The following is a 144,179-nucleotide window of genomic DNA, read 5'->3' as shown; positions in this document are numbered from 1 at the left end:
TCGTCTTTGTTGTTCCTAATTTCCTATAACCCATCAAGTCTCAAATGTGACACATATATTCATGGGTCATGTTAACGAATGCCCTTAGGGTTATTGGTTAACAATCTATTTTAGAAAAGCTTTGACATCACTATTATAGGAAATGAAAAAAAGTTGTCAATACATTAATTGCTTTATTTTCTTTTTCCATAATTTTTTTAAAAAATAGATTAGAACAAATGTCTGAAGGGCATTCATTAGCATTTTCCTATATTTATTACGAAATTTAACCCTAAAAATCATAAACAAGGCTGAAACTTTCAAAGTCTCTTTAGAGAGAAAATTAATCACGGTCGCATTCATACATTTACCCTCTTCAAATTGACATACCCGTGAGAGGAGAACCCAACCAAACACTCTTGATATCCTTGTGTGTATCGGATTAATGGTGCTGAAAACTACCAAGGCAATCTCAAACCTTCAGGTTGCTTTGAAGTATCTAAGAGATTGAATTGGTGGTTGGAGACTTGGGGTCTAGACTTGTGGAACCTGAAGCTATTGAAGAGAAGCGGTTGGTACAATATGTTACTGGCAAGAGTAGAGAGCTTGAATACAATAACATCTACATGGGACTAGAGGTTGTAAAATTTGTTTTGCATCACAACTATCTTCATGGCATATTGGTTTTCTTGGCTAGGCCCTCGAATAAATTTTCTTGTTGTGGGTTGTCTCTTTGTAAATTGTCATTTTGGTCCCTTTAGTTACGCTTTTGTCAATTTAGTCCTTAAAAGTTTATGTTTGTTGTCAACATTGATCATTCCATCCAATTACTCTGTTACCTATTGATAAAATATTTTTTAATAATAAAAAATGAATAAATTTCATTTAATTTTTTTAATGAAAAAATTCTAAAATTATTTTTCAAACAAAATAAAATCCCAAATCATTATAAATAAAAGAAAAAAGAACAAATCAAACACTCAACAACAACCAAGTCCACCTACTGTTACGACAATAAAAAATACTAATCACATATGTATGTATTATACCCCAAAACTAATTTAGTCACAATTGAGAATCATCTTCTAGATGTTCATAAAGTTCAAATGAACCCAAAATATGCATGACGGTTGTGACACATCAAATTGTGCGGATTAGATTGCTTGAGTTTGTGAATAAATGGTCTATCCATATATGAAGCTATTATGGATAGACCATTTCATAGTAAAAGTTATATATAATATTCAATAAAACAAACTTATTGAATCAAAATTTTATAACCAGCACATTATAGTTTAATTAAAATACAAATAAAAAAATTACCACTGTGCACCCTTGGTGCAGTGGTCACTCCACAAATATAAATACTTGTGGAGTGTGGGGGGCAACGATTGGGGTTCAAGTCTCTAGGAGGGAGTTTCATATACATATACACTTAGATTAAGTTAGAGTAGAATTCTATCTTGTATCAAAAAAAAAAATCAATTATAATAGTTATTAATTACTTGTGTAGATACATCAAGAGACATGTGAATCTTACTTTTGGTGTTTACTTTGAATTGTGTAGATACATCAAGAGACATGTGAATCTTACTTTCGGTATTTACTTTGAATTGTGAAGATACATCAAGAGACATGTGAATCTTACTTTTGGTATTTACTTTGAATGATAAGTTAATGAAAAATTATACAATATTTTAAGAGAGCAATAATGTTGTACTTCCTTCTTTCACATGAAGTCTTATTATGAATTTAATTTGTGAAACCTACTACCACGGGAGAGTAAAAATACAATAATATTGACATATGATATTGTAAAGGAATACTTATTCAAGAAAAGAAAAAGAAAAACCACTAAATGAACAACTTAAACTTGACTTGTTTTCAAAATTGAATTAAATGAACAAATCATAAACCTTTATACACTTCTATTAGAACAAAGTTTTCTCTAAACTAGTTTGGAAAGAAATCCTTTAAACTCCTTATATATCTTTATATTGAGGGTGAATTCTAAAAAATCTAACCATTGGATTGCATGTTCGTATTATATCATTCATGCTTGCAAAATTTCATAAAAATCAAAGATCAATTGCTATATCATCAAAAAAATGTTAAACTTTCAAATTTTTATGATCTAAAATTGTATATAAAAAATAAGTTTATTAATCAATTAGTAAATAACAATCTGATTTGAATGAAATTTGATATACATGTTAAGAAAATAAGGAACATGAAATTCATTAGATTTTCAAAATTTACACCAAAAAAGAAATATATAAGAAGTTTAAAGAATTTCTCTCTAAAGTCCAAACTAGTTTGGAAAATTTTTTTGTTCATCTGTTATATCCCAACCTAAAACAATTTAAACTTGAGTCTTTATAAAATTATTTATTTATGATGTTCAGCCTACGTTTGGATAGAGCTGAAACTGAATTTTCAGCTGCATTGTGCATTTTCCAGTGGATCCTGTGTACTGTTCACGGGATCCGCAAATACTTTATTCAGCAAAAAAAAAACTTTAAAACTGGATTCCACGATACTATTCATATATTTAAAAATTATTTTGTTACAGTATTTTCAGTTTTTAATAATAAGCGGTATTTAAATAGACCCTTGATGTGTAATGAAAAGAAATTATGTGTATTCATATCATTTTACAATAAGATCAACTCAATTAATTTTTTTTTTTTTATAAGGATCAACTCAATTATTTGATACTTTTCACACGCAAAAAGTATTTATTTTTTATAAGTCATTTGTCACTTGTTAACAAATTTGAGTCGTTTAAAATTTAAATTGATGTTACATAATCGATGAGGTGGATATATTGTCAACATATTGTGATTGAAATGAAATCATTTTTAATACGCAACGACGAGAATTAGTTCAACGTGATAAATGATCTCAAAAAAAAAAAAAAAAAAAGTTCAACGTGATAATAATCGCACAACAGAAATAATTTGTCTTAGTTGTCGTTGAATTAGTATAAGATTTTGATTCTATTGGCAATCTAAAATTTACAACACAGTCCACACCAACATGTTTTTTTTTTTTTTTTGAAACCCACACCAACATGTTTTAAACTGACATGGCTATTAGATTATTTTATTGCTTATTTATTAGGAGTATTTAATAAAAGGTCAGACAAAAAAATAAAAAGCTGAAATCTAAAAACTTTGAGGTCATACCGATGAGTTTTTAAAATCCAAATAATTTATTATTGAATGAAAGCAGAAAGAACCAAGTTTTTTTTGTTTTTGTTATATATATATATATATATATATATATATATATATATAAATTTTTAGAATCAATTTATTTATTTATTATTTTATATGGCTGTGAACTTTAATTGAAAAAAAAAAATCCTAGTACATTAATTTCATCTTATTTGTTCTACAAAAGTTCTTATTTCAAATCAACACCTTGTTCTAGTTTTACCTAATTAATTGTATCTGTAACTTGTAAGTGCTATCAAAATAATAAAAAGAAGGACCAACGATGATTATCTGCTAAAGAAGAAGGAAGAGGAGGAGGAGCAAGCTTTAATTAAAGTAGAAGCATACTTATGAAGAAATTCTGTATCCATGCCGCGGCGATCTATGTGGAAGGGCAGTTTTGTTGATGCATTCTTGTTGAGAATGAAGAAGAAGAGAGATCTTCTTTTGAACAGGAAAATTTGGTCACATAGATCTTCTATTTTGCTAGAATTCGTTAATTGCTCTGTATGAATTTACAATGGAAAAACTCATGTTCGTTGTAAGATCACTGAAGGAAAGGTTGGTCATAAATTTGCAGAGTTTGCTTCTACACAGAAACAAAGACTTTCGAGAACTAATATTGGACTGGGAAGAAAAAGGGAGAAAAAAGAAAAGTCTAAGTGCATATAGCAACGAAAAGGAAATCCGATTTTGGTAAGACTTGGTTTGAATTAGAGTTTAGATTCAAGTCGGTTTTATGCTTTTGAATTCATTGTATTAATTCCACTTTAATCAATATCAATTTTTTGAAAGGAAATAAAATGACTATTTGTACTAATTAATAATTAATTTAATTTTCAATATTTAAACTAATATGACTATTTTAGTGGCTAAACTAATATGATTTAAAAAAAAAAAACTAAATACATGATGAGAGCAAAACTTAAAGTATTATAATATTTAACATAAATAAGCAAGTAAATAGAGTTTATTTTTTATTTTTTTACGGGAACATTTATTTATTTTTGTTAAACATCAAATAAGTGCAATCCCTTTTAGAAACTGTACGGTTTATATATTTTATAGGATAAATTACAAATTACACCCTAAAGTTTAGAGTTGCTTGAATTTTATATCCCAAAGTTTCAAAACTTTGATTTTACACTCTAAAGTTTGGTTCCGTTAGCAATTCACCGTCACAATTAGTTTCTGCACTTGTGTATACTGACGTGTTTTATTTTTACCAACCCTAAATTAGGCTGTTTCAACTAAGAATAAAAACTTACCTGGCCCTATCCAAACGGCATCATTTTGGCAAAAAGCTAAAACACAAAATATCTAACCCTAAAAATACACCGTTTTAGCCTAATTATACAATCCCAAATCACTCGTAGAAAAGGGGTTTTGATAGGGAAACTAAGGGCGATAGAAAAGAGAGGTCAGGTAGAGATAATAGCAATTAAAAAAATAATAATAAAAAGACATGAGCGGTCTACTTCTCCATTATATCGTCATCACAAGAGCAAGCACAGATCTAAATCACCTCAACCGGCTGCTGATTCCAGCGATCGTGACGAGGTGTCTGGTGATATCCACCCCTTCAAATGTCTTTCGTCATATACTTGTTTTCTTATGATATTTTTCACTTCAGGAAAACCGATGTAAGAGAACTGTTTTGCTTTTCATTGTAGGATGGCAAAAGTTATTTTGCAGATGACCCTTGATTCCTGAACATTCGTTTTCATGAGTGATCACAAAACTCGTTATATTAATATTCATTAGTGTTTTAACTTGGGCAAAACTGTACTGTTTGGATAGTGCTAAGTAAACTTTTATTTTTCATTGAAACAATATAGTTTTGGGGTTGATTTGAAACAAAAATAAAACATTATGCACATTTGTTACTTAATAACAGAAACTAATTGTGAGGATGAATTGCTAACGGAATCAAGCTTCAAAGTGTAAAATCATAGTTCTAAAACTTTAGAGTGTAAAATTCAAACAACCCTACCTCTTTCTAAAATCAATTTTGTTTTATATATATATATATATATATATATATATATATATATAATTTAAGCAATGAAACTACAAAACTCTTGGCAAACTAAGGGCCTATTTGGTAAGAATATTATAATATAGTTTTTTGTTTTGCAATCCATAAAAGGGTCGGTCTCGCATGTGAATATATTGTTTGACTAATATTCTTTAAATGCAGTTTTTAGAAAATTGTATCCTATTTTTATTATTCAATACATGATTTTGAAAACAGCTGAGAATGTGTTTTCAAGGTACTACAGATTTGTCCAAACTTTTTTATCTTTTAAATTAAGGAGCTTATCTTTATCATAAAAAAAATTTCCACTCTTTAAATTTGCTTATTGTAAGTGCACAATTGCACCTGGACCCAAAGACAATCACGGGCTCAGGCCCAATGAGCTTTAAACAATGAAATTTGTAGAGTGTGGGCTTGAAACCTAGGTTAGAAGTACTGGGAGCTTGATAACAGGCTTTTATAAGCAAATACAAGTAAATAACGAACGATAATGACAAATGGATCTCCTCGGACTCGAGCCGAGGACTACTTCTTTATTATTTCTCTTTCTTCCTTCAAGATTACAAGTTCTTAATTTCTTTCTTAGTTTTCCGATCCCCCTTTTCTTTGGCCTTTATCCCCCTTTTATACTTCCTTCCCTGATACTTTTTGAACAGTGACTAGAAGTTTCCACCTCACTGTTCAGGGGTCACCTCCCCATTAATGCGTCCAGGGAGGTAGGTGCAGAGCCTTTAATGCGGAGGTGGCAGCCTTTATTCTTGATATTTTCTTTAATACTGGTGCATCTAGAAGATTCAGGATGTCCCCTTTTAACCACTGGTCTTTCCAGAGTTGTGCTTTGACCTTCATAATGAAACTTTGAATTCTCTAGGGCTTTTCCGAGGAGAAACTCGTCCTCGGCTGTATCCTCTGACCCTCGGCGTATGGGCCGACTCATAGAGTTTAATCCTGGAGCAGATCGGCCCTCCATGTTACAGCCCAAAGGCCCATATGCCCATTTGGGCCCTTTTACTCCCCACACTTATCATTATGAAGAAGAAAAAAGAAGGTATATGAGCTTTATCCCCTTATCATTAAAAAAAAAAAAAAAGAGTAATCTACCGATTTTACAAATTACTTTTTGTTTTTTTTTTTAAACCTCAAAAAGAGAAATGGTATCCCAAACATTTTTTTATAGTATTTTGAAAATTATTTTTAAAAGTGAGAGCTAAATACATAGAATGCAAAAATTATTATCTGAAAACTAGTTTTAATTTCAAATTTTGAAAATTGTTTTCATACTATTTCGAAAACAAAGACAAAAATCTTCCGACCAAACAAACCCTAAGTTGTCATCTATTTTATTTTGGAACCACAAATCATATTTTTGTTTTTTTAAATAATATTTGAATACATTTAAATTTTCAAATAGTCATTATTTACTTGACCAAATAATATTAGTTTAAAATGTGAAATTGCAAAAAAAAAAAAAAACCCTCAAAACTTTCTAATATGCATTTAACATACCCAAAATATAGAAATTCATTAAGTTCATCTATATTTATTTATATATATATAAATTATTTATAATTAAATATATATTAGTTAATATTATTGTAATATCTATTAAATGTTATTCACATTAACGAGAAAGTAGGCGAAATCGCACTATGTTTTCTTTCTAAACCACAAAGTAGTTTTAAATGTAACACTTAACTTTGTAATATGTATACTATACTTCAAACATCCATTAAAATTAATGTAGTTGTTCATGTGATGACACAAGTCTGTATTTAGAGTTGCATTTATATATAAAAAATATTATAAAAGGGGTTTAGTTTGACCTAATTATTGATTAATACATTAAATATAAAATAGAGGCGAAGACAAAACCACTACTAAGCTGGGGAGCCCCTTGGAATTAAATTTTTTTTTAAATAATCAATATTTCTTTTATGAAAAATAAAATTTATTTACCACGGTCCCCTTCCAAATTTGAAAACCAGCCCTAAATTTGAAAGTTGGTCTAGAAAAACACAAAAATTAAATTAAGGACCACATTTTGTGATTGGTGGCCCCCTTAAAAAAAAATCCAATATTGCTAATAAAACTAAAACAAATCCCTTAAAAAAAGAAGATGATTTATGTATTTTGACTATTTGTTTACGTTCCATAATTAAAGTTGAGAAATTTTGGATTTAAGTGCCGCCGTGTTGTCTAGATCCACTTAAAAGAGTTGTTAAGGTGTCTATTTTTTCTTTTTTCACCATTAACAAGATGACTTTGTAGTTTTATATTATTATTGATTAAGTATTTTCTATGTTGCACTAAATTCTCAATTCAATAAAAAAAAAAAAATTTTGATAGGTAAAAAAGGAGGTATTCGGTGTGAATTCATCAACTTCACGCCACATAACGATAATAGGTAAGACCACATGTACCACTGTAGCCTTGATGAGCTTTAATTCAACAACTGAATTATCATGTACCCACCCGCGCACCCTTGTTTGAGAGTGATTAAATGTCAATGGGGGAATCTTCTAATAAGAAAGTTGCTTCTCGAAAGAGCTTTTTTGTTTAGTGAGGTTATAACGAAGGAACAAAGTTTCTCTTCATATATCTTTATATTGAGCGTGAATTTTAAAAATTTAACCATTAAATTATATGTTCTTATTATATTCTTAATGATTACAAATTTTAAAGAAGATCAAAGATCAAATAGTATGTCATCAAATAAATATTATAATTTTAAGTTTTATGATATAAAGTTGTATATAAAAAATAAGTTAATCGATCAAATAGTAAATAATATTTAATTTGAACCAAATTTAAAACGTATGTTAAGAACCTAAGGAATATGAAATTCAATAGTTAAATTTTTAAAATTTACACCCAAAAAAGAAATATATAAGAAGTTTGAAGAGTTTTTCTCTAAATTTCAAACTAGTTTGGAGAAAAACTTTATTCACAATAGAGGGACTTATTCATGTTTTGGCTCCCCAAGGTAAAATATTGTCCTATCCTTGGACAAAATTTGGTGTTACACTACAAAGAGTCAAGACCTCGTAAGGAGGTTTGGTCATTGTTGTTTTAGGCAAGTTAGGTGTATATAATCCCCTCAAAAATTTAACACAAACGGAGTTACTAAAAACTCTATGAAAGTACTAACTTCCCAGTACAAACCTTACCTAACGGGAATCCAATGTTAAACTTACCTTAGACTCTTCAAATGACTATACAATGTTTTTTATTTATTTATTTATATTATTATTTTTTTTTTATGACTAAGCATTTAGTCATGTTTACACGGCAAAGAGAAAGATAGAGATAACTACGTTCGTACTCAACGAACTCCGCGTTTTTTGAAAGTGGACCCCATAACGCGCTTTCTATGGACCCCACAAAAACACATCATCGTCTCTTCTCTGAGGGAGAGAGAGCGAGAGTTTTTATCTCTCTTCTTCTGTTCTGCCTGCAATACCAAAAAGCTTCACACTATTTGCGTTGTTTTGTGGGTTTTTGAACAAAGTGGCAAAAAAGAAAGATGCAAGTAGAGAACCTCAGAGCCGAGAAGCATCGCAGACAGAGCCAAATTTCAGACAATTGGATAGAAAGATGACAGAAAAGTACTATAAAGATTTTGGACTTTACTTCTTTATTGTCATTTATTATTCTTGTGTTTTCTGACTTATATCTCTATCTCTCTATCTCTATATATATTGCTATTTTTCATTGTTCTAATATTTATTATTGCGCCGCATGTTTGGATATTGTTGTTGTTAGTTATAGTTGTTGTTCATGTTTGGTTCCAATAATATCACACAGCAAATAGTAGTAGTGTTGTGTTGTTGGGGTGTTGCTGGAATTCGATGATGTCGCAGAAGAGACAGCAGGAGGATGCGAAGGTTCGTTCGGAAGGGACTAGTCCTGAGGATAAGCGTAGGAGGATGCCTACTTTCAGGAAGTATGACTGACTCACTGACTGACTTTTTGAACCATTTAATTTATTTTGTTTATTATTTATGTTTGTTGTTGCAAATGTTATGTTTTAGTGGGGGATTTTGTTGATGCTAAGTGAATTATTGAGTTGAGAAAGTAAGTGGGTACTGCTTGTTTGGTGGAAATTGTTGATAAATGTTATGTATTGTTGTGGGATATTTTGAGCAAACTGAACTGGGTTTTGGTTATTTAGTGAAATTGTTTGTTGAATGTTATGTATTATTGTGGACTATATTGAGCTAACTGAACTGGGTTTTGGTTGTTTAGTGAAAATTGTTGGTGATTGTGCTTTGCCCATGTGAAATTTGGTTGAAATGTGTTTACTTTTTTGAGTAGATTAATAGCTGAATTGTGTTTACTTTTTTGAGTGGAACCTCAAATGTGTGTGGTCCTTGTGGCTTGACATTGTGCACAATTGATGTCAATGGTCTATGGACCAAATGAAATCTCCATCTCTCTAAAACAAAGGCTGGCAATGAGGTCGTGGTTCCAATCCTCTATCGGTATGCAAGTTAGTGAATTGATGTTGTTTTTTATATTCTAGAGAGGGAAATGGGTGTTGTAAACTCTAGGAAAAGAGATATTAGACAATGGTGTCTGATTGAAGAATAGCCTTTTTTGGGTATGCTCATTGCAAATTGTTGATGTTAACCAGCCCCTTGATTGATGCTGTATTAAGGGTTCATTGATTCTAGGCTATAAATATTCTTTTCGTCCCTAAAATTTAAAAAGTTTCTCATCCCTAAATTATTGAAACGTTATACTTTGTCCTTGAACTTTAAAAAGATATTTTCTGGGTCTTTGAAGTTTGAACTATTGAAAAATGCCTCCCCCCCTCCCCTCCCCTCCTTAAAGCAATAGCTTCATGTCACTTGTTTACCTCATGTGCGTCCCTTAAAAAAAAAGAAAAAGAAATTGCAATCGTCCATGTCAGACATGACGAATGCTTTAATGCTAAAAATAGTGCCACCTACTTAGTAGCTAGACACGTAAGATAAAAGTTAATAGGGATTGATGGAAGAACAACCGTCACATTTCAATAGTTTAGGGACGAAAAACGAATATTTAAAAAATTTAAAGATATAAACAATATTTTTGCCTTGATACTGTTACATATATTTAGGCTTAAGTTTAGGCATATTTTTGTTTACATTGAAGGCATATTCCTTAGATAAATCACTGTATGTAGCCAAGAGTCTTGTAGCCCAACTAGCACCTTCTCATGATTTCAATGGAAACGTTCGGAATTCAAATCTCCTCTCCTCTAGTTGTAACTACCGAATTATCAACAAAAAAGAAAAAAAGATCAATGTATTGTGTATTTATACCCAATGAAAGATCAATGAAATACACACAAAATTCACATTTTTACATGGTATCAAAGCATGCAGTCTTAAGTTCAAACTATGTCGCCATTCCTCTTAATTTAAAAGTTAAAATCCCCATGTGTTGGGCTCAACTTATTAAGGAGTATGTACCCACACAAGAGGGAAAGTGTTAGAATAATGGTTAAATGATTAAATTCATTATTGCCTAACAAATTTAAGCTTTTGGTTTTAGGGGGAATTTATCATGTTATTTGAGCTTAGCTTCCAACTTGGTCTTGCATGCTTGCACTAAGCACAATAATTTTGATTATCACTTCATTCCTGAGTTTGTCCTATCAGTTAGCCATTGTATATAGTTTGTTCCTTTCACTAATCAGACTGCAGATCTCTTTACTAAGGGGCTTCACAAGCAATCGATATGAACTTCGGACTACAAACTTGTCCTCCCTAGACAGTTGAGTTTGCAGGGGAGCGTTAGGTAGCCCCTTGATTGATGCTATATTTGATGCGATTACATATATTAAGGCTCAAGTTTAGGCATAGTTTCATTCACATTGAATGTGTATTCCTGTGTTGATCATCTTCTAGGCTACTTTGTGTTTATTGTTGGGTGCATGAAGCTGTCTATATCTTAATAAGCACTGATAAAAAAAAAGTATATTTCTCATTGCTATTACTCAAATAAACATGAAACATATGCTTGTGTATTCATTCATAGGTCAAGTTGGATATGTAATTATTGGAGTAATTGTTGGAGACTCAAATGGTGGATATGCAAGCATGATAACTTATATGCTGTTCTATATCTCCATGAATCTATTCCTTATATGGTTATACCCTATCAAAGATCAATGCAATACCCACAGAAGTAACATTCTTAGAGTTGAGGACTGTGCTTTTCCTTGTAAACGTGAGTGCTTTTGGCTCAGCGTCATGAAAAAATGATTTTAGAATTGTTGTTTATAGGTAGACAATGGGTTCTTGGACAATTTTTTGATGAGCAGTAGCAGAGAAATGAGGGAGAAGTTTATGCATACTATGGATGAATATGTGGGTGTACTTTTGATATAAAGAAACTTTGCTTGTAACATTGTGAAGTTAGTGATGTATATTGGACCATGTTGGATGACATAAACCCCCCCCCCCCCCCCCCCCTAGTGACAAAAAAATATTGATTTCTAACGATTTTGTTAATTATGTGTAGTGTGGTGTCAGAGGTTATGAAAATGCAATCAGTCCATCATTTGCTGGAGCCAATTTTAGAGCCCTTGATTCGTAGAGTGGTAAGTTTATATTATTGGATAAACTTACTTGTGATAATCAGTTTGACATTTATATGTTAGACTTAAAGATTATCTATTATAAATTATTATTTGTTCTGTCTATGGCTAATCCGTTGAAATATAATACTCACATATTAGTGATTTTTTTTTTTTTTTTTTGGGTAGTATTTATGAACTTGATAAACACATCAATAATGTAATATTGATATATGTCATCAATATAGACTGTTTTTAAGAATTGGAGATGTCAGATATTACCATGGCCTAGCAAGCTGCAGATAACGTTCATACCAGCCCACTCTATTATGCAACGTACTATGGCCTGACACCTGGTATCCTTCCACTGCATAATGGTTGCTCATTGGTACATGTTCTCCTAGTCAAAGTTGACACTTTCTGGTGATCGACTTACGATATATTGTAGGACATCATAAGTGTGTAACTCACACTTAATTTGCTAGAAGCTCTAGGACCAGTGAGTGCTTAAATTTTTGGGATTCTAACGTACTACCATGGCCTTGCAAGCTGCAGATAACAAGCATCCAGTCCACTCTATTGTGGCATATGCTATGGCCTGACACCTAGTATCCTTCCACTGCATGATGGCTATGCCTTCCTTCTTGAGTAACGATTTTAACCATATCACGGTTGCACAATGGTTCACGTGCTCCTTGTCAAAGTTGCCACTTTCTAGTGATGGGCTTAATAGTATATCATAAAACACCATATATGTGTATAACTCAAACTTACTTTGCTAGAGGCTCTAGGACCAATGTATTGCATAAATAATTGGGATTCTAACATATATCTAGATTCTCTGTTAAGAGTAGGCATGAACTTCATGCACTAACAAATTTAAAAGTTGATTTTCCCCCTAAAGACATGTGAAGCTTATGATAATACTATTAACCGATTAATCCAAATGCACCTAACTTGAAACTTCGTTAACTACTTAGGATATCTGAACATGTCAGAGTAAAGTGCGCAGAGAGTCTATTTGCCTCAGTGATTGGACTTCTAAATTCTAACGAGTCAATTCCTGGAGTTCATTTTTGCGAAAGGTTGGGGATATTTTTAGCATGGGAATGTTATTTACTGACTCAACTGATAGTGTCCCTAAGGAAATATGGGGTTGTATGTATTAAAGAGATTGTAACTAACTGCTGCAGAATTGTGCTTATATTCTCTTTATACCTGTAGTGGTTTTGAAATAGTTGCAATTTGCCAATGGTTTATCCTTCCTAAGTTATGGGCTATAGATGTGACTGGAAATTAGTCTCTGTGAATTAAAACACTAATTTGTCACTTTTAGCAGCTGTTAGTTCCATCTTGCAGTTGTTTTAATTCTGTAAATATATGTCACAGGTCTAATTGATTGTTGTATAATTGCTTGATATGCATTAATGTTATATATTTACAGGTCAAAGAGGAAGTTGAATTGGCCTTAAAAAAGCATTTGAACAGCATGAAACAGTAAGAAATGATACTGTGGTCATTAAGATTATTTTTAATAAGGTTATTATATTAACTGTCCTGTGGAATAAGATTACATAGATGATGCATCTTGTGCATTTCTGTTCAGGAATTGTGGGAAAGAGGTACATACTTCTGTGTCAAGAATCCTACAGCTAAAGTTTGTAAGCAACCTTTCTCTTCCAGTATTTACTGGAGCTCGAATTGAAGGAGAAGATTGTTCAAACATACAAGTAGCTTTGATTGATGCTAATACAGGGCAAACTGTAATATCTGGGCCAGAGTCCTTGGCCAAGGTGGAAATTGTTGTTCTTGAGGGTGATTTTGATGGTGATGAGAATGACAATTGGACAGTCGAAGAGTTTAAAAACAACATTGTGAGAGAGAGGGAAGGAAAGAAGCCCCTACTTACAGGAGATGCATTTGTAAATCTTAAAGAGGGCACTGGTTTTGTGAGTGAGATTTCCTTTACAGATAATTCTAGCTGGACAAGAAGCCGTAGGTTCAGGCTAGGGGCAAGACTTGTGGATAAAATTGATGGAACTAGCATAAGAGAAGCAAAGACAGAATCCTTTATTGTCAGGGATCATCGTGGAGAATGTGAGCACTTACTTTTAATATCCTTTGATTTGATTTTTTAAGATTGAAGTTTAAAATTCTAATGCTTGTTTCTTTAGTGTTTGGTTTTATATATGATTATCATGATTACAACAAAAACAGCAACAACAAAGCTTTAGCCCCAAAAATGTGTTTCTTTTCATTCTATCGACTTGAATCAAATCACATTTCTTCATTGATGCATGAATGGATCCTTTGCACATGGCCATACTATGTCAAGTGACTCTCCCACATTTTTTCATCAATAGGAGTCATCCCTATATTTAAAAAATGTCTTCATTCCATATCCTATCTTTCCTTGTATTTTCAGTCATCCATCTTAGTAAATTTCATTTCAGCTCATTTTATGAAATATATTTCTTAATAGCCCAACATTTAGTACTAAAAAGCATAGCTAGTCTTATAGCAGTATTGTAAAACTTTCCCTTTAATGTATTTTATGATCATAGAATATTCTTGATGCATTTTTCCTCTTCACACACCCTAATCTCATCCTATACTTCATATCCTCTTCAATATTTCTATCCTTGTGAATTATTGATTGAAGATATCAAAAAAAAAAAAAAAAAAAACTCAGTGGTATCTCTTGACCATCAAGTTTTACAAACCTTTCATCTTTGTTTTTCCATCTTACTTTTGTGCACTCCTTGTTACTGCTATGGAGTACTTGTATCAAATAGCTACCCAATATTGTTATGGATATAGTCTATTTGGCTTGTTCAACACTTCTATGTAATGTGTTCTTATTATGTGAACAACTTGTTATCTTGTCTGTCATGACTTTCTGCATAGCTTGAAGCCTATACATTTGGACTGAGTTGACAAAAGTACCTGCCAGGCTACATATGTTAGGTTTCTAAAGTAACTAATGGGAAATAAATCAAATGAAACACCATTCTAATTACTGATTCTTTTTGCAGTGTACAAGAAGCATCACCCTCCTTCTTTGCATGATGAAGTTTGGAGATTAGAAAAGATTGGCAAAGACGGAGCTTTCCATAAGCGTTTGAGTCGGGAAAGCATCAATACTGTGAAGGATTTTTTGACCCTACTCTTCATAGACCCTGCAAGGCTCCGAAATGTAAATAAAACCTGCACTTACCTCAATTACTTTTACTTTTTAGTACTCCTTACTAATTTTTCTCTAGAATTCTGAATTTGAAGTACTACTCTGTAAAGAGTGATGTATTGTTGTATTCATACACTTGTCAGCATTTGTTAAAAATCTGAAAATGAGAAGAGTCTAGTGATTTAACAGCCGTTATGTTTAGATTAATCAGGATGTCTGCTCATTATTGAGGACAATACCCTTGGGTGTTCTTCTCTTTGGATAGAAGCATTCACAAGGGAAAATTTTGCTGGTGCACCTGTGGGATACAGACATTTTGATGTTAGATTGTGTTCTTGAATCAGGCACGGCACGTCTCTGTTAAACATGTATTGACATGGCTCTAGTTAGATCTTCAGGTTCCTTTGAGATTGTGGTATGGTGGTTAGCTAAAGAAATATCTCAATTCAACTTCTGTTGAGACTGATAAATCCCTCTTGACCATGTCAGACACCAGAATCTGTTTGTCTATTTCCTTAGTATTGTAGTCCAGAGCTAGGGTTATGCTCTGTTTCTTATAATTTAGGGTCCAAATCAGTGTTCTGAGCACAATCTGCACATACTACTAAAATTTATGTCCCATATATGCCCATACATTGAACTACTATGTGATCTTCTGTGAACAAAATGAAGTGTTCAAAGTCTAGAAAAATATGGTTTAATTCAGCTCTCTTTGAATGGAGTAATAACAGTAATTGGTTTGGATGTGCAGATACTCGGCACAGGTATGTCAGCTAAGATGTGGGAAGTCACTGTGGAGCATGCTCGGACATGTGTATTTGAGAAGAGGATGTTCTTGTATAGCCCTCCAAGTTCTCAACAAAAAACTGGTGTGGTCTTTAATGTCGTGGGACAAGTGATGGGACTACTTTTGGAATGCCAGTATGTTCCTATTGATAAGCTGTCTGAAGCTGAGAAGGCACTACTCTTATCACCTCAAATCTGCTTTTTTTTTTTTTTTTTTTTTCATGTCTGACTTCTTATGATCATCCTTTTCCATTAGGCTGATGCCCACAACTTGGTGATTTCTGCATTCGAACACTGGGGGGAAGTCGTTCCTTTTGATGATGAAGCCTCTATTGTGGGCAGCTCTTCACACTTAACCAACGTTCTTTACACTTCAAGCTCGCCTAGGACGGAGAGTTCTAATGGGTGCAAGTTTTTGGCTTCTCACAAGATTGCTGGTTTTGATTATGCACAGCAAAGTGCCTCTTCTCCAGATATCATTTCATCCATCTATTCTGTTGGGGGCAGTAGTGGTTTGGAAGATTTTGCCCTGCACGGTATTGACAATATGGGTCTCAGATATGAACAGGCTTTGAGTTTCCCAGAGTCCATGAACCATTCATTTGATGATGATCATCTGAACTTTTTTGATACTGATCTTCTAACTCAGAGTGTCAATTTAGAATCGCAATCAGATCTTCAGAATGTTGTTGACAATTTCATTTCTGCACGTGCTGCCATTGGGAAAGCTCAGGCAAGATGGACAAAGCTATTCAGTGTGCTAAAATGGTTTTCAATACGTGTGGCTGTAAGAAAACGAGATCGAGAAATTCCAAGATACAAGAGTTTGTTATGAAAAAAAAAAGGTGAAGAGAAAACAAATGGTTTGATAACATTTGCAAATATAGTGTTAGTGAGTGCTGCCGCTAAGATTTTGCGTGCTGTTTTGGTGAGACAAGTTGGCGGTCTTGGTAGATGTAAATACAACGGTAGTTAAGTACCTCACCTTATGGTGAAAGATCATAGAACTATCGTCCTGCTTTCATCAAGTTGTAAATATGTAGATGTTTTTTTGACAGTATCAGGGCATGTTTCTGCCTTTCTGGTATTGGTTTTTGCTCAAATATGTAAAGCAGTAATACCAGGGTGCATAACATCCTGTAGCTTTCATGTTGGGTTATAGGTCTGTATGAGATTGTTTGTTCAATAAAAGTTATTTTTATGTCTTAATTCATAATTCAACTTTGCTTGGCAAACGGGTGGATTATTTGGGTTGTTTTGTCATTGTCGTGGATCCCTCCCTTTCATTGCATCAATGTGGATTGCCTAACCTAGATTCAGAAGCTGAAATTTCACCTCAACCATCAATAGGTTTCGCTAGGGCATTTAAAAAATGACCTAAATAAGCCTCACTTACGGGAATCTGAGCAATTTTCTTGTTGCTTTCACAGAACTTCTTGGATCATCATGACATAATGCGAAGTATATTGTAATTCAGTGACATAACCCTTATTTGTTTTTATTAAGAGCCTTATAAGTTATAACTACTCAATTACAGGAAATTTTCAGATTTGCTTCACGAGTCGGTTTTGTGCCAAATTACAGCCCAAAGACCCCAAACCCTATTTTCATTTAAATCCCGCATCAACCCTAATCAAAAGAAAAAAAACCACTGTAATGAGACTTGAAGAAAAAGGGGCACCGGAACCAACAGAAAACCATGTTAATCTTAATTGTCTTCCAATCCTCTCTAAATTGATATACTATTGAGATGAGACTTTCGCCGCCCAAAAACACTAGATAACCCGTTCATGTTTATTGGAGTGTTATATTAAAACCACAAAGACTACAAATTTTGAAGTGGTCTTGAAGTAACTAAGAGATCAATTTGGCAGTTGGCCTCATGACTTGCGGCAACAAATCATTGTGAAGACAGAGGCTTGGTGAAGCATTTGTAGCAATAGCTGGGAGCTTAGTTATAAGTCAAGTTACATGTATTGGAGATCTTCTAAATTTTGATCATATCGTAATCTTTTTTCATACTGAATTTGACAAAATTGGGCCAGACCCAAGAGTATTTGGACAATTCCTTATCTCTTGTGTGGTTGTTATTGTGATTTACTTTACAGTTTATCCATAATTCCGTGTTACTATAACTGAATCCGGTTAATTAATTACTTGGACCTGACTTGCAATTTAGTAATGTAATTATATTTTGAACTAATGTATTATCTATACTACTATTTAAGAGGCTTCCTTTGTTTGGATTCTTCATTTTTTAGTTCAAAAATACTCCAACAGTCCTATGTTTAAGTAAAGACAAAATTAAAGGACAATCCGGTAAAAATATAACTTTAATTCCCACTAAAACATTGCCTAAAAAATAAGATCACTCTCCTATTAATTTTTAAATTGATTTATTCACTTATAAATTAGATTTTTAACATAAAAAAAATATATATATATATATAAAATAATTAAATACAGTTTTTTTTTCCTACAAAATAGAACCACTAAAAAAAAAACCTGATCGCACGGACGAAGCACGTGTGATGAGGCTAGTTTTTATTAAATAAATAAGAGAGTTTTTCATTTATTTTTTTTCCTCTTCTAGTTTTTCTAATTGTGCAAGTTGGTTATAAGAGGACCATTCTCTCTATTGGCCTCTACTGGGTGCTGAGAAAAGCAGGTCAGTGCTCTTTGGCTATTTTGTTATTTTGGTCCATGAACTTTATAAAAGTTTGATTTTCATTCTCAAACCATAAGAAGTTCATTTTTTTTTTTAATCTCTAAACTATTAAAAAGTTCATCTTTCATCCCTAAAATATTGAAAATGTTTTATTTATGTTCTTAAATTTTACCAAAAGTTTATTTTTCATCTCTATTTTTGTTTCGAAACTATTGTAAAAATTCTTTACAAAGTTTAGGGATAAAAAAGAACTTTTTAAAGTTTAGAGACAAAAAACAAATTTTAGCAAAGTTTAAGGACAAAAAACAACTTTTAGCAAATTTTGGGAATTAAAATAGTATTTTACCCTTAATAATATTTTTACAACACTTTTACAATAAATTTTAAATAGTAGATTATTATGAATTGTTATAGAAAGACAAAAAAATAATTTTAGTGATATATTTAAATTAAAACTAATAACAACTTATTATTTATAATTTGTTATATTATACCCGTCACTTTCTTCTTTTCTAATCGGTTTGCTTCTCACATTATCAGAGAAGCATTTACTGCTGTGTAAAGCTCTTCTACTCTTTTTGTTGGATTCATTTACATACCTATTGCTCACAAAGTTTTGGCTGATGTAGATGGGGACTGGGGAGTGATCCTGTTGCACTTGTGGGGTCTTTCCTTCAATAAAATCTTCTTTATTAAGAAAATAGGAAAAAGAAATAACGTCATCCCCTAAAAGCACCTAAACCTTATCAGAAGATATTGGGAAATGGGAATCAACACCTTGATAAGTTTGAGTTTGATACATAATTTCATTAGTCGGCATCCAGAATAATTAAAAAATATTCGTGCAAGACTTACTTTTGGAACACGACAGTTTGAATTTCTATGACACATGGGATTGCAATAATTCAATGTATCTTTCCACAGGGGAAGTATAATAGGGAAAAGTTAATTTGATGCTAATAGTATCGGTTTAAAAATATATATATTTTGTGGGTTTCAGTTAGCTCAATTGATAAAGTCTCTGATGATTGTATAAGAGATTTGAGGTTTAATTCAAAATTGGTGTCTTGGTCTGATGATATAAAGCTATCATCAAGAGTGGACGCCATAGGTTAAAACTCTCTAAAAAAAATTTAAAATTTTTATAAAAAAGAGAAGTAGTTGATTTTTTAATAGTTTTTTTTTATAAATATTTTTGATGATAGTGATACTAAAATTTTCTTGAAATAATTTATTAATAAATGTTCCAAAAGTACTTTGATATTATCTGTATCTTTGTATATATTAAGATGATTCAGAAAGTTAGTTATTATTATTTTTTTCTGTCAAAAATACCCATAAATTAATTAACTAACAACTTAAAAATGAGGTTAAAATAGTAAATTGGCAAAAGAAAGTTAGTTATTGCTTTTTTTACTATAAAAAATACCTCTACCTAAAATTTAAAAATGAGGTTAAAATAGTAAATTGACAAAAATAATAAATTCCTACTGTTACGTTGAAATGCCTTCCTGCTTTTAATAAACTCCTACTTTTACATTGATTTAAATTCTTACTTCTACTCACTAACTTCCTACAAAATAGGATTACTCTTTTATTAGTTTTAAAACTCCTCTAATCTACAAAACTCACCCCACATATTCATCACACGCTAAGATTTTTTTTTTTTTTTTTGATTGGAAAAAGTAGAAATCTCAAACTATAATAAATACAAATTATTAATCTTTACCCGAAAAATAGAAGGGCCTCGCTCACGCGCGTACTCAGAGGCTAGTGATAAGTTATTATTGTTCCAAAAGATTAAAAAATTGTGAATTTAACTATTGAACCATAATTCTAATATATACTATTAATCCAACTTGGTTAGATTATCTAGTGGACTTTATTGAAACTAAAAATTAGCACTGGCCAAGTCTTATGCTTGCTTTCTATGATTGGATTAAATTGACTAACATAACATATATTATGCAAAAATCTGAAAGCCTTAAGCTCATTTATATAGCATATTCTCCTTTATTAATAAGAGAACAACGTGGGTTCTAGTTAGCTCAATTAGTAAAATTTCTGATGGTTGTATAAGAGATTTGGGGTTTAATTCCCGCCTACACCAAAAACTGATTGGTGTCTTGGTCTGATAGTAAAGAGCAATTATCAAGAGCAGACCTTATAGGTTGAAATTCTCTTTAAAAAAAAGAAAAAGAAGAGAACTACCATTTGAATTCCGTTTCTTCCACTATTTTAAGTATTAAATTATTTATTAAAAAAACATATATCATTTAAACCTATGGAGTGATGGGTCCAAATCCAGTTTATTTTAAAACGAATAACTTGAAAAATTCAATACCTTTTTATACTTGCTGATACAAAAAATTCAATACCTAATCTGCAGAATTTAAAAAATTATTCACCAAATTTGGCCACTTAAGTAAAAAGGGTGAACAACTTTTCTAATATTCAGCCAAAATATTCCATGGTAAATAAGTCCAAGGCACCTCAAGTAAGGCCTATAAGTAAGTCTTCTATTCATCAAATCAAGGTCAATCCCTGAAAGCAAGAAAAAATGAGCAGCCAAAAAGGTCATGTTATTGTGCTCACTTATCCTGCTCAAGGCCACATAAACCCACTCCTCCAGTTTGCCAAACGTTTAGCCTCCAAAGGTCTCAAGGCTACTCTAGCCACAACCCATTACACTGTCAGGTCCATTCATGCAACCACTGTTGGTGTTGAGCCCATCTCAGATGGCTATGATGAAGGTGGATATAAGCAGGCTCCTAGTACAGAAGCCTACTTAGAGTCATTCAAATCAGTTGGTTCAAGAACTCTATCAGAGCTCATATCAAATTTCAAAGACTCAGTCTCACCAGTAAACTGTGTTGTTTATGACTCTTTGCTTCCATGGGCTCTTGATGTGGCCAGGCAATTTGGCATTTATGCAGCAGTATTCTTGACAAACTCAGCTTCTGTGTGCTCCATGTACTGGCATATCGATCATGGTCGCCTGGCTTTGCCAGAGAAGCAAGCAACTGAGCCTGTGTTGTTGCCTGGACTACCTTCACTAGCCCCTGCTGACTTGCCTAGTTTTCTTGCTCAGCCTTCAAGTAATTCTGCTTATTTGGCAGTGATCATGGAAAAATTTAGCTGTTTGGATAAAAATGACTGGGTGTTCTGTAACAGTTCTGCAGAGTTGGAAAGTGAGGTAACTTTCTTTTAACTAACTAACTATGATAGGTGTGTGTGTGTGCGTGTTTTTTTTTTTTTTTTGGCATAGGTAGTTCTATTACTTTATATTGTTAAAAATAGATGCCAGGAAGAAACATATTTTGGAAACATTGATTGATATGAACATGGTTAAATAAATCAGGGTCATAGCATTACTAAATAATCTGCCAGAAATAAATTGAAACCGAAAGACAATCGTGGGAATTGAGAAATCAAATGATGTTAAGAGGGAAAAAGTAGAAGATGGAATAGGTGAATTCCTATTTTTTAATTTTTGATGAGATGAGATCAGAAGACCAAGGAATTTCCAAATAATTTAGAGCTGCTCAATATATTCAGGAAAATCTTGGACAATGGATAAGTATGAAACATATAACCATGCATTTTTATTTAGAGCTTCTCAAAATGTTCAGGATAATCTTGGACAATAGATAAGTATGAAATATATAACTATACATTTTAAATTTGGAAATCATGTGTTTTATTTATGCCTTTATTGAAATCAGAAATGATCAAAGATTAGGAGTCTCTCCTATCCAAAAAAGAAAAAAAAGAAAAAAGAAAAAAAAGTCTTTTTTTTTCCTTTCAGAATCAAAGATTAGGAGCAAAATCTATCAAATTCTACATTACAGTTTTATATGCCGAGTAGTAAGACCTGTATTTGTATAATTGTATATCTTTCTCATTTTATTCATTGATCGTTGAAAAGCTAGTGAAGGCCATGTCAGGACTCTGGCCCTTGGTGATGGTTGGTCCAATGGTGCCATCAGCCTACCTAGATCAACAGATCAGTGGAGACATAGCTTATGGCGCCAGTCTCTGGGAGCTTAGTAGTGACCAGTGCTTGAGCTGGCTAGAGACTAAACCACCAAAGTCAGTGATATATGTATCATTTGGAAGCATGGCAGACATAACAGCTAAACAAGCTGAAGAAATTGCATGTGGTTTGATAGCAAGCAATATGCATTTTCTTTTGGTTGCAAAAGATTCCATAAACAAGTTTCCAATCGAATTTATTAATTCAGAACAAGAAAGAGGGTTGGTTGTACCATGGTGCAATCAACTACAGGTGCTGGCACATCAGGCTGTGGCTTGCTTTGTGACACATTGTGGCTGGAACTCAACATTGGAGGCCTTGAGCCTAGGGGTGCCAATGGTAGCAATGCCACAGTGGAGTGATCAGCCTACTAATGCTAAGTTTGTGGAGGAGTTGTGGCAGGTGGGAGTAAAGGGTAAGAAGAACAAGGATGGGATTGTGACAAGGGATGAGCTAGAGATGTGTATAAAACGAGTTACAGCAGGAGAAAGAAGTGAAGAGATTTTAAAGAATGCAACTAAATGGAGAAAGCTTGTAATAAGAGCTGTTAGTTTAGGTGGAAGCTCAGATAAGAACATTGAAGAATTTGTAGGCAAGTTGGTGAAAGAATAGGGGAAGCAAGCTTAATTTTGGATGGCACTTGGTCAACAAAATTAACTCCCTTAGATTATAATGTGTCATTCAATGACAGGAAAGAGACTTGAAAAGGCTAGACTGAGTGCAACACATACCCTTTTCAGGATTTCTTTTGATCTTTCATTGTTCAATAAGAAAAATAGTAAGTATCCAATAAGAACATGGCTTTGATTGCAATCTTGTCATCTGAGCAGGTTAGTCCATACATGTTTTTTTGGCGCATCACTTTAGCCAAGCAAAACATTTAATTTAAGTTCTAGTTTGGTCTCATTGAAAATGAAAGCAAATCTAGGTCAGCTAAAGAAACCTAATGCTTGATGGGTTCTCAGTCCCAATAACTGAATAACCCAACACATTGATGTACAGTACAAGCTCAGCTAAAGAAAACTAATTCTTGATGAGTTCTCAGTTCCTCTAACATCACAGGGGCTTAAAAATTTTCCACCGGCTCTTTTATGTAAAATCCACAGGCATCCAGACAACTTTAACAAATTTGGAACAGAATATTATACCTAAATTGTTCCATCTACTATCTTTTTAGGAATGCATCCTCTATTCAAGTTTTGACACAGGTCCTATGATTAGTTGATTACCCAACCTTCTATTGTTGACTCTGGGGGTTATACTGTATATGTATCTTCAAATCAATAGCTTATTCAATTTCTTTTATTTCTCAAATTAATTTTCCTATTGAAATGGATAATCAGATTCCAAGCATGCATTCAAACAGTAGATGATGAAATGAAGTTCTGTGTCACATGTTCCATGACCATAATATTGCTAGTCATACAAGAGTAATGCTGCTGATAGCAGATAAATCTGATATACAAACAGAAACTAATTTCCATGAACAAAAGTAAATCATCACATCGTTATACGCTATAATAACATTGACTCGCTGGTTTATTTTATTATTAAATTGACACTTGTATTGCTGTACAAATGATATAGTTGAGAGATTGAAAAGGGGCTATATATTCTTTATCGAGGTAAAGAGACTGCCACACCTCTTTATCTCGTTATAAATTCTAGATATGAACTGCTATACAACTTATTTTAGAAGATGATATATGGCAGCAAATGAAGAGTGAGCCTTGAAAACTGACTTCGGGAAATTATTGAGCAAGTTCACATATTATAAGCACTGAATCATTACATCACCTTGCAATGAAAACAGAAAGCCTAACATGTATCCTCCAGATACCTCAAATATATTACTATATAGGCTTTATAGGGGAGAACTATGTGTGAGAAACTGCTTGAGCTAGTATTGCAAAAAAACCACTATATGCTAATTCGTAAAGCAAGCTATAAAAAGCTGAGTTCCAATTCCATACCTTGACAAAAAGTAATATTTATTTCTCCAAGCAGAACCCAAATAAACCCCTCATTAGGACAGCATTTCGACATTTTAAGACATGTAAACAAGCAAAACAAACTGATTGGGTATAAACAATCCCACAAAGCCAAAAAAGAAACCAAGTATCTAAACTTAACATAAAAATGCTCCATTACAACAGAAAACACAATCAGTAAATGCTCAATTAGTTGTGGTTATGGTAGGTCTTAGATTTAAATTTTACTATCAGAAAACAAGAGGGTACATATGTAAGTGTGTTTGGGTACAGAATTGATTTTTATTTTTATTTTGAAAATGCAACAGAATTAAAATTGAAATACTGTAGTGATGACAACAATTGGTTCCAACAATATTACTAGAGCAACAGAAGTGGCGCCTAAAGCTTAGCAAAAAACAAATCTCCCATTGGGACAGATTTTGACATCTGTGAGATCTCTAAACAAGCCAAACTGATTGAGTACAATCCCCCCAAAAATTGGCACTAAAATTTGTCAATGGAGAAATGAAATGAACTGATAAGAACTACACACCTGTCTACTTCTACCACACTCGATTAAAACCTAAGTTTTGTCAAGTAACACAGCTTTGTTGTAGGAAGTATGCATGCACATGTATACAAGCTAATCGTCTTGTATTTTATATTAATACATTCTTATATCCGAGCAATATTGACTGACAAAGTAAAAAATTAAAATACATTGCAGAATTATTACATTTTCAACACAATAATAAGCACAAAAATAGCTACCATCGTAAATTATAATGAAGTAAAATCATGGTAGATATCTTGCTGATCTTTAGAAATAAAACCATTAACAAACAGAAATAAAATCATATCAATCGTGGTCGCCTGACTTTGCCAGTGAAGCAAGAAACTGAGCCTGTGTTGTTGCCTGGATTACCTTAACTTGGCCTTTCTGACTTGCCTAGTTTTCTTGCTCAGCCTTCAAGTAATTCTGCATATTTGGTAGTGATCATGGAAAATTTTGGCTGTTTGGATAAAAATGATTGGGTATACTGTAACAGTTCTGAAGAGTTGGAAAGTGAGGTAACTTATATTTCTCCCACACAGCTTTATGTTTAACTAGACTACTCACTATGGCATGTTGGGTTTTTTTTCGTTTGTTTGTTTACTTTGGGCACTATTTTCTATTGTTAATAATAGATGCCAGGAAGAAAAATATTTTGAAAACATTGATTTATATGAGCATGGTTAAATAAATCGGGGACATAGAATTATTATAAAATCTGCCAGAAATAAATTAAAACCGATAGACAATCATGGAAATTGAGAAAACAAATGATGTTAAGAGGGAAAAAGTAGAAGATGGAATAAGGTGAATTCCTATTTTTTAATTTTTGATATGAGATGAGATCAGAAGACCAAGAAATTTCCAAATAATTTAGAGCTTCTCAATATATTCAGGATAGTCTTGGACAATAAATAAGTATGAAATATATAACTATAGATTTTTATTTAGAGCTTCTCAATGTGTTCAGGATTATCTTGGACAATGGGTAAGAGCAACCACACCAGATCAGCTAAAATCTTGTAAAAAAAAAAAAAAAGTACAACTTTTACACATTTTATGCAAAAAAACACCCACATCAGTGGGTGTATAAATGGACAAAAATGTGGAAATCTATAAACGAGCTACAGTACCCGTGTAAATATAAATGGACAAAAATGTGAAAATCCTTAAACGAGCTACAGTACCTGTGTAAATATACACGGGTACTGTAGCTCATTTATTCAGTTTTTTAGTATTATTTGTACAGTATAAAACTCATTTTTGCTCTTTTTTTTCTCTCTCCTCTCACTGAGCAACGCCACGCCTCTCTCAGGGCTCAGCTCTTCTCTTTTCCTCCTTTCATTCTTGAGCTATTCCTTTCATCTTCTCTCTTCGTCTGCTTCTTACTTTTGTTCATTCTCATCACCATGGGAAGCAAGATGTGATCGGTTTGGGGGGTTTTTCAGCCATAGACTCATCTTCTCTATTGACAGACTTTGGGGCTAATTTCTCTAAAAATGTATGGGTTTTTCTTATTAAGATTTTAGGGTTTCTTGGGAGTTTCTCTAAACTAATTTTTGGGAGTTTCTCTAAACCGATTTGGCAGCATCGGTTCGGTCACCGATTCTAGCAATACGGCGGTCGGAGACATCGATTCGGCAATGGTCATCGGAGCCACTATTATAACAATCGGCTCATCGGAGATGGCGGTACAATGGTCGAAGACACCAATCTGTCGGCGTTCACCGGAGCCACTATTTTGGCGGTTTGGCCATCGGACCTCCACCACAAGCGGCTCCATTGGCCGGGCCACCGGTGTTGGTAGTTTACTTAAAATATAAGTTTAAATTAAAAAAGTATGACCATTAGGGAAATTAATAAAAAATTGATGAAGAATGAATATTTTATTGAAAAGTCTTGTAAAATAGATAAACTGATGTGGGTGTTTTGTAAAAGTGATGGTGTAAAATAGAAAAAGTAGGCATTTTGTATAATAGATGGAATCTTTTACACGAGCTGATGTGGTTGCTCTAGAGCAACCACATCAGCTCATTCATTTTACACATCTATTTTTACACTAAAAACCTACTTTTTCTATTTTACACATTTATTTTTACAAAATACCCACACCAGTTCGTCTATTTTACACATTTTCTTAAATTTTTTATTATTTCCCAACCATCCCTCCTTTAATATGCGCTTTCTGTCTCTCTCTCCCCATTTCTGAATAAACACTCTCTCCCTATACCCATCTCTCTACACTCTACCCATCTCTCGATCAGCTGCTCACCACTTGGCCTTGCTCCTGGGCTGCGCCATGGGCGGTGCGGCCAGTCCATGCTGGTGCGGGAGACAGCCTAGGCTCCGATCAGGCTCCGCTCCAGTTAAGGCCGACGAGCACGAGCTCCGATCTAGTCAAGGCCGACGAGCACGCGCTCCGATCCAGTCAAGACCGACGAGCTCGACCTCCGATCCAGTCAAGACCGACGAGCACGACCTCCGATCCAGTCAAGCAAGACCCACGAGCACCACCCACGACCTCCGATCAGGCAAGACCCACGAGCTCTGATCTGTGTATTTGTGTTTTTTTTTTTTTTTTTTTTTTGAGCTAGTGTATCTCTATGTTGAGCAAGCACTGATCTGTTTATCTGTGTTTTTTTTTTTGGAGCTAGTGTATCTCTGTGTGCATCTGAGGAAAAAAGATGAGGAGAGCAGTTATTGAGTTTGTTGAGCACGGAGAAGAGAAAGAAAAAAAGGAGCGAACTGTGAAATGATAAAATAATAAATGGACAAGTTACAGTAGCCGTGTATATTTACACGGTTACTGTAACTCGGGGGTGGATTTGCACAATTTTACAAAGTTTTGCACAACTGATGTGGGAGTTTTTTGAGCCAAAATGTGTAAATTTTGGATTATAGATGAGTATCCACCAACTGATGTGGATACTCTAAGTAAGAAAAATATAACTATTGGTTATAAATTTGAATATCATGTGTTTTATTTATGCCTTTATTGAAGTCAGAAATGATCAAAGATTAGGAGTTTTATTTTTCTTCTTTCTTTTGAGAATCAAAGATTAGGAGTCAAATTCTTCTCAACAAAAAAATTTAGGAGTCAAATCTATCAAATTCTACATTATATTTTTATATGCTGAGTAGTAAGACCTGTAAAGTTGTATTTCTCATTTTTTTTCATTGATTGTTGAAAAGCTAGTGAAGGCAATGTAGCTTATGGAATATGGAGCCAGTCTCTGGGAGCTTAGTAGTGACCAGTGCTTGAGCTGGCTAGAGACAAAACCACCAAAGTCAGTGATATATATATATATATATATATATATATATCATTTGGAAGCATGGCAGACATAACAGCTAAACAGGCGAAGAAATTGCATGTGGTTTGATAGCAAGCAATTTGCATTTCTTATTGGTTGCAAAAGATTACAGAAACAAGTTTTCAATTAAATTTATTAATTCAGTGCAAGAAAGAGGTTTGGTTGTTCAATGGTGCAATCAACTAGAGGTGCTAGCACATCAGGCTGTGGCTTGCTTTGTGACACATTGTGGCTGGAACTCAACATTGGAAGCAAAGAGCCTAGGGGTGCCAATGTTACAATGCCAAAGTAGAGTGATCAGCGTACTAATGCTAAGTTTGTGGAGGAGTTGTTGTCGCAGGTGGGAGTAAAGGCTAAGAAGAACAAAGAGGGGATTGTGACATGGGATGAGCTAGAGATGTGTATAAAAGAAGTTACAGCAGGAGAAAGAAGTGAAGAGATTATAAAGAAGGCTACTAATTGGAGAAAGCTTGTAATAAGAGCTGTTAGTTTAGGTAGAAGCTCGGATAATAACATTAATGAATTTGTAGGCAAGATGGTGAAAGGAGAGGGGAAGAAAGCTTGACTTTGGATGGCACTTGATCAAAAAATTTAACTCCTTTTGGTGATAATATGTGTGACTCAATGGCAGGAAAGAGACTTGAAAAAGCTAGGCTGAGTACAATAGATACCCTTTTCAGGATGTTTTTTTTTTTTTATCTTTCAATGTTTAATAAGAATAATAGCAAGTATTCAATATGAACATGGCTATTCAAAGTGGTTCTCGCGACTGGATCTCGCAAGTGACTCGTGGCTAGCAACTCGTCAAAATGCCACATGTGTGAAGCATGCAGGAAGCTGAAGGGTCACGAAAGCTGGAGCACTACATGAAAAAAAGGATAGTCTGGCCAGTCAGTTATTTCGCGACTCAAACTTGCGACTCATCTTAGTCACGAGTGAGTCGCTAAAACACCCTGTTTTGTAGAAAAAGTGACTTTTCACATTCCTCACGTACTGTATTATAAATACTCTTATACCCACGAAATGTAGAGAGTTTCTAAAGAGAATTTTGAGAGAGAAACCCTAGAGAACAACAAGATTGACTCATCCACAATCTTATACATTTGATTCTCAAATTCCTCTACTCTCACCCTCTCCATTGACATACCCTTGAGAGGTTCATTAGCCAAATCCTTATCTCACCATACCCATATTAGTGAGGAGGTAATTTGGTGCTTGGGAAGTAGTTCAGAGATGACCAATTCATTTGGTTGATGCAATGGGCTTATTGCGGGATCCAGAAAGCTAAAGAAGACACGGTTAGGCTTAACCTTGTTGGAACAAGAAGCTTGGAGGGCTTAGGTGCATTGGGTAGATTAGGCTTGGAGGGTCTATTGCTATTTATGTATCCCAACTTTATTCTTTAGTGGATCATTTCATCACTTGGAGAACAGCGGAGAGGTTTTTCACCGAGTTCTTCGACTTCCTCTTCGATAACACGTGCCGGTGTTATCTTTGTGTTTGCATCTCTCTAACCCTTACTCTCTCTTATTAATTTCTGATGTGTTGTGATTAATTATGGTTTAAAGTAGTTTGTTTACTTGGGTATTGCTTATACTTATCATTCCGCACATTTATTGTTTGAGTATAAGCTTTATGTTGGTTAATTTTAAATTGGGGGTCTAAACATTCATTAGTGTTTTACATATTAAGTGAGCTTTCAATTGGTATCAGAGTGAATACACTTTGTCGGATTTCTATATCCTAAGTGTGATCCTTGACCCTACAATGGATAGGTCTTAATCCCTAAATGCACCTCCCTTCTTTGATGGGAGCAATTACGCCTTTTGAAAAGTGCGTATGCGTGCATTCTTATGCTCTATTGAAGAGAGCATATGGGATGCAGTTGAGAATGGATGGACTAGGCCGGGGGTTGCCAAATCTACTTGGGATAAGGCAGCCCTTGCAGTGGCCAATGCTAATAGTAAAGCTTTGAATGCTATATTTTGTGGTGTCTCACCTTATGAATTTCATAGGATTTCACATGTTACAATTGCCAAGGAGGCATGGGAAATATTGGAGACCACGTATGAAGGCACCAAGAAGATGAAAGACACCAAGTTACAAATGCTCACCACTCGCTTCGAAGAACTAAAGATGAGTGAAGATGAGTCGTTCGACTCCTTCTATGGGAAGTTAAATGAAGTGGTGATTGGCAAATTCAACTTGGGTGAAAAGACGAAGGACTCCAAGGTTGTGAGGAATATTTTACAATCATTGCCAGAGTGCTTCCATGCCAAGGTCACCGCAATCGAAGAGAGCAAAGACCGTGATGAGATCAAGATTCAAGAACTCATCGGTTCTCTTCAAACTTATGAGCTATCTCTACCGTCACAAAGGAAGAGAAAATCTCTTGCTCTCAAGACAATCAATGAGAGAGTGGAAGCTCAAGACTCCTCGAATGAGGATGAGGTTGAAAAGGAAGTGGTATACCTTGCAAAGAACTTTCATAAGTTCTTAAAATTTAAGAAGGATGGGAAGTCTTTTGAGAAGGGGAAATTCTCAAATTTCAAAAAGGATAAGAAAGACTTCACGAAGAAGGATTCCAAAGATTCTTCTCCATCTCAAGCCGTGACGTGCTATGAGTGCAAAGGGCATGAGCATGTGAAGAAAGAATGCCCCACTTATTTGAAGGCAGAGGGTAAAGTCTTTGCTACTACCCTTAGTGACTCGGACAGCTCCAATTTGGATTCGGAAGAAAGTTATGACGGAGAAGGAAACTACTCCGCATTTATGGCTCTCGCACCCGTGGACTCTTTGGAAGATTTAAGCACTCTAATGGAAGAGCTTAGTGAGCACACCGAAGTGGAGTCTATGGGGGTTGGGGAGGAATCCGATGATGAAGATGAAGAATGCATCTATGAAGGAGCAAAGGGATTGCAAGAATCCTATAATTCTCTTTAGAAGATCGGAGAGTATGCTCGAGTGGCTAAGGTAGCCATTAGAAAAATAAAGAAAGCAGAACAAGACTACAAGAGCATACTTGTGAGCTATAAAGAGACAAAATGTGAAGTTGAGGTGATGAATGAAGAGCTAACAAATGCCTATTCTCAGATCAAGTTTCTTGAGCTTGAGGTTATTCAAGCTAATGCTAAAGTGGAGCGGGTTGCTTCAAAGAAACTTGATGAGGTGCTTGCATATCAAAAGCCCTCTTCCTATAGAAGCGGTTTGGGATACACTGAAGAAAAAAGCTCAAGCACCAATGTGTCTAAGGAGATCAAGTTTGTTAAAGCCAAGAAACCAATGGTAGCAACTCCAATTGTTGAGAATGTGAAGGTTAAGAAGAAGCCAAATGTGATTGCTCAAAAAGTTTTGACAAAATCTTCAAATCCATTTGTGGCTAAACCCAAGGTTAAAGGGAAGTCTCTTCCAAAGTCACAAAGAGTTCCTCAAACTCAACATTTTTACTACCATTGTAGAATTCGAGGGCACACTAGACCATATTGCCATAAGCTTTGCTGGGAAATTTAGACCCCAGTTGATTGAATTAACAAGTTTTAAACCAAGTTGTTAATTAAATTTATTATGAATAAACATTGTTAAAACAAACTAACATCAATATCATGCACAACGGAAAAGTAAATAAGACAAGATATGATGACTCAGGAAAACTAATGAAATAAACTAGTTTCACAGTAAAAAACCTGGGAGGAAACCTTCCCGAAAAGAAATCCATTATAATAAAGAGAAGTTTCAGATATAGTATAAAACATTTTTCCCTAGACTCTATAATCCCTGTAGATGAACTTACAGTAAAAACCTTCTACCGCTTTAGAACCTCTGAACTCTTCAATATATGAACGCCACCCTTTTTGCACAGATCCTAGTACGTGACTAACCAATGATGCACGGCTACCAGTACGTGACTAATACACCAACTTGAAGAAAATTGTTGGCTGCAAAGTTCTCCACTTTATTAACAATGAAGAATAAGAAGCATTTGGTTACAAAACCCTAAGGCACAAAGACTCAGTAGCTTCTTTCAAAGAGAATAAGACACTCGGTCACTTTTTGCATGTGTTCTCCTTGTATTCTCTTATGTGACGACCTTTAAAATAAGCCTTATATATGTCTAGGGTTGTGAGAAAATAAATCCTAAACAAATACATAAGCATGAGCCAAAAATCAGATCTAGAAATCTGAATTTTGTAATTCTCAATAGATACATCTGTCAAGCAGCTATCGAGACCTCGATAGATAGTATCTGTCGAGAGCTGTTGAGACTTACTAAACCTCGATAGATATTATCTATCAAGAGCCTTCTTCACTTGTTTCTTGGTCCAATCTTCATGACTTTAATACTAGACTTTAAACTCTTGTTCCTTAAAGTATTAAATACATCCTAGATCTACCTAATTACAAGTAAAGTACGTTTTGTCAAAAGATTAGCCAATTACATAAAATATATCCTTAACAAGCTTCACGCATTGAAGAATGCGGGTTCTCAAAGGCCAAGAGGACAAGGAAAGGGGAATTGGAATGCCAAGCAATCAAAAGGGCAAGAAGTCAATCCCGGTATTGGTGATGTGATGAAGATGATAAACACCATCACTTCTTGTTTGGCAAACTTCACCCTAAGGTTTGAGAATCACAACTTAAGTACCCAATCATCTAAGGATATCACCCCAAACGCACGTGCTGTGTGGGTGAAGAAGGGTACTCATGCATAAGCATTAAAAAAATCCATGCATCAATTCTTTCGATATGTTGTGACATTGTTTGGTTGTTTGCTTATGTTTTCATTTTAGCATATTTTTACTGTTTTTGTTTGTTTTTAAAAGCTTTGAATGTTTGTTCTTTTTGATCAATCTTTACTTATTTTGTGTCAAAAATCCAAAAACACATAAAAAGTAGAAAATCCAAAAAGTTTGATTGGCATTATTGTGTTTTGTCACATGCATGTTTGGCCTTGCTTCAAAACCCAACGTCGGTGGTTCGGTTTCAGTTCCCTTCCTTCAAAACCAGTTCAAACCCGACCCGCCCGAAGAGAGAACAAACTGCTAAGATTTCAAGCTTTCTGACAAGTTTTTCGGCGCGATTTGGCAGATTTTGGCGACTAAAACACCAGATTTGGGGGGAAAAGTATCGGATTTGGCGAAATCTCTGCCAAATCCAGCTAGATCGCACCGAATCTTAGACGGATCGGGAGAGATCTCGTCGTTTTTCTACTATTTTGGTCCTCTTTGGCGGGTTTCGGCCTCACCCGAAAATGCCTCTCACCCGACGAGAAACCGACCCGTAAAACCCGACCCTAACACAGGACGGTTGCGGGTCCGGCGCCTCCCCACCCGATCTCCGGCAGGTCAGTTGTGGGTTGGGCACAAACCCGACCTGCCCGACCCGTGGACAGCCCTACATTTTGGTATGTATTTACTTACCCTAATTTTTTATTATAACCAAAAATTGAATATGTATTTGTTGACTTTTGTTTAAGTTAATTTCCTTAAGTGATCTAATTTATATGTTTATAGTTTGATCCAATTTAATTATTTTGTTGTCTAATATTTAACTTTTTTTTTTTATAACAATTGTCCAATATTTAATTATATTCTAAATTCGTTCAATCTTCATCGAATCAATTTGAAGCATAAGGGTAAGAGTCTCACATCAAAATTTTTTATTAAATTGTTCTTATAAACATGTTTTACTTTTACTTGCCCATGAGATCATTTATATGTACCAATTTCTTTATTGAACTCTTCTTATCAACTTTTTACTTTTAGTTTTTCTTTAATTCTTATAATATGTTTTATATACTCTCATTATTTCATTAATTCAAATAGAGATGGATAAGGGAAAAAAAGATTTTTTCCAATTTTTCAATTTTCCAAATGCATCATTTACCTATAATGTGGATTGCAAAAATGTATTACTTTTTAATTCTCATCATATCTCAATGCTAATGAAGCCTAAATATTGATGCAAACTTATTTCCAAGGTCTTAACTCTTCTTTTTTATCAAAAAGGTTTCAAAGAAAAAAAATTCAATTATTAATTAACCATTAGAGACTTTACCAATGAGCTAATTGGAACCCATAATGTTTAGTAATTTAGGTTGTTCATAATTCTTAACTATTAAATTGAGGTTACCACTTAAATATGATTTCAATTATAACTTCTTTAATCATTTTTAATTATTGAGTTCAAGGTTTTTCATTTAAATGTGCAGTGGTGATTACTTGAGCTTTAAAGTTTAATAATTATTATGCAAACTCCTTTTTAACGCTTAATATATTATTATATGCAAACTCCCTTTATATTTTTTTTAGGCATCTCCTTTTACATTTGTCAAATAATTAGATACCATATTCCATTAAATTAATTTTAGACTTATATATGATTTTTTTTTAATAAAAATTTAATCTTACCACATTCAAAAAAGATTACTCAACTTCTAGAAAAAGAAAGTAAAAAATTACTTTATTTTTATTATTTAATTTTAATTAAATTTTAAAAGATTATTATTTTTAGTTTACCCATGACTCAATTAAGAATCGTGTATTGCAAGGATATAATATTTGTGTGTGTGTGTGTGTGTATATATATATATATATATATATTTTTTTTTTTTTTTTGCTGTTTAGGTGACCATTAGCGTGGAGGGCAAAGACGTGGTAGTCCAAATTCTTGTTTATTTTTATTTTTATTTTATTGGTCCAATTTATCGTTTGGACTTCGGAGAATCAAAAGGAAGAAAGGTAATTTTAGCCACACAAAAAAAAAAAAAAAAAGAGGAAGAAAGGTAATAAACCGAAGTCGTCGGGGGAGGTCGGGGGGCAGTGGGCCATGCTCGCTTGCTTTTTCGACCTTTTCCAGGAATGTCCCTTCCGTTCTAATTTTTAATCTATTTCTACTATATTTAAATTTTTTTTAATCCAAATAACTTTTTTTCCACCCTCCTTCTTCGGCTCAGCGTTTCTGGATCAGTCACAACCATATCCTAAATCAAACACAATCACATCAACCACCAAAAATTTACAATCCAATTGAAAAAAGCACCCAAAATCTACAACCCAATTGAACCTGCATCAACTTAAAAAGAAAAAGAAAATCCAACTTGCTCAAAACCTTTTCAACGCTAACTTATACCCACGGCCACGGGTAAGACACTCTATAGTGCAATCTCTCGAAATCTTTGGGTGAGTTATTAACTTATTATAGGACAATACCATTTTCCATAACTATCCTTAATGTATTATGATTAGTTGACTATAACTTTTACATGAATCTATCATTTTTTCTCCATTACTATTTGTACTGGCGTCACCCTCCTTTAAGCCCACTTACTCAAAGGCCCATGGAGCTAATAACACGTGCAAGAACCTTACGCTGATCACGTGTAAAAACACTCACGGCATGGCCGGTGAGGGTGAAGTCTCGCCGCCTCCGACAGATATGTCTTCCGAGCAAGTTGAACTCGGAATGCACGGCATCACATAGGAGATGCCGCTGCCAAGCAGAGAACCTACTGGCGGAGCTGGGTCCAATGCCACTATCACCTTCTCCCACCCATCACCAAACATCCACTTAAGTGAAATGGTATTGGATCTTGTTGGTACAAATACAATAATAATGAAAACAACACAAAGAGAAACTGAATAATACGCTGAATATTATTAAATTGAAGAGATAAACACAACACTATTTGGACTGAGGCGTGACACTCGCTCTCTTTAAAGAGATTCAAGCCCTTGGTTGGCTAATCTTTGTAACCGGTGCAGATCTTCTCTGACTTGTCTCCCCTAGGATACAACAGCCCAACAAATGTTGTATGGCTAGAACAACTTCTGCATAAAGTATTCAAACCCAAAGCTCCACTAGAAGAACACCTTTCTTTGACCCGAAATCTCTCAAGTATTAAGAAATATTATTGAATTCACTCTCTCACACAATACTTTTTGTTTTTAACTTTTTCTCTTCATTCACTCTTGATATGAAATTAGTTCATAGCATAGCCATATATATAGTCTTCCAACCCTTCACATAACCTACATGTTATTTATTAACTTAGAAAACTTCCTTAAATTTATTTAATCTAACTTACATACAAGTAACTCTTTCTTTAACAAATTTTATAACTCATCTCTTTATTCATCTTCAGTTATTTTGAGTTTTAACATATTTAATTTAAAAAGTACTAACATTCCCCCACTCATTTTAATATTAAATTTGGAAAATGAGAGATTACCAAGCAAAAAGGGATTATTATGCATCATGAAAGTGTGCTCTGCATTGAACCTTCACTTAGTGAAACAACAATCTCTACTCTAGAGTCAGTAGTGGTCTCCGACTTGAATTATGACTGCTTAAGGGAAATAAAGTATTATTGCTCACACATAATGATCCAGGTGTTGACATGAGCTTTTATAGCTAGCACTTTACGGCCGTGTGCTGATCCCAGTTTCATGAGTGTATTTGAGATTAAGTCTAAATCTCATAGGGAGCGACCCCACCCCCACACTCACATAGGTGAAATTTTGTCAAAGGTGCTCCTGTAATTCTGACACTCCACTCATAAGAGCTACAAATTTCATTAAGAGTTTTTTACTCAACCTCTCCACATTACAAGATAAATGCACTTACATCATAGGGATGAACAATTAAAAAACTATTTACAAAATAAATCATTTAAAAAATGAATAGTGCATTTCTTACGACCATCGTATGATTCGTTTTTCCCATTGAACCCAATTCTCAGGATCTCTAGTCCTTGAGTTGGGTATCCTCATACATGGCTCATGATTCTATGGACTTTAGTCCCATCCCCCTTGATGTATTTTAAACCCTCTCTATTAAGTTCAACTCATTTGTTAAGTTCAACTCATTTGTTCAATCCTTGGGAATTATCCATGAAACTACTCCTCCATACTCACCTACATCTAATGGTGTGGCTGAAAGAAAAAATAGAACTTTGATTAATTTAACAAATGCCATGCTTATTGAGTCAGGTGCTCCTCTAAATCTGTGGGGGGAAGCAATTTTAACAGCTTGTCATGTTTTTAATAAAGTGTCACACAAAAAGACTAAACTCACACCTTTTGAGTTGTGGAAAGGGCATAAGCCAAATTTGGGATATTTTAAAGTTTGGGGTTGCTTAGCCTTTGTAAGGTTAACGGATCCTAAAATACCTAAATTGGGTGTTAGAGCTACCACCTGTGCTTTTCTTGGATATGCAGTAAATAGTACAGTCTATAGATTTTTTAATATTGGAAATAATGTGATTTTTGAATCAGGTGATGCTATCTTTCATGAGGAAAAATTTTCTTTTGAATCTAAAAATAGTGGGGGCAAAGAAGTTATAGAAAGTGTGTTATCTCATCCTAGTTCTTCAACTCATTCACAAAATCAAGAAAATCTTGAAATTGAACTTAGAAGGAGTAAAAGAGCTAGAGTTGAAAAAGATTTTGGCCCTGACTATTATGTTTTTAATGTTGATGAAAATCCTCTTACTTGGAAAGAAGCTTTGTTATCACCTGATTGTGTATTTTGGAAAGAGGCTGTAAATGATGAAATGGATTCACTTATTTCTAATAAAACATGGAAGTTAGTAGATTTACCACCTGGTTGTAAAACAATAGGTTGTAAATAGGTCCTTAGGAAAAAGCTTAAACCTGATGGCACAATAGACAAATTTAAAGCTAGACTTGTTGCAAAAGGTTTTAAGCAAAAAGCTGATGTTGATTTTTTCGACACTTTTTCTCCTGATACTAGAATTACATCCATTAGATTACTAATTGCTATTGCAGCCATATATGATTTGAAAATTCATCAAATGGATGTAAAAACAGCTTTTTTGAATGAGGACCTAGATGAGGAAATTTATATGGACCAACCTGAAGGATTTGTAGAGCATGGTCAAGAAAGTAAGGTGTGTAAGCTAACTAAATCTCTATATGGCTTAAAGCAAGCTCCTAAACAATGGCATGAAAAATTTGATTCCTGCATGATTGAAAATGGATATAAGTCAAATGAATTTGACAAGTGCATCTATTATAAAACTTGGGAAAACTTACATGTCATTATTAGCCTCTATGTGGATGACTTGCTAATATTTGGCTCTAATTTGCATGTTATAAATGAAACAAAAAATATGCTTAGAAACCATTTTGATATGAAAGATCTTGGTGAGGCTAATTTTATTTTGGGCATGAAAATTACAAAAGCATGTGATGGAATATATCTTGATCAATCACATTATGTTGAGAAAATATTGAGAAAATTTAATTTTCATGATCACAAAAGTGTAGCTATTCCTTTTGATTTTAGTGTTCATTTATTTCCTGTGAATAATGATGATGAGATTTTTAATCAAAAAGATTATGCTAGCATCATTGGTAGTTTGCGATATGCTACTGATTGTACTAGACTTGACATTGCTTATGCAGTAGGAGTACTTAGCAGATTTACTAGCAAGCCTAGTAGAGATCATTGGCAAGCCATTGAGCGAGTTATGAAATATCCATCTGGTACCAAATTACATGGTTTGTTTTATAAAAAATATCCTGCTGTACTTGAAGGTTTCAGTGATGCCGACTGAAATACTTTGTCAGGTGATTCTCTGTCTACCACCGGTTACATTTTTACTTTGGGTGGTGGTGCAATATGTTGGAAATCTAAAAAACAAACTATTATTGCTAACTCTACTATGGAGGCTGAGCTTATAGCTTTAGCTTCAGCAAGCGAGGAAGCAAATTGGTTGAGAGATTTGTTGCATGAAATTCCTCTTTGGGAAAAACCAATACCACCTATTTTAATTCATTGTGATAGCACTGTTACAATTGGTAGAGTACGTAACCGTTTTTATAACGGCAAATCTAGACCCATAAGAAGAAAACACAATACTGTGAGATCTTATTTGAGTAATGACATCATTAATATAGAATATGTTAAATCTTATGATAATCTTGTAGATCCATTAACTAAGGCCTTAACAAGAGAGAGGGTTTGGAATACATCGAGGGGGATGGGACTAAAGTCCATAGAATCATGAGCCATGTATGAGAATACCCAACCCATGGCTATGCTATGGACTAATTTCATATCAAGAGTGAATGAAGAGAAAAAGTTAAAAGCAAAAAGTATTGTGTGAGAGAGTGAATTCAATAATATTCCTTAATACTTGAGAGACTTTGGGTCAAAGAAAGGTGTTCTTTTGGTGGAGTTTTGGGTTTGAACACTTTGTGCAGAAGCTGTTCTAGCCATACAACATTTGTTTGGCTGTTGTATCTTGGGGGAGACAAATTAGAGAAGGTCTACACCGGTTACAAAGATTAGCCAACCAAGGGCTTGAATCTCCTTAAAGAGAGCGAGTGTCGCGCCTCAGTCCAAATAGTGTTGTGTTTATCTCTTCAATTTAATAATATTCAGCGTATTATTCAGTTTCTATTTGACCTTCCTTTCGTTGCCTAGGGAATGCCTCTGCCGAGCATCAAGTCTAGCGGTGGAGCTAGTTCCAATGCCATTGCCACCTTCCCCCACTCACAATTAAGCATCCACTTAGGGGAGACAGTATTGAACCTCTCCTTCCACCCACCAGGAATATGATCATGGCCATTCCACTAACTTTGGCTATAAATAGGCAAGGAAGATTCAGTTGAAAGGGTTGGCGATTTTGGAGAGTAGAGACTAAGGAGAGGAAGTGATCACCTTGGAAAGAGGGTGAGAGTGGTCTTGAGAGCATAGGGGACTTGGGTACATGGGTTGCCGAGCATAGTATCCTCCATTGTAGGAAATCTAAAAGCCCATGATACAAATAGATTGTGAGCCCAAATTCCTTTTAGGCCCAATAGCCATATTTGGGTGCGCACACTATATATAAGAGAGTTATGAGAAAGTTTGTATAAAGGATGTAATTATGTAATTATCGTATATTTTCGTTATGCTTCATATCTATTATCTCTAACAATCCGTGCATCAACTCAAAAAGAAAAAAAGAAAGGAAAAATCACAACTACACATGGTAACGGGCTAAAATGTCTAGGTGACTGACTTATACAATTTATTTATCATAAACATAACGTAGAAATTCTACAATGGGAGACCCAAACAACTGATTAAGAGAGCAGAAGTGAAGATGAACTATTCTAAGATACATAAATTGTTTTCCCGAGGTACAGGGACCAAATAAAGCTTAATTCTACTTAACTCTTATCACTTCCGTTTTCTTGTTCTTCTCCAGACTTTTTCCTCAATCTTTTTCCACCCCCTATTGTAGCCTTCTCCCTTTTTATAGGCATTTTTTCTTCCCTTATCTCCTCAGCTAGCCTGCTTCTAGCTAGATTTTGGGGATACTTGTCACATCATCCCTCGGTTCCACCCTCCCTTTCATCATGAAATAGAACTTTTGGGGGTGTCTGCACTGTTTAGGTTGTCCTATATGCATTCAATGTGGAAGAGATTTGGTAGAGAACCTTCCATTAATGCGGAGGTGACTGCCTCTGTGATTCTTATCCTTTCAGGGTGTTTCTCGAGGTGAATCTAGTGGGAGTGGCATCTTGGATTTAAAAGGGAATTGGTTGCTTGCAATCCCTCTCTTGTCCATCAAAGGACCATTCATACTTGATGATACAAATAAAATTAGTAGGCTGAATGCTCCGGGTTTCAATGGGCTAGTGGTTGCTTGGAAGGCTCGAAAAAAAAAAAAATACAAGATCAAATATGACTGGGGTGAACCGGCCAAGAACCCTCCGATGCCTAAGTTAGTTTTCTCTCTAGAACTCAAGAATTCTGGGTAGTGGAAACTTACTTTCATTTGATGTGGATGAGTCCTTATGTAGTGAGTTTTGGAGTGGTTACTTGTTTAGTAACTTCCACAACTGTTATAGAAGTTAGAAAGTTCAATCTTATCTTCTATAACTGCCATTAGAAGTTAAGAACTTAGTGAGAAGTTATAGCGATGAACAAATATTTTGCTTATACTTCAAAATAGTAGAACATGGTCCGAATTATAAGCTTTCGCACACAAATCCATTCTGAAAATTGTGTTGAGAGGTCGTCCAGTCGCTTCTGTGATGGACGACCTTTAAATCAACGGATGACTTCCTGAGGGTGGACGACCTTTCTATGTTGGGTTAACCTTCTTTGGTCTTGGAAGACACTATGGACAAACTGAAGAGAGCCCGATTTTTGGTTCCCCATCAATACTCATTACCTCGGATAAGAGTTTTAGTATTGGTGAATAACTTGGATATCCACGAGAACTGTTTTGGTGACTTACCCTTTACTTTTCAGAAACTCAACTTCTACCCACATTAATGGGCCTAGCCCACCTCTTCAAGTATGACCTTCTGGGCCTTTGGGCCTCGGCCTGGAATCAAGTTCACCCCCCCCCCCCATAATAATAAATCACAATCCATTCAACCCACAACAACCCATAAATATTCACACCTAACACAAACTCAGCTACATCAACCCTCTTATAAAAAAAAAAAAAAAGAACTACATTAACTCTAAAAAAATTTACAATCAAACCCATTGCAACAATTTAGAAAATGTAGTTTCAGTACTTGTTGTAAGGTCATGGTCGTGGTGGGGTTGTCGGCGATCAAATATGTTTCTGTGTTAGGGAATTTTATATGAAAACTACTAAACTTGATTACTTACTGTCGTTACTCTTCAATTTTCTATTGAGGTCTGTCATGTAGAGGTACTCAATTTGGATTATCAATCAATTTCCTGGTTTTGTTGTAAGCCTAATAATTGGTTACTTCCAATTACATAAATCAATAATTCAAACAGTACTCAAAGGTAGGGCATTTCCTATTTTTATAGAAAATAATCATTTTGGGATATAACATGTACATTTTCTCACCATCCCAACTATAAGACCTAAAGAAAGACAAACATAGAGAAAGAAAACCCAATTGAGAGATAGAGTCTGAAATACAAAAAGAAACAAAACCAAGTTCTAAGTTTTAGAGCTGAAACATAAAATCAGATTAATAGAGAATGAAAAATATAGAACACAATATGTAAAATGGGTTTCAATCCATGCTTCCTAGGACTGGTGAGATCGATGAATGGTGAGAGCTTCTCTCCTTGATAAAAACAGTGCAAAATGAAGAGAGAAAAAGAGTCAAATGTTGAAAGAAGAGAGAAAGAAAGATAGGGAGAGAAACGAATACTTTGAGCGAGTTTGACATCAACTTTAAGTTTTAGTTTTTATTTTATGTACAATTTTTTTAAATTTCATTTTTTTTTTCTGTCTTTTCTCACTTTTTCAAATTTTTTCAAAGTACAAGTATACTTTTTTGATAAACGAAAAGGGGGTGGGGGCGACCATATGTGGCTTACCCCCCAGGGCATGACCTAGTAGAGGCACCCCCCACTAGGGAATGTTAGATTGAGTCATAGCTACTGTGACCGGGGTGCCACAGACCTCACCCTAGCACCTCAAGAGAGCCAGCGAATGTGCGCAATGCAAGTTAGGAACCCACCCCCCACATGGTACCCGCCACGACTCGAACGAAGGACCTCATGCTTGCACGCGGGATCCCACACCAACTGGGCCACCCTCTTAGGGCAAAGGACAAGTATACTTACAACAAAAAAGTTAGATAAAGTGATAAACTGTTCTCAAATAGACTATTTTTATATATTTTTTAAGTTTTTGGCAATGAACATTGTATCAAAAATTGTATTAAGATACTATATATTGTTAAAATTTTAGGAGAAATGGTCGAGTCTAACTTAGGATGCATTTACTTTAGTTAAAAATTTGCTAAAACTTTATTTTAAAGATCTTACATTTATGAATTTATGTACAGTATTTGGCGTGTTGGGCTTTATTTTTTTTTTATTGGAAGTCTGCAATCATCATTAAACTTAGGTAGAACCCAGAGAAATTACATCAGAGTTAACTTCAGATACAATAAAAGGGGGAGTGTCCTCCATCCAAATAATACAATCTTCAATTTCCTTAGCATGTTTAGCCATCAAATGAGCTGCTTTGTTACAGTCCCTTTGTGCAAAACGCGCCTTCCAGGATCTGAAATTTGGCAACCATGTCTTAGTCCCTGAGATGAGCTGCTGGATTGATAAGGGGGCAGGTTGCTCTGTAGACAGGGCATGAATGACCACATGTGAATCCCCTTCAATAATGACTTCTCTAAGCCCCAGCTCCCATGCAAAAAGCACACCACACTCCGCTGCCTTGGCTTCAGCTTCTAACGCTTCCAGAGGGAAGCGAATCCTCTTCGACATTGCACCCATGATCTCTCCTTCATCATTCCGAACTATTACTCCTAGCCCACAATGCCCAACGTCTTTAAACGTTGCACCATCTATGTTTACCTTGTACCATCCGGCGGGTGGAGGCCTCCACCGCTCCTGTGCAGGCTCGTGCCGTGGAGCAATGACGGCGGCTGATGCTTGCCTAAACTCTTCCATGTACTTGCGAGCATTTGCAACCAAAACTATCGCTGTTTTAGAGGAACCACCGTGCCGGACATCATTTCTATTATTCCAAATGGCCCAAGCCGCTGCTATAAGAATCTCCAAGTCGGCATTTTGGTATCGCTCTTTAAACAGCCAGAGTAAGTCACAGAAATCCTTCGGCTCCCAAGAGGTAGTGGGTGGCTTAATACCTAGGATCGTCCATACTTCCATGGCCAGGCCGCACCCCCAGAATACGTGTCCCGGTGTCTTTGTTTCTTCGCACATGTCACATTCCACGTCGACTTGCACGTGGCAGTCTCTAAGGCGAGTCTTGGTGGGAAGGATATTCTTGCTTGCCCTCCATGCAAAGTTTCGTAATTTACATGGGCATTTAAGGTTCCAAATGGTCTTCCAAAGGCCTGCCATTACTGTATTATCGGAGCCTTGGCCTCTGCCTTCGCTTTCCTGGAGTTGTTGAGCAATTCGGTATGCACTACGGACCGAGTATACAATTCGGTCCAGCAGTAATGGCACTAAGCCCCAAGAACTATTAACACGTTTTCTTTCATCTGATCTGGAAAGAAAACGCGTGACAAGTGTGCAAGCACGCAAGACCCCGACAACTATTGTTGCGTTTTCTTTTCATCTGAATTCTGATTTTTTTTTTTTTTTTTAATTAGAATCATCTGAATTCTGAACTTGGAATGAAAACGCGAAGGGTTATTCAATACACTCTAGCTTAAATTGGGTTTTTTTTTTTAAAAAAAATTTATTATATAAGTTCTGGTTAATCTATGTTTTTTTTTCTTCTCATCGCGTGACAAGTTTCGGAACATGCAAGCCCAATAACTATTTAGTGCGTTTTCTTTTCATCTGAACTGCAATGAAAACGCGTGTTTTAGAACAAGCAGGGCACAAAAAGCTATCAACTGGAAAGAAAGCGCGTGACATGTAAGCCCCTATTAACGCGTTTCCTTTTCATCTGAACCGGAACGAAAACGTGTGACAAGTGCTGCAAGCGAGTCCAAATCTTCTGTCCCACTTTTCTTGCTCCACTCTATACTCCACCAATAAAAACTTGCCACGTATTCACCGCATTAATTAAATACTACCATTTATTGACTTATTAATGCTACCGTTATTAATTAATAGTATTATTTAATTAATGCGGTGAATACGTGGCAAGTTTTTATTGGTGGAGTATAGAGTGGAGCAGAAAAAGTGGGACAGAAGATTTGGACTCGCTGCAAGCACGCAAGCTATTATCGCTTTTTCTTTTCATCTGAATTCTGAACCTGGAATGAAAACGCGAGGCTAGTAACTCGTTTTTCTTTTCATTTGAATTGGAATGAAGTAGAGCAATTTTTTTTATTGAAAATCCAAACTATTATCCATATAGTATATTAGTATCAATAATATTTAATAAATAATATTTTCAAGAAATTAAAAAACACAAAATAGATGTTTCTTAATATATTGCAATATAATCTATCAAAATAGGACTGGACTATTTTGGTTTGGTCAAGGAAATTAAATATTTTGATATCGGTCAATAGCGGTGTATTATTTAAGTATTATCGCTATTTTTATAAATGATATATATCTTTGTCTTTCGAAAAATTATTGGTTTACATTACACTATATATCCATGTAAGATTTACATTATAGACTAAATAAATTTGTTCAAAATTATACACATTTTATAAATGTACAATATTATACAATATTATACACTTGTTTTTAATTTAGAATTTAAATCTTATATTGACACTTCCTTTTCTTTCTCTTGGTCACACAAATTCATGTCTTTCACCCAATTTAATTGCCCAATTCGCTACCATTGTTATCCTTAGAATGGCCCAATTTAAGCTATGTTTTGATTAGTTCGTTGAAGTTGCAAAGTTAACACCAGTGCAAAACCGTCACACGCGCCACAAAAGCGAGTAAACATACTAAAAATAAGAGAGAAAAAACAAAAGCTAAAAAAGTACAAATTCATAGAAAAGAGGGCCATATGAGATCTACTGTCCACCAGCCAGCACGGTAATTAAAAGTATGACAATTCCAACTTTGGCTATAAATAGGACCCAAATACTCTCCGTTCAACTCGCGCTTCTTTGGTCTTTACACCCCAAACGGGTAAGGCTTTCTGTACCGTGAAAATTTTCACTGGACACGTCTGGATTTGGACACGTGTTTATCATCCAACGTGTCCAGTAAAAACTTCCACTGGACTTAAGCTACACCCCAAAAAGTAAACTATGCAAAGACTCCTTCCTCCCTCATTCATTCGTACAGAAATTGTACATTCGTTCTTTAAAATTAAAAAAAATAAATAATAATAATAATCTTAATAGTTGAGATCCGAAAGGTATGCTTCTTTCGTTGATCCCTGTCCAGTCCTTCATTTTCCCCAAATACTGAGCCGATATCTCAACATCGCCGAGCTCATCGCTGTCAACCTCCATCATCGCCGATCTGCGCTGTCGCTGTTAACCTCCATTATCGCCGATCTGCGCTGATCTCTCTACCTCCATCATCACCGATCTGCGATTCTCTTCCGTTCAACATCGTCGATCTGCAATCTCTGCGATTCAACATCTCCAATCTGCGAGTCAAGGTTGTAGTTTTTAGAAAATCTGTATGTGTTCTTTAGTTTTGTGGGCTACAGGTGTTTGGTTTTGTAAACTTGTTCGTTAGTATAGATTTTTTTCTTCCAAATTTGTGAAAATTGTATCAAGTTTGGTTCTTGATTTGTGTTTTACGGTCGAAGTTGGATCCGAAAGTTATGCTTCTTTCGTTGATCCCTGTCCAGTCCTTCATTTTCCCCCATGCAACACCTTGTTTTTGTTTCATTTTTTTAGTTTAGTTGCTTCTCTAAAACATTAAAAAGACAACAACACTTCCATATAACTAACATACTACAGTTAGTAAAGGTATAAACCATAAATTGGAAGTACAACACTTCCAAGTCATACCAAAGTTTATTTTATTTTTTTTATTATAAGAAAATGGTGTCCGTCTTACTCTTTACTAAAATATTTTAAAAATTTCATAAACCGATAACGTGGTGAATTGTATTAGAGATCTTTTGAGTTTACACCCAACCCAATGACCACAATTTTTAAAATTTTTTTTTTTGTTTTCTTTTAAATTGATAAGATTCATTTATGATAATTGCTCTTTATTATCAGATTATGACATCAATTTCTTTTAATACATTTTACTATGTTTGCAATAGTTTAAGGAAATTGCTTTGGGCCTATCCCATCTTGTCAAAGTTTATGCCCGCAATATTTTGTAATTTTGGGCTTTATGTCTTATATTTTATTTTTTAAAGGAAAGAAACCTAGTATTATTATTAAATTAGAAAGAAAATCAACAACAACATAATGAGAAATGTATGATGGAACATCTTCCATCCAAACTAACAAAGGAAAAGAAAACTTAGCTTTCCTAGCTAAGGCATGAGCTACAAAGTTACACTACTTCCTAGTATAAGAGAAGAATGAGTTCTAAGAGAACTCGCAATAAATAATGTGTTTTTAACAATATGACCAATAACTGAGCGAGGAGAGGGACCATTTGTGAGAGCCTTGTAAACCAACACTAAATCTCCTTAAAAAACTGAGTGATGTAAGCCTAATTCAACAACGAATTGAGTTGCCCTTCACCCTGTTAAAGCTTCCAAAACCTCTATCGAAGAAGGTAATGGAATTTTCTCAGAAAGGGCAGCTAAATCTTCTCCATTGTCAAGACAAACTACCACTCCAATCCCCGCTTCACTTGTATCTTCAAAGGTTACCACATCATAATTAGTTTTAATCCCTTCAGTCTTGTCTTTGTTGTAGAAACCTGAGGTCTTTTGCTAAAATTCAGAAAGATAATTGCTCGTTGTGTCGAAATTTTTTTCAACAGGTAAACACAATTCCTTGAGTCTTAATTTGTTTCCGTGATACCACACAAACCAAGCAACTGTGGCAAAAAGATCTAACTTATGTGAGTCCAACCAAATTAATTAGATCATACTAGCCTCATCACACACACTTTGTGCGTGTGATGAGGCTTTTTTTTAGAAAAAAAAAATTGTGTTTTTATTTTATATATATATATACATATAATTTTTATTTTGTAAATCTAATTTATAAGTGATAAAGTAATTTGAAAATTAACAGGAGAATGATCCTATTTTTTAGACAATATTTTAGTGGAAGTTAGGGTTGTATTTTTATTGAATTATCCTTTAGTTTTGTCTCTACTTAAATATAGGGGTATAAGAACAGTTTTGAACTAAAAAATGAGGAATCCAAACCAGGAAAATCTCTTAATTAATAATACAGAAAAAGAATGAATACCGGAGGTAATCTTTATGAATCCAACTAAATGTTAGATCTTAGATTTGGCAAAGAACCGTGCAGTCCTAGATAGCATGAAACGTGGACTCTTGAGTAGTTCAACACAAGCTGCAATTTGCATTCTCCAAGATTTTCCTTCGTTGGTAAAGCCTTAGAGCAAGCTCTCCAAAGAAAAATTCTGACTTATGTCTTGTGTGATTACTAATTAGTGAATAAAAAAATCTTCTATCCCACCTGTTGTATTTTATGCTCTATTAATCACAATTTGTCACGTATTTTTTTTTCCTTTACACTTATAAAAGCAGTTTAAAAATTGAAAAAATCATCATAGAACCTACATTATAGGTTGAAATCCTACGGCATATATCACTTCTTTTTTCTTGTTAGAAAAAACCATATAACTAACATACTACAGTTAGTAAAGGTATAAACCATAAATTGGAAGTACAACACTTCCAAGTCATACCAAAGTTTATTTTAATTTTTTTATTATAAGAAAATGGTGTCCGTCTTACTCTTTACTAAAATATTTTAAAAATTTCATAAACCGATAACGTGGTGAATTGTATTAGAGATCTTTTGAGTTTACACCCAATCCAATGACCACAATTTTAAAAAAAAAAAAATTTTGTTTTCTTTTAAATTGATAAGATTCATTTATGATAATTGCTCTTTATTATCAAATTATGACATCAATTGATTTTTGGTATAAACAAAAGCTTAAACCTTATTCCAAGCAAAAGGCTTTACCAAAGATTTCATTCATTGGAAGATTAGGAACCTTCTAAAAGAAACATTAATACGGACCGATAATCACTGATAGTCAGTCTGATATTTCAAAAAAAAGCAAGACCGTTGGTGGGTTGATCCCCTACATCGAATACAAACTTAGTTGTCGACTTGTCGTTCAATACTAAGGTAAAGAACATTGTCCTAAATCCTCAAACTACCCACAATATGCAATAGAAAAAGACGAAACTACCCCTAATTCGGACACTTTTCAATCACCTATTGGTCTTACCACCAAACCCAACATACAGATTCTTAGAGGAGATATAAACTCCCAAAACCCTAACCCTTTTGTTCTATCGCACACACCTACAAAAGCAAGAGAGAGAGAGAGAGAGAGAGAGAGAGAGAGAGAGAGAGAGAGAGAGAGAGAGAGAGACCCACTAGGGTTTTAGGCAAAATATCATCGCCATCATCGCCGATCTGCGCCGTCGCTGTTAACCTCCATCATCGCCGATCTGCGCTGATCTCTCTACCTCCATCATCACCGATCTGCGATTCTCTTCCGTTCAACATCGTCGATCTGCAATCTCTGCGATTTAACATCTCCAATCTGCGAGTCAAGGTTGTAGTTTTTAGATAATCTGTATGTGTTCTTTAGATTTGTGGGCTACAGGTGTTTGGTTTTGTAAACTTGTTCGTTAGTATAGATTTTTTTCTTCCAGATTTGTGAAAATTGTATCAAGTTTGGTTCTTGATTTGTGTTTTACGGTCGAAGTTGGATCCGAAAGTTATGCTTCTTTCGTTGATCCCTGTCCAGTCCTTCATTTTCCCCCATGCAACACCTTGTTTTTGTTTCAACATGGTGGTCTAGGTTAATTTGGTTGATTTGGGTTTGGTTCGTGGGTCACCACATTGGTGATTGTGTTCAGCATTTGAAGTTATAGTTTTTTTTTTTTTTGTAAAAAAATTATCAAATATCTCCAAAGAGATTGCAAAGATAAAAATTATTGGCACAAATGCAATTTACACCCACTAACTTTACCCAAAAAAATCATTTTTAGTCTTTTAAGCTTGAAATTGGCCATTTTAGTCCTATAAATTTATTTCAAAATCATTTGTCTTTTTAAGTTTAAAAATGGTCATTTTAGTCCAATAATCTTATTCAAAAATCATTTTAGTTCATTAAGCTAGTTGTTTTGAGTGATTTTTGGATAAAGTTACTGGACTAAAATGACAAATTTTAAATTTAATAACCAAAATAATTTTTGAGCAAAGTTAGCACGTGTAAATTATATTTTTGCTGAAAATGTTCTATTCCCATACATAAGGAAGTATTATAAAACAACTTACATGCGTGGTTCTAGAATTACTCGAGAGAGATTTTGATTTGGGTAGTGGTACGGACAGAACCGTTGTTATGAGTTAAATCAGGACATTTGGCTAGCGGTTTGGACTTTGGAGGATTTTAAAAAAAAAACAATAATAATAGTTAAATTTAATAACTCCTAATTTAAACCGTTTATAGTTTTCCCTTTCTTGAAGTTAAATTTTATTTAAGTCTGTCAATGTCACCAGATATATCCATAAACCATAGGCAAAAATGCAATTGACTTCTCTAAGTTTCAATAGATCTCCACGTCAAATTTAGTTAAATGTTATGGTTAAATGTCCGGTCTTTTTTTCTTCAAAAATTTTAAATTAAAAAAATTCAATTAATTATTAAAAAATAGTCCAATTTTTTTTTTTTTGAAATTTTTTTTTACATCACAAAGATGCCTTAATTGAATAACTTTGAAACTTAAATAACTTAATTAAATGAAAGCAAATGTAGAAAACTGAAATATATTTTTATCAAACTTATAAGGTGCAATTTTTTTTTTTTGGTATAAACCATAAATATATGAGATGAGATTGTGTGCAATGGTGGGTGTACTATGTCAGTAGCTTGTGTGAGATATTTGGTGTATTGTGTCATCTGTAGCTTGTGTGAAATAGCTGGGGTATTTTTATTTGTTTACTAGAGTCACGACCATGGTTTTAAAAGCTGGACTGACCGGTTGAAACGGTTCAACTGGGAACCGGACATGGAAACGGTCTAGTTAAAACCAAGAAAACCTTTGGTTCAACCAACAAAAACTAAGAACCAAATTCATTTTTGGTTATTTGACCTTTCCAGTTTTTAAAAACGTGGTCAAGACTTAAGACCATAACAAATTCACAGCAACTGAGCATATCTTAACTCTCATAGTGAGATTCTGGGTTTGTTCCTTGGCACAAATTCATTGATTTTGTTTGGGAAAGCCTACATTGGTCAGAGATGACCGTTGTGACAGCCAAAAGATGAGAGACTTTAATGGGGGAGAGAGAAAAGAAAGGTTGAGAACTTGAGAGGTGAGACCAAATGATGTCGTATTCTATAGACTTAAACAACCTTGTTTTGTTGAAGAAATGGCGCAATTTTGCCTAAAACCTTTTTTTTTTTTTTTTTAATTTTATCTTAGAATTTTCAATTTTAAGATGTCTCGGTTATTGAGACCATGCATCAACAAGATGCAAATGTCCTTTAGAGAATAGCATAACTTTTTGTGAGATTTTGAGAAGAAATTCCCTTAGCATCATTCTAAGTATAGAGAAAACTTAACACTATGTTTGGAAGTTTGGAGGGAGAGGAAAGTAAAAGGGAGTAGATGGGAGGATAGGAGAGGAGAATATCTCCCTCCCCATATTTGAATGTTTTTAAAACTAAGGGGGAGGGGAATGGGTACCTCTTTCTCTTGCTTGGATATTTAAAAGTTTAGAGAAAACTCCCTCAATTTAAAAAAAAAAAAAAAGAACTCTAGAGAAAACTCTGAGTTTGTGTGTGTGTGTGTATTTTTTTTAAATTTAATTTACTTTTTAGCAGTGATATCCCTTAGGAGTCATTGTTAGAGAAAACTCAAAGAGTTGAGTGCTTAGGCATAGCAATTTTCCCAACATATAAAGTGTGCAGAGTGCTTAAACAAATTCTTCAACCGGATGTAAATGACCTTAGAGGGTTTCTGTAATGCTTTTAACTTTTATGCCCTTAGCAATGTTTTAGCTTAGAGACTAGAGTTGTAAACCAACTAAGTCAAGTTTTAAAAGTTTATGCTTGTTCGCTACTAGATTTACTTATTCTTTCCCATACATAGTAAATTTAAGATTAAAATTTTTTTCTCCTTCACAAATCAATGAATTTTTGTATTACAAATGGATTTTTTATATTATCAATAAACTTCCAAGGGCCTTATAGCTCAACTGGTTTGCATTTTTTGAGGTTTTCAATTAAGACATTTAGGGTTTAAATCTCTTATCTTTCAACAATCAAATTATAGAAAAATATTATCAATAAGTTAGAAATAATAATTTAAAATTATATGAACTTATTTACAAACTTATACAATCTAATTTCTAGTCTATACAAGTATACGTATAAAAATATGTATAGTTAAATTAAGCCTTATGTTCATGAGCTTGTTTTTTAATATATTTTTATGTTTGAATTTGGCTTGCTTAGTAATTGAGCCTAAATTTGGACTTGAACTTGGTTTGTTTGTTAAACAAACGAATATAAACAAACATTTTCTTGAACATAATTTATAGATAATTTGATTCATTTACTGCTTGACTTGGGCATTGCAATTTTCCAAACTTTATGTAATTAAAGGTCTGTAATGTGCAGAGTGCTTAAGCAAATCACATCAAGCCAAAGAACGATAGGCATGGCTGGAAGACCCAGGGACTCAAACTCGGAGAGAAATCGCGAATGTGATGCCAATCTTAACAGTCACGATTCTCATGATGAAAGGTGCCACTACTTTCTATACTCTGTATATACTGTCTTCAATATTATCTGGCCGGATCAGTACCAAACCATTTCTATATATCATTAAAGCCAACTTCTTCCTAGTCAAACATTATTGGTAGCTTTGAACCACCCAATGAGCTACTCAAATCTCGTTTCCCAAAACTTGTGTGCCACATAACATGTAAGTCTCACCGTGTCGTCTTATTCCTGAGATAGCTAGCGTATCTTCCCGGCCCTTCAGGCTCCATCCCATTTGCAATTCACTTGCTAGCTACTTTCACCATGTACGACTCTTACCTCTATGAACTCAGCATGGAACTTCCTTGTTTTTTTCCTCTGTGCAGCGTAGCTACATTGACCTTTTTTTTCCCCTTTTCTTTTAACAGATAGATTGTGTTCTAAAACCACTTTTGAGTTGGATTTTGATTCTTACACCTCCACTATTTCACATCTACTTTTATGTGTAAAAAAGTAAACACTCTAGCATGCAACTTAAAAGTACACTCTACCATGCAACATCTAAGGAATAAGTGTTTTTCGCGTTAACCCATTTTTCATGCAACTCTAGCATTTCATTGATATCCCCTGTTACTGCCTACGGTAATTGATTCTGATGATGTCCCAATCTTTTCAATAGCTCCCAAATCCTCCCTTTTTATCCCGCATGAGAAGACAAACATCTAGTGAATTCAAATAATGTCATTCATCGAGCCGCAGAGGTTGGGGATTTAAAAATTAGTGCGCCATTTGGATGCCCTGCAATAATTGCATGATGTGATTACTATTATGTAATTGTGAGATGTAAAATTTTGAAAAAAAAAATGTAAAAAATTGAAAGGTAAAAAATTATTTAATCTACGGGTTGAGATTAAAATTCAATTTTAAAATTTTAATCTCATCCATTAATTCACTATTGCATTTGAATCTGTAAAACTTAATTCTGACTGAAATTATTCCTATCATAATCCTCTTCTCAGCAAGTTTTAATCCCTCTATTTCTTTGTCATTAAATTTACAAATTTGATTGTTTCTTGGATTTAGTTTTGTTTACTAATTGGTTTTCTTTTTACTTTTTTCTCAGCTTTGACTCAAATGCGTTTGTGAGCTTAATAAACCGACTGGATCTAATTTTGAAAGCTTTTTATAGCCTAAGGTATGGGTTTAGGTTTATTATTTCTATTCCTTTGTTTTCAATTTTTCAAATTTGATTGTTACTTGGATATTAGGTCCAATGTCCCGTAGCATTGGATTCGTTGAAATGATGACAAGTGTCTACTTTTAGACACGTGTCACCATTTGACCGAGTCCAAACCAAGTCTTTTTTTTTAAAATTAATTTTTTGCCTTTTGTTTCTACAAGTGTCATCTTTTGTACGGCTGTGAATTTAGTGACCAGATTGAAGGATTCAATTTTGAAAGCTCTTCATTACCTATTGATAAGGTTTGCATTCTATGTTTAATCTCTCCATTCCTTCGTTTTTCAAAATTTCAAATAATCACTTGAATCTCTCTGCTGAACAGGTTTGGGTTCTAGCCTTACTAGGTTTAATCTCTCTATTTATGTATCTATTTTGGCACACAACCTAAATAAATACATAAATAAATAAATTTGTGTGTGCTATTTATTAAGTAAGGTGATGGGGTGACGCTCTATTAAGTTTGATAGACCCTTCTAAAAAAAAAGTCTGATAGACCCCTTCTAAAAAAGAAGTTTGATAGAGCATCATTCCTTAGCCAATACCCATTTCAACAAATACACTCTTGAGCAATTTATCATATTTCTCATAAAAAAAAAATTAAACAAATTAAACAAGATGTAAATAGAGTTGTTTATAGAAATTTGACTCGTCTTAGTGAGAACAATATTCTAGATGCATGAATTATTTGAGACATATATAAATCAACCCACTTGGTCTAGATAATATTTTACCATTTTATTCATCAAGAAAAGTATATATTACCATTTTGACTAGTAGGTCTACATATGGATTGATGTTGATTATGAAAGCCATGAATTCAAGTGGATTAGACTAGGTTAAGGCCTTGACATTTTTACATCATTGGACTAGTTGACTTGCTCCCTATAGAACATTAAAAAAAAAAAAAAAAAAAATCTTGAATTGATTGTAATATTGGACTAGCCAATAGGACGATAGTCATTCTTAATTCTAGATGGGTAGCTTGTTTGTTCTTGTTTATATTTCAACATAAATACTAATGCATGTACGGGGAACAATAAGTCTTATATCCGGCCAATATATATACAATAAGACAAACTTTCATAGTTTATTTCTACCAGTAAGTGTGAATGAAATGATATAGTTAGTGGCTTGTTCATATCTTCACGTTGAATTGCGCTCATTCATCATTGTGGTAGATTTGGGAGAGAAATCTAATAAAGCCGAAGGTTTTTTTTTTTCAGAAGTTATGTGGATTTTAATTTTCTTATTTTTGGAAGAAAGAGTAATATTAAAGCTGAAATATTTTTTGTTTGTGTATGTGCCAGAGATGAACCAGGTTTCTTTGAAGCATTTCATGCCCTTATTGCCTTCCTCGTCTCATTTCTGGCTGCCTTAATTGATTTACATTTTCAAGTCTTGAGTGTCACACCTCTTGAAACACATTTTGCCACTATCTTGCTTTTCATCATGGCCGCAATCGTGTATAGCATTGCATATATGGGGACAAAACTACAACCTCAAGGGGCTGACTATCTTCTTCTATTCAGGCTCATCTGTCTGGTTTCTGGAATCATTGCTATTGAGCTACTTATCTCAGTAATGATTTCTCCCTTTTGGCTGTTCATGGTTAATTTCTTGCCAATCCTGATTGTAGGGGTATTGTGTTCATACAAACGAATATATCAGTTTCTCCACTACACAGCTAAGTTAATATCAGGAGCTTTTTCAAGGGAACGAGAAGACAATGATAATCAGAGGGAAAGAAATTTTTAAATGGCCTGTTGTGTAAGCGCCACATCTAAGTGAGCAAATTTTTCACGTCATTTTCTGCTTCTGGAAGCTTGAATCTATTTGAAGTTTATTCAAAGTGTGCTCAGCTATACTATATTCATCATATGTTTTTATCCTTTACTAAAGATTTCACATCCGACTGCTAAGATATTAAAGTTTGCAATGCAATTTTTCAAATTTTAACAATTAGGTTTTTCTAGTTGAAAGGTTGTGGTAAACAACATTTCCATTTATTTTTTTCTGTGACAATGTAAAAACCAGATAGAAGCCAAAACATTAGAACACCACATCTGACCCAACCATGCATGACAGCCATAAGAATATAATACAAATACAGAAAACAGTTGCCCAAGCTTAGACCAAAAAACATGCATATAAAGTCATGGTGCCGCATTAGCCAGATTAATTATGCCTGTCAAGATGCCAGAATGGACCCTTCTAACTGATATTTGCACACCACCACTTGATAGGAGTATTTATTTTATTTTATTTTATTTTATTTTGGTTAAAAGGAGAATGCATAAAAACAACCAACTGTCCAGAGCAGTTACAACATTGGCAAAATGCCTTTAGAGAATACAGACCATAAACATCAAACATAACAAAAGAGGTAATATCAGGGGAAGGGGGGTAAGTGAAAACAACAAAATCATCTTGCTGCAAGCACCCCTTCCTTGCAAGTCCATCTGCAACTTTATTCACTTCCCGATAGATATGCTGCATCTTGACTTGCTGAAACCCGTGGAGTAGGGACCTGCAATCATTCAGCAATGGAGAGTACTCTTCGTCAGAAACAGAATTAGAGAGTACAAGATCAACTACAATCTTTGCATCCATTTCTATTTCTAGGAAAGGTATCCCCACTTGTGCAGCCATGGTCAGCCCATCTCTTAGAGCCCAAAACTCAGCTATGACACTTGTTGTGACACCTATTTCCGAGCAAATCCTTGAACCCAGTTCCCTCTGATCCCGAATAACCCTTCCTCCTCCTGCTTTTCCTGGATTCCCCGTTGATGCTCCATTTGTGTTGAGCTTGTGCCAGCCCACATTGGGTTTATTCCATCTGATTTGCATGCAGCCTTGTTGCCGACGTTGGACAGATTTGCCTACACAAAAGAAGTACTCGATTGCCTGATTAATACAAGATTTATGAAGTGATTCAGTGTGGTGTTCTCAAAGACTACCTTATTCCTGTGTTTCCATAAGCCCCAAACAGCAAAAGGGAAGCTCCTCCACGGATGTCCGTGGGATTGGATTTGGGAATTGCACATGTTCCTCTTCAACCAACCCAACCAGTTTGAGTTGACAAAGGAAATCAGAGAGGCAGGCACCCCTATCTTTCTCCAAAAGTCTACGGCAAAAGGGCACTCGCTTAATAAATGGCTTATTGATTCACTACCATTTCTGCACAGAGGGCAGGTGGTTTCACATTGTACACCTCTTGCAGCAATGACCTCTCTCACGGGCACACTGTTGTGGTGACACAACCATAAGAAATGTGCTATGTTAGGCATTGTGTCCAGCTCCCAGACCCACTTACCCAGAAATGTGCATTCTTGATCCTCCTTAGGTTTCGCCAACTCATACGCCGAGGCAGCAGAGAATTCTCCATTCTTTGTTGCTTTCCAAGTTTGGGTGTCCTCCTTAATACCGTATAATTGAATAGGCGTAGCTGAAATTTTTTCCTTCACGCTTGTCGGTAGCTGAAAAGACAGCTCATTCCATTTTTATTCTCCATCTCTAAACATGCCTTTGATTGATATTGTCTTCCATTTGCTGTAATGGACCTTCTATGAGCTCCCTTAAATTGCCCCCTTTTAACCCGTTGTCAGTCCAGAACTTCAAAGCAGAATTATTGGCATCAGCTAGACAGCTACCCTAAAATAGGGTAAGGGAGCAATTTAGACTCCCTACTGGATACTGGTTACCTATTTTAGAAGCACTGTTCATTCTAAACCAGTATTTGATTATTTTTTGCGTCTTTGGGTGCGTTTATTTCGACAGTAAAGCAATTTCGGAAAATATTTTCAGGAAAGGAAAATATTTTCGGGGAAGGAAAATATTTTTAGATGTTTGGTGGCATTTTAAAAAATACTTTGGAAAATATTTTTCGGTGTTTGGTTGTCATCTTGAAAATATTATAGAAAATGCATTTTGTACTTGATGCTCACATTTTCTCAGCTTCCAAACAAATATATATAACATCATTTATCAGTAGAATCACAAAAGAAACAAAACCCAAAAAAAAAAAAATCATAAAATCCGAGAGAGAAGCGGCGCGATCGTGAAGGAGGAGGTGTGATCAAGATCGCGAAGGCAGCGCGATCGCGAAGGCTGGGGTGCGTCTGCGCGATCGCGAAGGCTAAGGTGCGTCGGCGCGATCGCGATGCTGGGGTGCGCTATCGCGATCAGTGCTGGGGTGCGCAATCGGTGCTGGGCTGTGTAAAGTGGGTCGGAGGTGTGTGGGTGTGGGTTTGTCCAAAGGGTCGGAGGTATGTGGGGATCGGAGGTGTGTGGGTGAGGTTTTGTCGAGTGGGCCGGAGGTGTGGGTCGTTTGGTGTGTGAAGGAGAATGCGAGAAACGGTGGAGGAAACTCACCGTGGGAGAGTGGCAGCGCTCGTCGGACGGTGGGTGAAGCTCGGACTGGCTTGAGGCAGGGAGTGGAGCTTGACTGGAGTGACTAACAATGCGAGAAGCCGAGAGGGAAAATGAGGACTGAAACCAATTGAAGGTAAAATACAAACGGAAAATATTTTCCGGGTGGGAGGCAGTATTTTACAGTCAAATGTTACTAATTTTCCGTTTGACCAAAATTTCAGGTCTTGCCAAACACCCGCAAATGCGTAAAACAATTTCCTGAAAGCGTTTACCGTCGAAACAAACGCAGCCTTTATAACTGAAACAAAGAAAAGTTCGTGGTTTTTAACACCAAAAAAAAAAAAAAAATTTAAAATGAATGAAGAAATAATATTTAATTGAAATAGAATTTAAAATATAAAAAATTTAATGTGAGAATTTTGAAAGTGGTTCTTATCATAAGATATGGAAAAAAATTTAGGTAAGTTGATGCCATTAATGAAGTTTGTGATTCTTTTTTTTAGTAGAAGAGTCATAATGGTCTATGAGTTAAATTGATTGCAGCATCCTTTTGTGTCACATTGCCAAGAGTGGCATCCAGGTAATACTTTATTGCCTGATCTGTCTTTGCACACATAAGCAGTTGCCCTCCATTTGATTCTGCAGGATCCTGCTCCATCTAGCATCAAAATGACTTCTCACTACAGCATACTACAGAAATTTGATCTGCTACTTTATAGATTCCATTACATCATCCACCATTCCTAGTTCTTAGAGCATCCACAACGAAGATGGCAAATGTAAGCTTATTATACAATTCAGGTCCAAAACATCAGCTCCATTGAAAAGTGTAAAATGCAACTACTAAAAAAAAAAATACAATTGAGCTACAGTGCGATTCTAAATGTAGAATCGCACTGTAGCTCAATTGTAACACCGAATATTATTATTTTATTGGTTTTATTGTTGCTTTATCTTATCACTCTCTCACCGGTACTCTCATCTCTTCTCTCTCTTTTTTTCTTTGTTCTTTTTCAGTTCTCTGATTCTCTCATTCAATCCTTCCCCCTCTCTCGTCCCTGTCTTCCCTTTCTTTTTCTTTTTTCCTTTTTTTTTTTCTCTATTTTCCCTTGAATCAAGCCTCCGTGGGTCTTATATTGGATGGAGCTCATGGTTTGATGTGGCAGATCGGGGTGGTGCCGTGGTGGTGGATCGAGGTGGTGCCGTGCTCGTCGTGGATCGGGGTGGTGCCGTGCTCGCCGTGACTAAGCCACCGTGGGTCTCAGGGTGGTGTCGTGGTGGTGGATCGGGGTGGAGCCGAGATCGCCATGGATCGTGGGTCTTATGGGTTGGTGGCACTCAGATTTGATGTGGAGGCAGATGTGGCAGATCAGGGTGGTGCCGAGGTGATGTATCGGTGGGTGGTGGATTGATTTGGGTTTGTTGGGTTTGCTGTTAAGATTTACAGGTGGATTGATTTGGGTTTTTCTGATAGTGTTAAGATTTTACTGGGTTTGTTGAGTATTTTAATGGGTTTGTTGGGTATGTTTAATGGATTTGCTGGATATGTTTGCTAGGTATGTTTAATGGATTTCTTGGCAATTTTTTGGCAATTTCCTCGATCGGTGGTGGTGGCTTTTGGAAATTTTTTGTGTTTCTTTCCCTCTTGGTGGTTGTTTCTTGTGGTTGTTGTTGGTGGTGAGTTTGGTTGTGGTGGTGGTTGCTGGTCGATGGCGTGGTGGTGACAAGGTAGATTTCTGGGTTTTTCTTTTTTGGAATAGGGTTTCTCTGAGAGACATTTTGTTGGTCATATATTTTAATGTGAAAATATATTATTTTAATGAGTAGAATTGAAAAATAGAAGTTTGGATATTGGGTGTAGTGAAAAATGGTATTGTATAATTGATAAAGTGGCTTTTTGGATGGTAAAATAAGATAAAATTGAAAAAAATGAATGTGGATGCACTTAGAAATGGCAAAATTGGATTTGGACCTGATAACCTGACTTGAACCTGAAGAAAAATACCAAATTTGAACCCGAATTTTTCAACTAAATAAAAACAAGTTGGTCAATGCCACGACTCGTTTTTAGAATTAATTTTTAATTATTTTTTTAACTTCAAATTCAGACCTGCCTGGCTGGTTGTTTGCTGTTTCTGCTTTACACTGCTTAATGTAAGGGCGTCCTTCCTTCTTGAGCAGTGGGTCTTCTTATTTGTTGAGCTTTGGTAAGTTTTTCACTTCTATTATTAATACAGTAATGTTTCTATCACTATGCAGAAACAATGCCTTCGCCATTAACCAACAATGATACAAGTAGCCAACCAAAACCTGCAGAAAATGGGAATGTAAAATCAAGCAGTGAAACGGAAAGTCACAAAGGGGGCTTATGGCAGTGGCAGTATAAAATCCTCTATTTCGACAAACGCTGAAGTGTATTCAAGACCCTGTGCAGTCATTTCTGGTACTTTATTAAGGTTTTTCCCAATTTACAGGTCAGTGTCAATTGTAATGTCTCATTATGAGGCCTGGGCCGGTTTCCATCTCCACCATGTCGCCCATGCTGAGTCAGGTTTCAGCTAGAGATGGCCCCAGGCCCAGTCCTTCTTGTTGTCTTTTTGAGTTGTTCTTGGTTGATGAGTAAAATTTATATCCAGCCAAAAAAGAAAAAGAAAAAAAGAAGTCTCACCTGCTAGTATACAATTCATTGTATTATAACAGCTCAAAACATTGAATAACAAATATATTTCACTTTTCATTGAATGAGGATTACGACAGAAACTGTAATCTTTATTACTATAAATAAAATATGTTGTAATAGAATAACTAAGCATATTCATAAGTTTGACTGTGAGTTGTAACATAAGAATAAAAATATAAACAAACTAATATTCTTTTTTAGATTTGAGAGAGATGAATTATTTTTAATGATTTTTTATTTTTATAATTGTTATGTGTATATGAAAAGTTTGTTTATTTGAAAATATATTAATTTTAGAAATTATTACGCTTACTAAAGAATAACTATTAAAAAAATTTTAGAGATGAATAGTTATTCTTCATTTTAAAGCATAGTTATTTATATGGAATGACTATTCTTTGTAATAAAAATATAAACAAACTAAAGATTAACTAAATCTCTTGTCAAAAAAAAAAAAACTAAATTATAAGAATAACTATTACATTATAGTGTCTATTACAATTTACCAAACATGCCCTAACTTTTTGAATTTATTGGGCATAATCGAATGAAACTAAAATTTTTTTATTTTTTTTATTTTTATCTTTAATGACGATTGAGATTAGCAACTACTTAGAGTTTAACAAAATATCAACAAATGAAATAAAAAAATATAAAAAAAATAAAACATAAAATAACTATACCTTTATACACTGCAATGCAATTATCTATTAAAATGGAACTCGATTGTCCTTTGAAATTAGTTTTATAATTGTTAAGCATACGCCACTAACTTTTTGAAACAAGTGCACTGTTACTTTTAATATAAGAGAAGTGCTACATTCATAATATTTTTACTACAAATTTTAAATCGTTAGTTGTTACTAGTTTTAATCTGAATCTACCGCTTAAATTATTTTTTTGCCCACTCTACTAACAATTTATCACCTAGAAATATTGTAAAAGTGTTGTGGACAAAGTATTTTTCTTAATATAAAGAGCACATGTGATGAGGCTTTTTTTTTTTTTTTAAAGTTTAATGTCATAATTCTCAATTCATAACCAACTTTTTTATAACACCTTTTGTATAGTTTACGCATTAGAGAATGTCCTAGAGTTACAAATTCACAATATATGTAGTTAAAAAAGTATGATACACAATATAATTAAATTGATAAAGTGGTAAATAAATTTTGTTTAAATGCTTACAAATTTTGAAAGAAGAATATTTTATCGTTGAAAAGAATTCAGTATATCATACCATGAGTGTTGAAGAAAATAATGTTGATAGTATTTTTTATTTTTTTATTTTTTTTTAGAATGTGGGGCAGGAGGAACTGGGGAAGTGGGATTTTTTTTTTTTCAATGAACGTTGGTTAGGTTTTTATATTTTAATTTTTTTCTATTTATAGTTTTAATCCACTTTTTATATTTTAGAAAGAATGATAAGTTCATTAATTTAGGGGTATTTTTGGAAGTTAAAATGGCAATAACTAATTTTTTGAATTCTCTTTTTAAATGAAGATTAAAGACTCTAAACTAAAAGACTAATCTTTTAAAAATAATATTATTCAGCACTAAAAAAACATTCATATTAATTGTCAACAACCCCACTACGTTTATATTATTAAAATATAGATATATTTTTAAAACAAATCTAATTCCATTGTGCATTGCCCATTATTGTCAACTACTATTATTAAAGAAAATAATAATAGTCACACAGATGAAAATTTGGGAATGTGGCTTGATGGTAGGAATTTTTATTAAAATTCATATATTTTGTAAAACCAATATATTAACTTAATACATGTACTGACATTTTATTTATTAAAAAAACCCAAAATAATATATATACATATATGTAATGTTATTTTGATAGATATATGTAATTAAAAATAATGATAGTTATTTTATAAAATAATTTAATCTGACTAGTTTTTTCCCGTAGTTATGGGCCAATTTAATTATTCAGTAATTTACACTAAAAAATTTAATTATTCCCTTCCATAAGCCCTCATATTCACTAGGCCCACTTTTTAGCTTACTCCCATGTACGAGCCGACCTTTTTTTTTTTTTTTTGTCCTGCTTGAGATGACAATTTTGCCTTGCCTCGCCCCACTTGACCCGTTTCGCCTCACGCAGGTTTTTCCTATCTCGCAAAAGTGATGGGCCAAGGATAGGACGAGATTTTAGCCTCGTACCACGGGGTGAAGCGGGGATGGGTTTAGACTTTTTAGACCCAACTCGCCATGTCCCGCCCCGCATTGGTAAATGTTAAATTGCAAATTTTTTATATTTTAAAACCCTACTATTTAAACAAATGTATCATCAAATTATTTTATTTTACCTAATAAGGCTTTTGGCTTCTTCTTTTTTTCCTCTAGCAAAGTTGGAAATAAGGTATTAATTTTAATATTTTCTTTTGTCTTTATTATAAATAAATTTATATACTATTGAATCATTGATTTTGTATTATGATATTTTTGTTTTTGTTGTAATATTATCTTGTTAAACACTTTAATAATATTATTCAATTTTTAATAAAAATTAGTTTGATTTGATGGGATAAATTTATTTGTAATTTCAAGTTATTTTTACTAACAAAACAAGTTTTATTAAAAAAACTTGTAATAGCTGTGGGTAAATTAATAAGAAGTAAAGTTTTATAGGGTGGGGTGGGGCAGAGCTTCGCGGGGCCCCAAGGGGCGGGGATGGGATAAGAAAATTTTTCCCATCATGCGAGGCAGGGCAAGAATGGGGTAAGACAAAATCACGTGGGGCAAGAGGAAAGACCCCATCGTTTAGACCCACCCCGCCCTACCCCATTGCCATTTCTTCCTGCTCCAACCATTCTTTTTCTTCTAGATCTTTCCTTTTTAATTTTCTTTTTCCACTTCGCCTTTTCCTCATCTACATGCTTAACTTTTTTATTTCAAAAAATGCTAAGAATACAAAACTTTATGCAACTTTTGTCACTTGTTGTGAGTAGTGGAAGTGCATCCACATGGTCAGTTATGGCAAAAGTTGTATAAGTTTTGTGGTCCTAGCAATCTGGCATTGCTCATTTCTATATTTCTCCCCTCTTCATCTCCAGTTTATCCTTTTCTTCGTTCCACTTCTATCTTCTTTGTCTTTCTATATTTCATTTAGTCTTAGAGTAACAGTCATCCTTTCAGATCCTTCAAAACATCAATGCTACTTAGCCACTTAGTCTTGTTTTTTATGTTTTGTTCATCACTCAACTCGCCACATGGAGAGTTGGCAAAAGTTGTGTAAGTTTTTATGGTCCTATTGTTTATTTCAATTTTCTCCCCTCTTCATCTCCATGTTATCTCTTTCTTCAATACACTTCCATTTTCATTGTCTACCTGTATTTCATTTACGATCCATTTGATTAGGGTGAAAACTAGGTGGATAGAAAATGAGGGAGAGAAAATAGGAGAGAAATGGGTAATAGATGTGTTTGGTTGGGAGGGGAAAAGGGGGAGAAAATAGTGGGGCTTGCACTTTTCTCCTTGTGCTCACCAAAATTCAATTCCCTCAAAATAGAGAGAAATTGGGGAGAAGAGAGGAGCTGATAGAAATTACCCATCTACCCTTAGTCCTCCCCCACATATCTATAACGTAGATGTGTGTGTGTGTGTGTATATATATATATTTTTTCTTTTTCTTTTTCTTTTTCCATTTTAAGTTACACATTTGGCTTTATTCTTTTTACCTCAACTTTGGGGGTATTTTTTCCTAATAAGATATATTTTTTTTTAAAAATATTCTTCACTAGTGACATGAGAGTAAATTTACCTCTAATTTTTTCTATATGACCAAATAATTTTTTTTTCATCACTCCACTTTTCCACTCCCTCCAACCAAACAACATGATGGAATAAGATCTTTTCTATTCCTTAATTTTTACATCCCTTCCTTATTTTCTATACTCTCATATTTCAATCTCCAAATAAGGGTCCATCCGTTTGGGTGGAAAATACTGTTTTTCATTGTTAGTTTGGAGAAGGAAAATAAGAATGAGAGAAAACCGGGGAGAAAGTTTTCTCTTCGAGTCCACATTTTTTTTCCTTCTAAATCGGAAAGAAAATCTGGAGAGAAAGTGTTATGGTAGCACTTTTACAAAAATACCCTCTTCCCAACTATTTTTTTCAACGTTCCTTACCTAAATGTTCTCTCTCTCTCTCTCTCTCTCTCTCTCTCTCTCTCTTTTCAACGTTACCTGAACGTTCTTTTTTTTTTTTTTTTCCAATGTTACCTAATCTAATTTTTACATTATAATAATAAAAATAATAATATAAATTTATATATATGATGTGATAAATTTTATATTATGTCGTGAGTACAAATAAATCTATTTCTTATCTATTATGTAACAAGGGTATAATAGTCAATTTATATAAATTACATTTTCCATCCTTTCATTTTTCTCTCCAACCGAACAAAAGAGTTTTCCACCCTCCCACTTTTCCACCCATCCAACTGAACACACAAGAGGGAAAACTAAATATTTTCCATCCTCGCACTTTTCCACTCCTCCAACCGAGCAAACCCGTAAATGAAGCATTAGTCTTAGTGTAACAGTCACTCTCTCAATGTCTTTCAAAACATCTATTAGTCTTAGTCTTAGAGTCTTTCAAAACATCAACGTTGATTGATCGATCAATTAGTCTAGTTCTTGTGTTGTGCATAATGTAGATCCATTTGGACTGATGTGATGGGAGGGGGGGTGGAGGGGAGTTTTATTTTCCTTGGTTCAATTAGTATTAGATCCAATTATACCTTAAAAAAAAATTGAGTTGAAATGGGATGACTATCATGGCAGTCCAATGCTACAATCAATTCAAGTTTTTTTTTATTTTTTTTATTTACGTACTCACTTTTCAAAATACCTCACACCATATTATCTTTTTTACTCTAGATTTTATTAAAATATAATTTTTAAAATTTTTTTTTCTTCTTTCACATACAAAATCCTCCATCCGCTCTCTTCCTTCATCCTTAGGATACGTAAAGAAAGAATAAAAAACTAAATACAAAATGAATAGTTCCAATGTAAATTTACACAATTACTATAACAACCATGAATTTTTACACATCTTTACATAGTCTGATGTCGGTGAATTTTGGGTTTAATTGACTAAAATGTGTTTTTTTTTTTCTATTATACAAACACTGATATAAGTGCTCCTATACATGCTTCCAATGGTGGTATTGAACCCCAGACCTCATGCTTCATCCCATATTTTATATTATAGGAGGAGTTAATGCCATTTGGATTAGAAATCATTGACCTTGTTTTTGTTGGTTGTAAACTCCGACTATAGTCACAACTAGTCCAAGAATTGCCCTTTGCATGTAAGATCAGTTTTAGTTTTTTTCCTTGCAACAAGTGGGGATGGAAGGATTCAAACCCAAGTTCTCTTGGACAATGCCATTGAACCACAAGACTCTTAGCATGGAAGAAGTAATTTTAATTGTTGAAAAAGTTGTTTATTGAGCAAATTAGTCTGGTACACACATGTTGTATGCAAAAGTTATGGGGTCTCATATTTTTGTATACATGGTGAGATGAATCATAAGTCAAAACCATTCAATACATCTATAAACAAAAAACTAGCTTATAACTTTATACATATGCATGTGAGACATTTATAAATGCATATTAAAATTTTACCAAATTATATACACACACACACATATCTACTAATTAAACAAATGAAAAAAAAAATCATTTAAATTGTTATTCTCAATTTTGGTTTGTCCAACTACTATTTGTATAATAATGGTTTTCTCACTTAATGGCTCATTTAGCACAAAAAATTAAGAAAATTAAATTGGACTCATCGATTTTTGTAGTGTAGTAATAGTTGCACCAAAATTAAGAAATTGAATGGAATACATGGTATAAAATTAGACTCCAATTTGAGATCTAATTAGATTGTCTCTTAGGTTTGGCTTTAAGGGAGAATAGTTTATACCCTTGTTTATTTTAGGCTAAAATGCAAAACACACTCTCTATATTTCACTAAAATTCATTTTACTCGTTTAACTTTGTTTTCATTCATTTTAGTCCTAAGTTTCAAGTTTATTTAATTTATGCCTCTTCGTCAACTTTGGTTAAATTTTTTTGTTTTTTTTTTAATATTATAAATTCTAGAAAATATTTTTAATCATTAGTTAATATTTTTTAATTTAAAAAATTGTATTAAAAAAATTAAAATTTTGAACAATCAACCGCAACATTTAACAAAAGTTGATAGAGATATCTTAATTGAATAAACTTAAAAATTAAAGAACTCAAATGGACGAAAGCAAGTTAGAGGATTGAAGTGAATTCTGGTGAAACATAGAAAGTGAATTTTGCATTTTAGCATCTATTTTAAATACAACTATATCTATGTCTATGCTTAGTGTCATATTTTGTTCCCAAGTACTAAGCTTGGAAAAAGGTGGAGGATTGTATATGTTAATGACCAACATAAGATTTAGTCACTTTATTATAAATGGATCCTCTACATATAGAAGTTGGATCATCCCTTACCCGCAGCATGCTGCATCAGACCCTAGAGTAAATGAAAAGTGGGCAAGAATTAGTTAAGTGTTCTTTGCAAGAGAGGCATTATATCGGTGCTTGGGTGTAGTGAGAAATGAGCAAGAGTTCCCGCACTTTGATAGACAGATGTGGGTAAAGAAGTTAGTCCAAGGGAATAGAATTCGTATAAACACTTGGAACATAGGGTATTTAACAAGGAAGCTAATGTAAATAGTAGATACAATTAGAAAATAAACTTAGTGTGCCTTCAGGAGATTAAGTGAGTAGGTGAAAATTGTAGAGAGATTGAAAGTACATGATATAGATTATGATATACAGGAAAAGATGAACATATAATTTGGTATGGATAATTCTAGAGAAATGTCTTAAAGAAAAAATTGTTGAGATCGGAAGGATAGGGGATAAAATTTTGTTAATAAAAATTGTTTTAGGAAAAGAGTATTGATGTAGTACATACACTCCTCAAATGGGGTTGGGGAATCCATTAGGAAGAAATTTTGGAGGATATGGATGAATTGCTTTAAGGGATACCAAATGAGTAAAAGATTTTTATTTAATGAGATCTATAAGGTCATGCTGGAAAAGATAATGGGAGTTTTGAAAGAGTTCATGCCTCCACGGAGGTCGAGGTTATGGAGTAAGAAATGAATCAAGAGATGCTATTTTAGACTTTAGTACAATATATGATTTAATATTAACAAACACTTGGTTCAATAAGAGGGATTCACGATTACACTTGATTACCTTAAAAAATGGGACAAATACTAGCAATATAAATTTCATCCTGGCATGTTGATAGTAGATGTTGTAAAGATTGTAAGGTGATATTAGGGGAAAGCGTAACCACTCAGTATAGGTTGGCGGCATTAGATTTTTGTATAAGAAAATGAAAAATAAAATTTTAGGATTTATTAGAGAAAGAAACCCAAGAAATAGGAGGGGGTTTGAAAGGAGACAAACAAGTAGTGTTTAAAGATAAAATGACTAAAGAAGGCAAGTGAGGACTAACGAATCTGTTTGTAAGTTGTGGAATGAAATGAGTAGTTATATTAAAAGAGTGATTAAGAAGTATTTGGAGAATCCAAAGGATGTGTGCAGCGAACTAAAGAGATTGGTGGTGGAATGAGCAGATTCAGGCAATAGTTTATTCAAGTCGAAAAGGATAAAAGCAGAGAGAATGAAGTTGAAAAGTCTATTAAGAGTATTGTATGATCATTGGATACCTCTTTTTTTTTTTTTTTTTTTTTTTTTTAGAGTTTCAAGCTATAGCGTCCGCTCCTGATAATAGCTCTTTATTATCAGATTAAGACATCAATCAGTTTTTTATGTAGGCGAGAAAAAGTTAAAATATTGCTACACCACCAGTTATATTCTATGGTATTAAATGTAAGGCTATTAAGAATCAACGTATTTATAAGACGTGATAATTTGGAATAATTTTCTTTCTTTCTTATATCAAATAATTAAAAGAACACACACACATAAATATATATATATATATATATATATATATATATATATATATATATATATATATATAAATTTCTATATTAAGATTTTTCTATTTATAGTCTATTTTTTCACCTTTTAAGATGCGAAACTAATATAAAGTTTTTGCCTTCAAATTATGCTAACCTCATTTTAAATTGAGAGCATGATTAATCCACTTATTTTTTTTTTTTTTGTGACATAAATGATCTTAAATAGGATTTTATTAATTTAATTCTTAAAATAAATACAATCCATCAATATTTTCACTGAAATTTTTTCATATTGTGTATTACTTGTAATGGGCTTATCAATTAATCCCTGTTGAGATTCAATTATTATTGTTTATTTTATTTTATTTTAAATTTTTTTATACCCATATGCATTTTTTTAGTAGATTTAAAGAAATGTCATTGACAATATAAAATTACAATATGACAAAAATGGAATAAATTTTAAAGTGTAGAACAATAGAACTTAATTTATCAAAAGCACTATTTTACCTTCATATAACTTATAACTCAATTAGTTAGCACCTCCTGATCTTTCCTAGAGATCAAAGGTGCAAATCACTCCTTCCTAAACTATCTATCTTATCCAAAAAAAAAGAATAAAATTCTTTTCCTTTGCAAGTAAAAATGAATTATCTTAAAATCAATTAATACTACAAATTTCCGCATCAATTATATATAAAGCAAAATATATAAAGAATAAAATAAATTTATTTATATTTAAAAAAAAATAAAAGTTTTACCTATATGACTTTTGACAATAACTTTAGGGGGGAAAAAAAAAAAAAAAAAAAAGTGGTCTTTGGTGGCGAACAGTTATCAAAAGATACTTCTAGTGAAAGAAGAGCAAAAAAGGATAGATAAGTTTATTCCATTTTTTAGTTAGATATTGACCAGAAGAAAGAAAAAATTCAATAGATGGGAGACGTATATAATTTTGAAGTTGCGATATGTAAAAGTATGATATTATGACCATATTTAGGGGACCTTTCTACACTAGGTAGCCTAAGTTAAATGGCCTATATTGTGGAGCCAATCTTGAAAGATTGTACTAGAATTTTTTTTTTTTTGAATTAAAGATTGTACTAGAATTAAAATGTTAAGATGTATAAGTAAAAGTACTAAAATAAGATTAAAAATAAATAAATAAATAAGTCCGCTTAAAAATAGGAGTATCTTATTGATAAAAAGATGAGTGAGCGTTACTTGAGACGATTTGAACATGTACAAAGGAAGTCAATTAATCCACCAGTAAGGAACATGAGTTGGTTCAAGTTGAGTGAACAAAAAATGGCAAAGAAAATCTAAAATAACATTAATGGAGGTAGCCAAAAAGGACATATCAAGTAAAAGGGTGACATAATATATTTTGTATAAGATAGAATGACAAAATAATATATGTGATTGACTTTGATTAGTTTGTTGAGAATCCCTAACCGATTCGAAAGTTTTGGGACTACGGCTTGGTTGTTGCTTACATTTCAACATCAATATAATGCATGTATGAGGAACAATAAGTCTTATATTAGACCTATAACTTATTGAATGACTTCAATTATTACAAACTCACCAATACACAGGCATATACACATAAAGACTGAATTTTTAAAATTAGACAAATTTTCAGAGATTATTTCTTGTTGTAAAGGTGAATGAAATAATATTGTTAGTGGCTTGTTCATCTCTTCGCATTGAAATGCACCCATTGTGGTAGGTTTGGCAGATAAACCTCTTAAAGCTGAACCTTTTCTTTTTTTGGAAGTTAAGTGGATTTTGTGGGTTTTTTATTTTCTTATATTTGGAAGAAAAAGTAATGTTAAACTTGAAGGATTTCTTGTTTGTGTATGTGCCAGTGATGAAGCACACGTTTTCTTTGAAGCATTTCATGGGCTTCTTGTTTTCCTGACCTCATTTCCAACTGCCTTAATTGGTCTACACTTTCAAGTCTTGGATGTCTCGCCACTTGATACACATTTTGCTATCATCTTGCTATTCATCATGTCTACAATCATCTATGGCATTGCATATGTGGAGATAAAAATGCTACCCCAAGACAATGAGTACCTTCCCATATTGAGGTTCATTTGTTTTGTTTGGTCTCTGGAATTATTGCTATTGAGCTAATTGTTGCAATAATCATTTCTCCCTTATGGCTATTCATGGTTAATTTATGTCCAACCTTGATCTTGGGGGTATGCCATTTATACCAACAAATTTGTAAGGGTCTCTACTGCACAGCTGATTTAGTACTCAATGTCATATGTAGCTTGTTTAAAAAGATTTGTCAATTAGTTTATCAGATATATGACTGGGTCCTACAGAAATTCCAATAAGCAGCTTCTCAAGCATTTCTTTCAAGGGAACAGGAAGACAATGGTATTCAGATGGAAGAAATTTTGAGTGACCTATTATTGTAAGTAAGACAAGTAAGAAAATTTTTAACTTACGCAATTTTCTGTTTGTGGAAGTTTGAATTTATTTACATCCTATTCAAAGTCAGGTCAATTACACTATATTCAGCATATGTTTTTATACTTTACTGAAGATCTCACATCCAACTGCTTAGAAAGTAAATTTGCCATGCAATTTTGCAAATTTTTAAAAACTTGACTTATATGGTTGAAAGGTTTTATGGGATGTGAGATTTCAAATTTTATTTTATTTTATTTTTGTGACAACGCCAAAATTTGTTAGTAAGAGTAACCACATCAATCCATTTATAGTCTTCTAAAATAGAAAAAAGTACAAATTTTACATATTTTGAGCAAAAAAAATCCACATCAATAGGTGTAAAAATGTGTAAATATTTCCATGAGCTATAGTAACCGTGTATATTTACATGGTTACTGTAGCTCGTTTATCTATTATTTTAGTATTTGTTTCTCTCTCCTCTCAACTCTCTCAGGCTCATAGCTCTCTCTTTCAACCATGTATACTTCTCACTCTCACCTCTCTATCGTTTCATCTCTCCCTCAATCCCTCAATCAGTCCCCCGATTTCACCTTAGGCCACCAATCTCACTCACCGTCGAAACGATCTCAACAAGCAAATGACGCCGTGTCGGAGCTTAGATGCTACGATCTCATTTGCACAAGACCCATCTTTAAGACAAATAAATAATGAACTATAAATGGTGTCAAAAACTACAAATCTTTTTTTCCTTTTTGGTGAGGAGGGGGGCTGGGGTTAAAAAAAGCCATCATACAATTGCACCAAAAATGCAACAACAGATACTCTTTTTGGGTGGGGGTGCTGATAGGAAAGTACAACTCAAAGTTTACACCACTGTTGCCCTAATCCATAATAACAAATATTTTCTTCTCTGTTATTGTTTGAATACAACAAAAAACTTTGAATCTACATTAATGCCCATTTCTCCTTATATATCCCAACACAGACAAAGAAACTCTCAACACTTAGTAGACATAAGATTAATCTACCATAAGACTTGTTAAAGTCACAACTGTTAATAGCCTTCAAGTTCTGCATTTCTTCAACAATAACACCTCATGAAAAGGAACATTTTGGACATTACAAGAATTACAAATCCTTCCATTTTTCCGTGTAATATTTTAGGGCCCAAATGTCTAAGCAGGAATTTGAATACAAGAAAAAACTGTAAATTTCACGATAGACTAACATCATCACATAACAGTAAACATAGAAATGTCCTTTCTTGTAAGCCTAGAGATGATGCTTTTTGTGTTGAGGTGTATGCGAGTTTGTGTTTGCTGGTGTGTAAATCATATACACCTTCCAAAAAAAAAGAAAGAAATCCATATACAATTTGGTATAACTTCATATCATGAAAAAAAAAAAAAAAATCCTTTCCAAGCAATATTAAAAACAAAAAAGCTGATATTACTAATTTTGGGACATACCTCATCGAATAGAAAAAGAAAAAGAAAAAGGGTCCAAAATTGACTACACCGTGTATCTTATAATACAATTTGAAAGATCAAGCCTAGTATTAAAATTTATCAAAGATCATCAAGAGAGAAAGAAACAATTAACTTAGTTGGTAAAGTCTCTTGACATTGTATTGAAGACTAGGTATTGAATTGCACATCAACCAGAGATAGGAGGATTAAGGAACAGGAGGGAAAATTCCCTCTTTTTATCTGTTTTAATAGAAGTAGAAGAGCGAAAATTCCCATTATGTAGCTCACAGGCCAAGTAGGCCTCTAATGACCACAATAAGACAGAAATGGCCAACAAAATTAGCCAAAATATTCAGGAAATTAATACCTACTAGAAACCATACTCCACACTCCAACCTTACAATAGTTGGCAGTCTAACAATTATCAAAGAGAGAATTAATTCAAAATGATCTAAAAGCAGTTAGGCACTCACTAAATTTGTCTTTTGAAACTGTTTCTATATTCCTTTGTGCATCCATTTGTTTTTCCTGCAAGACAACACTAAGAGAACCTTGGAGGCCCAAGAAAACTCAACCCTAAGAAAAATGCAGAATTAATGCATAAATCAATTATGAGAAAGCAGTTATCAATATTATCATGATCAACATTTCTAGCAAAACTCTGTTTAGAAATCCTGCACATTGTTACATGCAAGTTAACTCATCAAAAAACCAATCTGTCTTTTCGCATATAAGTATTAAAAGACCAAACTGTGACTGAAAAAATTTAGAAATCAAATCAACAAAATCACCAAGTTATATAATAAACCACATCAAAAGATTACAAAACATAGAATGATATATAGGAATAAAAACAATTACATGACAGAATGCTACATTCTCATGAATAGGGTTTACAGCTTATAAGAGGGGGATCCAGAAGCAAAGTAAGTAAAATGAAAAATAAATTTTATAGGTTCAGAGATTCTCTCTCTAAATTACAAAAAAAAAAAAATTGCCTTCCAGCAATTTTGTTGGTGGATTTCAGTTACACGAACAAAACATTATCACAAAAACAGGACATTAACTTCAAAATTTATTGTTTAATGAGTTCAAATAATTATTTCAAGATATGCCATGAAATATTACCTGACAGGTAAATAAACATACAGTGTATGCATTTTTCTTTTCCAGAGTTTGAAATTACAGTATTTCTTCCCTCCTAACCCATATATTTTTAGGTGACTCGAAGCCGAGTTTTAAACCATTTGTTGGTAAACAAAATTTTTCATGTAAGATTTGTCTCTTCAAATAATGATGCCTTGAGAAACCAAGCACTACATGCCATATGATGTTCCATGTTTACAGGAGAAATCAGGAAAGAAAAACAACAAAGTTGTTCCATGAACATGATTTCCAAATAATAGAAACTTTAATAAGGCCTTAATCAATCTCTTCACCCACTTTTTTCAAGTTAGTCACAGAATATGGTCCCAAAGCAAAAGATGACATAAAAGATAAATCATCCTCTTAATGCAAGCCTTGAATGGAAACAATAGAGGTGTTTACTAACAAAAATCTTGTTTGCAACTATTGTGTCTCCCAATCTTGCACCTTTCCCCTTTAAAGCTTGTATGCACATCACCTTTGTTGCCCCCAAGTTGTCCACAACTTTGAGAACGGACCTCATTTGAATTAAAGTCCTTTGTTACTGTAAAATTGCAAAGAACAAACTGAGGCAAAATCCAGAGGAGATAAAACCAGTGGACCTTTAAATATTGATTTGGCAAAATGGATTAAACCTTGGTTAAAATAATATGCCTTGTTTTACAATAAGGTAAAAGATTATTAGTGATCCTTTTAATCTTTCAAATAAAATGTAGGAACTAGGCAATTTTTACAACATCCTTTTATAGCCTTCTAAGGGAGATGGCTAAAACAGTTCTTCCTTTCAAGGCAAAGTAAAATGCTATTGGTCTCTGGAGTCTGGACAAGGAAAATGTATAACCAACCAACTACCTTACGTAGTATTGGTGTTTAAACACCGAAAATTTGTTTAAACACTTATTTTTATACACTTTTTATCTATATATATCCCATAAAACTTAAACAACGCTATTAGAAATCTCTTACAATCTTCAAACTTTTATATTGACCAGAGATGAGAGAATAAATAATTGCTTTTACCTCTTAGGGAAAAAATGTCAAGAGAACCCCTCAACTTTGAAGCAATGGCCAGAACACCCTAAACTTTTATTTTGACCCATTTTCTCCTTCAACCATACAAGCCTGCCTAATAGAGCCATCTGTTAGTCTATCTGTTAAGCGACTAAAGGAACACAACACACACGTGCATTTCATTTAAATCAAAGAAAAAAAAAACCCACCACGTTCTGATACAGAGAGTGCATCGCCTGAGTTTATGGTTCTGCCGTCGTTCGTCGTCTGTAAATCTGCAGCCATTATTGCCATCCATGGAGAAGAGGAAAGAAAGTAAGCGAGCTTGAGAGAGAAACCCAAATTAAGGAAATCTATGGATTAATTGTTAGAGAGATTGAGATGTGGAGATTAGCTTTGAGATTAGTTCTGACTTCTGAGAGGTTAGAGCTTGAGAGTTTTTGGCTATGGAGGCTACGGTTTGGCTAGAGAGAGAAAGCTGCGAGAGAAAGAAATAGAGAGAAGCTAGAGAAGAGAGATGGCTTGGTCTTAGGAGCCACCGCAGGCAGTGGTGGTAGTGGTCTTGATCTGTGGGTTTAGAGAGACAAGTTGCACAAAGAAACTTTGGTTTAGGCTTTGAGACTTTGCTGAAAACCCAGGATGGTACTTGTCGAACAAGATCCGATGGTGGTGCATACCTCCGGCGATTCCGCGATCTCCCGGATGCTTCCTGTGCTTGCCGATACGGTCATGTCTGGCGCTCACTATTTATGGCCTCAAACAGGATGCTTCTCTTTCTTCTCTTTTCATTTTGGGAAGTGATATAAAGAACATTAAAGTAGCCATGACAGAAGGATTAGAAGCTTGTGATGAGGAAAAGTGTGATAGAAGTGAGGAACATGCTTTTTTTTTTTTTGATGGGAAGTGAGGAACATGCTGAAAGCACATTTGAAGTGTCTTCACAAATGTGCTCATCTTTTGACTTTAATGAAGAAGGCAGTACTAGTAGTCAAGAAGTAATATTGCCAAGGTAAGTGAACTCAGTATTGAAGATGATGTGACGTGTCTTCTTCATGTTCCTCGTGAAACGTGGCGCCATTGTTGGGATCTCTCTCAATCGGTTTGGATAGTTTTTTTTGGAAAATTATCCATCCTTTCCATCAAATATAAATTTATTCTTTAATGTTAATTTGATTCCTAATTTTTTTTTAACGTGGTATCAATTTAATCCATGTATTTATCCTTGAATGGAAAATATTTATACGTCAAATAGAATATTAAAAAATTATTTTTCATGCTACATTAAGTGCCAATTGTAGATTCTAAAAAAAAAAAACTGCCAATTGTACATTCATGTCAAATTAAAAAAAAAAAAACTCCAAATTAAAATATACTCACGTGAGATTGGATTCATCTCACTAAATGATTCTAAAATTATAATTCATTATGTGGCGTTTGGTATGTAAGAATCTACATTACTCCTAGCATTCAGATTTTTAAGAATGTGATTTCTTGCAATCTAGATGCTTAGAAATGTAATTATTCCTATATTTGGTCTATTTCTAATAATCTTAAATGGATTATTTATTTTTCTCATCCTATTCTTAAATTTAAATATGAACTATTAAGTTCTTTTAAAAAAATTTGCCTCTAAATAAATAATGAAAAACAAAATATAAATTATTAATAATTTGTTGAGTAACACACACACAACAGTAAAAGTGAATACTTGGCAATAATAGAAAGTCTCCTTCAAACTTTTTTTTTTTTTTCATACGTGAAACTTAAATAGAACTTTGTTAAAAAATATATCAACATAGTTGTTTATTCTGTTTATGTTATTTTGGCAGGAAAATATAAAGATAAAGGTAAAGATATTGATGATTTGTTTTATATTTTATCTTAATTACTTAAATGATAAGGAAAAATAATTAAAATTGTCAATCTATAAAAAATACAATTTCCTTCAAGCTTGGAAATCTGGATAACTAATTGTTTTAAAGAGAATCTATATTCCAATTTAAATGAATTTAAAGGGGAATCAAGAGTCTCATAACATCTGATTCTCTAGCGTGATTTGCAACCAAATATGAGAATCTTTAAACATTCCCGATAATCCTAAAACATTACCCCGTACTAAAAGCTACATAAAAGTTTCTCTCTCTCGTCAGTATCATCTCCATAGCTGTCTTTATACAAATTTCTCAAAAGTTTAAGTGTTGGTTAGCAATTTGTTTAATTTTCTCCTACATGCTTGCTTCATGAGCTTGGGCTATAAACGAATGCAAAGCACCTTGTGAAACTACTGTTGGTAGCTCATAAAAAATGGATTCCTTTTTCTTTTTATTTGAGAAAGGTTGTCCACCATTCTGTAAAACTCTACGGGTTTTCAGGTTTGGTTTGAATTTGAAATGATGGTAGATTTGTTGGCAAGTCTACATGATGATTCTATAAAATCTGGAAAGTAAAAAGAGTGGTAGCAAATCACTCGTTTGCGAAGGGATCTATGGCACTAGGTAGTGCAGGTTTGATCCTATTGGACTAACTCATTTTTTGAGCTGGTTTCTTGGCTAGCTTTCTTAAGCGGGATTGTTTCTTTTAAACGAGAGAGAGAGAGAGAGAGAGAGAGAGAAATCAGATTTGTGTGCAGATTTTAATTTGGTTTTTTTTTTTAAAATCTGACTTGTCCCGTTGGTAGTTGACTTGGCATTAAAATTATTTAAATGATTTTTTATTATTCTGTTTGACGCATTAGCTTTTTTTATCTAAGGGATAATGATAAGGATTAAATTTACACAATACTAAAAATGTTAGGGACCAAATTAACATAATTAAAAGATTAAGGACCAAATTAATATTTGGTGTAAAAAACATGGACTAATTTTGTAATTTACCATTTTTTTTAAAATGAAATACACGTGAGTTCTGAATATTTGGAAGGCTTGTATAGTTCAATGAGCAAATTGACCAAAATAAAAGTTTAGGGCGCGTTCTAGCCATTGCTTTAAAGTTTAGGGGATCTCTTGACATTTTTCCCTACCTTTTATTTATTTACTTTTTTAAATACATTTTTCTACAAATTCTCTATCTTCTATCTATCTCATTTAAAAAATATTATTATTTTTATTTATTCTTTAACGTTTCTTTATTCCTTTTTAATTTTGAGAAGATTAATATTTGTTTATTCATTCCTAACTAATATATTTTTAAACTGTATGACTGTATTTTCTTAACAAATCTTGTGGAGCACTTGACCATATAGTGGATTGGTGTATTATATACTTTTAATTTATTAAATGCTTGATTGTTTTTATATTATACTTTATTATAATTTGAAATTTATCAAATTTACTTAGTCTTGTGCATGTCTTTTAAAATTTCTATCTATCTCATTTGAAAAATATTATTTTTTTCATTCATTATTTAATGTTTCTTTATTATTTTTTAATTTTCTTTGAGAAGATTAATATTTGTTTATTCATTCCTAACTAATATATTTTTAAATTGTTCGACGGTATTTTCTTAACAAATCTTGTGGAGCACTTGAGACAACCATATAGTGGGTTGGTGTATCATATACTTTTAATTTATTAAATGCTTGCATTATTTTTTATATTATACTTTATTATAATTTGAAATTTATCAAATTTACTTAGCCTCGTGCATGTCTTTTAAAAATTCTATATAATTTGAAATTCATCTAATCTATCTTAGTCTTAAAATTTGTCAAAATCTTTGTGATTTGAAATGAATTTAGCCCAACCCAAAAGCTTTTTTTTCTTTTTCTTTTTTATTTTCTTTTTTCCCTCTTGATTTCTCTCCTCCACAGACGTATCCACTCTTCTCCTCTCTATCTTCATCGTATACCCACACACATACCCCCATTCTTTTTTATTTTTGTTTTGGACAGAATACAAAACTCACCTTCTATGTTTTACTAAAATTCATTTCAATCCTCTAACTTTCAAATTTATTCAATTAAGGTTTTTTCATCAATTTTTGTTATATGTTATGGTTACTTTTTCAATTTTTAAAAAATTTTCTTCAAATTTTTATAGTTAAAAAGAATTTCAATTTTTTTTAACAAAAGTGACAAAAATGCATTAATTGAATAAATCTGAAATTTAGAGGACTGAAATAACAAAAGTAAAGTTAGAAGACTGAAATAAATTCTAAAGAAACTTAGAGGGTAATTTTTGCATTTCAGCCTTTTGTTTTTGTTGTTCTACTTCTACCCCTTCATTTACCAGTAAATTAAGTCATCTCTAGTCCAAAGAGTGAGAGAGACCATCAGCGGAGATCAAAGGCTAGGGAAGAGAGTTGTTCGAAGGATGAGCCACCTATTTTCAGATTAGCGTTCTATTTCTTTATTTTTTTAAAATTTGATTAGTTGTATGAGAAAGATTGGGTTTTGTCTTTGTTTTAACAATGTCTCCCGCTTGAGTTTGAGACATTTGAGGGAGAAAGGAGGTGAGTTTGATTTGTATCCATTGAAATAATAGTTGAATATTTTAATTGGTTGTGCTAATTTCTTATTCTATGTTATTCTTTTGCTAATAAACAATAGCGCATCAGGATAATAGAGTGATTGCTTATTAGCAAAAAACTTTTTGAGTTTTAAAGAGACTGTTGGAGCGCTATTTTATGGTTAAAATCTCTAAAATAGAGATGATTTTGTGTTTGTCGATGTCGTTGGAGATGCTCTAATAGATGTTACAATGGGTGGGGTTTTTTTTTTTTTTTTTTTGAAGCCATGGGTGGAGTTTATTTAGCTAATGTGGCATAAAAGTCTATGTAAGCAAATTTGAATGAGGTGTCTTAAGGTTTCATTTGGAATTAGAGTTTAAAGTCAATTTATTCAACTATTTAGCTTATTTTTGTTACTATTTATGGTTTCTATTACACGTTTTGGTACTATTAATGGACTCCATTGTACTATTTTAGTTAGTTTTTACCTTTATTTACAGTATTTTTAGTAAAAAGTTTTCAATTTTAATACAAAAGTGCGGGAGTGATATGTATGAGGTGTGAAGGATTGAACAAATATAAAATATTTTTTCAAAATTTTAAGTATAAAATATTTTACATAAATTTACTTTGGTTGATTGAAAATATTTTACTACAAAATAAACACTATAAAATTGAAAAATATTTTACATTTTAAATAGAACGCAAATAAGTTGTTCTAAATAAATATTAAATCTACTCGCCTGATCTACAAGGTCAGGAATTCATAAATTCAAAAGGCGCAATGGAAACGAAGGGGTGGGGTTTGAACAAATTTTAGGTACAAATTTGTCTTTTCATTGGAGTTGGTGGAGTAAGTTGAGGTGGTTTTTGTGACAAGTGTCAATCATTTATTGGGATCAAACACCAAACGAGATGCTTGAGGTCTACGAGCTAAAGGTCTCTCTTCAAGGTCTATGCAGAGACATCAATTTCTTTTTTTTTTTTTTTTTTAAATTGTAAACTAGAATTATTAAATTATACACCTTTAATTTTCAAAATTTGAATATTATCATCTAAAGTTTTATTCCGTTTGCATTAAGAGCTCTTCTGTCCATATTTTATGTTAAATGTCACATAAATTTATCAAATCTGTTTAGTTTGTCTAATAAAATAACGTCACGTCATTTTTATAGCATAGAAAATTTTAAATAATTAAAAAGACATGGCATACACGCGGTATTATTTTATCAGATGAACAAAACACATGTGACAAGATTATGTGGTACTTAATGGAAAATATGAATGAAGAAATAACATACGCAAATAGAATAAAACTTTAAGAATAAAATCTAAGGGTTTTGTTTGATTGGAATGGTGGAAAAGTGGGATAATAGAAAATAGTGAGATGATGGAAAAGTGAGAGGATATAAAAAATTTTATTTTCTCTTATTTTTGTTCGGTTGGGAGTGGAAAAGTGGAGGGATGGAAAAAATGAGTTTAAATAAATTTACTTATATATCCTTATTAAAGAATGATGCTCAATTAAAACAAAAAAGTGACAAATACTCATAAAAAAGAGCAATCACCAAAATTTATTGAAAAATAAAAATTATGTCAAAAAAAAATCATTCATCTGGAAAAAAGAGGCAATGTTACCCCAAAAAAAAAAAAAACATAAACACAAGGTAACGTTATTGTCTAGGGGAGAAAGAAAAAAAAAGGGGAAATCGAGGAAGCCATGTGCACATGCACATAGAATTTTTGTCAATCAAGAAAAAATTTATCTTTACTCAATTTTCTCTTTATTTTGGAGAGAAAACTTTTTGATGGGCTCAGAGAGAAAACACCTGGCCCCACCATTTATTTTCTTTCTTTCTTACCCAACCAAATATATTTAAAAAAAATTTTCCTTCTCATTTTCTCTCTCTCTAAAGTTTTTCATCTAGCTTTTTTTTTTGGTTGAGATTGGACTCAAATTTCATTTAAATCAAAGAAGTATCACAGTTTACAAAGTCATACACAATTGATGGAACCTTTCCATTCAAAACAAATCAGAACTAACATTTTGTGCAAATCTAGCAAGCAATTAATGCAGCTCATAGATATCCATTCAAAAGCTCCCATCAAATGCCGAATGTCCCCAACAATATTCCCAAGTGCTGATTGGTTGTCCTTGACCGAAACTATACTCCTCATAGCATTCATATTGTCTCCCTTAACTATCAGTTTCGTGAAGTTGGAATCTATTGCAAACTCCATCGCCTTACGACAAGTAAGCAATTCTGCCTCCTCGCTGCACTGGACTGCAGGACCCTTAACTATCATCGCTGCCATAACTTATCCCCTTGAGTTTCTGATCACAGCACAGAACCTAAAGCTGGTGTTATCTGAGAAAATTGTTGCATCATAGTTCAACTTATACACGGACTGAGGTGGCAGTTTCCAAGTGATCCCATCGTTCTACAGTGCCTGGTGAGCCATTCCTTGCACAAATCCAGCTTGTAAACTCTCCTGTGACTGTTGAAATTCCTCAAGCAACTCAGTTGCTCTCTTGTTCAACCAAACCAGCTCCAGAAATTTTCCTCCATGCATCAATTTGTTCCGCTGATTCCAAATCAACCATGTTTGAAACCATCATTAACTCCACCTCTGTTTTATCCACCCGATCCGACAAATACTCCAACATGGCTAAGAAATCAGTTCGCCCAATCCCACATTTCTGCAAGGCTCTAGCGCTGCCATGCCAAACTTCTTGAGCAGTTGTACATTCCCACAATACATGAATGGTTGATTCTTGAAATCTGAAGCAAAAAAGACATAAATCTTCCGACAAAATCCATTTCTTCTTGAGGTTCTATCCTGTTTCACCCCCAAATAAACCCAACCTAAATTTCCTAAAGGTAAAATTAGGGGTGTAATTTTTAATTTAACAATTTTTTTTTTAAGAAACAAAGGAGGTGTTTGGTATATGCGCTTAAAAATTAAAAACATGTGTTTGAAAAGATATATAAAAATATAAGTTGGTAAAAAAATGTATAAAAATATATATAATATTATTTAAAAATTAAAATTATGTATTTAAATAGGTGTACCAAGTGGGGGCAAAAAAGACTTGAAAAGAAGCAGAGACTTGGCGTGTTATTTATTTATTTAAGAGAAGAAGCTGAGACCTCTAAACTTTTTATTTTTTTATTTTAAGAAGTAGAGACCTTAAAATGTTCCAGGTCTACGAATAAAAAAAAAAACAAACAAACAAAAAAGAAGCAGAGGCTTGACTTGCTTCTTCTTCTTCTTCTTCTTCTTCTTTTTTTTTTTTTTTTTTTTTTTTTTAACAAAAAAAAAAAGAATAAAGAAGGTAGAGACCTTGACATCTCCAGGTCTACGAATCAACGTCTATGAAGGGAGAGACTTTGAGGTAGACCTCAACCCTTATCCCTTAAGATATAAAAGAAAAAAGAAGGTAGAGACCTTGACATCTCCAGGTCTACGAATTAAGGTCAATAAAGGGGGAGACTCTGAGGTAGACCTCAACCCTCAAGAATCAAGATATATGATATACCCCTTGCTCGTGGCTTTTCCAAAATGTCCCTGAAGACTTCCTCCGTTTTTATTTTTATTTTTTATTTTTATTATTTTTTGGAGAGAGCCTTTCTCCTCTATTTCAGTATTAAAATTAGTAAAAATTATGAGTTTTAATAGCCCCTTCATGTGTGTGTCTACACACACACACACACACACACACACACCCCCCCCCCCCCCATTTATTAAAGTATTAATCCATTTTTTTAATATTCAGTATTTTTTTTTTGTCATTTATAACTTATTAATTTTAAAAGCCTCTAAACTATACATTCATTAAATATAAGTAAATCTCTTTATTCAAATTTCTTATAATTTTTTTTCCTTTTCCTTTTCTTATAAAAACTTAAATTCATATTTTATTTTTCATCTAAAAAAGACATCGTTATTTATTTTGTTTATATTAAATTGATCTATGTTAAGACATGTGAACTATAAACACGAAAAATATAATTTAAGGAATAATTATCCTTTGCACTCATGTAATTAATATAATTTAAAGAATACTATCTTTAAACGTTACATGCTATTTTTTTTATATGTGAATTACAACAAATCTACTGTTAGATTAAATTTTCTTTTTATGCTTTGCATGTTTCGAAAATTTTAAAGATAATCTAAGATTAATATATAACAATATTATGAGTCCGTTTGGATAGAACTTATTTTGCTGAAACTGAAAACTGAAAACACTGTAGCAAAATAATTTTTAAATGTGTGAATAGTACCGTGGGACCCATTTTTAATGAAAAAGTTGCTGAAAAGTAAAATTTGTGGGACCCATGAACAATGCATTTGTGCACTGTTCATGGCTGAAAAGTCAAACTTTGCGGCTGGGTTAGAAAAAAAAAAAAAAAGAAGAAGCAAAACGCGGACGCGGACGTGTAGACTTGGATCCAAACGCCCTCTATAGATCAAATATTTAAATTTGAAGTATTTGTATTTAAAAACTGTGTATAAAAGATGACTTTTTAGATTGAATAGTAAATAATATCTAATTGACACGATAATTGATATGTTAAATATGTACTTCAATAGTTTTTTTTTTTTGTGGGTTTCTAGTTAGTTTAACTGGTAAAATCTCTGATGGTTGTATAAGAGATCTGTGGTTCAATCCCCGTCTACATCAAAAAATTGATTGGTGTCTTAGTCTGATGATAAAGAACTATTATCAGAAGCGGACGACATAGGTTGAAACTCTCTAAAAAAAATAGTAAAAATTTTAAAATATTAATTTAATAAAAAATTATTAATTAATGAAATATTATTTAGAGTTATATATATTATAACTTGAACTAACCATATATATTTATAAAATTTTTAGGATGATTGCATGTGGCTTAATTAAATAATGCATGTTTCATGAATTATAAAAATAAAATTTATACAGAAGAAGATAACAAATATACATGTTAATAGATGCTCCTAGGGCAATTGTTAATAAACTATTTTAAAAAAAATTTATCCACTTTTATGAAAAATTAAAAAAAGCTCTCAAAATATTATTTGTTTTTTTTAATTTTTTTTCATAAAATTTTTTTTAAAATAATTTACTAGCATATACACTCGGGTATTCACTAAGATTTTCCTAATAATAATAATATTAATAGTGTTGCTGGTTATCTTTATAGTAGTAGTTTATCAAAAAAGAAAAAGAAAAGGAAATAGAAATCTTTACGTGAACAGTACGAACGCGGTTATTTGGGCTATAGGGTCATTTACCGTAAACACATTCATATTATTAAAATAATTATTTTAATATTACGAAGTTACGAACGAAATTAAACCAAGGCGTTGCCGTATCAAAAAATATAAAGTGTGTAGAGTGGTCACTCCTGAGGCCTGAAGGCTGAAGCAAAGCACGTTTCCTCAAAGAATGGCCGGAAGACGCATGGAGTCGGACATGGAGAGAATTACCATTGCCGAACGTGATGTTAATATTAGCAACCATGACAGGTTAATACTTAAAATACTCGACCGACGACTGTCTTCATTTTTTATTATTTACTTTATACATACACACACACGCACACACACACAAATACATACACACTATCTTCAATATTTTCTTATCGGCTTTAATAGTTACTGCCCACCGCTCTATATCCTGGTCGGATCAGCCAACACCACCACCTTCCACTAAAAGTTCATCAAGTTTAACTGATATCTACGCGGAGAAGTTAGCTTGCAATAAATGAATTGCTACTGGAATGGAGGGCTGTGATGATACGTACGCTAGCTCTTAGGAATAAGATGACACGGTGAGAGTTACGTATACCTAGCTAGTACACAAAGTCTGGAGAGATGAGATCTGAGTATCTTACTGGGCGGAGTCAAAACTACGTATGTATCCACACATTTCCTGGAGGACAAATCAATTAGTTCTTTGATGAAGCACAACAGTTATTCTTCACACCGAAATCCTTTAGAAACTAACCATTTAAATCCCCAGTTAGCTTTGGTGCACCCCTCCAGCCCCGGCACTAATATATATATGCTTAAAAAACAAGCTCTGGTAATTTCTTCCGAAGCTTGGCCACAATATCTAACGACGTCGTGGGGATTGGTACTCATGACATGAGAGACTCGAGGAGAGCGCGTTGCCGCGGGATTTCCATGGTGTTGCGGCTTCAAACTAGGCCCTCTAGAAACGGTTCAATTCAGAGCCTTTTGTTTTTAAAACATCAGATGCTGACACTAACAGGTTTTTGTCTTTTTTTTTTTCCTACAACAACCCTCTAGAAACGGTTCAATTCAGAGCTTTTTGTTTTTAAAACACGCAAGATTGCAAGTACTTGTTGCGATAGTTATATCTATAAGTAGTAGCAAAGTATGGGAGGTAAGAATCCAAATTTAAGTTTTAAAAAAAAGTTTAATATATATATATATATACATATTTAAATTAAATTAAAATATAATTTTTATTTTATCGCTTGATAAGTTATAAATGGTGAAAATATGAACTTATCATTTTTTCCTTCACTATTCATAATTCACTGCATAACAAATTATAGTTAAAATTGTGTAAAATATTGTGCTACTAAAATTACTCTTTTCCAAAATATGGATATGGGAATAGTACTCTTTTTATGGACCGTATCATTGTATCTAGTCACGAGATCCTGATTTCATCGCGTGGTAATGAACGAATGATTAGGATGAGAAGTTAAAAAATATAATTGTAATCTCAGTCGTTGAATAGAAATATATTATAACCTATTATTTTTTTAGTTTTGTACTTTTTTTTTCACACTTTTCTTACTTTTTTTTTTTAGAAACAAGCCCGTACAGAAGAGAGGGGAAAGGGAGGAGAAGTAAGGTTGTACCGCGGATCTAATGTGTGTATATATATATATGTAGAAAGGTCAATACTAATGAGCTGTTTTTTAGGAAAAAATTATTGCTAATTCTGATTCTAATTATTACTTTTTATCATCAAATCAAAATATTAATTAATTTTTAAAATAATTTATTTGTTGAGCCATATGTAACCACTAACTATTATGCTCTATTTGTTTTGGTGATAATGGTTTTTAGAAAACCATTCATTTTTTCAAAAAATATTTTTTATATAACTATTTCATTTTAAAAAAAATATTTAGTAACAACCTTAAATGAGTTGAAAAACAATCTATTAGGCATGTGAGTGTATTTCCTTATCTCATCCTCCTTCCCCTATATATATGTGTGTGTGTGTGTGTGGGTGTGTTACTCAAAAAAAAAAAAAAAATTCTCTTATTTTGTTTGTTATGAGATAGAGTTATTCTCCAAAATAATTTAGTAAAAAACAATATCTTAAAATAAGCCATATATTTTTTTATTAATCTAAAATAATTTTTCTTTGGCTTATTTTTTTTATGCTACTAAAAAAATGAAAAACTATCTTTTCATAATGTTTTTTGATGGAGACAAATAGAACATTGGTTGGTACATGTAGCAAAAATTTTACTAATTTTTTTTATTAATATAAGATAGAGATTATATTCTAACTTAATATAAGTGTATATATGTGTGAACTTTTTTTGTGAAGACCTAAACCTCGGCTTTTATCCCTCGTCTCTTATATTTACCTATACTTATAGGATAACCATACGTGTGCAGTAGTATTTCACTAATTAAAGGGTGAAAGGATCTCCTACAGAGCCGAGCCCTTTCATTACACTTGAACCTCACACACTGGTGGGCTCACATGTTGACCCTTTACTAGGATTAAGATAAGGTACAATTGTAATCAATGGCCGAGATTACAGTTGCACCCGATATCAGTCCCTTTTACTATTCCTTCTAAATAAAATATATTTAAAAAGAATTAAAAAGTTAAAAAAAAAAAAAAATTATGAGAGAAAATAAATAGGTGAATTCCATCAATCCCCCTCCACTATACCTTCTCATTTAAAGGAGATTCTCCAGCTTCACTTCATTTTGTTTTTCCTATGAAAAGGAGATTTGTGCTTTCTGTCGCCCGTCTAATTGGTGCCACTGTCAACCGTCAAATTTCCTTTTTTTTTTTTTTATAATTTTATTTATTATGAAGACTATGGCTTCGGCAGCGGGACAGAAGCGTTGTGAGCTTCAATGGCGGCGGCAATGTAAGTTTGTCGTTGCAGGTCTGGGATGCGTTGAGAAACGTGGATTTCAGAACACCAAAATCCAGTGATTTCATACAACGAAAAACATACGTCGAGCCGCAAAGGCTAAGAATTTATTCCTAACATAGCCCCCTTAACCCACTTAAAAAATAAAAAAAAAATCTCAACCTTAACCCTAACCAAAATTATTCCTAACATAGCCTCCTTCCCGGTCAGTTTCAAGGCATCGATTTCTTTGTTATTCAATTTACATGTTTGATTGTTACTTTGCATCTATTTTTGTAATTTTTTCTTTTTTCTTTAAACCAGTTTCAACTCAAATGCGGCCGTGAGCTTAACGATCAGATTGAAAGCTTTAATTTTGAATGTTTTTTATAGCCTATTGAACAGGTTTGGGCTCTAGATTTATTAACCCTATTCCTTTGTTTTTTAAATTTTCAAATTTATTGTCGCTTGGAGGATTGGATCAATTTTTATTTGATAATTAATCGTATGTTTTTTTTTTCCCTTCAAGTTTCAGCTTAAATGCGGCTCTGGATTTAGCCATCAAATTGAAGAATTCAATTTTGGAAGCTATTTATCACCGACTGAACGGGTTTGGGTTCTAGCTTCAATCTCTATATTTCTTCGTCTTTCAAATTTGATTGTTTCTTGGATCAATTTTTGTTTCGTAATTGATTTATTGCCTTTTGTTTTCTATAAGTTTCAACTTCAATGCGGTTGTTAATTTAGTGATCAGATTGAAAGTTTTGATTTTGGAAGCTCTTTATCGCCTATCAAACAGATTTGGGTTCTTGTATAAATATGTTTGTCTAGATGAATTTATTCTCCATACTCTCACCAACACTACTTCAAATTCCCGTTCGATAGGAATTATATTAAGGAGCTTGGACTGCCATCTAGCAATCATAGTAACTTCTGTTAAACCAAGATATTCTTGACCTTTGCTTTCATTTGCTTTCTTCCTGGGACAATAAGTTTAGCCATTCCTATCTCAAATTAGTCCGGTAGGATTGTTCTTCTTCAAGCAAAGGAACAAACTCTTCTTTATGATCCACCTCCCCATTCAAAATGGTGTTCAGCACTAGCACCACCCTTATTATAAGTGAAAATTTCTCTAGATGCCTGAGGTTCTATCTTACACTCACCCCCTATCCTACTACTCCACCCTCACCTAAAATCCGCCAAAGTAATCCTTAGCCGTGGAATCCAAGAGCTTGTGAGGTAGAGAGAGTCCTTCCTTAAGTCCTCCTTTTTTACCTCTCTTTCCCTTCAAGCCTCTTCAAGGAAGCTAGCTCAACACCCTCTGGCGTATCAAGACAACTGACAAAAAGGGGAGGGGGGAGGATGGATCACCTGCCGATCTGTGATCAAACAAACTATACCTGAAGAATGGGATATAGATTTACCGACCAGGCATCTCTTTTGTTCAATAATGCCTTCACTTCAAGTTGCTATTTACCAATAAAAATATGAAAAAGACACTACCTTTTCGAATTGAAGAAGCTGAAGGGGCGAACGAGTGCCATGGGACGTATATGTGCCTGTGTTGCTCGTTGTACTTAGGGGTTAGCTCCTGAATATGCATAATTTGGGATTATTTAGAAGGATTAGTGAAGCATTATGTCTATGATACTTATTAATACGATAATTGTTAAAATTATCAGTTGAAGCTGGAAGGCCTGTTTATCTTTAGCGGCTATGGATAATTGAATTTTTTTTTTTTGGCTGTCCATTTTCATTTTGCATCTGTTTTATATGAATTGGGTTTCTTAATTCATGATATGTTTTACTTTTAGAGTCACTGGTTTTTTTAGGGATTTGATGCAGCCATAGAAGATGAATTTGTTATTACCTCAAAATTATTCTTAGGGCCTATGTGTGAAGTCCAATTAAAGTAAAAACCATTTGATTTGAAGGTTTAGTTATATGTGTCCTTAGGTTAAAACGGTTTCAATATGGGTTTTAATTAACATATTATGGTCAATTTTGTATTCAAAGGCAAAACTGTAATGTATACTATGCTTGAACTTTGTCCTTCATTGGCTACATTAAACTCCCTAGATGACTCTAGAGGTGGAATTGATCTCCATACCAAAGGAAGAGTATACTCACTTCCTAGCTCAGCAAAAGGGAGCTGCTTCTTCCTTTGCTTCCACTTTAGCTCAATCAGGTACTGCATCCTATTGTATTTTATGTTACACTTCATTGGAGTCTAAGAAAATAAAACGTAAGATATTTAAGATCTCCTAAAAAATCCTAGACTCAACTAAAGTTGTGAAACTACCAAAATATCTTTAATTTATAGGGATTGCGGAAATTATAACTTTGCTCCTAAATACAAAATTGACCATAACATACAAAATAAAATCCCATATTAAAAACTGTTTTAACCCAAAGACACACAACTAGACCTTTAACGTCACATGACTTTTACTTCAACTAGACTTCAAGCATGGCCCCACAAAATAAATCTTGAATATGCGAATTTGTAAAGTAGTAACATTTTAATGTTCCATGGTTGCATCAGATATGTTGGTTTGGAACTGTCGTGTTGCTTTTCTAATTTCTGGGTTGTTCCGAGGAGTGTGGGTGATTGTCTTTTGGGAATTGTAGACTGCGTCTGAGTGTCAGCCATTGTTTTGGTTGCTATTTATTTTTAGTGTTGCTCACAGGTGCTGCGTCTTATTCACTTGTTTACTTTCTTTGTCTTAATCGGGTGCTTATTGGAAAATAAGGAAGGCATACAGCCCAATTTCTTATTCCCCTTTGATATGTCTATTACTTTGATTCGTCTTAAGGGGAGTTATTATGCACAATGGGCCCAGGTTATTGAGGATTTTCTTTTGATAGTAAGAAGTTTACTTATCTAAATGATGATCTGCCTCCTATTATGGATCAGGAGTTGTTTGTAGAAAAGTATGGAATCCAAAATAAGTTGTAGCCAAGTATTTTTTCCCGCTACCAAACTTGTGCAGGAGCGAGCCTACGAGCTAAATTCCGGTGTCAATTTTGAGCACTGTTAATTTCTATCTTTTTCTTCTTCTATACAGCCCCAAGATAACCCCTTACTCTTACCTATGAGATATTTGGGCATGCCCCTCGGGGCACATTATAAGGATTCATCAATTTGGAATCCTATTATAGAAAAGATTGAGAAACGGCTGGCTGGATGGAAAAGACTCTATTTGTCGAAAGGTGGTAGGCTTACTTTGTTAAAGAGTACCCTATCGAGTCTTCCCACCTACTTTTTATCGTTGTTTACTATCCCTCAAGCTGTGGCAGCAAGAATAGAAAGGATTCAAAGGAATTTCCTTTGGGGGGCCTCAGAGGATGTGTTTAAGTATCCTTTAGTTGCTTGGGACAAGGTATGGTTGCCAATTGAATGTGGCGGTTTGGGAATCCGGAGGGTTGGGTTGTTTAACAAGGCTTTGCTTGGGAAGTGGTTGTGGCGTTTTGGGAAAGAAAAACATAGATTATGGCGTCAGGTTCTAGTAGATAAATATGGGGAGGCAAGAGGAGGCTGGTGTACTAGAGAGGTAAGTGGTGCCCACGGGTCTGGGATGTGGAGGAGTATTAAATTAGGAACAGAGAAGTTCTTTAGCCAGATTTTGTATAATGTGGGGGAGGGTAGCTGTGTTAGTTTTTGGCATGACCCATGGTGTGGGCCTACTCCTTTGAAGGAACTATTTCCTTCTATGTATGATTGCTCTATCTCTAAAGAAGCATAGGTCTCTGACTTGGTTGTATCAAATTCAGAACGAGAGAGAGCTGGAATTTATTGTTCCGGCATGGTCCTCAAGATTGGCAGGCAACCACTATCTATTCATTCTTTGAGTTTATTTATTCCTCTATGCCGAGGGGTGAGGGGGATGATCAGCTGGTCTGGAAATTGACTACATCGGGTGTTTTTGATGTGCGCTCTTTTTATAAGCTATTATCTAGTCCTACCACTGATGCCTTTTCTTGGGAGTGTATATGGCGTATTAAGGTGCCTAAATGGGTGTCTTTCTTCTTATGGACAGCAGCTAATGATGGGATACTCACTATTGACAACCTTATTAAGAAAGGTCAGTTTTTGGTTAATAGGTGTTGCTTATGTTGTTGTGATGGGGAATCAATGAATCACCTTCTTCTTCATTGTAAGTTCTCTCAAGCCTTATGGTGTGAAGCTTTTGCAGTGTTTGGGATTCAATGGGTAATGCCAAGGTCAGTGAACTCTTTTTTCTTTATTTGGAGAAACTGGTTTGGAAAGCATCGTTCAACCATTGGAATATGGTCCCGGCATGTGTAATTTGGTTAGTCTGGCAGGAACATAATGCCCGGATTTTTGAAGATAAGACGAGAACTTTGGAACATCTAAAAAGTATACTTTTTCGTACTTTGTTACTTTGGGCTTGAGTTTGGGGGTGTACGAATTGTACTGCTTTATTTGATTTTTTAGTTTCTATTTCCTTTAGGTCTTGATTTTCTTGTATTTGGTTCATTGTTCAAAGTGTTTACCATCGTGAACATTATATTCATTTCTTTTCAATAAAAGTCTTATTACTTATCAAAAAAAAGAAAACCATAAAACCCCACATAATTTCTCTATCAAATAGTCATAATTTTCTGTTTCTAGGGGAAGGAGGTGTGTGTTATTTGTTTGGTTGTTTTTTTGGTCTTTGAAGATTTAAGAAAAGAGTTGCCCATTATCATTGTTGGGGCATATTCTGATTATTTTAAAATTATCTGCAAGGAAAGGGGAAAAGGTATTTTTCTATACTGGCATGGTTGTATGTTTTCTTTTTTAGTTTTTCAAGCTTCTCTGATATTTAAGGCCTATGATAGATGAGATTTGTGCATCCAACGAAAACATAGTGTGAATGAGATGGAAAAACGAGGAAGAAGAGATGGGTTTTATTCCTTTTCCAGTTGGGTTTCTTGTTGTGCTTGTTGGTTTAAGATAGTCAATGCTTGAGATTTTGAACAGAGTTTATGCCCCTGATGTTGAACTCCTAGTTTTTTATTTTTTATTTTTTGGGGGGGGGGGTGTATCAGATGCTGAATTGTTGAAAACTGGCTAAGTTGATTTATTTGTTTATTTGTATCTTACACATTACAATTATATGTTAATTATGACTTTTTTCACTAGAAATTTATGTTACTTCAGATTATGTAACCATAATTGGAAATAACGTTTAGTTGTTTGTTCTTTGATTAATATGTAACTTTCGCTTCTATTTTTTTCCCCCACCAATAGAAATAAATTCAAATACTTCTAACTATATAAATGATCCAAACGAGGGATTAAAAACCCATGAATTGCAAAATAATGATGTCCAAATCCCTCGATTGATTTGAAACCCAAATCCAAAATCTAAATCCATGCTCCCAAATGCAGCCTAAGGGTTGGGCTCCTTTAAGATTTTTATGTTAGCAAGGCCTGGTTGTGTTATTAAATTATCATGTATCCATGATGTCAGCCTTCACGAATTTTAGCCTAGAGAGCCCAGGCACTAGGTTTGTGTGTGTCTGTTAGCTAGGAGGTTCATCACTTCTAATACAATTTACTTTGAATGCCAAGAGTCATATAGCTTAGTGGCATTGACTAGTCTCCTTTATGAGGAAAACCAGAGTTCAAATCTGCCCCCATACATTTTCTTTAGTATTTTTCAAATATACCTGCAGTTTTCCATGAAAATCTCTACTTTAGATCTTCCTTTTGCTTTCAAGATTCTCACAATGAAGAAATTTTCTTCCTATGCTTTCTTCAGATTACCCTTAATGACAGCAATGTTCTATGAAGTAATTTTAGTAGAGGTTTTTTTGGGGTAATTACAAATAACCCACCTAAGATTTGGCCTATTTTCACCTTGCCTATCTATGGTTCAAAAGTTAGCACTTTGCCTACCTGAGATTAACTCCATTAGGCTTCCATAAGCTACCTCTCCATTTGCCATTAGGAAAGCACTTCTTAGACGAAAACAAACATAAAATGAATATAAAAAACTTGGGTTTGAAATTTTTACAAAAATGGATGAACATTACAAATGAGGATCCCTATCCAATTCCAAAGTTTTAGGACTAAGGCTTGGTTGTTGTTTTTTACATTTCAACATCAATACTAATGCATGTATTAGGAACCGTAAGTCTTATGTCAGACCTATGGCTTATTGAATGACTTCAATTATTACAAACTCCCACTGCACAGTCACACATGCATATAAAGACTAAATTTTAAGAATTCTTGACAAGACAAATTGTTAAAGATTATTTCTTGTAGTAAGGATGAATGAATTAGTGGCTTATTCATCTCTTCACGTTGAATTGCACTCATTGTGGTATGTTTGGGAGAGAAACCTAAAAAAGTTTAAGGGATATGCTTCCTTTTTTCTTTTTCTCTCTCTCTCTTTTTTGTTTTTTTTGTTTGTGTGTGCGTGGAAGTTAAGTGGATTTTGATTTTCTTATGTTTGGAAGAAAAAAAAAAAAAAATTAAAGCTGAAGGGTTTCTTGTTTTTGGGTGTGCCAGTAATGAAGCACTCTCTTTCATTGAAGCATTTCATGCGCTTCTTAGTGACCTCGCCTTGTTTCTGACAGCCTTAATTGGTTTACACTTTCAAGTCTTGGGCGTCTCACCACTTCATACACATTTTGCTATCATCTTGCTTTTCTTCATGGCTACAATTGTCCATCGCATTGCATATACGGAGATAAAGCTACGACCTCAAGACGTTGGGTATCTTCCTTTATTGAGTTTCATTTGTCTGGTTTCTGGAATTATTGCTATTGAGCTACTCTTCGCAATAATCATCTCTCCCTTTTGGCTATTTATGGTTAATTTATGCCCAATCTTGATTCTAGGGGTACTGTGTCATTTGTACCTACAAATTTATCAGTGTGTTTACTACACAGCTAATTTAGTACTCAATTCAGTATGTAGCTTGTTTAAAAAGATTTGTGAATTAGTTGATCAGATATATGACTGGGTTCTACAGAAATTCCAGTAAGCAGCTTCTCAACCATTTTCTACAAGGGAACAAGAAGACAATGGTACGTATTCAGATGGAAGAAAATGTTTTTAAGTGACCTGTAGTTAATTAGACATATTTTAAGCCAAAAAAAAGGGATGCTTGTGATTCCTTTACTAGTAATAGAGTCAGCTGGTGTTAGATTTAAGACTGATTGCAGTATCCTTTTATGTCTCATTCCTAATAGTGGCATCCTGGTAATACTTTATTGCCTGATCTGTATTTGCACACATAAGAAGTTGTCATCCATTTATTTCTTTTGGATCCCGCTCCATCTAGCATCAAAATGACTTGCCTCTACAACACTTGCCAATTCTGGATCCTTTTTTCTTGCATTCACCAGCATTACATTGTGATTTGTGACTGCATATCCTCACCACATTTATCATGATTCTCCAGTATTTCTGATAAAATAAAGTTTGAAATCCATTTAATTCAAAGGCCTTTGAAACACTCATTTGAGAGGGCATACAGTCTTTTGTGATTGATTATTGTCTAGGCACTGCATGTCTCTCAATACTGACTTTCCACATATAGCTCGGTATATCATGTTATTTGTCTTGTGAGAAGTGAACTCAATCACAGTCGCACCCACATACAAAATAATCAACTTGCATATTTTGTTTGGAAAGCAAACAAATATGTTGTACTTCTGTCCAAGTGTGCAACAATTGCACCAGTACACCACTGAGAAGGTGACTGGAAATAATAAAGAACGTTTTAAACATTTCTAGGAATTGGAAATCGTGGCCTTTTTTTAAGCTTTTACAAAATCTCCCTCTAGACTCTCCTCCTGGAGGCTCAGATTCTATTGTGAATCACAAATGCTCCAGATAGAAAATAATTTTACATGTTCAGCAACCTTTAAAATTCCTTACTAAAAAAAAATGGGAATGAAAATGTTTATGTTATAGAAAATAAACATGTGTTGCCCAGAGTCTTATTGCTCAACTAACACATTCTAGTGTTTCTTCTAGGTACAAATCTGTCCTCTTTTAATTATCAAATTATAATACTACTTTTTACTCTCTTTTTTTTAATTTTTTTTTTATAGATATAATAGAATTTCAACTTAGGGGGCTTGTTTTGCAAAATTTAGTGGAAAGAAATGGAAATTGGGAAGCGATCCTGTTCTAGTTGTGGGCTTTCTTTCAATAAAATCTTCTTTACTAAGAAAAAAAAAAAAAGGTTAACATCATCCCCTAAGCACCTAATCAAGGTATTTTGTGAACCAACACTTTGAATACATAATTTCCTTAATTAGTCAGCATGTAGAATATTTAGTCGTTGAAAATTCGTATGAGACAAATACATTTTGAACGCGAAATTCTCATAAATAAATAAATACAGCGTTTTGAATTTCTCTGACATGGGACTGTAATAATGCAATGCAACTTTAACAGTGGAAGTAAAGAAGATTAATATTATCCATCCAACTTGATTAGATTATATAGTGGACCTTGCCTCAAAATTAACACTGGCCAATCCTAAGACTGGCTTCTTTGATCAGATTAAATTGACTGACACGTATAAGCAAACCAACAAATTGGTGGGTCCAATTCCAGTTTATTTGAAAACCAATAATTTTCCGTATAAAAAAAAAAGAATAAAAGAAAACCAATAATTTTCCAATGTATTCCTCGAAATATATTGAGGAAATACCTTATCAGCATTTCTATTTCATAGCTCATTCACCAAGTTTGGCCAATCAAAAGGGTGAACCACTTTTTCAATATTCAGTCATAATTTTCCATGGTAAATTAGTTCAAGGCACCTCTAGCTGGGCCTGTAAGTGTTGTCTTCTATTCATCAATCAGGGTACATCCCTGAATAAAACAAAGAAAAATGAGCAACCAAAAAGGTCAGTTGTTGTGCGCACTTATCCTGCTGAAAGCCACATAAACCCACTCCTCCAGTTTGCCAAACGTTCGGCCTCCAAAGGTCTCAAGGCCACTCTAGCCACAACCCATTACACAGTCAAGTCCATTCATGCAACCACTGTCGGTGTTGAGCCCATCTCAGATGGCTATGATGAAGGTGGATATAGGCAAACTCCTAGTACAGAAGCCTACTTAGAGTCGTTCAAATCAGTTGGTTCAAAAACTCTATCAGAGCTCATATCAAAATTCAAAGATTCAGACTCACCAGTAAACTGTATTGTGTATGACTCTTTGCTTCCATGGGCTCTTGATGTGACCAGGCAATTTGGCATTTGTGGAGCAGTATTCTTGACAAACTCAGCTTCTGTATGCTCCATGTAATGGCATATCGATCATTGTCGCCTGACTTAATTTGCCAGTGAAGCAAGAAACTGGGCCTGTGTTGTTGCCTGGACTACCTTCACTAGGCCTTTCTTACTTGCCTAGTTTTCTTGCGCAACCTTCAAGTAATTAGGCTTTTTTGGCAGTCAGGGGCGGCACTTGAAGGCCTGGGTGGTCACAGGACAACCTGACCTGAATTTTTTTTTATATATATAATAATTTAAAATTTTATACTTGTCTACCGTTCAAAAAATATTTGGAAATACCCTCAGTTTTTTTATGCCAATAAAATTAAACTTTGCTCCATAATTTGTTCTACTTAACAATATATTGGGGCTTTCAAGCAAAAAGAAAAAGTCAAAATTTTTTTTTTGAATTAAAATTTGAAAAAAATATTATAACATAGCAAGCCCAAAAAATTATAACATTACTTAGTCGTGTACATTGAAAGGGATGTAGCTTGTAGCATTGATAATGAGACTATCATGCAACGATTTTAAAATATGAAAACTCGTAGAAGGAAATTGTAAACTTTAAGTATTTGCATGTTTTTTTATTGTTGTTGTTGTCAATATATGAATTTTTCTTTTTATTAGATTGTGTAATTTATGATTTTTAAGGAACATCTGATAAAAATTCTTGGCAATGATCATGGAAAATTTTGGCTGTTTGGAGAAAAATGACCGGGTGTTTTGTTACAGTTCTTAAGAGTTGGAAAGTGAGGTAACTTTCTTATATTTTACTCACAACCCTTATAGTTAAACCTTATATTTAACTAAACTACTCACATTTTCCTTAAAAAAAAAAAATAAAAAATAAATAAAAACTACTCGCATCAAATGGTAGGGTTTTTTTTTTGGGCCGTAGCATAGGTTGTTTTCTGTTGTTGAGAATGGATGCTAGGAAGAAACATATTTTGGAAACATTGATTTATATGAACATGGTTAAATAAATCATCAGTGGCATAGCATTATTAAGTAATTTGCTATAAATAAATTGAAGCCGAGAGCCAATCGCGGGAATTGAGAAAACAAATGAGGTTTAAGAGAGTGATATATGGAATAGGAAGAAATATATGTTTGTCTATATATATATATATATTGAATTTTTAATATAAGATGAGATCAGAAGACCCAAGGAATTTCCAATGAATTTAGAGCTTCTCAATATATTCAGGACAATATTGAACAGTGTATAAGCATGAAATAAATAATATAGATTAAAAATTTGGATATCATGTCTTTTACGCCTTTATTGAAGTCAGAAATGAACAAAATTTGGAGTCAAATCTATCAAATTCTACATTCTTAGCTTTATATGCCGAGTAGCAAGAACTGTATTATAAGTTGTATATCATTCTCATTTTGTTAATTGAATGTGGAAGAGCTAGTGAAGGCCATGTCGGGATTCTGGCCCTTGGTGATGGTTGGTCCAATGGTGCCATCAGCCTACCCAGACCAGCAGATCAATGGAGACAGCTTGTGGAGCCATTCTCTGGGAAGCAAGTACAGACTCAGGATTTTAAACTAGCAGACACCGGAGTATAAAGAAAGAAAAACTCTAAATAGACATCTATATAATATTAAAAAAATTATAAATACTCAAAATCGTTGTTTCTAGATACATTAAAATACAATCATTTATCAACAAAGACAAACAAAAATAAAATAATGTCTTTTTTTAATATAAGGTTGGCTAGGATTTTTTTTTGGTTGAAGTTAGAACATTCACATTGGTGGTGCAAAAAATTTTAGTTTTTAGCATTTCAAATAATTACTTTATCTATTTCACTACGTCACTTTACGATACACTCAATATCAAATGTTCTATTTTTTATATTTTCATTTAAAATAATATAAAAAATTCATTAAAATAATAAAAGAAGCGAGAGAATTTGAATTTTTAAATTCAAAGAAGAGATATAACACATAAAATTTTGGGTCTTTGGTGGTAATATAGTTTTTTTGTGTACTAAAATACAATCGTCATTGTGAATATTTTTACTATATTTATTAAGTTTTTTTAATTAGATAGTTACTATTTAAACGAGGCTAATTAAGCTTATTGTGAAAAAATGGGCCACTACAAAAATAAAAAAAAATTATAACTATTAAAAAAAAAATTGGACCCAGGGGTGCCCGGGCCCCACCTGGGTCCGTCGAGCTTAGTAGTGAGTCTAGTGACAAGTGCTTGAGCTGGCTAGAGACCAAAGCACCAAAGTCAGTGATATATGTATCATTTGAAAGCATGACAAACATAACAGCTAATCGGGCTAAAGAAATTGCACGTGTTTTTTTTTTTTTTTTTTTTTGGTGCTAACCAAAACTGGGGGCCCTTATGGTTGTATTATGCCACCCGGATTTGCAAAGAAATTGCACGTGGTTTGATAGCAAGCAATGTGCATTTTTTATTGGTTGCAAAAGATTCCAGAAACAAGTTGCCAATCGAATTAATTTGGAATTGAATTTTGCCAAAAGTCACGGCCTTAACATGGTGTAAAAGTATAAGTCCTTTCCAAAAAAAAAAAAAAAAAAAGATGGTGTAAAAGTGGAAAATGTTCAAACATTCACAAGTTGTCTAGTGCTACTTAATAAGTCCAACTATTATTATTCAGAGAACAATGAAAATTAGACAAGTTTCACTGAACAAAAATTCTGAAATATATTTAAAAAAAAAAACATGCGAAGGCTAATCCCCCCCTTTTTTTTTTTGTTGAGAAAAATGTGAAGGCTAACCTAACAAATAGCGAACACAATATGAAATTACGTAGTAATTAAACACAAAGAGGCAAAGATAAACACGCACACTTCACTTCACCAAAATGTAAAGGAAGAGGTAAAAAAAGAAAAAGAAAAAGAGTTTGCCTATACTAAAATGGTGGAAATGAGAAAAATACTTGAGAATGGTGGTTGTGTTCTTTTGTGGGGGTTGGAGATGTAGGCTTTTTTTTACCAAGAAAGAGTGACACAGAAAAATAACGGTCTTTCAAAAATAAATGAACAAGCTTGTAGCAAAATCCCAAAACCCAGTCACTCCCTGGGGACGTGTATTTTCAAGGAGGAGTAGTCCTTTTTCTTTTGTGCTTTTCGTGTGTGAAAGTGGAAAAGGAATGAAAATGGTAAAGAAAGATCAAGCGAGAAAAATGGATGTCTAGCAGTCTAGGCAAGAGAGAAAAGCAGAGTCAGATGAAACGTGTAAAGCCAAGAAAAGCGGAGAGTCCAATGTTAGACCTGTACGCCAGGCCATAAAGAGGCAAAGTGGGAGGGAGAGTGGCAGACAAAACTTCACATCGCGTGACTTGTGCGGTTGTACCTCGCAAAGCTTCTTGGAGAAGCTACCGGAAAAAGCTCCTTCCTCATTTGCGTGACTGCTTACCTTTGACGCGCATTTTGGCGGGACTGGCTGTTGGAGCTATTTAAATAATAATTTTTAATTTTTAAAAAAATATATGTGAATAAAAAAGTTGTGTAGAAATATATGTAATGTTGTTTGAAAAAAAAAATATGTTTAAAATGGTATACTAAATAGGACAATCTCCAATTTGAGCATTTTTTTATGCGGAATAATTTGAGCATTCTATGGAATCATCGGAAAGATAGGGTTAATATTGATAAAGTCAAAAAAAAAAAAAAAGTTTTGGTGCATGTACCAATCTATTTATGATTTCACACTATCTTTGCTCTTCCTAAGTTTTTTCTTTTTTTAGGCCTATATCATGGGAGAGAGAAATACTTTAGGAAGCTTCCTCGAATAATTAATATAACACATAAAGACATATTTTAATCCAAAAGGTTTAAGGTCAATGAGTATATGTTCAATTATGTTATATTAACTACTCATTCTTGTTTCTCAAAAAAAAAAAAAAAAACTACTCATTCTTTTATGTGGAACTTTACTGACATGTGTACATCCAATAATCTCCTCCTCCCATGTGAGTCTTTACCTCTTTATGAGTTTCAAGACCTCTTTGTGGGTCATGAACAGGTCTTACTCACTTTCTCTTACTTAATAAGTTTTTTCCTTCACTAATGCATCATTCATGGGCCTCCACGTGTCAACTCCACACGTCTTTCATGCATGGGAACCTCACATCTCACTGTTGTCTAGCACCATTGACAATAATCCAACTTTATTGGATATTTTTTCAAGATCATTTGTGTGGGCTTTTATGGGCCTTGTTGTTGGAAAAACATGGTTTGTATTTCATACAAAGCATATGCAACAAAAAATTAACGGATCTACTTCATTCGCAATTAATAACATATACTATGTAAATTTTAGAATTTAAGAATAAGAGAGCGTACCTTGGTGTGTGGTGAAATTCAAAACCAAAGATTAGATGTATTTGGGAATACTTTTAATTTTTACTCCAATTCTACTCCCAAGAAGTGTGGTCTCTCAATCAGTTCAAGGGAGAATAAGAGAGTGGCTTCCACTCACACACACACCATTTCACTATAATGTGTCTTAAAATTTTGTATGTTTCTCCCTTAATATCTAACTGATTATCTAATTGGGCTAACCTTTTGGATCATTCCAATTGGGCTTAAGTGTGTGGCCTGGAGTGGGATCAAAAGGGACCAATAAGACACTAGCTCCAATAGGCCTTGAGTTTTTCTGTCAACTCTTGACAAGTCCAAAGTTACCATTAATTATATTTAATAACATTATATAAATATAATTGCACTCTAGGCCTTATTCATAAATTATATCCCAAGACTATATTGTACATGCAACCCCTTCATAAAATATTCGTAGTAATACAAAATTATGAATGTTGACTGCCACTTTGAAGATTACTATATCTTAATTTTTGAGTACCCGGTTTAATTCTTTAAGTTATTTATCATATATTTATGAAATTTCATAAATATATACTTTAGTAACTTCTTACTAAAGTGGTTAGACCTAACATTCTGAATAACAAAAACCATTAAACTTATCTCAAAAGAATATTTTATACCTCCGTTAAGAGATTATGAATTCCATCCTGAGAATATATGTTCCATCAACAGTGAATGTGGCTGTCCAACATATTGAGGTTTTGATCGTGACTTTAGATCTCAGTCCTGATATGTCAAAGCAACCTACACCTCATGATCAAGTCCATTATTCTCTCAAGATTAAGAATTCATATAAATAGAAGTCGTGAGATTTATTATTCATTTGACAGTTGTTAGGAGAATAATAAATCTCACATCGGTCCAGTTCAATATGTCTTAACTCTTAAAACATATCAACATACCAATTAGAAGTCTTATCTTAGTTGATACGTTATAGTCTTTGCAGATGAAATGTCCAATTTCATCACCGACTATGAACTAAAATTCCGAGTTTACAAAGAACTTGTAATTTATATCTTCTATGACTAAATCACATACTATGCATCTCATGGACTATATGATAATGTCCAAATATTCATATTACCATTATTTTAGATAATAATAAAATAACTCTATTAATTACAACATTAAGTCATACATATCATCATACAATAGGATTTAAGGGCACACATCCTAACACTTGTATGGTGCAATAGACCGTTTTCGTTCAAACTGTGAAAGAGACCTTACTTGCTCCATTTGCAAAAGAGCTACAAATACACACATCCAGTTCCCACTCTAACTACGAAAGGAACCTTGATAATCTTGCCACGTTTGCCCCACACTAACATGGGCTCTGACATCACTTGTTGAGGAGAAAAATATATTGAAAAGTGTAAGGACATATGTGTTTCATGTTAGGAACATATGTCATCATATATTGGTTAATCCTTTGACAAAACACATTTTACTTGTAATTGGGTAGATCTAGGATGTGTTTAATACTTCAAGGAACAATGTTTCAAGTTCAAGTGTTAAAGCCATGCAAATCTATCCAAGGAACAAGCGAAGAAGTGTTGGTTTTTAAATCTCGATAGCTAGCATCTATCGAGGTTTAAAAAGCTATTCTATCCCGATGCTCGACAGCTGCTCGATAGATAGGGTATCTATCGAGATTTATGAAAAACAGATTTTTAGTTCTGATTTTCATCCAATTCATGAATATATGTTTAGGCTTTCTTTTCTCACAACCTCAAACATATATAAGGATTATTTTAAGGGTCATCATAGGTTGCACAATTGCACGAGTGTGAAACAAAGTGTTCTTCATGCAAATTGTGATCGGAAACCTAATTTGCCATAGTTCTTCTTTCTCTTGAAGAAGCTACTATGTTTGTATGCCGTTGGGATTTGTGACCAAGTAGCTTTGTGATCTTCATTGTGTGATGAACTGAGGAACTTTGCAGCCAACATCCTTCTCAAGTTGGTGATTAAGTCGTATATTGGGATCCATGCATCTATTGGTTAGTCACGTACTGGGAGCCGTGCATTAAAAGGAGAGATTGTCACTATAGAACAAGTCCAATTGAATATTGGGGTAAGGGTTTAACTGTAGGTTGGTATAAGGTACTGAGATTCCTTTACTTGTAACCGCTTGTTATGATAATAGTAAATTCTTGGGAGTAGTGACCTTAAAATCACCTGGTGGGGTTTTTGTCCTGGAGGTTTTTCCTATTCGTAAACAAATCATTGTGTCAACTTTATTTTCTACTGCATTTTATTTTAATTGGTGATTTGTTTGTGCTGCCACGCATATTGTATGTTAATCTAATTAATTAATCAACTTGGCTAATTAATTGGTTAATTCATCACAAGGGGTCAATACATTCTTGGCGTATCAGAAAGTTTTCTTGAAAAATTAATATAATATATAGAGACATATTTTAACCCAAAATGCCTAAGCTCCAATGGGTATGTGCTTAATTATACTATATTAACTACTCATTTTTCTCATCATTATTCAATATGAGATTTCACTCACATGTGTAAATCCAACAATCTCCCCCTCACGTGTCAATCTCTATCTCTCTATGGGCTTCAAGACCTCTCTATGGGTCATGAACAAGTCTTACTCGCTCCTTCTTGCCTAATGAGCTATTTCCTTCACTAGTGTATCATCCATGGGCTCCATGTGCCAACCTCGCATGTCTTTTATCCTTCATGGGTACCTTGCACCTCACCGTTGTCTAGCACCATTAGCAATAATACTTCTTTATTGGGCCTTTTTCCAAGATCATTTGTAATGAGTCAGGAATTTATGGTCGTCACTACGAGAAGATTGTCATTCACCCAAAGAAGATGTTACGCATTTATTACGATCATTGATGATGAACGTAAAGAACGGAGCAACGGTCACAGAATGAGCTGTGAACTTCAAACAAAGATTCTGTAATGCACTAGTAGTTGGGCATAAATACAATGATTCATTGCCCATTAATGAGGCACACAACTATAAAAAAGAGAAGGTAACAGAAGTTAAAGATACACACAAATACTCTACGAAATCACTCTCTACTCATTTTCTCTCTAGAATCTTTCTCCCTTACTGACTTAAGTATCAGAAGCGGTTTGGCTGACGCCACATCGGCGTGTTACACTTCCACCCAATTTGTTATGTAGGTTTTCCATCTATAAAGACGACCCCATTCACAGCATCGTCCATCCGCTACGATGAAGAGCTCAACTGTTGATTTTTTGCGTCATCAATTTGAGTGAGCTTTATGAGCTTACTTGGTGCAATATATAGTCCTTGCTCCATTTGCAAAAGGGCTCTAAGTACATACACCCCGTTCCCACTCCAATTACGAAAGGAACTTAGATAATCTTGTCATATTTGCCCCACACCACCATGGACTCTAATACCATTTGTTGGGAGAGATAAATACCTTGAAAAGCTTCCTTGAATAATTAATATAATATATAGAGATACACTTTAACCCAAAAGGCCTAAGTCCAATGGGTTTGTACTTAATTATGTTATATTAACTACTCATTCTTCTCATCATTATTCAATGTGGGACTTCATCATACTTGTATACCTAACAATCTCCTAATCACATGTGAGTCTCTGCCTCTTTGTGGGCTTCAAGACCTATCTGCGGGTCACGAACAAGTTCTACTAACTTCCTCTTACCTAATGAGTTTTTTCCTTCACTATTGCATCATCCAGAGGCCTCCACATGTCAACCCCACACGTCTTTCATCCATGGAAACCTCGCACCTTACCATTGTCTAGCACCATTTACAATAATCCTCCTTTGTTAGGCATTTTTTAAGACCCCTTGAATAATTAATATAACATATAGAAACACACTTTAACCCAAAAGACCTAAGCCCAAAAAATTATTTTATATTAACCATTCATTCTTCTCATCATTATTTAATGTGGGCACGTGTACATCCAACAATCTCAACCTTAAGAGTGAGTTGCTCTGTGGGTCATGAACAAATCCTGCTTACCCCCTTACCTAAGGGGCTTTTTTCCTTCACTAGTGCATCAACCATGTGCCTCCACATGTTATCCCCACACCTCTTTTATCAATGGGAACCTCACATCTCATTGTTGTCTAGCACTGTTGACAATAATCTTCATTTGTTAGGCATTTTTTTAAGATTGTTTGTGTGGGCTTTTATTTATCTTGTTTCGTACAATATATTGTGTCCGCTCTAACTGCGAAAGAGACCCATCCCTACTCCATTTGTGAAAGGGCTCTAAGTACACACATCCTGTTCTTGTTCCTGTTCCAACTAAGAAAGGAACCTTGATAATCTTTCCACCTTTACCCCAAACAACCATGAGCTTTGATACCACTTGTTGGGGAGATAAACACATTGGGAAGCTTCCTTGAATAATCAGTATAACATATAGAGGCATTTTAACCTGAAAGGCCTAAACCCAAAAAAATATTTTATATTAACCACAATTCTTCTTATCACTATTCAATGTAGGATTTTACTCATACATGTAACACAACAATCTCTCCCTCACATCTGAGTCTCTATCTCTTTATGGGTTTCAAGACCTCTTCATGTGTCATGAAAAAGTCATACTCATTCTCTCTTGCCAAATGGGTTTTTTCCTTCACTAGTACATCATCCATGAGCCTTCACTTGTCAACTTCGCACGTCTTTTATCCATGGAAACCTCACACTTCACCATTGTCTAGCACCATTGGTGGTAATACTTCTTTGCTATGCCTTTTTTCTAGATAGTTTGTGTAGGCTTTTATGGGCTTTGCTTTGTGTTGTATACTGTCTCTATTCTAACTATGAAATAGACCCGTCCTTGCTCCATTTGCAAAAAGGCTCCAAGTATGTATTCCATATTCCGGCTCTAACTTCGAAAGGAACCTTGATAATCTAGCCACCTTGATAGGCAAAAAATGTATTGACCCATTGTGATGGATTAATTGATTAATTAGCCAAGTTATTAATTAATCAAGTTAACATGCAAATTGCGTGATAGCACAAACAAATTACCAAATAAACTGAGTATGCAACGGAAAATAAATTGACACGGTGATTTGTTTACGAATGGAAAAAATCTACATGACAAAAACTCCACCGGGTGATTTTAAGGTCACCACTCTTGAAATTCTACTATTATCACAACAAGCGGTTACAAGTAAAGGAATCCCAAGTACCTTACCAACCTACAGTTGAATCCTTACCCCAATACCTAATTAGACTTGTTCTGTAGTGACAATTTCTCCTTTCAATGCATGGCTTCCAAGTACGTGACTAACCAATTGCGCGGATCCCAGTACGCGACTTCAATCACCAACTAGAGAAGATTGTTGGCTGTAAAGTTCTTCAATTCATCCACACGATGAAGATCAAGAAGATACTTGGTTACAAAACCCTATGGTGCAAAGACACAGCAACTTTTTCACAAGAGAGATGAACTAGGGCAAGAACTTTGTCTCAAGTCACAATTAGCATGAACAAGGATTTCTCAATGCTTATGCAACTTTCTTCCACTTTGACGGCCCTTAAAATAATCATTTTATATATCTAGGGTTAAGAGAAAAGAAGGCCCAAAGACACATCCACGGATTGGAATCAAAACAGAACTCAGAATCTATTTTTCTTAAACCTCGACAGATAAATGTATCGAGATGCTATCGAGAAGCTGTCGAGCCACGGGACTGGAACAACTCTTTAAACCTCGACACATGCTAGTTGTCGAGATTTAATGATCTTGCACTTTTCAGCTTGTGTTTTGGACAGACTTGATGACTTCAACACTTGATCTTGAAACACAGTTTCGTGAAGTATTAAACACATCCTAAATCTATCCAATTACAAGTAAAGTGCGTTTTGTCAAAGGATTAGCCAATTACATAAAAGAATGACATATGTTTTAAACAAGTGAAACATATATGTCCTAACACACCTCTTTTGCCTCACATCACCATTGGTTCTGCTACCACTTGTTGGGGAGATAAAAACATTGAGGATAGTCTTTGAGTAATTAATATAACATAAAGAATCACATTTTAACCAAAAGGTCTTAGCCCAAAAAAATATGTTATATTAACTACTCATTCTTCTCATCATTATTCAATGTGGAACTTTACTCATACTTGTTGCTGAACACTATGAGCAATTGTTGAAAAGGAAATTTCACCATCTTCCTATTGGTGTTCAATTTAATCTAATCGAATGGTTAGATCTTTGGCTAACTCAGAACTTGTTTCAATTAATTAGGGTTTAAACCAATCAAAGCAGGTCCAAGCTAGTGTTGTTTTTTCTACTTTGTTCTTGACCATTCAATTAGTTTAAATTGACTCCATTATCAATATCTTGATAATGATTTTAAAATTGGATTCCAAGCTTTTTTTGGGTTAAGGCAATTGTTTTTTGGAAAAATTGGCAACAAACAAAATTAGAGATTAACCATAAGAATTAGAGGTGTTCACCAAACTGTACAACCGCACCCAAACTGACAAAAATCACTTGCAAAATGGAGTAAGCACATCGCACCGCAATTGACAATGAACTGCACCGCACTGCACTCATATATATATATATATATATATATATAATTTAATATTATATAAAATAAGTGGTTAGTCGAGCGTTAGTATGTTCCAGTTTCACGTTGAAAACAACTTCATTTTGGTTAAATACAAAATCAAAAGATGAAAACCTCATTCACTTCTCCATCTCACTCTCGGTGTTCTCTCCCAATACCCTTTCACTCTCAGTAGGTATGACTATTAGCGTATATGGTACACTATTATATATGGATCTTATGGTTGTTGCTTGTTAAGCATTTTTGTATTACATGTTATATTTGTTTAATATAATTGTGTATGGTTTATAGTCATGAATTATTATTTTGTTTTGTATGTATTTTGTTGGTTTTTTTTTTTACACATGTTATATATATTTTTAAACTTATTGCTATATTGTCATGGTTATTAATAGTAAACTAATAATTGGCCATGACATCTTGAAAAATATACCAACTCGAAACTGACTCAATTGCGCCTTGTACATTACAACGAATCATACCGCACCGCACATATGACTGCAAAATTGATATGCAGTGTAGTTATAGTTTGGCTAAATCGTACCACAAAGTGCGATGTTAAAAATAACCCAAAACTACACCAAACCGTATCGCAAACACCCTTAGTAAGAACATTGCTAATAATGGAATGCAAAGATGCCAATTGTTGGCAAACTCCATGATAGGCCAAAAATGCATTGATCCCTTGTCATGAATTAATTGATTAATTACCTAAGTTTATTAATTAATCAAATTAACATGCAATGTACGTGGTAGCACAAACAAATCACCAACTAGAAATAAAATGCAGAGGAAAATAAATTTGACAAGGTGATTTTTTTTTTAATGGGGAAAACCTCCAAGGCAAAAATCCCATCGAGTGATTTTAAGGTCACCGCTCCCGAGAATTCACTATTATCACAACAAGCGGTTACAAGTAAAAAAATCTCAGTACCTTATACCAACCTACAGTTGAACTCTTACCCCAATACTTAATTGGACTTGTTCTATAGTGACAATCTCTCCTTTTAATGCATGACTCCCAGTACGTGATTAACCAATAGATGCGTGAATCCTAGTATGCGACTTGATCACCAACTTGAGAAGGATATTGGCTGCAAAGTTCTTCAGTTCATTACGCGATGAAGATCACAAAGTTGCTTGGTCACAAAACCCTACGGTGTACAAACACAGCAGCTTTTTCAAGATGAACTAAGACAAACTACGTTTCCGGTCACAATTTGCATGAACAACTCTTTGCTTCACACGTGCAATTATGCTCTTTGTGACGGTCCTTAAAATAATCCTTATATATGTTTAGGGTTGTGAGAAAAGAAAGCCCAAACACATACTCACAGATTGGCATGAAATCAAAATTGAAAATATGATTTTCATAATTCTCAATAGATACCCTATCTGTCGAGCAGCAGTCGAGTTTCGTGTTTAGATAGTTTTTTAAATCTCGATAGATACTAGCTGTCGAGTTAGTTGTCGAGCTTTAAAAACCAGCACTTCATTGCTTGATTCTTGGACAAACTTGCATGGTTTTAACACTTGAACTTGAAACCTTATTTCTTGAAGTATTAAACACATCCTACATCTACCCAAATACAAGTAAAGTGCGTTTTATCAAAGAATCAGCCAATACATGATAACATATGTTCCTAACATGAATCACATACGTCCTAAAACTCCGTTGTAAGAATGTAGCTACAAGAATACAATGTTAACATACGAAAGCAAATAAGAATGTTGCCATCAATGGAATGCAAAGTCACCAAATGAAGGCGAACGTCACTTTAAGAACATTGTTGCAAGAAGAAAATACTATCATATAAAGGCAAACATCACTGTAAGAACGTTGCTATCAATGGAATGCAAAGTCACCAAATGAAAGAGAACGTCACTGTGAGAATGTTATTGCACAAAGATAATGCCACCATATGAAAGCAAACATTGTAAGAATGTTTCCATTAATGGAATGCATAGTGACCAGATGAAGGCAAATATTACAGTGAGAACATCGCTACACAAAGATGGCATCATATGAAGGCAAACATCACTATATGAACATTGTTATCAATGGAACACAAAGCTACCAAATGAAGGTGAATGTCACCACGAGAACGTCACTGTACGAAGACAATGCTACCATATGAAGGCAAATGTTACTGTAAGAATTTTGCTATCAATGAAAGGCTGTCACAATATGACCCGATAAAAAAAATGCAAGACAAATCAACAAAAAAGGAACAATTAAAAAAAGAAGCATAAGTGATAAAGTTTCATACAAGAATGTACCACCCTAAGGAGTTGTGTGGCTAAAATCTTGTGAAACTTGGTGCTAAATTCTTCAAAGAAATGTTAACACTTGTTGAAGGCTATTTTTTTTGTCATTTTTCAAGCCCATATTCTAGTTGTAAGACTTGGGCTCTTCAAGGCCTAACTAGAGTTGATGAGTTAGAAATTTATGATCGTCATTAACCCAGAGAAGACATTACGCATTTATTATGCTTATTGATGACAAAACATAATGGACGGAGCAACGATCACAAAATGAGTTGTGAACTTTAGACAAAGATTCTGTAACGCACTAGCCGTTGAGCATAAATAAAACGATTCATTGCCCATTAATGAGGCACACAACTACAAAAAAGAAGGTAATAGAAGTTAAAGGTACACACAAATACTCTACGAAATCACTCTCCACTCATTTTCTCTCTGGAATCTTTCTCCCTTACTGACTTAAGCATTGGAGGTGGTTTGGCTAACACCACACTGGCGTGTTACTCTTCCACGCAATTCATTTTGCAGGTTTTCCTCCAACAGAGATGACCCTAATCACAGCTTCATCCATCCGCTACGATGAGGAGCTCAACTGCTGTTTTTTTACATCATTAGTTTGGCGTTGTCTGTGAGAATGCTAATCATTCAAGTCATCTTTCCCAGTGACAAAAGAGTTCCTTGAAGTACGAGATGGAAGCAAAGATTGCACATCAGCCAGATGCTGTGCAATAACAACAAATCCAAGCCTTCTTGGCTAATTGGAAGAGTTGACTCACTATAATGAAGAGCTACGAAAGACAATGGAATCCCAAAATTCCGAACGTAGGTAAACAGGTGAAAATCAAAATGAAGAAGAATCAAACTCTCAAGCCAACAGGTGAGACAGGACCTCAGGAGAAGATTCCACCAGGGTGGAGAATGAGCTTTGCAACATAAGGAAGGAGATGGACGAACAAAAGAGTGCTATGAAGGATAAAGGCGGAGAAAATTTGGATGGGTTAATTCGCAGGACAGACTCGCCATTTACTACTGAAGTATTGAATCATCCCCTCCCACCAAAATTTCGTCTCCCATAGTTAAAGTTGTATGACGGTTCCAAGGATCCCTTGGATCACATCGAATCATTCAAGACGCTGATGTTATTGCAGATGACCCCGGACAAAGTGATGTGTAGGGCATTCCCAACAATACTGAAGGGAGCAGCCAGAGTGTGGTTTAGCAAGATACCCCTAAGAACTATTGCAAATTTCGAACAACTCAGCAAGGGATTTGTTCGTCATTTCATTGGAGGGCAAAGACACAAAAAGCCTACTGTCCATCTTCTCAACATTCAACAAACAGAAGGAGAATCTTTAAGACAGTATGTTACCCGATTCAATAAGGAGCTACTGCTGGTAAACAAAGCTGAAGATCAAGTTATCTTAACAACTTTCCAGGTAGGGTTGTTGCCCGGAGATTTCTTCTTTTCAATCACTAGAAGTCCACCAAAAATAGTCGCAGAGTTGCTTCGAAAAGCTCAGAAGTACATAAATGCAGAAGACGCAGTGCTCACAAAAGAAATGAAAGGAAAAAGGAAGAGAGACGAAGGAAAAAGCAGAAATCACGACAAGAACAAAAGACACGAAATGCTGGGTAGACCATAGGGAAAAAGAAGGAACTTCTGGACAAGAAGCCAAAGTTCACCAACTTCACTCCTCTAATAATGCCAATTGAGCAAGTCCTTATGCAGATAAGGAACAATCCCTCCCTGCAATGGTCGAAGCTAATTAGCACTCTAGTAGAAAGAAGAAACAAGAATAAGTACTGTAGGTTCCAAGTGGAGACTTTAATCCGGCAAGGGAAGTTATAGAAGTACGTTAGAAAGATGGAACCTTACAGATACTAGCAGAATGAAGATCAAGATAGAAATCAGGGAACAATAGAAAGCAAACCTCCTACAAGAGAGATAAAGACGATCTCAAGAGGACTAATGGCAGGCAAAACACTAAGTCCTTGAAAAAAGGCCATGGGAAAGAAATAAACAATGTCCATTCATGACTTCCTCCAATGAAGATGTCAAAGAATGACGAGCCCATTATTGTCTTCTCAGAGAGAGATGATCACGGCATCAGGCAATCCCATGACGATCCACTAGTAATCATGCTTAGAGTAGAAGAGTTCAACATCCATCAGGTGCTTATTGACAACGGAAGCTCAACAGATATCATATACTTGCTTGTGTTTCAGCAAATGAAGTTGGATAAGAAAAGAATCAGGCCTTTCACCTCGCCTTTGGTAAGCTTCACAGGGGATAGAATTGTCCCCAGGGGCATTGTCACTATAACTATAATTGTAGGAACTTAGCCACCACAGGTCACTAAGGAAATTAATTTCCTCATAGTTGATTGCCCTTCAACATACAACCTCATCCTGGGAAGACTTGCTCTCAACAGACTAAGAGCAGCAACGTCAACATATTACTTGAAGGTGAAGTTTCCAACAACCCATGGAGTAGGAGAAATCAGAGAAGACCAAGTTTTGGCAAGAGAGTGCTACCAAGCTGCCCTAGCATCGGGAGAAAACCACACGTGGGTGATCAATGAACCAGAGCCCATCCCTAAACTGTCAAAAAAGCCACAAGAGGTTGAGATTGTCCTAGGAGATTCGACGAAGGTATTAAATAGCACTCCAAACTCTAGAGAAAGAGGAGATGATTTCCTTCTCAAGGGCAAACCAAGATGTTTCTCCTGGAAACACGAAGATATGCCTGGAATTGATAGGAAGATCATATAGCATTGTCTCAAAGTTAACCCAGAATGCAAACCTATATAGCATAAGCGGAGAATATTTGCACCAGAACGCAACAAAGCTGTAACTGAAAAAGTAGAGAAGCTGCTAGAAGTTGATTTTATCAAGGAAGTCTTCTATCCAGATTGGCTAGCAAACGTGGTCATGGTAAAGAAGCGTAATGGCAAATGGAAATGTGCGTCGATTTCACAAACTTGAACAAAGCCTGCCCAAAGGATAGCTTCCCCTTACCGAGGATTGATTAACTGGTAGACTCAACCGCTGGATACAAGCTCTTAAGTTTCACGGACTCATTTTCTGGATACAACCAGATTCTTATGGACGAAGACAATCAAGAGAAGACCTCATTTGTTACCAGCCAGGGGTTGTACTACTACAAAATTATGCCCTTTGGGATGAAGAATGCAGGAGCCACCTACCAAAGATTGACAAACCGCATGTTCTCTCACCAGATTAGAAGGAATGTGGAGGTGTACGTAGATGATATGCTGGTGAAAAGTAAGGACGAAGCGAATCACTTGGACGATCTAAAAGAAACCTTTATCACACTACGTAAGTACAATATGAAATTAAACCCTGCAAAGTGTGTTTTTGCTATTACTTTAGGAAAGTTCTTGGGATTCATGGTGTCCCAATGAGGTATAGAGGATCTAGACAAAGTAAAAGCCATAATCGAGGTCAAATCATCAAAAACAGTGAAGGAGGTGCAGATCTTGACAGGAAAGGTTGCACCCCTAAACAAATTCGTCTCTAGGGCAATGGACAAGTGCATGCTATTCTTCAAAGTATTGAAAAAAGCCTTTTAGTGGACTTACGTATGCGAGGAAGCCCTTGCAAAGTTGAAGGAGTATTTGATGAAGCCACCTCTATTAAGCCCTTTGGTGATGGGAGAGAAGTTGTACCTCTACTTAGTAGTATCCAACATTGTAGTAATTTTGACATTGATCAAAGAAGAAGGGAACGTCCAGAAGCCAGTCTATTATACCAGCCAGGCATTCTAGGGAGTAGAGGCAAGTTACCCTCAGATGGAAAGGATAGCTTTCACATTAGTGGTTGCCTCCAAAAAACTTCGTCCTTACTTCCAAGCACACCCCATCGTCGTCATGACAAACCAACCCATAAGAAAGACGATGAACAAGATAGATGCAGCAGGACGACTCATTCAATGGGCAATTGAGTTAGGCCAATTTGACATCGAATATCGGTCTCGAATGACAATCAAAGCCCAAGTGCTAGCAGACTTCATTACAGAATTCACTTATCCCTATAAGGAAGAAGAACCTCTCATGGAAATATGGACGGTCCAAACAAATGGGTCTGCCACGAAGAAAGTAGGAGGAGCAGGGGTAGTGCTCATATCTCCAGAAAAAGAAACATTGAAGTTGTAGTGAGATTGCAATTCCTAGCAACGAATAATGAGGCAGAATACGAAGCATCGCTAAAAGGGCTAAGTCTAGCAAAAGCTTTAGAAAAAAAGAATCTTTTCGTCCAAGTTGATTCTCAGCTAATAATTGGAGAAGTGAAGGGAGATTATGAAGCCAAAGAAGAAAGGATGCAGAAGTACTTGAAGATTGTCCAACGACTCTCACACCATTTTGGCAGCCTAGACTTTGTGCAAATCCCTTAGGCCAAAAACGAAGAAGTTGACTTCCTAGCAAGATTGGCCTCGTCAGACGACTACAATGCGACCCTCGAATTATGTGTAGAGATAAGGGGCAGCCAAGCACAGAAGGTGAACAAGTTTTGAAGATAAAAGAACAAGATGAGTGGATGACTCTCATTGTCCGTTACTTGAAAGAAGGATGGCTCCCTAAAGATAAGACGAAAGCAAGGAAGATACAGATCAGAGCAGGCCGCTTCGTCATTGTTGATGACATGCTGTATAGACGAGGATATTCACTCCCATATCTAAGATGTGCCAGCTCAGAAGAAGCAGATTATGTGCTCCGCGAGATGCAGGAGGGAATCTGTGGAAATCACGCTAGGGCAAGATCTTTAGCAGAAAAGGCGCTCAGAGCAGGATATTACTGGCAAACTTTACAGAAGGACGCATACGACATCATTAGAGCATGTGATAAGTGTCAACGCTTCGCAAATGTCTAGATGAGACCAAGAGAGACGATGCCACCCATATCTTCACCACGGCTCTTCGCCCAATGGGGAATTGACATTATGGGTTCATTCCCTCTAGGGAAGAAGCAACTCAGATTTCTGATCGTCGCAATTGATTACTTCACAAAATAGGTAGAAGCAGAACCAATGACGACGATAATGGAGGTTAAAGTCACAAGCTTTATATGGAAAAACATCATCTGTAGGTTTGGAGTCCCACATGTCATAATATCAGACAATGAAAAGCAGTTTGACAATCCCAAGTTTCGAATATTTTGTCAAGACTTAAGAGTTAAGAACCACTACTCTTCTCTAAGACACCCTCAAGCCAATGACTAGACAGAAGTAACGAACAAAAGCTTGCTCAAAATTATCAAAACTCAGCTTGAGGGGGCAAAAGGGGGCATGACCGGAAGAACTACAAAATGTCCTTTGGGCATATAGGATGACCACAAGAGTTCCAACAAGAGAAACACCATTCAGATTGACATTTGGCACTAAGGCCATTATACCAGTGGAAGTGGGACTGACGAGCTTCCGAGTCAAATGTTATGAAGATCAGAAGAACCAGTATGAGCTTAACAGCAATCTGGACCTAATTAATGAAGTCAGAGAAGAAGCTATGAAGTGAATGGCCAAACACAAGGAAGCAATGGCCAGGTACTATAACAGAATGGTCAAGGTGAGATGGTTCAACACAAGAGACCTCGTCCTTAGAAATGTATCACAAGCAATAAAGGACCCATCCCAAGGAAAACTAGGACCAGCCTGGGAAGGACCTTACGAAGTAATCCGTCATTCCAAAGAAGGCTCCTACTACCTAAAGTCTTTAGACGGCCAGGAATTGCCTCGACCATGGAACATAGAACACTTGAAGAAATGCTACCAGTAAGGAATGCTTTACATGTCAACTATTCATATCAGTATGTACGACAGTTATTAATTTCGTCATTCATAAGTCAATAATACTTCAAAGCATTATTCATGCGTATTTATCAATGATTATCCATGAGTTATTTGCCAATGATAATACGTGCAACACTTGGGAGTCATCCTTGGGAAGCGTCTCAAGGACCTCTGTCATTAAAATTCCAAATCAAAAGCTGTTCACACACAGCCAACAATGTCATAACCATCAACGTTGTTAATACACAACCACCAAAGTCAACTAAACTAGAGTTGTTTAAACACATCTAATATGATCGTCATTCAAGCACGAATAAACAAAACAAAAAATGGTTAACCTAAAGACACTCTAATACCACGACTTTAAGTCACGAGTACGACACAATATCGTCATTCAAATATAACTTAATAAAAAACTGTTCAAATACAGCTAAAAAAATACTAAGTTGTTCAAACACAACTAAGATCGTCATTCAAACATGACTCAATAAAAAGCTGTTCAAATATAGCTAAAAAATATTAAGTTGTTCAAACACAACTAAGGTCGTCATTCAAACATGACTCAATAAAAAGCTGTGCAAACACAACTAAAAAAAATATTTAGTTGTTCAAACACAACTAAAGTCGTCATTCAAACATGACTCAATAAAAAATTGTTTAAACACAGCTAAAAAATGCTAAGTTATTCAAACACAACTAAGATCATCATTCAAACATGATTCAATAAAAAGTTGTTCAAACACAGTTAAAAAATACTGAGTTGATCAAACACAACTAAGGTAGTCATTTAGACACGACTCAATAAAGAAATTGTTCCAACACAACTAAAGATAAAGAGCTGTTCAAATACAAGCTAAGTGTAAAAAGTTGTTTCAACACAACTAACATCGTCATAAAAGGTTGTCTAAACTCAACCAAGCATAAAAGACTTGTTTATTGCAACTAAAGCATGAGGTCCACAAACCTACCTATCATTGTCAAAGAGGTTGTTCAATTGCCCAAAACAACAGGCCCAAAGGAATTGTTCAATTACCCAAAACAATGGGCCCAAGGGAATTGTTCAAGCTGCCCAAAACAATGGGCTCAAAAAGAAATATTGTTCTTGCCTTAAAAAAAAAAAAGAGAAAAGAAAGAAAAACTGGAAAAAAGACAAACATATAAGCTACTGCTCATCAGGGAAAGGATCTGCAGGGGTTGTAGTTGTGGCCTCTTCCATTACCTCAGCAACGATTGTGGCTTCTTCCGTCACATTCTCTGCCATAGCCTCGAAAAGACAATCAGACAAGAGCTCCTTCTCAACATCACCCATAACCAGACCAGAAAGGTCCAAATCAGGGTGATGCTTTGCCATCTACTTCCTGAGAAGGTCAAAACCCTCCACGTAGTACTCGCACAACTTATCGAAATACTCGTCGGAGTCTTTGAATTCCTTCACAGCCATGGCCCTAACTTTTTGCAATTTCAGCTTCAGGACACCAATCTGCTTGTCCTTCAACTTACAGAAGTTCTTTTCCACTTGTAGGCTCTTCTCCAAGACAGCCACACATTCTTTATCATTTTTAGCTTCAATGGTAAGAATAACCACCTTGTTCTTAAGTGTCTCGTTCTCAGCAAAAAGGGACTTGACCATAGGCTCGGATGAGGTCACCTTCTTCTCCAAATCCAGAAGCTTCCTAGAAATGAACAAGGACTCTCCTAAAGCCTACAAGGAACCTCTCTTAGCAAAGGGTAAAATAAAAATAACGAAAGAGAAATTGCAACCTACATTATCAACACATACCTGCATGAGCTTCAAAATATGAGACTACATTACCTCGTTAGACGACTTTGCCATTAGAGGACTTAGGTCATCCATGGAGAGCGCCTCATGAGCCTTCAGAGCAGCTGCGTCAGCATTGTCCCAAAAGGTAGGAAGAAAAGATTTACCATACACTTTCTTCTTCTTCCTGGCCTCCTCTCCAGCAGAGGCAATTACCTCCAGAAACGAAGTGGGAGAGGCAGGACACTTAGCAAGCAAATGAGCAGGCGGAGGAGTCACCATGGGATCATCCTTAGAAACGTCACCCATCTTTGAACGTTTCTTGGACAAGAGGCCATTGACGAGGCCACCTTTGGCATTCTTCTCTTGAGCCTCGGCTAACTTTTGCTTACTAAACCTAGTCGTCATTCTTGAAAGGAAGAAGAAAACATAATATAAAAAAAGAAAAAGAAAAAGAAGAAGACAAAAGTTCAAGATTTCAAGAGAAAAAGAGAAAGAAGCAGTTTCTCTTCTTCACAACTTTCAAATTCTTCCGAACCTTAGTAGAAGGTTCCGGACCCAAGAAATGAAGAAATAAAGAAATAAAGATTGGGGAGAGACAAGCTCGTCAAAATCCTTGACGGTCTCCAAATATTCCTTTAACTTTTCAGCACGACACTGATACCTCTTCTTTAGATGAGGACGTTGGGAAACTACAAACAAAAATGCAAATATGTCACATACTACCGTCACTCACAAAAGGAACAGAAAACAACAGAAAGACGAGAAAGACACACCAGACGCGGGAGTTCCCTAACTACGAAAAAACTTGGGGCTTCGTCCAGGTCCTCACTAGGGATGAAATCCCAACGACTTCCAGAAACAAAAAAGAAGTTTAGCTTCCAATTTCGGAGAGACGACGGGTAATCAAGTATTAACCTAGAAGCCCTATCCCACGGCTTAAACTCATAACAGTCGGGATCCTTTGATTTTCTTAAACGATAAATATAAAGGAACGCGACCCTCCTGATGACATCACCATCATCATTGGCGGACATTCACACCACCATACAAGACACGATGATCTGCCAAGAGTTGGGCACTAACTGTGCCGGAGCAAGGTGCAAATAAGAAAAAAGTTCCCTAGCAAAAGGGTGAATAGGGAAACGAAGACCGCTAGTGAAGTTGGCCTCGTAAAAACAAACTTCATCAGCATAAGAGTGATAGGCTCTCTCCCTGTCACTCGGGATCCTAATCTTTACCAAATTAGGGAACTGAAACCTATCCCTGATTCGCTTCTCGTCCTTTCCTGTAAGGGAACATGAAATGGTCCAAGCTTTATAAGGGGTGGAAGGAGAAGTAGCCTCAGAAAACACACGGTCATCAGACGAGGATAACCCCGTCTCCAAGTCACTAGACCTAACCTCAGACATTTTTAATAACCTTGCTACCTTAGCAGAGTGGGAAACTAAAGGGAATAACGAAGAAAGAACTAGCTTGTGCGGACAGTCCTCCCCCACGAAGAGACTGACCCACTCGAGACACCTTTCCTCCACAAACTGAAGCAAACAACCTAGACGAGCGAAAAGAAAAGCTATTGAAGGACAGTTAAACCTAACAGAAGAGTAATCTACCATGGAAGAACAGGAAAAGAAACAAGAGCACGAAGAACTTACCAGGGAACTTAGGATAGAGAAAGGAAGCTTGAAGGAGAGACAAACCCTAAGAATGAAAACTGAACAAGGAAAAAGTGCAGAAGAAAGGAAATAGGAGGGAAGAATGCGAAATAAGTGACCAAAACACGTGCGGGAAAACCAAGAAACGTCTGCACGTCAAACGCATCTTGACCGTACATGTGGCACTCAACTGCTCAAACATCAAATCGTCATAAATGCGCAGTACATGGAATACGAAGTGTTAGACAAATTTGTTCTTATTTCATCTAACAGACGACAATTCGAACAAGGGGGCAACTGATGATACAGAAATTTATGATCGTCCTTAAGCAAAGATCGTCATTAACCCAGAGAATATGTTAGCATTTATTACGCTCATTGATGATGAAATGTAACGGACGGAACAACGGTCATAGAATGAGCTGTGAACTTTAGACAAAGATTCTGTGACGCATTAGTCGTTGAGCATAAATACAGCGATTCATTGCTCATTAATGAGGCACACAACTATAAAAAAGATGGTAACAAAAGTTAAAGGTACACACAAATACTCTACGAAATCACTCTCCACTCCTTTTCTCTCTAAAATCTTTCTCCCTTACTGACTTAAGCATTGGAGACGGTTTGGCTAATGCCACACTGGCGTGTTACTCTTCCACCCAGTTCATTTTGCAAGTTTTCTTCCAATAAAGACGACTCCAATCATAGTTTCTTCCATCCGTTATGAAAAGGAGCTCAACTGTTGATTTTTTGCATCATCAAGAGTTATGAGTGGATTTGGATTTGGATTTGATTCCATCATGGAAAATAGATGAATTCTACATAACTAACCTATGCACAAACAACAATCTAAACAATAATATTCAACAGTGCATTAGTTTTTACTTAGCCCCAAAACCATATGTAGTTCACCCGAACCTAGATCCAATTATGAATCTACTAGAACTTAAGTTCACTGGGACAGAAAATAGAGATAATTGAAGTTTTATTATTTATTCGTGGCACCCAAAATATTGGTAGCCACAAGGTCTTTAATCTGTGAAACCCAAAATACTAGTTCCAAGAGCCACAAGACCTTCAACTTATGGAACCCAAAATACTGGTTCCCAGGGAATGAGCCACAAGACCTTTAAATCCCAAGTTCCATGAACTTCAATAGACCCTTTAGGGTCCACAAGACTTGTGAGACTAGAATCGCAGATCAATGTGATTTTCCCAAATACACATTCTTTAAGTATGGATTTTCCTTTCTACTATGTTTCTCTCTCTTAGAGAGTCTTTATAAACTATATTTGTTAACTGTGGAACTCAATCATAATTTCTTCCCAGAGAAAAAGCCACAAACCTTATAAATCCCAAACTTCACAAATATAAGTAGGTCCTTGAGACTCTACAAGACTTGTGAGATCTAGGACCTTAGATCAGTGAAGAGCTGGAAGATAAAGATTAGTAGATGTGGTAAAGTTTCTTTTAGCAATAAGTCTAGAGTCACCATTACTTTTCACATTCATTAAGGTGGCGAGTTGTAAATGGTAAACAATAAAATAATATCAGTTGTATGCCTGGACAATAACATTCTTTGTGAAAAATACTATGTACTTAGAGCACTAACATTAGATGTGCTAAATGTTAAATCTTTAGCATTTAGTAGACCAAACACAAAATCTCCGCCATTGAATGTGTCAAATGCTAAAAAAATTTGGCATAAACTATTGTGCCCTTCTATTAGTAGAAGGGCAACGTAGCAATGCCATTAACTAAAAAATCATTACTAATTCAACTTTCTCTCTCCTCATTTGTTTGTAGTTGTGTTTTGAGTTAATATTACTTTAATGTGCTATATATATATATAAAATTTTAATATGTTATATGAAATAATATAAAATGAGATGTAGGGTATAATGTTAAATGCTATATTAAAATAGATAAATTAAATTTTTAGTGTATTAAAGTTTGATTTTTTTTAGAACATACAATGTTGGATCCAACGTATATAAAGATATATAGGAGGTTTTTTTATTTAAAAAAAAAAAAAAACCGTGTCATCTGCTATTCACTCTTGCTTCTTGAGTCCTTGACTTGCCGTCAGGAAAGTGAATATGTGATCAATCAGTGCAAGGCGCAAACTGCAAACTACTTTCAAGTTTCAACCGTGATAAACAACCATTATTATACATGAATTTTTGGCCCTCTGCGATCCGCCATTGATTAATACCATGCAATGGGATTATCAACTTATTGTGCTAATATTTAGCCCCCCAAAAAAAAAGACTTATCATAGCAATACTTCAGATTTGTTCTCTCAACAGTGACAGTTTTACTGATGCCATTTTACAAAATAATTTCCTTTCATATTCTGGTAGGTAATAGCTCCAGGAAAATTATAGAATTCTCTGACAATACAATAAATAAATACATACAATAACTCCAAACCTCTGATAATCCGCTGCTTGCCTCCAAGATTTTGCCTCAATAGCCATTACGCAATTGTCACTAAATGCATGAAGAAAAAAAAAGAAAAATAGATCACCACTTTAGCTATTCCCACCAAAGATCAATATTGGATGTGGCTTCAACCAAAACAGCACTAACATTGGGACGGATGCTAAATTTTTTTGGGTTTTTTTGTTTTAATATGATCAATCAAAAAGTTCAGTAAAATTGTTAAGATTTTTAGTGTCAGGGCTTATTCCGTGCCAAATATTTCGATTATAAATTGCAAAATTTTATGTATTGAATTTCATTTTTGTAATTTCATTGAGTCAAAAGAATCATAAACTGTAGTTGAAATTGCAACAGCAAGAATCTCGCTTGAGCGAAATTGTCAAGACAGGCAATTTTATCAGAACTTCAAAAAATAGTTGGGAAAAAAGTTTTGCCTCAAACTCGCTCAATCACTCGCTTGAGAGAGTGAGCGAGTTTGCACTTAAGAGAAATTTATTACTTTTTTTCTATGCTATTCCCCATCCATGTGAGCTGCTTGAGTGTCTTAAAACCATAAAATCTCACCCTAATTGGGAGGAGAGCAGGCTAAGACCACCCATTCCCTAGCTTAGAAAGAAAAGTCATATTAGCCTTTATATCTTCACCCTATTCAAATTGCCATACCCATTGAGAGGAGATCAAACTAAAAGGAGGAGAGTGGATTTGAACTTGGAAGTCATGAGCATATGAAGAGTTGTCAACCAGTTAAGTTACAAGGCGGTTAAAACTCACAAATTTAATGAAAGCAATTGGTAACATAAAATCACAAATCAAAATCAATAGACTAGAAATTTGCGTTTGAAATGTACGTTGTATTTTTCACAAAGATATGTAATATCAATTCACAGTTAAGACAAATAAATCACGAGACGTACGCAATGGAGCAATGACCATGACCACTGAGAGCAGCACCAATTTGCTCCTGGAGTGAAGGTCATCTAAACAAAGCCTTCCGCTCCAACTACTTGAGATTGGTTGCACATATTCTTAAATCTTTAGCACCCTCATTTTTAAGTGAAAGCTCCTATGATTAAAAACTTTTGTTTTGTATTAAGCTTCTTGTTCATTAGCAGGAAAATTTTTATGTCAACCCAGTGCACACATTAACCCTCGCATGTTCAAAGCCAACTATATGAAAAAGAAAATTTCAAGACAATATACTGTACAGATAAAGATCTAAACTATCAATTCTTACAAAACCTTCTACACTCTGTCCATAATTTATGCAAATTATTGCTGGTTATGCCATTTTTTCCATATTAAAAAGAGACAAAACATCATCATCTAGCTAGACAACTAAACAAATTTCAATTTATTTGTTGCAATATGAGCTGCGAAATTTCTATTCATACAACCCAAGAGCATCACTTTAAAAAGAAGGGTAAAAAAACACACACACACACACACGAGCATGAACAATATCTTTGATGCCTTAGAAGGGGACATAAGCCATATAGTTCAATAAAAAAAAAAATTTTTAAAAAAAACCCAAAATAGGACTCATTACATGGATCCGAAAACAAGCTATTTGTAATAAGCAAAAATCAGCTTTCAACAAAAACTAAAGGAAAAATAAGAATCATACTTACCCACAAATCTGAGACCCAAGACAAAACTTCAAGAATCCATTAAACGGAACCCAAGTTACCAGCAACCCAGAGAAATTTTTCAAAACAAACAAAATATAGTGACCCATTCACCTGAAAAAAAATTCTAAAGTTAAGAAATACGAAGAGAAAAGGGCAATATGAAAGTTAGAAACCAACCTGCCACTGGTATTCCTTTTGGGAACTTCAGGTTCAAACCCAACAGGCAAACGAAGAAAGCCATGGAAGTAGAGATCAAAGGTAAAGATTAATGAAATCACGTCATCACCTCTTCCATTGGACACTGTAGAAGTGGAAACCTAGCCGTAGGTTCGATTAATGGACATGATTCAAATGAAGGTGGAAAAGAGAGAGAATCGGCCAAACACAAAATCGAAGAGAGAATCGGCCATGAATAATTGGGTTGATTTTTTCACTCAATTATTATTAGTGGGTTTGGTTACCGAAAGATAAAGAGAAAAGAAAAAAAGCATGGGGTTTGAGTGGAAAAGCGGGTTTTGACCGTCAAAAGTGTTAACAGTTTCTTTGTGAAGCAAAAGCACATTGCGAAGTTGCTAGGAGGTTGCCCTAAAGATACTTAAAACGACTACAGCCGTTCGATAGAGAATATTTGACTAATTCCGCGTCCTTTACCTGCCGGTAGCCGTTCGATACATTGCAGATCGAAATGGTATAGCTTTAATTTACACCAGAAACAAAAAAGCAATGGTCTATATTTTGTCCTCCTGCGCAACTATAGATTACAGGGCTTTAAGTTTAGATTGATAAGAAGAGTGGACTAGTAATATATTCAGCAAAAAAGAGTGGAATAGAGCTGCTGTCGTCAACCTAGATAGTGGCTGAAGGAAGCTGGGACTCAGAGTGGTTCTCTTCGCAGTAGTATGAAAGGTTAGTACTCTATTGTATTGTATTCATTTATGTTTGGAAGTTTAAAAAAAGAGGGGGAGTAGAGTAAAGAGAGGAAGAATAATTCAATTACTTTATTTGGAAGTTTTTTAAGGAAAGAGGGAGAGAGGTTTGGAGGGGTTCCAACTATGTCTAATCCCTCATTTTTAATTCCTCTAAATTGGAGAGATTTGGAGAGAGAATAAATAAATTATTGACCAAATGAATTCTCTAATTTACCATTTCTAAATTAACAAAATTATAAATTGATTATATAAATAATTTTTGTTTGTTTGATGAGAAAATAAATAATTTAAAGCCAAACTTTAGAAATTCAGAACCGGAAAAGCCACAAAAAAACAAATACTTTTCTCTTTCAAAAAGTGTAACTACACAATACACAATACTCAAATTTCAATTCCTTTCCATTTTCCTCCATTTTTAGAGCACCCAAACAGAAATTAGAGTCACAAAATTTTTCTTAGAATCTCACAGCTGTAACCCGAAAAAAGCACAAGAAATTAGACGTCGCCGAGTCGTGGGTCATCAACAATGTCGTCCAAATGTCCACGCTGCTCGCGGCGATCGAGATTGAGCTTAGGCACTCAAGCTCGATCGAGCCTCGAGCCACTTCATTGCCGATGAAGCGCGATGGCTACTCTTCCCCTCTGATTTTGGAGAACTATCCCAATGACGATGAGGATCACGATCGACATTCCTCCAAAGATTGTGACTGTCCGTTTTCTTCAGCGATGATTCTAGGGTTTCTCCCTACAACTCTAGGATCTCGCTTTGCTTGCTCTTCGTTCTCCAGGATCTTGCTTTTTTTTTTTTTGGTTGTGTGCATTTTGGGGGATTTGGTTTGTGTTTCTGTGAAATTTCTGTTTTTTCCCCCTCTACTTGTGCCTGTGTTTGGTTGCTCAGAAAATGTGGAAAAGAAATGAGAATTTGGATTTTGGTTGGAGTTTACAAAACTAATAAATTAATCACAGACCAATATTGCAAGTACATTTTCAAATAAGGGTAAATTTGTCTATTTAAATCATTTCCTCTCCTCTCTATCCTAATTTTTAAAACATCCAAACAAGAGGAAGTACTAATTACTCCCTTTCTCCTTACTAATTTTAAAAACATTCAAATAAAGTGGAGGATAACAATTACCCTCTACTCTCCTTCCCTTTACTCTCCTCCCTTCCTAAACTTCCAAACAGGACATTATATTTTCTAGAAGTTTTCATCTGATGAGCTAAGTTTTATCATTATATTTGCCGCTACCACCATGCCAGTAGGCAGTAGCCAAAAAAAAAAGCTCTGGCAAATTCTTATTTAAGCTTGGGTCATTTAGGGCTCTGCTAGAAGATTTCGATGAGACAATGACGTTGAGGCGCCCTCCCCTACCACCATGAAGAAGGCGTAGCCAGTAGCCAAAATAATTTGGTGATTTCATATCATGACATGAAGTCACCATAGCTTGTTATTTTGGCGGAACCTATGTGAAATTTTGTAGAGCTCTGGTGATTTCATGTCATAACATGGAGTCACCATAGCTTGTTATCTTGGTGGAACCGATGTGAAATTTTGAACAGCTCTGGTGATTTCATGTAATGACATGGAGTCACTATATATAACTTTTTACTTTGGCGGTACCATGTGAAATTTTGCGCTGGTTTGGTGGGTATTTAGGTTTAGCCCTCGGAGAGGGACGTGGTTAGGACTTTTGCTTTCTCGATGCCAACAACATAGTATCGTTGGGCAGATGCATGCCCGATTCTTCAAGAAAGATATATTTTCACGTACACATTTGATTGGTACTTGAATCTATTTGAACATGATTTTTTTTTTCCATCAGTTTAACCTTAAATGAGGCTAGGAGCTTAGTGATCAGATCATCAGATTGAAAGTTATAATTTAGAAAGTTGTTTATGGTCTATTGAACAGGTTTGAAATACAAGTTCAATCTCTCTATTCCTATGTTTTTCAATTTTCAAATTTAATTATTACTTGTGTTAGGATTTTAATTGGCCAATATATATATGTGTGTGTGTGTGTGTGTGTGTGTGTGAGAGAGAGAGAGAGAGAGAGAGAGAGAGAGAGAGAGAGAGAGACAATGTATTGCAAGTTCAATTACTGTTCACACATAAATTTTGCATAAGTTCTGCGGAAGCATTTGAGGCAGCCTCCTTGCAAGGAGGTATATCATGCATTAGATGCATGGTGTGTGTGTGTATATATATATATATTTCCCCTTGCTAGAGCATTTCTTAGGCAAGCTTGTAAGATTTTGAAACCCATGCAAAACTTCTCGAGGAAGTTGCTGGAAATGTCTTATTTCATGTGCCAAATCAGATTGAAGTGAGAACATTTAATTTCTGCGGAGCTTGAGGAGAGAGTGAGCTGTGGCAACAAAAGAGGAGGTTGGGGATTTTATGTAGGTGTGCTGTGAGAGCTTAAAAGAAGAAAAGCAAAATTGAGAGAGGCTGGGTTTTTGTGGCATGGGGCTGAGGTTGTGAAGCCTAGTATTGAGAAGAGCTTAGTGTTTGGTAGAGAGTTCTTCTCTCCATCGGAACAATAGGCTCGTTATGCTCATTACCAACTTATCGACATTTTTGTAGAGAGCAACAAGAAAAAGTTTCTTGTTCAGGTTCTCGAAAGCCAAATGAAAAATGAAGGAGCTTTTATTGAGCTCCTCTTTTGTCTTAAGCCAAGCGTCCTCTCTCTCTCATATATATATATATATATATATATATATATATATATATATATATATATATTTTTAATCTTATGCCTTAGTTTATTTCTGTATCACCATGATAAACCAAGATCGTTAAAAGAACCCATGCCTATTGCTTCATTGAAAATATACCCCATTTATTAACCCCACTCATATTTTTTATTAGTCCCATTGTTATGGTTCAAAGGGGATCACTAAAAAAGGATTTCAAAGGTTCTAGAATTACTGTGCCAGGAAGGCAAGCGAGATGATTGTACAGATTTTGTAAGTTTAAGCTATGAAGGTTTTGTAAGTCTTTGAATTTGTAATTGTTTTTCTTTAGTGATTTTCTATTGGAATGGCTTTGTCTCAATAGTGATTTTTCCATTGGAAATATTTTCCTTTGGTTTTCTACTCTGTGACCATTCTCTGTCTAACAATAGTTTTTACTGCTTTGGTTTATTGTCTATGATATATATATCTGAGTTATATTTTTATTATAGTGTGTGATTAACTGTATTTATTTGTTTCACATTGTTAATTAATAAGGTGTCTAAACTATTCTATTGAAAAAAAAGTGTAAACTATAAAATCCAATATAGGAATTTTCTTTTCAACTTGGATTAATTTTTGATTAAAATTTGATTTTTTTTTTTTTTCCTTTTTTCTTCTTTTGTTTTCTATCAGTTTCAACTCAAATGCGATGGTGAATTTAGCAATCAGACTGAAGGATTCAATTTTGGAAGTTCTTTATCATCTATTGGCCAGGTTTGGGTTCTTGTATAAACATGTTTACATATGTACGTATATGTGCTTGTATAGCTGATCGAACTTTGGTGTCAGCTTCTGGTCCTGGATATGCATAGGAAACTATTTATAAAGCATATTTGGTCTATGATATTTATTAATATGTAATTGTTACTTTTTTTTATTATTTATCTATGGATCTCGACTGTTTCCATTAGAAAAGACAAAAGGCAAAGATGACCAATGATAGAAGTGACTTGTGAATCAAACAAAAAAGTTGTGGGGATGAGATGGAAAAAATGAGGACGAAAGAGATGGGTTTAATTAATTTAATTCCTCTTTTCCTTTGTAACGTAGAGGTTAATGAAATCCATCATTTGAGGTGAATTTCGCTATATTTTGAGGTCATTTATGGACGACTAAGAATTATTTTGGCCAAATAAATGAGGTACTGCCCGTAGGGGTGGTTGCAGAAAAGAAGTTGCTGTCTAAAAGTATCTGCTATCCTGTGAGTAATTTTATTGCCACATCAAAAACTATAATTACTGTAATTAATTGTCTATTATTTTCATATGAATCTATTTTTTTTTCATTATTCATAGTTTGTCACAAAAACAATTGCGACAAAAGTAATTTTTTTTTTTTTTTTGGTGGTATTAGATTTTTTGCAATGGAATTTGTGGGGCTCCTAAGGCTTATTTCAAAGCTAGCAGAATATGAGATGTTATTAGAGATAAAATAGAAAAAGAAAAAAAAGGCCGGTGGGTGAGAGAAACTTTGGTTGGAAGAGTTGAAAAATGGGAGGATAAAAAATAGGGAGATGATAGAAGAAATTTAGAGCCCGTTTGGTCACCGATTTTAAACACCAGTGTTCAATGTTTAAACACTGGTGTTAAAAAAAAAGAAAAAAAAAAGAAGGTGTTTGGTAAGGTATCTGTGTTCAGCGTTGTTTGAACAATATTGTTAAAAATATGGTTTTTAAAGAACGCATTTTCAAATCACCTGTGACGTATTTTTAAACAACAAACAATGCTTTCTAGTGGCAGTACCATAAATACCTTCAAACCCATGGGTCCCATTTGATGTGACAAACCTTCTCTCTTCTCTCTTTACCTGTGGGTCCCACCCATAAAGAAGGAACACTGGTGAGAAAAAAAGGGCAACGGTATAAAATGGATTTCTTTACTCTCCTCAAATGAAAAATATTATTTTGTACACAATGTCAGTTTTTTAAAAATCAAACACACACATACCAAACACATATTTTATGTTTTTGAAACACTAAAACATGTTATTTAAACTATGGTACCAAACACATTTTTTGTTTTATGAACACTAAAAACACATGTTTTAACAACACTTTTTAACTACAATTTTCACATCATTTTAAACAACGATGTTTGGAATCTACTACTAAATGAGCCCTTAGTTTTCACCCATTTGTATTTGGTTGAGATGATGAAAAACTTATTTGTTTGGTTGAGAAGAAAAATGAGAGGATGAGAAAATGAAGTTGATATAAATTTACAATTATATCCCTATTAAATAAAACAAAATAGTAACACACTGCATGGACATTTCAATTTTTTTTTTTCTTATAAACAGCACAAACCCCCCAAAAAAATGAGAACAAAAAAAAAAAACAGTTAAAACTAGAATTGGAAAAATAAGAAAAAGAAGGGAAAAAAAAAAAAAAACAGGCATTTTTGTCATTTACCCATTAGACTTTCCCCCAGCCAACTTTTCTCCCCATTTTGGAGAGAAAACTTTTTAATGGGCCCTAGAAGAAAACACTCAGCCCCACTATCTCTTTCCCCTCTCCCCCTCCCAACCAAACACCCTCCAAAAAGTTTTCCCTCTTCATTCTCTCTCTCTCTCTGAAATCCACTCTACCAAACACACCCTTAAAGTCTCCCTACGGAATTCTTATTTCTATTTCCCATACTAGTTAGCGTCTGTGGCCAACAAGTTGGAAATCGGCGAAATTATAATTTTGGATCGCTTTCATTTTTTTTTTTCAATCAATTTGATTTCTATTATTAAAAAAAAAGGCACATTAATAACTTTAAAAATGAAATATCAAAATAAATAAAATATTTGAAAGTGTGGATTAAAAAAGAATCTCAACTTTTGTTGCACTTTCTTGGCAAATTATGACGGATTATTTGTAACTTTCACATAAATTAGATAAAAGTTTGTGGTTATAGAGTTTTTGATAACTCCTCTGACCCAATCTAAGAGACCATCACTCCTTGTGTTAGATCATAGAAGTGAAACCCTTCCAAGTCAACAATCAACCAATAATTAGCCAGAGTAATGTTAGAGATACAAATTTTTTACAATAAATTTTACTAACTGCTGATGTGATGAGTGGTCATTGATAAATAAATAAGTGATGTTAACGATAGACCTAAATAAAAACTAATAAAAAGTTGGTCACATTAATAGATTGTAAAAATATTGTAAAATAGTTTTTTACTGTAATATTACTCATAAGCCACAATACCACACCACCAACATCATCACCACCTTTACCCACTTCTTGTTTTTTATATGCTTAAGTCATTCTACTCATTCTTCGCAAGTATTTCTCTTTCTTTCACACATAACAGATCTCACTAAAAAAGCTTTTCTATTTAATTTCAGCAAACAACCACTATAGTTTTAACTTTTAAGAGTTTGGCTTGAGCTTATAAGTTCAGTTTTTAGCTTTTTAGTTTTTATCTACAGTTTTTTAAAACTTCTTTTTTTTTTTTCTCAATTTTTCTAAATACAAGTATACTTTAGCACACTTTGATCAAATTTTTCTTAGCAAAAAGCTAAATAAGATGTTTTCAAACGAACACGCTCTCTTTCTTTCTCTATCTCTAAGAAAGTCAGAGAATATTTGAAATCCCAAATTGTTTTCCATATTTTCTAAGAAAAATTTACAAACATTCTCATTTCCAAAAGAAAAAAAGGTTTATTTCCAAACAAAGTTTGACTATGAACTTTTTTCTTTGAGAGGTAGAGTTTTAACCTATGACGTCCCATCCTGATAAGTGTCTTTTATTATTAGATAAAGACACCAATTGGTTTTTAGTGTAGGCTTTGATAGAATTCTAGAGATCTCTTATTTGATGACAAGAGACTTTACCAATTGAACTAATTACAACTGAAACCCACAGTTTGACTATAAACTTTTCTTTTTTTTTTTTGGTAGAAAAAAATATTAGCTGAGGGGTTAGGGTTAGGCAAAACTACAAACCTCAAAGAGGATTTACATTGGACTTATAGATCGTTCACCAAGGAAAATTGTTGGTAGCGGAACTTGAACCTAGGCCTTTTGAGTGAAGCGTTCAAGCCTTGCCAATTGCACCAACCTAAGTTTGCGACTATAAGCTTATTTGTAGCCTAATGCTACAATTCCCATTTAAAAAATTAGCATAATTACATATTTCGATAATCTAATTATTGGATTGAATGTTTTTTATATTATTAACATATATGTAAAAATTTGTGTCAAAATGATTTCATTTATTATCCAATCTATTAACTTAATCTTTATGCATAATTTTAGAAAATACAAAACTTGAAATTTAAATGTTTAATTAATGACATAACTATTAATTTTTTATTTTCTAAAAATTTTGCAAACATAGAAGATATAAAAAGAAAATGTAATCTAACGGAGGATTTGTCAAAATTCATATCTAATAAAAAGATATTGAGTGAAGTTATAACTTGTTGTCAAATTTCCCCTTTTTCTTTTATTTGATGTTTTTTTTTTTAATGAAAGTTGAATTGTAAGCTATTATTAGATCATTTGTATTAGTAAAATTTTAAGAAAATAAAAAATCATTAATTATATCATTAATCAAATTTTTGAATTTCAAATTTTTGGTCCAAAATTATGTTTAAAAAAAAATTTGGAAAAAGTTTAATTATAAAATTGGTTGTAGTCTTAGGCTAGAAACTCACTCAATAAAATAAATATTACTGCATATTTTGAAAATCTAACCGTTGAATTGCATGTTCTTTACGCTCTTAATACATATGTCAAATTTTATGTTAATCGGATATTATTTACTATATAATCTATAAAATTATATTTTATGCATAATTTTAAATTACAAAAACTTGCAATTTAAAAATGTATTAATGACATCACTATTGATCTTTAATTTTCTTGAAATTTTGCAAACATGGAGGGTATAAGAAGAAGATATAATCCAATGGTAGATTTATCAAAATTCACCTCTAATAAAAAGATATTGAGTGAGTTTGTAGTCTAAAATTACAACCGATTTTATAGCTAAACTTTGTCCAAAATTTATTGACCAAGGGTAAACATTTTATTTGAGGGAAAATTTGAGGTGTTGATGTTAAAATATACTAAAAAGAGTTTGGAAGCATTTTCTCTTTGGAGAAACCTTGTCCTTACCAAAATGGGTTTGCGATCAAAGTCTAAAAACTTCTCCACTCTTTTCTCTCACAATCCTTATCTACCTCCTCTCTACCTCCTTTGCTCTCCCTTTATGGATATGGTTATTAGTCACGTACCACTTAAGTTTCCGACAAGGAGAGCTTGTACTTCCTTTGTTTCGAGCAAGTTTGCCATGGGTGTCAACCGTCAAATTCTAATATTATTTGATGGGTATGACTTCGGCAGCGGATAGAAGAGTTGTGAGCAACTTCGTTGTTGTGAAATTGGTGTAAACCGTTTTGTTGTTTGAGGTCTGGGATGCCATAAAATGGCATGTTAGCTCCATTCCTTTGTGATGATGACAAAAAAACCACCAGTTAGTCACACAGTCCTCGCACGTTCGAAACAACACCTACACAAGACAAAAAGAGATGACCCAATAGAGAGCACCGGTGTAGTGCTGGCCGAATACCCTCCAAATGTCAAGTTAGAACTTTACACAACTCTAGAATGCCAAAACTGGGATGAATTATGCGTGCCTTGATTTGTGAGGGTTTTGAGATATTTATAGCAGCGTAGGGTTGACATCGTGCCTTGGCCAAGAGGTTCTTTCTTTCTAGGAGAGTACCACCTCTTGGGTATTCTGTATTTCCTAGAAATCTTTTTCTTCTAGGGAAGACCATCATTAATGGCATATATTACGGAATCCTTCTCAATTAGAGTTTTGCTCGTATTGGGACTCTTAGAGCTACTCGTGAGACGCAAGTTTTTTCCATTCTTGAGTCCTTGGAGATTAAGCAAACTAAATGAATGCCACGTGGCTTTTATACCCGTCCACTAGGTATCCGTACACATGAGACCTGTCCTTTACCAGCCTACCGGCCTAATGCCGTCCTGTTAGTTCAGACGTGTCCGTCACTTACTTTTTTACCCTCTTCACTTTGTTTGTTTGTTTGTTTTTTTTTTTAAATTTTCTAATTTATTCTTACTTGGATGATTGGATCAATTTTTATTTAATAATTAATTTTTTTGTCTTTTGTTTTCTTCAAGTTTCAGCTTAAAAGCGGCTTTGGACTTAGCCGTCAGATTGAAGGATTCAATTTTGGAAGCTATTTATAACCGAGCGAATAGGTTTGGGTTCTAGCTTTAAGCTCTCTCTTCCTTCGTTTTCAATTTTGCAAATTTGATTGTTACTTGGATCAATTTTTGTTTCATAAAAATTGATTTATTGCCCTTTTTTTCCTCTAACAGTTTCAACTTTAATTCGGCTTTTAATTTAGTGATCAAATTGAAGGTTTCAATTTTGGTAGCTCTTTTATCACCTATCAAACAAATTTAGGTTCTTGTATAAATATGTTTGTATATGTGCCTGTAAAGCTCATTGTGCTTAGGGGTTAGCTTCAGTTCTGGATATGCATAATTTTGGATTATTTGGAAGGGTTAGTTAAACATCTTTAGGTCTATGATATTTATTGATGCGTAATTGTTAAACTTATTGGTTTGGTTGAAGATGGAAGGCATGTTTATCTTTAGAGGCTATGAATAATTGAATTTTTCTTTTTTGGGCTGTCCATTTTCATTTTGCATTTGTTTAATATGAATTGGGTTTCTTAATTATTGCTCAGTTTATGGTATGTTTTCCTTATAGAGTCGCTTTTCTTTAGGGGTTTGATGCAGCCATAGAAGATGAATGTGTTATTACTTCAAAATTCAAAATAAGTTGTAGCCAAGTAGCTTAGTTCTCTCCTTTTTTGTAATTAATTTTCTTCTTTGTTCTTTCTCTCTTCTTAATAATTTCTGGTCTGCTTTGTGCTTTTCATGCATAAAGTAGCTTTTTGAATATACATTTTTCTTACTTATCCAAAAAAAAGAAGAAGTAATTTTGCCCACTACCAAACTTTGTGCGGGAACAAGCCTATGAGCTAAATTCTGGTGTCAATTCTGAGCACTGTTAATATCTATCTTTTTCTTCTTCTATACAACCCCAAGTTAAGCCCTAACTCTCACCTATGAAAACCATAAAACCCCACATAATTTCTTTATCAAATAGTCATAACTTCCCCTTTCAAGGGGAAGGAAGGGGGTATGTGTTGTTTTGCTTGGTTGTTTTTGTGCTCTTTGAAGATTTAAGAAAAGAGTTGCCCATTCTCATTGTTGGGGCATATTTTGATTAGTATAAAAATTAGCAGGAAGGAAAGGGGAGAAGCTTTTTTTCTGTACTGGCATGGTTGTATGTTTTTTTTAAAAAAGTTTTTCAAGCTTCTCTGATATTTAAGGCCAATGATAGATGAGATTTGTGCAATGCTTGTTGTGATTGTTGGTTTAAGATAGTCAATGCTTGAGATTTGACTAGAGTTTATGCCCCTGATGTTGAACTCCTAGATTTTGTTTTTAATGGGGAGGAGGGGGGGTCAGATGCTGAATTATTGAAAATTGGCTAAGTTGATTTATTTGTTTGATTGAATGGTGTTTGTGACAAATATTTTCTTAAGAATTAACATTTATTTGTATCTTATAAATTACAATTATATGTTAATTATGACTATTTTCACTAAAAAATTATGTTACTTTAGATTATGCAACCATAAATGGAAATAGCATTTATTTGTTTTTTCTTTGATTAATATGTAACTTTCGCTTCTATTTTTTCACCCACTAATGGAAATAAATTCAAATACTTCTAACCATATAAATGATCCAAAACAAGGGATTAAAAACCCATGACTTGCAAAATAATGATTTCCAAATCCCTTGATTGTTTTGAAATCCAAATCCTAAATCTAAATACATGTTCCCAAATGCAGCCCAAGGGTTGGGCTCCTTTAAGATTTTTATGTTAGCAAGGCCTGGTTGTGTTATTAAATTATCATATATCCATGATGTCAGCCTTCACTAAACTTAGCCTAGAAAGCCCAAGCTCTAGGTTTGTGTGTGTCTTTTAACCATAGGAGGTTCATCACTTCTAATACGATTTACTTTGAATGCCAAGAGTCTTGTAGTTTAGTGGCATTGACTGGTCTCCTTTATGAGGAAAACCATAGTTCAAATCTGCCTCCATACATTTTCTTTAGTTTCTTTCAAATATACTTGCAATTTTCAATGGAAATCTCTACTTCTGAATTAGAAGTTCTGATCTTCCTTTTGCTTTCAAGATTCTCACAACCAAGAAAATTTCTTTTTATGCTTTCTTCAGATTGCCCTTTATGACAACAATGTTCTATGAAGTAATTTTAGTAGAGGTATTTTTGGGGTAATTACAAGTAACCCACTTGAGATTAGGCCTATTTTCACATTTCCTACCCATGGTTTAGAAGTTATAGCACTTTGCCCAACTGAGATTAGCCCGTTAGGCTTTGGTAAGCTACCTATCCATTCGCCATTAGGAAAGCAGTTTTTAGACAAAAAAACACATAAAAATAAAATAAAAAAAAGGGGTTAGAAATTTTTACAAAAGTGGATGAAAATTACAAATGAGGATCCCTGATTAGTTTGTTAAGGATCCCTAGCCAATTCTAAAGTTTTGGGTCTGAAGCTTCGTTGTTGTTTTTTAGATTTCAACATCAACACTAATTCATGGATGAGGAATAGTAAGTCTTGTATTAGACCTATGGCTTATTGAATGACTTCAATCATTACAAAATCAAAGCCGCAGACACACATACATATAAATACTGAATTTTATGAATTCTTGATGAGACAAATTGTTAAAGATTAATTCTTGTAGTAAGGGTGAATGAAATAATATTGTTAGTGGCTTCTTCATCTCTTCACATGGAATTGCACTCATTGAGGTAGGTTTCAGAGAGAAACCTAATAAAGCTGAAGGGATTTTTTTTGTTTTTGTTTTGAAAGTTAAGTGGATTATGATTTTCTTATGTTTGGGCAAAAAAGTAATATTAAAGTTGAAGGGTTTCTTGTTTGTGTATGTGCCAGTGATGAAGCACTATCTTTCATTGAAGCATTTCACTCGCTTCTTGGTGAACTCGCCTTGTTTCCAACTGCATTAATTGGTTTACACTTTCAAGTCTTGGGCGTCTCCCCACTCCATACACATTTTGCTATCATCGTGCTATTCTTCATGACTACAATCATCCATCACATTGCATATATGGGGATAAAACTACAACCTCAAGATGCTGGATACCTTCCCATATTGAGGTTCATTTGTCTGGTTTCTGGAATTATTGCTATTGAGCTACTCTTTGCAATAATCATCTCCCCCTTTTGGCTATTCATGGTTAATTTATGCCCAATCCTGATCCTAGGGGTGCATCATTTGTACCAACTAATTTATCTGTGTGTTTACTACACAGCTAATTTAGTACTCAATGCAGTATGTAGCTTGTTTAAAAAGATTTGTCAATTAGTTAATCAGATATATGATTGGGCCCAACAGAAATTCTAGCAAGCAACTTCTCAAGCATTTTCTTAAAGGGAACAGGAAGGCAATGGTACGTATTCAGACGGAAGAAATTGTTTCAATGACATGTTATTGTTAATTAGACATAAAGTAAGCAAAATTTTCACTTATGCAATTTTCTGTTTGTGGAAGTTTGAATTTATTTACATTTTATTTAAATTAAGGTTAATTATACTATATTTAGCATATGTTTTTATACTTTACTGAAGATCTCACGTCCAACTGCTTAGATAATAAAATTTGCAATGCAATTTTGCAAATTTTCAACAACTCAACTTTTAAGGTTGAAAGGTTATATGGAATGTGAGATTTCTATTTTATCTTATTTTTGTGACAATGCCAAAATTCAGTAGTAAGAGAAACAAAACCAAATAGAAGCCAAAATTAGGACACTGGATCTCACCCAACCATGGCAGCCATATGAAAATACTGCAAATTGACAAAACAGTTGCCAAAGCATAGAACAAAAAACATGAATATGCATTCGTGGTGCCACTTTAGCCAAATTGATTGTGTTTCTCAAGAATAGGGGTGACAATTGGGCGGGTTTGGTAGATTTTGGATTAGGTCCTAAATAAGTCGGGTATATAATTACCCATTAACTTATTTATTACCCGTTTAAATTTATATTATTTACCCATTATCCACCAAATCCATTTAATAATCCAACCCATTCATTTAACCCATTAAAATCAAAGACTTGGAATTTCATATCTATCTCTAGGAAATCCATTTGTTTCTTTTTGTTCCCGCTCCATCTAGCATCAAAATGACTTTGCCTCTACAGCACTAGCCAATTCTAGATCCAATTTTTGCTAACACCAGCATTGCATTGTGACTGCATATCCCTACCACATTTATCGTGATTCTCTAGTATTTCTGATAAAATAATGTTTGAAATACATTTAATCCAAAGGCCTTTAAAACACTCATTTGAGAGGGCATACAATCTTTTGCGATTGATTAGTGTTTACGCGCTGCATGTCTCTCAATAGTCAATACAGACTTCCAACAGTGGGCGGCTACGCAATGCGTCCAGGTAGGTCACAACATCACCACCCTGACTTGAATGAAAAAAAAAAAAATTATATATAAACTTTAAAATTTTATGATTTTTTTTTATCTTAAAAAAAAATTGTGACCACCCTAAAATTTTTTAGGCCCAACATAATTAAATTTTGGACAAAGTTTAATAGCAAACTTGATTGTAATCTTATAGGCTGAGGTTACAACTCAACTCAATTTTTTTTTTATTGGATATGAATTTTGACAAATCTACTATTGGATTACATTTTTCTTCTTATATCTCCATATTTGCAAAATTTCAAAAAGATTAAAGATTAATAACTATGTCATCAATCAAATAGTAAATAATATTCGATTGACATGAAATTTGACGTGTTTTAAGAACATAAAGAGCATGCAATTTAATGATTAGATTTTTAATATATGTAGCCATGCATATTAATTTGTTTAGTGAGAATTGTAGACTTAAATTATTTAGGCTACAACGAAGTTTGTAGCCGAACTTTGTCCTTAAACTTTGATCCCCTTAACAATATATTAGGTCTTTACAAACAAAAGGAAAAGACCTAAAAATTTTTTCATGTAACTAAAATTTTGAAAGAGATGTAGTTGGCAGCATTGACAATGAGACTATCAAGCAACGATTTCAAAATAAGAAAATTTGTAAAAAGGAATTGTAAAACTTTATATATATATATATATATATATATATATATATATATATATATATTGGCCAATATATGAAATTCTCTTTTATTAGATTTTATATAATTTAAGTTTCTATCTCTTTAGAAAAAATTTCTTGAGCTAACACTATTTAGGTGGAAGCTCAAATAAGAACATTGATGAATTTGTAGCTAAGTTGGTGAAAGGAGGGGAAGAAAGCTTGATTTTGGATGACACTTGATCAACAAAATTAACTCCTTTGGATCATAATATGTGATTCAATAGCTGGAAAGAGACTTGAAACCTGAAAAGGCTAGACTGAGTACAACACATACCCTTTTCAGGGTGTCTTTTGATCTTTCAATGTTTTATAAGAATAGTAGCAAGTATTCAACAAGAACATGGCTATGCATTGCAATCTTTTCATCTGAGCAAATTAATCTATACTTTTATTTTTCAGGAACATCACTTCAACCATGCAAAACATCTAATTTAAGTTGAGATGCTGCAACATTTTTATAAAAAAATTTATGTGCCCAACCAAAATCAATTTCGTAGTGGAGGGCTTGCATTGCAGCAAATAATTCTGCTGCTGTAGGATTCATAGTCAGTCCCCCTCTGCTTGCCTTTGCTGCCATTGGTTCACCTCGAAAATTCCGTATCACTATGCCAACGCCAATGAACCGCATCCGCTAAAACATGACCCATCAAAATTGACTTTGTAGATATCCTCGCCGGGTTCACTCCATTGAACTCTAGACAACTGTCATGAAATATTAATACAAGCTTAAGCCCAAATCAGATTCAATCTTAGTTTACTTTAAAAAAAAATGGAATTATTCAATATCAGACCCAATCCATCATGGTTATGAATTTTAGTCCCAACCCACTTCTCCGGCCCAAATGAATCCAACCGATTGCAGCAGCCAGTCCATAGCACACCTTGGGATATATATAATGTTTCTACGTTAACCAAAAACAAAAAACAAAAAGATCCACTATTCCTATATATAATTTAAAAAAAAGATCCACCACTTGGGGTATATATAATGTTTTCTTTTTAGGTCAAATATATTGAATTGAAAATGTTAAAAGAGTTTCCCAAGTAATCTCGTAATCTATAAAGTTATTATTAAAAAAAAAAAAAATCTTTTGAAATTTGAAGTTTGAAATGCACACTTGTTATTTGGGTTTTGGACAAATAATATTGTGTATGTATAATTTTTAAAACTAACGGTAAAAATATTTTGGAGAACAGCCTCTCTTTGAAAATCAAAACATGATTTTAATTATTGAAATTTCAAATTTTTGCTTTGAAATAATGTTTCCAAAACATAATTTTAATGAAAAATGTGTTTGCTCTAAAATTGTGTTTTCAAAACATGATTTCAATACAAAATTTGAAATTTCGTTGTTTAAAATTGTAGGAAGGGGAATGATTTTCTAAGGATCTCTCAAAGGCCAAGCTCCCACAATGTCCTTCGTCCAACCCATGCTCATTCGTCCAACATCTCCTATACCCGACATGCTAATGATGGATATGCCCACCCATGAACACCATTCGCCTGATAGAAGCCTCTCCTCCAACCGACAATGTCACTTGTCCGACATGCGACCTCATCCGTCCAACCCCCAGGACAATCACCTTCCATGGCTCCACTACTGGTGTATTCATGGAAATTCTTGGGTATGAACCCACATCCTCCAATTATGGGCATGAACCCTAAGAATCTTGCTACCATTAACTCCACTCCGTCCATCATGCCTCTCATAAAGAAAATGGCAAAGATCATGGAAGAGACTAGTCACTAATCAGCCCAAGGCTAACCCTCTTCATTCTAAGGTATGAGTGAAAAAATTTAACCCTTCCATTATCAGAATTTTTTTGGGTTCTTGTAAGTTTATGACTTAGGCATTGGAGAGTCATTGGTTGGCATTACTCTTCTAGAGTGTGTTCTTTGATTGTAGGTCTTCTAACACCCCTCATTTGGACAATTGTCTCACTAATTTTCTTTGCATCATTGTCGAGTTTTGAATAAAGACTATTCTCCTAAATAATTTGACCACAACTTTGTTTTTAATAATTAATAATAATATAATATTAATTTTTGAAAAAAAAAAAACTCCTTGTTATCTGACTTCACACATACCAATCCGCTTTGAACATTTTTTTATTTTATTTTAAATTTAAGAGTTGGGCAAGTAAAGTTGAATCATAGATGTATTTTTTATAAAAAAAAAAAATCAAAAGGTGCTGACCAATCAAACTACAAAATTATTAGTGATCCTATTTCTCTAAGTAATCAGATTTTACTACATCCACTTGGACCAAATAACTCAACACTTTTTACCATAATTTCATCCTTTATTTGTTAGAGATATTATTTTTCTATAATAGTGAGACTCCATTTCCGCTGCCAAATTAACTTGTGTGGCTCAAAGTTCTATAAAAATTTCTCTTTAAAAAGAAGAAGAAATTCTATTTTAAAAAAATTTGTGTTGTTGAAGGGGCAAATAATTTTATAAAAATATCTTCTTATATATTACTTATAAGTGAACTTCGCAGAAGTATTTTGTGGCACAAATTGCGTTAGGAAAGCCCTTTGGGTCCAATAGGATGTAGGATCCGCTATGGAGTCCGTTTAATTTTCGCATTGCACAAAAGTCGTAAAGTCTCATCTTATAACATCCATTTTGAGGTCAGCAGTAGACTAAAAATGTCAATGATGAAAAGGAACTACTTCCTTTTAATAAAAAAAAAAAAAAGAACTACTTCTTTTTGTTCCCCAAGTAAAACGACAGTTTTAACTTGAACTTTGACATCCAGTAAAATGAAATTAAATATTGGGGTTGAGGCTAGATCCGTTTAAGTTAGTTCATGCAGCTTCTTTTTTTTTTTTTTTGGAGTAGTTCACTCATGGTCTGTTTAGATTGAGAGAATGAGAGAGAGAGTATAGTAGAGTTAGCAAAAAATTATTTTTCTTTTTCGTTTGTCTTATTCGCAATGAATTTCGATAAGAAAGGACAAAAGAATTGAGTTGATAGAATTTTTTTTATCCTTCGAACATTTTTTTGGTTTTTTTTTTAGTTATTACTCATCAAAATTTCTTCTTTTGTTTGTTTTTTTTTTAAAACAAATATAGATAAAGAAGATATGGGGTCTTAACACAAGAAATAATATTAGGTGTTCACTGTGACTTGCGATACTCATTTTTCATATTCATGTTGAATTCAATAATGTGGAATTAATTAATAGGTTTTATTGTTATGTGAGAGAAGGGGGCATGATGTCAACATGCTCTACAAACACCAAATAATTACTCCTAACATAAAAGCACACAACAAATTTAGTACGAACTAAACTTCATCTTCTTTTTTTTTTTTTTTTTTTTTGAGAAGATTCTTTTTTATTTATTTATAGATACTATAGAATTTCAATCCATGGTGTTTACTCTATGATATACCAATTAAATTTTTATGCACGCGGGTTTGAATTCTAGATCTCTTATTCGACCACAAGAAACTTTATTAGTTATGTCAAATTATAAAGTAATAAATATTATTAACTTAGAAAAAGAGATGCTAAATTATAATAATAAATTACAAGAAATATAACCCCTAGTATGTACTAGTAATTAAAATTAGGTTAAGTTTCAACCACAATAGGATACGTACTTGTATCATATTAGGTCCAATGTATTATTGCATTGGATCTTAGCCGTATCTATAAAAATCATTATATATATAAATTAGGCAAAATATCTTTATGATCCCTCTATTTTGGCTTATTTTCATTTGGTCTTTCTATTTTGAAAACTTTTAATTTGGTCCCTAAGTTTTTCAACAAATTTTCATTTTGGTCTTTGCCGTCATTTCAATAATAGAAATTGCTTATATGGTTTATGGTTTGCACAACTCGCACACTTAAAGACAACGTGGCTTATAAAATAATAATAATAAAATTAATTGACATTAAAAAACCACATCATCATTTGAATGAATAAAAATTTCCATGCAAAAAAAAAAAAATCATAATTTTAAAGACTAAAAAATGAGGGAGAAAAAAAAAAGGCTCAATTTTCTCAACGAGTATTCGCACCAGCTTGTCCAAAATTTTGCCAATTTTAGTATAAAAACCTATTTTTTCTATTTTATAACACAATCACTTTTCAAAAACACTCACATTAAATTATCTATTTTACACTACATTTCATTAAAATATTATTTATTTATCAATTTTTTTAATTAGTCTCCCAAATCATTTATGTGTATATAAGTAAAAAAAAGTATTAAAAAATATATTTGCACATGAAATAGTAATCGTGTATATTTACATGATTACTGTAGTAACAATCTAAATTTACAAAAGTTTACATGGATTAATGTAGGTGATTTTTGGAGTCGAATATGCAAATTTTACCCCTTATCATATTATATATTGACTGATGTGAGTACTCTTAAACTCCATTTCCGCTTTGACCCTATTTGTGTGCTTGAAGAAAAACAAAGTTTTTTTTAGAGTAGTATTTTAACTATATTGAAACTTTGATAATAAAATTTCATTTGAAGAAAAAATATTTTAATGCTTTACTAAATTATACTATTTTTTGAATTGGTTAAAAAATATTACTAAATAAATACTCTGCCCCTTAAGCTTAAATCAAGGCTCCCTATTTCCTTCGGGAGGCAGTATTTAGGATCCGTCTGGTTGGGGCGAAAAGAAGGGGATGAAAAATAAGAGAGAAAATTAAAAATGGGTGTGTATGTGTTTTTTTTTTTTTTGGAGAAAAAATGGGTGTGTTTGATTGGGAGAAGAGAGGGGGGAGAAAATGGTGGGGCTCAGTTTTCTTTCTAGGCCCACAAAAATTCAATCCCCCTAAAATGGAGAGTAAAATGAGAGAGAGAGAGAGAGAGAGAGGGGGGGGGGGGGGGATTAATGGAATTACCCATCTACCTCCAATCCTCCCCCACAACAATGTAACATTGATTTCTCTTTTTTTATTCTTTTTTCTTTTGCCATTTTAACTTATACGTTTGGTTTTCTTTTTAACTCAATTTTGGTTTTTTTTTTTTTTTTTTTCTTTCTAATAAGATATTTTGTTTTAAAAAATTATATACTAGGGACATTTGCGTAAATTTGTACAATTTATATTTTCTATCATTTTCCATCTCTCAAATTTTCCATCCTCTCAACCAAACATATATAAGAGGAAAATAAATTTTTTCTATCCTTCCATTTTTCAATCCCTTCTCCATTTTCTATTCTCTCACTTTTCCACTCTTCCAACTAAACGGATTCTTAGTTTTCCTCTTAGTTATGTAAGTGACGTGGAATATTATGACACAAACAAAATATGGGTGATGAGTCATATGACTAGGCGTGTGTAACATGCTTACTTCCTTTGCACTTAACAACAAGAACATTCACAAAGATAGAAAGGGGGCACCTTTATGAAAAGAGACTCAAATGTATATACGAGGGACTAAAATAATAATAATAATATAATATAAACTTAAAGGATCAAAATGAAAACCACCATAAATTTGTAGGCTCAAATTTGGATATTCGATTTTACATGAATAGGTATCTCATTATATTCTTTGCCTATCATCTAGTAGTAACGTATGATGATATCAACATATAAATAGATCCACTTTCCCTCTCTCTTGTGTATGTGTTTGTTTCTAAAGAAAAAGAACATATAAATAGATGCCAAATCAGCGTTGAATATCCTGAATTCAGTTACTGATTCCATTGATTTGTCTTACCCGTGTAGTACTTTAATCTCTTATTGCAGATTATTGTTGTAGCTTTTTCAGCCAAAGGCAGAGAACAGTAATAGGGAATTTTTTGAGTTGTATTCAGACCAATCATTGGCTGCATTGGCTTAGTAACCTTCATAGTCGTCGGTTCCTGCATTCTTAAACACCCTGAAAATGCTATGAGCCTATGAACTGTTTGAAAATGGTTGAAGTAGTTGAATTGGAG

At 34.1% G+C, this 144,179-nt stretch overlaps 5 protein-coding genes, 2 long non-coding RNA genes and 2 pseudogenes across 14 annotated transcripts; 7 read left to right on the top strand and 2 right to left on the bottom strand.

Annotated features, from left to right (window-relative positions):
* The first annotated feature begins 8,639 nt into the window (after positions 1–8,639).
* On the top strand, positions 8,640–16,979 carry LOC142630997 (calmodulin-binding protein 60 A). Of its 3 annotated transcripts, XM_075805052.1 has the most exons (9): positions 8,666–8,840; positions 9,040–9,178; positions 10,926–11,019; positions 11,746–11,824; positions 13,245–13,297; positions 13,407–13,897; positions 14,836–14,996; positions 15,736–15,942; positions 16,027–16,979. In XM_075805052.1, the coding sequence occupies exons 4-9, from the start codon at positions 11,762–11,764 to the stop codon at positions 16,603–16,605; spliced, it is 1,554 nt and encodes a 517-aa protein (XP_075661167.1). In that variant the 5' UTR covers positions 8,666–8,840; positions 9,040–9,178; positions 10,926–11,019; positions 11,746–11,761; the 3' UTR covers positions 16,606–16,979. The 3 variants fall into 3 exon arrangements, with proteins under 3 accessions (XP_075661165.1, XP_075661167.1, XP_075661166.1); XM_075805050.1 differs by lacking the exon at positions 10,926–11,019 and having other exon boundaries at positions 8,640–8,840; XM_075805051.1 differs by lacking the exon at positions 8,666–8,840 and having other exon boundaries at positions 9,066–9,178; positions 10,940–11,019.
* Positions 16,980–20,960: 3,981 nt separating this feature from the next.
* On the top strand, positions 20,961–23,266 carry LOC142630433 (UDP-glycosyltransferase 74B1-like). Its single transcript, XM_075804431.1, has 2 exons — positions 20,961–21,634; positions 22,367–23,266. The coding sequence occupies exons 1-2, from the start codon at positions 20,999–21,001 to the stop codon at positions 23,084–23,086; spliced, it is 1,356 nt and encodes a 451-aa protein (XP_075660546.1). The 5' UTR covers positions 20,961–20,998; the 3' UTR covers positions 23,087–23,266.
* A 4,940-nt stretch (positions 23,267–28,206) lies between these two features.
* LOC142632914 (mogroside I-E synthase-like) lies at positions 28,207–28,879 on the top strand (annotated as a pseudogene).
* Positions 28,880–71,836: 42,957 nt separating this feature from the next.
* Positions 71,837–75,921, bottom strand: LOC142631050 (uncharacterized). 2 transcript variants are annotated; one of them, XR_012843496.1, is made up of 4 exons: positions 75,179–75,921; positions 74,979–75,084; positions 73,286–74,502; positions 71,837–72,684 (listed from the first exon to the last, which is right to left on the bottom strand). It is a non-coding gene; the product is annotated as an uncharacterized LOC142631050 (long non-coding RNA). The 2 variants fall into 2 exon arrangements; XR_012843497.1 differs by having other exon boundaries at positions 74,979–75,080; positions 75,179–75,920.
* Positions 75,922–87,303: 11,382 nt separating this feature from the next.
* Positions 87,304–94,878, top strand: LOC142631992 (uncharacterized). 5 transcript variants are annotated; one of them, XR_012843709.1, is made up of 4 exons: positions 87,304–87,776; positions 87,875–87,955; positions 88,080–88,160; positions 94,077–94,878. XR_012843709.1 is itself a non-coding variant. In XM_075806404.1 (4 exons), the coding sequence occupies exons 1-4, from the start codon at positions 87,552–87,554 to the stop codon at positions 94,552–94,554; spliced, it is 654 nt and encodes a 217-aa protein (XP_075662519.1). In that variant the 5' UTR covers positions 87,313–87,551; the 3' UTR covers positions 94,555–94,878. The 5 variants fall into 5 exon arrangements, 2 of the variants coding, with proteins under 2 accessions (XP_075662519.1, XP_075662520.1); XR_012843707.1 differs by having other exon boundaries at positions 87,309–87,776; positions 88,086–88,160; XM_075806404.1 differs by having other exon boundaries at positions 87,313–87,565.
* A 1,328-nt stretch (positions 94,879–96,206) lies between these two features.
* LOC142632913 (UDP-glycosyltransferase 74F2-like) lies at positions 96,207–111,664 on the top strand (annotated as a pseudogene).
* A 409-nt stretch (positions 111,665–112,073) lies between these two features.
* LOC142632912 (uncharacterized) lies at positions 112,074–113,446 on the top strand. Its single transcript, XM_075807227.1, has 4 exons — positions 112,074–112,295; positions 112,374–112,673; positions 112,833–112,955; positions 113,120–113,446. Exons 1-4 carry the CDS (start codon positions 112,074–112,076, stop codon positions 113,444–113,446), a joined length of 972 nt encoding a protein of 323 aa, XP_075663342.1.
* Positions 113,447–114,506: 1,060 nt separating this feature from the next.
* Positions 114,507–114,911, top strand: LOC142632911 (uncharacterized). Its single transcript, XM_075807225.1, has one exon. It carries the CDS (start codon positions 114,507–114,509, stop codon positions 114,909–114,911), a length of 405 nt encoding a protein of 134 aa, XP_075663340.1.
* Positions 114,912–121,489: 6,578 nt separating this feature from the next.
* Positions 121,490–123,830, bottom strand: LOC142631929 (uncharacterized). Its single transcript, XR_012843691.1, has 3 exons — positions 123,491–123,830; positions 123,314–123,424; positions 121,490–121,733 (listed from the first exon to the last, which is right to left on the bottom strand). It is a non-coding gene; the product is annotated as an uncharacterized LOC142631929 (long non-coding RNA).
* Positions 123,831–144,179: the final 20,349 nt, after the last annotated feature.

This window comes from Castanea sativa, chromosome 4 (genome assembly GCF_040712315.1).
Source record: "Castanea sativa cultivar Marrone di Chiusa Pesio chromosome 4, ASM4071231v1".
NCBI lineage: Eukaryota > Viridiplantae > Streptophyta > Magnoliopsida > Fagales > Fagaceae > Castanea > Castanea sativa.
This window is presented reverse-complemented; position numbering and strand designations above follow the sequence as displayed.

Bases quoted from the DNA above. Each gene is read 5' to 3' on its own strand.
- LOC142631992 (XM_075806404.1), top strand. The intron at 87,956-88,079 runs GTTTGGGCTCTA...TTTCCCTTCAAG, and splicing joins TTTTATAGCCTATTGAACAG to TTTCAGCTTAAATGCGGCTC. The intron at 88,161-94,076 runs GTTTGGGTTCTA...TGGGTGTGCCAG, and splicing joins ATTTATCACCGACTGAACGG to TAATGAAGCACTCTCTTTCA.
- LOC142632911 (XM_075807225.1), top strand. From the start codon at position 114,507: ATGTGTAGAGATAAGGGGCAGCCAAGCACAGAAGGTGAACAAGTTTTG.
- LOC142630997 (XM_075805050.1), top strand. From the start codon at position 9,084: ATGATGTCGCAGAAGAGACAGCAGGAGGATGCGAAGGTTCGTTCGGAA. The intron at 13,898-14,835 runs GTGAGCACTTAC...TTCTTTTTGCAG, and splicing joins CAGGGATCATCGTGGAGAAT to TGTACAAGAAGCATCACCCT. The intron at 15,943-16,026 runs GCACTACTCTTA...CTTTTCCATTAG, and splicing joins AGCTGTCTGAAGCTGAGAAG to GCTGATGCCCACAACTTGGT.
- LOC142632912 (XM_075807227.1), top strand. From the start codon at position 112,074: ATGTCAAAGAATGACGAGCCCATTATTGTCTTCTCAGAGAGAGATGAT. The intron at 112,296-112,373 runs GTAAGCTTCACA...TAGCCACCACAG, and splicing joins GGCCTTTCACCTCGCCTTTG to GTCACTAAGGAAATTAATTT. The intron at 112,956-113,119 runs GTAAAGAAGCGT...GGATACAACCAG, and splicing joins GGCTAGCAAACGTGGTCATG to ATTCTTATGGACGAAGACAA.
- LOC142630433 (XM_075804431.1), top strand. From the start codon at position 20,999: ATGAGCAGCCAAAAAGGTCATGTTATTGTGCTCACTTATCCTGCTCAA. The intron at 21,635-22,366 runs GTAACTTTCTTT...ATCGTTGAAAAG, and splicing joins CTGCAGAGTTGGAAAGTGAG to CTAGTGAAGGCCATGTCAGG.